Raw genomic sequence first — 131,407 nt, forward strand, 5'->3', positions numbered from 1 at the left:
AAGGAGAAGGGGGTCCCCCCTTTCGGCTCTCACACGATTCATGCCTCAGGGTCCCTGGCAGCAAGTAGGTACTCTGCCAGGGTGGAGAAGGAGGGCTTCTCGGAGCCGGGCTGTGCCTCCAGAAGGACCCGGCCCCAGCCTACCGGAGCCCCTGGGCCCCTCACCAGCCCAGGCAGGGGATGGAGTGGAATGTGGCTGCAGTCCCTCTAGCCTTCCCTCACTGAGTCTGTGCTGGCATGGGGTGAGTGCTGCGGCTCTGCCCCTCTCCATCTGGGGCCGGGTGGCAGGACTGAGAAGGGGTGGGGGCAGAAGCCCGTCATCCAGAGGTCCCCGTTCTGCTGCACCCTGTACCCATGTGTGCCTCAGAGGTGCTGTCCTGATTCCAGCCCCACCTCTCTCCTTTCTAGGTGCCCCCAGGAGGGAAGGGGAGGGCTGAGACAAGGTCCCCAAATTCCAGACTGTCTACCTAGGAGGTAGAGTCGAAAGTCCCCAGTTCCCAGGTCAGAAAGCTGAGGCCTAGAATGGGAGCCTGTCCCACGGAGGCCACAGGCTTCTGCAGATGCTCGAGGAGGCTCCTGGGGAGGCACAGGGCTCTTGGTTCGGGGGGGAGGTGCTCTGGCTCCGGAAGGGCTAGAGGGTGAGGATGAGCGAGACCACAGCAGGAGGAACAGAAGGGGAGGAGAAGCAGACCACCTTCGTGCCTGAACCAAAAAAGGGTTGTTCCTTGGAAGCCGTATTCCAAGAAAACAGTATGGGGCTTTCCTGGGCGGCGGGGGCCTGGGTGCCAAAGAGGCTGTGCGCCCAGCCCCTCCCCTCTGCGCTGGAGGTCCCTCAGCCTGCTTCCACGGCCCCTGCAGCGGCCCCACACCTGATGCCCACCCCTTGGGCCAGCCTCCTGAGGAAGGTTCCTGCTTGCCCTGCTGAATCAGGCTGAGTGAGCTTAACAACATCCGCCCTTCCAGCTTGGGGCAGGGGGATCACTCCCCAGCTCCCACCGGGCATCTCCCCTCCATGGTCAAGATACCAAGGCCGTCCTCCAAAGCCTCTGCTGGTCACGCCCAGGGATGGGGCCTCCCCAGCTGCTCCGCACTGTGGCTGCATCAGGTACACACCCAACCACAGCATTTGTTGGGAAGGCCTGCGCGCCTCCCCACCAACCCCTGCCGTCCCCCAGAGTTAGTCTTACAGGCAGTGTCTGCGGGCAAGGTTGGCACCAGCTGGCCAAGGAGAATGAGAGGCAGTGCCCGCACCCTGGAAACCTCACTGAAGTCCGGGGATTTGGGTGAGGAGAGCAGCCAGAACCGGGGACCCAAGGGTGCACCTGACACACATCACCCTGGAAATAGCAGCAGAACTTTCTAAGAGTGAGAAAGTCCTGAAAAAGCTTTAACAAAGAAACTCAGGTATGGAAGGCAGGGGAAGCAGGTATGGATTTTGGTTCCCATATGCCCTGGCTATGTGAAATCACTTAGTTAAAAAAAATTTCTAAGTGAAATTTAATCCACTTCGAGCCACTGGCTACCAGGTGGGAAATTCAATGTGCTGAGTAATTTTACTCCCACCCTGGAGGCCTCAAAAGGCCCAGAACATCAGAGAGGTGCCCTGCGGTCTTCGGTCCCATCTAGTCACTGCATGCAGGCTTGTTGACTGAACCCCCGAGGGCGGGTGTCTCCACTTCCTGCAAAGCTTGGGCACAAGGACACCCAAGCAGCGTGTCCCTCAAGGTTCATACCTGCTCAGGGCACGACCAGGAGCAGGACACCCTCCTTGCTACTAGCAGAGCCATGGCCCCCATGTCCCAAGTCTGGGGGAAGCTGTCTCGACCTCCTTCCTCTGCCTGCTTCCACCACAACCTCCCTAACTCCTCACTCCTTTCCTCCTCCTAGTTGGGGCAACCTTCCATCACCCCACAGTGTGCCTTGGCTCACCAAAGCCACCTCAGATCTGGCCCTTGGCGTGGGGAAGCACAAGTACGTCCTGGGGGTGGAGGGAGAAAAAGAGCCAGCAGGAGATACCACTAATGATGATGATGAGGACGCTTAACTTCCTGAACAGTTAGCCATGTGCCAGGCTCTGCCCTAAATGCTATACAAAGGTTATCCTATTTAATCCTCACAGTGACCCTACGAGGAAGGCACTGTTATTATTCCCATTTTGCAGATGGGGAAGCTGAGGCATAGAGAGTCATGTAACTTGCCCCAGGTCCCTCAGCTAAGTAGATAGGAGAGTCAGGGTTCAAACGCAGGCAAATTTCTGGAGACAGGGGCGTGGCTTCCACCAGATCCTCAAAGGCATCAGAAACCAGACAAAAAGCCACATGCCGGTGCCTTGAAGCACAGCCAGGTCACTGTTCAAACTTTCATCTCCTTCCTCCTCAGCTCTCTGGATTCATGACTCCTGGAAACAGCAGCTCAAAAAGTGGCTGGGCAAGGAGAAGCATAATTCCTCCTAGAAGTAGTGGAATTCATTTCAGAGTGTTCTTTAATGGAAGAAGCAAATTAAAATAGACAACCCATCAACTGGTCTAATCAAGAAAAATACTACAAAATGTAAGGTTAAAAAGGAAATATTAACACAGCTGTGGAGATGACTTTTGTTAATGCACTTTTTAAAAAATATTTATTTATTTGGCTGCGTCGGGTCTTAGTTGCAGCACGCGGGATCTTATTTGCCCCGCAGCATGTGGGATCTTAGTTCCCCGACCAGGGATCGAACCCGTGTTCCCTGCTTTGGAAGACGGATTCTTAACCACTGGATCACCAGGGAAGTCCCTGACTTTTGAACTTTAAGAGAATAGTACATACATTCTCCATGCTTATTAATCAGTGTTTCAACATTAAATAAAAATATTCTAGGAATATATTTGTAAATTGCCAAAATTGACTCAGTGAGTGAAACACCTATAACTACAGAAGAAATTTTACAGATCATCTCTAAAATAGATCCGAGATGCAGAGAGTATTCGCATGAATTCTTTCAAACTGGAAAAACAGGTCATTTCTACTTCTCTATTTAAACTTTTCCCAAGCATATGGAGGAAATGATAGATGGATTTTATGCTTCCGAATTGATTTTACGAAGCTCACGTAATCCTGACACTCAAATCTGACAAAGATAAGCATGCTACCCTACCCACCTTCGTGTTGATAACCACAGACCAGTTTTACTTTGGCAATGGATACAAAACCCTGGATAAAAGGCCAGCAAATGGAACCCCGTGTTATGGTGTTGCCTAATGCAGTCAGCGTTGCCCACAATTGTCCAGCACCCAGTGTTTGGCACGCTTCCCCGTGCCCCAGATCTGTGCTGGGGCAAAACTGGACCCGATATTTGGATCCAGGCAATTTGGACACAACATTCCCTTTTTATGGTCCTAGGTGCCCCTCTCAGGAAGCAGAGAAAATAAAATGGAGCAGGTGTGCAAAGCTTGCAAAAATACAAAAAGGCTACAGCTTGAATACTTGCCACTTGTTGGAAACTTGCGGTCAGCTAGAATACTCTGTTAGGTTGATAATTTGTCATTTCTTTTCCTCTTTGAGAAGTTCTTAAGTGTTTGTTTGTTTTTAAATGTTACATTCTCTGCTTTCTCCCTGCTGGGCTTGGCAACGTCTGATTAAATAGTTAAGTCCTGGCGGAATTCCCTCTTGGCTGTATCAATATGCATCCCCCCAAAAAACTTGGGGACATTGTGGGGACCTGGGCAACAGAACCCTGGGCCCAAGGGGCTTGATCCAGCTGGCAGCGCACCCCTGGCAGACAAGAGAGGTGGGTCCTTGGCCTCTGTCTGGGGTCCCAGTAGCCTGGGAGTTTCTCAGCCAGCAAATAGGACTGCCACTGCCCCTGGAGGCCACCAGATAGCACAGGACTCTATTTCCAGAATATGTGACATCAAAGGCCATCTTATTTCTTTTTTTTTAGAAATATTTCTTTAGGATAATTTTTTTAAATTACTTTATTTATTTTTGGCTGCGTTGGGTCTTTGTTGCTGCACGCGGGCTTTCTCTAGTTGCGACGAGCAGGGGCTACTCTTCGTTGCGCTGCGCGGGCTTCTCACTGCAGTGGCTTCTCTTGTCGTGGAGCACGGGCTCTAGGTGCACGGGCTTCAGCAGTTGTGGCTCGCGGGCTCTAGAGCACAGGCTCAGTAGTTGTGGCACAGGGGCTTAGTTGCTCCGTGGTATGTGGGATCTTCTCGGACCAGGGATCGAACCCGCGTCCCCTGCTTTGGCAGGCAGATTCTTAACCACTGCGCCACCAGGGAAGCCCCAGGCCATCTTATTTCTGATTCACAGCTATTGTCTCTTTCACTTTTGCAATATAATTCAGGCATTTTAAGGAATAATGCGCATCCAGTAAAATTCACCCATTTTAGGCATACATTTTGACGAGTTTTGACAAGTATGTGCAGTTGTAGAAAACCCCCCACAATCAAGATGTAAAATATTCCATCACCTGTTTTCTTATGCCTCTTTGTAGTCAATTTTCTCCCCTCACCCACCATCCCCTGGCAACCATTAATCTGCTCTCTGTCCCTACAGTTTTGTCTTTTCCAGCATCTCATATAAATGGAATCATTCAGTATGTGGCCTTTTGTATTTGTCTTCTTTTTCTTAACATAATGCTTTTGAAACTCCTCCATGTTGTTGTATGTACCAATAGTTTGTTCCTTTTTATTGCTAAGTAGTATTCCACTGTGTGGACCACAATTTGTTTTTCCATTTATCAGAAGATATGTCTTTGGGTTGTTTCCAGTTTGGGGCCATTATGAAAAAAAAAAAAACCTGCTGTCAATATTCACCTACAGGTCTTTGAGTGGACATACATTTTCATTTTTCTTGGGTAAATATCTAGGAATTAGGTTCTTAGTCACATAAGTGTTATGTTTAACTGTACAAAAAACTGCCAAAAACTGTTTTCCAAAGTGGCTATTGCTCCACGAAGTGGCTGTTGCCAGCACTTCGCATCCTCTGTGTGTTTTCTAAACCATTCTAGTAAGTATGTAGTGGTATTTCATTGTGGTTTTAATTTTCATTTCCCTAATGACTAATCATGTTAAGCATCTGTTCACATACGTATTTTCCATCGTATCTCATGCTTGATTTAGTTTCTGTTCAAATCCTTTGCCCATTTTTAATTGACTTGTCTGTCATTATAGAGTTGGAAGAGTTATCTATTCCGGATACAAATCCTTTATCAGTTATATGTTTTGCAAATAGTTTTTCCCAATCTGTGGTTTGTATTTTCATTTTCTTACCAGTACCTTTGGAAGAGCAGAAGTTTTTGATTTTGGTGAAAGCCAATATAATCATGTTTTTTATTTCTTTTATGGACTGTACTGTTTACCTTATCTAAGAAATCTCTACCTGAACAGTCATATTCTCTTCTATTTTCTAATATAAAGCATGTAACGCTATAATTTCCCTCTAAGTGCTGCTTTAACTTTTGACATGTTGTGTTTTCACTTTAATTAAAATGTTTCTAATTACTCTCATGGTTTTTTCTTCTTTGAATCATGAGTTATTTAAAAATGTGTTGTTTAATTTGCAACTATTTGGGGTTTTTCCAGATGTCTTTCGGTTATTGATTTATAGTTTAATTTTATTATGGTGCGAGAACAAACTTGCGTGATTTTAATTATTTTTAATTTGTTGAGACCTGTTTTATGGCTCAGCATATGGTCTAACTTGGTGCAGTTCCATATGCCTTGAAAAGAATGTGTATCCTGCTGTTGTTGGGTGGAGTCAATCCTATAAATGTCATTCGGATTAAGCTGGTTAATAGTGTTATTCAAGTTATCCACAGCCAGGCTGATTTTCTGTTTAGTCACTCATTCTAACAAATATTGAGAGACAAGTGGATTTGCCTATTTCTCCTTTGAGTTCTATCAGTCGTACTTGTGTGTGTCCTGATGGTCTGTTCTCCAGTGCATATACTTTGACGTTGTTTTTCTTCTTGATGAACTTGACCTCTTTATCATTATGTACTGCCCCTCTTGATTCCTGGAAATATTCTCTGTTCCGTAGTCTACTTTGTCTCGTGTTAATATGGACACTTGAGCTTTGGATCAGTGCACGTCTTTTCTTCATTCTTTTACTTTTAACTAGTTCTTTATATTTAACATGGGTTTCTTGTAGACAGCCTTGGGGTCTGGAGGGTTTTTCCCCCCGCTGTTTGCCTGCAGAGGTCCCTGCCTGCCTCCACCTCGGAGCGGGTCCCTCTAGGTGCTCTTCCTCGCCCCTTGGTGGTAGACTGCTGTTGCTGTCTCTCGGTCCTCCTGGCCCAGCCTCACTGAGCCTGCGCACCTGGGGCTCAGAGGGTGGGCCTTGGCAGTGTTCCTGACCGTCGTCTGTGGGTCTTGGACAGGAGAACCTTTCCTGCCCCTCCCACAGGGACAAGTGGGTGCGTTGACTTACCCTTCCCCCAGAAGTAGTGGATCTTAGTTTCTGCCTCTCTTTCAGCAGCCCTGGGACCAAGTCTGCTGCGGCCTGCCCTCGCCCCCCTCTCACACAGTGGCTTTGGGAGAACTTCCTTCAGGAAGAAAGTGAGGTTGTGAGCCTGCCCTCCAGCAGCAGCCAGTCACCTCTTGCACGTCTGTGCCACCAAGGGGGTCTCTTCCCTCTCCTACTACTGCTCTGCCTCCAATCCTCCTCCTGGGAAAGAGCTGGGAGGTGGGGAAAACTCCCCACCCCCATACGTGCTCTCCCCAAGGCAAAACCCTGGGGCTCTTTGGAATTCAGTTCTCTTGGTTGTCTGTGACAACCTCAGTTCTCTGATGGGTTTAAAAAATTTTGCAAATTACCTGTCTTCTTCTTCTTCTTCTTGTCAGAATGGGAGTAACATTTTCTTGTGGCTTTCGACATCTTAAGGGGAAGCGAAACTCCTTTCTTTCACTTCTACGTGCAAATAATCAAAGGGGTTTCTGTACACTAAGTGCCCTCTGAGTGATTCCTAACGCTTTCTCGGGCGACATTTGTGGCGTATATCTCATGAGTTTTTTTATTTCCCCACGGTTTGGGTTGTATTTGCTGTCACTTGTGTAGCTGACTGACATTTACTGAGCCCTTACTATGTTCCAGCACTAAGTGCATTAGCCCATTTCAAACCACCCCTCTCTTTTTCTCTCACGCCCACATCCAATCTATCAGGCGATCCTTTGGCTCTATCCTTAAAATATACCCAGTTCAAAACTAAAAACAGACTTAACAAGGGCCCAGCCATATGCCAGAGAAATGAAGACTTATTTTCATGGAGGAACTTGTACACAATTGTTCACATCAGCTTTACCTGTAATAGCCCAAACCTGGAAATTACCCAGACGTCCTTCAGAGGGGCAAAGGTGAAACCAACTGTGGTGCATCCACACCACAGAATAGCACTCGGCAATAAAGGGGTGAACTGCTGACACAGGCAACACCTAGGATGCATCTCCAGGGAATTGTGCTGAGTGAAAAAGCCAACCTCAAAAGAATACATACCGCGTGATGCCATTTATGCAACAATCCTGAGTAACATAATCACAGAGATAGAGTGCAGATTAGTGGCTGCCAGGGTTAGGAACAGGAAGGAGGGGTGTGGCTATAAAGGGGTGACACCAGGGATCTCATGGTGATGGTACCATCGAGCATCTTGATTGCTGTGGTGGTTATTCCAGGCTACACACGTGACAAAATTGTGTAGAGCTACACACACACACACACACACAAATAAATGCACGTATAACCAGTGAAATCTGAGTAAACTCGATTGATTATGCCAATGTCAGTTCCTTGGTTTTGATGCGGTTCTGTGGTTATATGAGATGCTAGGATGGCTGGGAGTGGGGCACATGGGACTTCTCTGTGCATTTCTTTGCAACTGCTAGTGAATCTATAATTTCAAAAGAAAAATAATAAAATATGCATAACTATAATCCAATCCCTTCTAATCGCCTGCCCTACTGCCAGCCTGGTCCAAGCCACTATCATCTCTTGCCTGGATTATTACAACGGCCTCTTAATGGGTCTCTATTTTTTCGGAGCTTGCAAGGGAGTCAGCCACTATGGCTCTGTTTTGGCAGAGACTCAAAGACAGGCAGAGAAGTGGAAAGCTCTATAGTGGAAAACAGGGAAGGCTTCAGGTATGCCCTGACCGGGGGCTGCGAGCCCCAGGAGCTGGAGGCGGGCTGACCAGAAGGGGGCAGCCTATGTGATTGGTTAGGGATGCATATTTGGCTTTCTCTGGTTGGTCCCAAGTTGGAAGCAGGGACAAAAATTAGTGAAGCTGTGAGTTATTAATCGAGTCCTGACCACTGGGGGCTGATTGTTACGGAAGTTATTGTTTTGCTTCCTGGATCGTCACTCGAGATAGCAGGCTGGCTTCCTGCGAGTCTGACTTCCGGCAGGCTGGCTTTCGGGGCTGACTGTTGCATATGAGGGGTTGGTTTCCTGGCAGGTTGCTGCAGGTTGAGGATCAGAGTTGTTTTTATATGTGGTCTGGCCCTTGTCTGTTTGTACAGTCAGTTCCTCTCCTAGAACTCTCCAGCAGCATCCCACTGCACAGAGTCCTTACAATGGCTACAAGGCTCCACATGAACTGGCCCCATTTTCACCTGTAGCCTCATCTCCCACTCTCCCCCGCTCTCCACTCCAGGCACACTGGCCTCCGTGCTGTTCCAAAACATGCCAGGCCCTCTCTCAAGGCACCGGTGGCCTTCTAACATACTGTATGACTTTTTTTTTAATAATGTATATTTAGGCGAAGGGGCAGTGATCAGGGGAGCTGGTATCAACATAAGCTGCCCTCTGGAACCTTCATCCCCTGTGCCTGAGTCGCAGACTCGGTTTTTAAGGTGCCAAAGCTGAGTTTGGATAATCGAGGCTGTTTGCAGTTCTTCCCAGCCCAGTATCCCGATCAGCATGGGTGTAAAAATCCATTCCGGATGAGCAGGCCCTCATGCGGTACCCGTGTCCTTTCTTATTCTTAATGCTTGTTGTTCATGTCTGGCTCTCCAAACTAGAATGTAAATGCCACAGGGATAGGCATCTTGGTTTATTCATTCACTACCATTCCAACACCTATGACATTGCCTTGTCCAGCACAGAGTGAGTGCCCAATACAACTTTTTAGAATGAATGATTAAAAGAATAGGGGATTATGCGTGTGTGCAGATACATTGAATGACATCTGCTAATTCTTATTGGGTGCTTGGAGTTTACTGGGCATTGTGCTTAATGCTTTCATATATTATCCCATTGTTATTCTTTATAGCTCTCCTACAGGGTAGGTATTATCAGGGCCACTTAATTGTTCAGGTAAGGTAGTCCCAAGGGACACAGTGCCCAGAGTTCCAGAGCTTCTCAGGAACCTACATACATGATTAAAACCTGAGAAAAGTCTGACTCCAAAATACAAAAACTACAGAATAACCCAAATGAATAAATGTTTAATCAAATGTCTACAAACTGTCATCAATTGTTAATTTATGTCATTAATTCTGTGCCAATTTCTTTAACCATTAAATGTAGTGTTCATAAGAATTTCATTCTATTTGAAAATAATTTGTAGATTAGATTTTTTAAAACTCTGCAAGGACTTCCAGAATGCAAACGAATGCCCACGGAGTGCTGAGAACTTGCAGATAATTATACCGTGAATGAATTACTCTTAGCCAAATAATTTCCAAGGCAAACTTATGAAAATCACTTCATATTATTTTACAGTAATATATTTAATGTAGCAATTCTGTGCATTTTAATAATTGATTTGGGGGAGGAACCTCCAAAACTAATAGCACCTTATCCTAGGAAGGTCTTAAAATGGCCTTTGATATAATTAGCCCCATTTTGCAGATTTAGCTCCATGATCTGCAGTTTCCTGGTTACTCTGGTCAACCTCCCCCAATTCTCCTGGCCACATTCTCGCACTTGCCTGTCCCTCACTTCCCTCCCTAATCCCATCACCGCTCAGCCCGCCCTGGGCCTGGGTGCACACAGGGATGTGTGTATGTGTATGGGAACCATCAGGCAAGGTGAGCATCTCCTAGGCCTGCACCTCAGGCTCTGGTTCTGCTCTGCACTTTTTCTCCACAGTGGCAACTCCTCTGTCCCCAAGATCCTTCCCAGCCCTTGAAAGCACATCTGGAAAGAGAAAACCAGCCATCTCCCAAACTGCCACAAGATGGTGCCACAAGCGCATGACTGGGCTTCTGTGGGCTCCCTTCAAGGAGCGGAGACTCAGACCAGGAGGACGAGCGCCCGGGAGACCACTTGAGTGTCCTCCTCACAAGCATCTTCTGCTCCTCAGGGGTGACTCTCAGGGCCCTGTTCTGGGCCCTGTGCCAGGCACAGTGGTTTGGCTCCTACTTCCTCTTGCTGTCCCTGTCTCCCTGTTGTTTTGTCTCTCCTTGTTCATCTTCCAGCCTCCCTCTGTCTGTCTCTATCTTTCCCTCTCCCTCAGTCTCTCCCTCCGTCTCTCCCTCCGTCTCTCCTCTCTCCCTATCCCCACCTGTCTCCCTCTGTCCTCTATCTGTCTCTCTCTACCTCCATCTTCCTCGGTAAATCTAATGCTGCTTCATCTTATTCAACAAGTCCATTTTAAAAACCAGCTGCTGGGACTTCCCTGCACATCCAGTGGTTAAGAATCTGCCTTCCAATGCAGGAGACACAGTTCAATCCCTGGTCGGGGAACTAAGATCTCACATGCTGCGGGGCAACTAAGCCCAGGCGCGGCAACTACTGACTGAGCCCGCAGGCTGCAATCTACAGCGCCCTGGAGCCTGTGTGCCACAACTGGAGAGAGAAAACCCACACGCCACAACTAAAGAGTAGCCCATGCGCCACAGCGAAGAGCCCGCGCCACAACGAAAGATCACACGTGCCTCAACTAAGACCCGATGCGCAAAAAAAATTAAAGGAAAAAAAGAGAAATAACTATTAAGAAATAAAAACCAGTTGCTGGTGCCCATTATATGGCAGACACTGTGCCAGGCTCTGGAAAGTCAATGACAGCACAGTCCAGGGGAAGAGGCTCCCAGCAGAGGACTGTGGTGGGCAGGTCCCTTTTATCCTCAGTCGCCTCCCTCTCCTCACCCCTCCCTTTCCTCTCTGTTCTTTCCCTGTCTTCTCTCCTTTCCTCTTTCTCTTTCCAGCCTCTCTCCTGGCTGAGTGGCAGAGAATCTGGGGCAGCAGATGGGGAATGTGCCCCTCTCTGTCCACCCCTACACAGTCCACACCCATCCCCATACAGTGGAGTAGGGCTTAGCAGAGCAACACAAAGCCCCAGGATCTTGACACCCCCTTTATTCTAAGCCATTCCCACTGCACCATGGCCCCCACTGACGTAGAGGAAGAGTCATGGGCTAGGAGGTATGAGACATAGGTTCTGGGCCCAGCCATGCCACAATCCCTCTGCGAAGGCTTTCTCTGGGCCTTGGTCTTCCCATCTGTGGACCAATCATCTCCTGCTCCCTTCCAGCTCTGCACCCTAGTTCTACAGGACTGTCCTTACCTGGCCACCTTCTAGGATCACCTCGCACTCCCAGTTTCTCTTTGTCAGTCTTGAAGACATTGGCCTGTGGCCATCACTAAACGACTTGCTGTCCTGGCTGGGGAGCTGGACTCCACTTGGCCTAGGATGGGAATCAAGAACCACTCACCACGATGAGCCAGAAAACTTCTCCTTCCAGCTACCCCTCCAACACGCAAATCTCCCCAAGTCCCCACCCCCTCAACACTCTCATTTCATGGTTTTTGGCTTGGAGGCCCCACCGAAAGGCTAACCCTGCGAGGCCTGTGTGAATGACCCAATGACTAAGATTTTACCACTAGCACTTCTTTCCCTTGAAATTGTTACAGTTAATAAACATCCCAGAGCCGCACCCCTACCCCACCCCGTCCCCATGTGCTAGGCTGTGCGTGGGGGGAGGGGTGGGGTTTGCCCCCATCCTTATTTCCTCCCTTCTTTCTCCAGGATTGAGGGAGGTTGTCAGTCTTCGTCCACAGCTAATCTCTCCATCAGGGCTCAGGATACCATTCCCGTCTCTTCCTCTAGAGTCTCCCTTTCTCTCTCCCTACTGGATCTTTCCCCTCAGCATAATACCCTCTCACTTCCACCTTAAAATTACCCACCTCTGTGCTAACCAATGCAATTACACAAGAGAAAGCATTTTAAAGCACTGAAATGAGGTGACGTTTGCAGGTGATTGTATACTGAAGATGAAGTACTATGAATAACAATACAGCTGGTAAGGTAAGAATTAAGTTAGTACCATACAGAATTCCTACAGAGCAGTAAATTGCATTCTGATCAGATAATATAATGAAAGGAAAGACCTTATTTATAGTAATAGTATCAGAAAAGGTAAAGTACCTGGGAATAAGCTTGATAAGAAATGTTCAAGACCAATATGAACACTGTAAAACTTCTGAAGAACATTTAAAAAAAGACATAAAAACATGCCAAGTTCACAGATAGGAAGAGTCAGTGTCATAAAGATTGCAATTTTCTGAGTTACTTCACACATTTAACATGATCTCAATAAAGATATAAACAATTTATTTTAACTAGACTGGGTAATTCTAAAGTTTATTTTTAAAAAAACAAAAGAAGAAGAAGAACAGGCAGGAAGAATTTTTTTTTTCTTTTTCTTCTCTTTTCTTTTTTAATTTGGCCGGGCTGCGCGGCTTGCAGGATCTTACTTCCCCTACCAGGGATTGAACCCACGCACTCTGCAGTGAAAGCACAGAGTCCTAAACACTGGGCCACCAGGGAATTCCCAGGAAGAATTTCTTAAGAAGTATTAAAAAGAATTAATCTTACAGATATTAAACATTTTATGAAGCCTCAATCATTAAAACCATGTGGCCCCAGTGCATGGACAAACATTAGTCCAGTGGAACACAACAGAAAACCCAGATATGGACCCCAAGACAAACAGAAATACATGGCATTGAAAAAAAAATGTGGTTCTATATTTTATGCTCATTTAAATCCCGAGTGGGTCAAACAGCTACATGTAAAAAATAAAATAATGGGAGTACATGGAATTCCTTTATGATCTCAGAATGGAAGTTCTTCTTATGACTTAAAACCTAAAAGCCATAAAATAAAATATATGTCATTTCAAATACATTTGTCAAATTTCATGGAAAAGTATAAGCAAAGTCAAAATACAAACAACAAATTGGGTTAAAAAATTTTTACAACTCATATAAAAAACAGCTAATCTCCCTAGCATTTAAAGAGCTCCCAGGTGTCAAAACAAAACTAGAAACAACCAACACTAAAAAAATGGACAAAGTAGATGAAGTAACAGTTCACAGAAAAAGAAACACAATGGCTCTTAAACATATTACAAAATATTCAACTTCACACAAAATAAGAGAAATGAAAAAATTTAAGTTTTGAGGTAATCCAATGGGGAAAATGTATCTTTTCAACAAGAAGTGCTAGAATAATTGGATACCCATGGGGGGGAGGGCGGGGGGGGAAACACCTCAGCCTTTTATCTCATACCATACACAAAAAGTAACTCAAAATGGATCACAAGCCTAAAAGTAATAGCTGAATCTATAAACTTTTAGACTTTAGAAGAAAACATAGGGGAAAATCTTCAAGACCGTGAGCAAAGATGAGCAAAGACATCCAGGAAATGACACAAAACCTCTAACCATTGAAAAGTTATAGGGCTTCCCTGGTGGCGCAGTGGTTAAGAATCCGCCTGCCAATGCAGGGGACACAGGTTCGAGCCCTGGTCTGGGAAGATCTCACATGCCGCAGAGCAACTAAGCCCGTGTGCCACAACTACTGAGCCTGCACTCTAGAGCCTGCGAGCCACAGCTACTGAAGCTTGCGCACCTAGAGCCCGTGCACTGCAACAAGAGAAGCCCCCACTCGCCGCAACGAGAGAGAGCCCACGCGCACCAATGAAGACCCAACGCAGCCAAAAATAAATTAAATAAATAAATTTAGGGAAAAAAACTGGATAAAAAAAAAGTTGTAGACTGGACTTTATCAAAATTAAAATCTACTGCTTTTCAAGATAAAGCACTAAGAAGTTAGAAAGGCAAGCTACAGACTGAGAGAAAATATTCCAAATATGTGCTAAAAAACATGTATCCAGGATTTACTAGGAAGTCTTAAAGCTAATACGAATCTATACTGATAAGATAAATAAGCCATTTTTTAAAGTGAGAAAAAATATTGGACAGACACTTCACAAAAGAAGACATATGCCCAATAAGCACAAAGGAGGCTCAAAGCCATCAGTCACACCCAGTGAAAAAGACTGGCAGCACCAAGTGTTGGCACGACTATCTTGGAATTGGTTTGTTAGTTTCTTGACCCAGAAATTCTACTCCTGAGTATTTACCCAAATGAAAACATATATCCGTACGAAGACTTGTACACAGACAGATGTTCAGAGGAGGTCTGACAATCAAAACTGAAAACTACTCAAATGTCCATGAACAGATGAATATATAAATTGTACACATCTATCCATACAACAGAATATCACTAAAAATAAAAAAGAACAAACTACAAATACACATGATAACACAGATGATTCAAGAACACTAAAGGGAAAGAAGCTAGACAGAGAAGGGTACACACGGTATAGTTTCACTTGTACGAAACTCTAGAAAGATGAAATTTAATCAAAGTTACAGAAAGCAGACCAGTGGTGACCTGGACCTGGGGGGGCGGGGGCGGGGACAGCGAGGCTTGAATGGGAAGGGACACAAGGGAGCTACGTGAGTTGATGGAAATGTTCTATATCTTGATTGCGGTGGCTGGTGGTTACACGGTGTTCACATTTGTCAAAACACATCAAGCACATTTAAAATGGGTGCATTTTTATCATATCATACTTTAAAAAGTAAACGCTGGAGAAAGACAGCAAAAACCCTTTGCTTTTGCTGGGACTGAAAATCCAAGTCTTAAAAAGCAATAAGCAATTGAACAACTTTAAAAAATTATACTGAGATGCAACTTTTCACTTACTAGACTGTCAAAAAATCCAAAAGTTTAAAAACACATTGTGCTGGCATGGCTATGAGGAAAAACAGACTCTCACTCACTGATAATGGGAGCGTAAATTAGAATAACCCCCAGAGAAGGCATTTGGGCAATATTAAATTAGAAATGCTTTGACCTAGCAATTTCCTTTCTAGGACTTTATCCCACAGATGAACTTCAACCACAGGTGAAATAGCGTATGTGAAAGATTATTACTGCAAGATTGTTTGAAATAGCAAAACACACACAAAAAATCTGAATGTCCATCAATGCAAACCAGGTTAAATAAACTATGATACGCCCATTCAATGGAATCCTATGTAACTACAAAACTGAATAGGGAAAATCTAGGTGTGCTAATACGGAAAGATCCTCAACTGTAAGGTTAAGGGAACAGATCAACATTGTATTTGCTATGCTGCCATTTCTGTAAAAAAAATAAAAAACAAGCAACCCCCGTCCAGAGAATAATATATTTGGATTTTCTTGTAAATGTATTTTTTTTAAACCTCAACTTCTGGAACAATAACCAAGAAACTAATACCATGGGATACCTGTTTGAAAATATGTGGATGGAATCAGGAGTGTGAGGGACAATTTTCATAGCATGCCTTTTTAAAACTCTCTATTCAAAATTAAATACTTATTTTAAAATAACATCAGAATAATACATTATATATCAATATAGCATAATAATATAACTTTATCACTATTCATCAGGTTATCTTGAGGAAAACAAATATAGGAAGTGCCTAGTGCAGTACAGGGGCATACCTGGCACAGCGTCAGTCCCCCCAAAATCCCTGCATACATCCCCCTTCAGACTTTAGGTTTCAGTTTCCCAAATCGGAGGTGCCCACTACCTCTTCCTGTGCTCTCACAGGGACTTTCCCCCTCTACCGAATGTCTTTCCCCCATTTCCTTTCTTCTCTCATCTCCATGTAGCTGTGAGTCTCAGGCAACATCTCCTCAGGAAGCCTTCTTTGATGGACACCCTTCTCCCTCCCTCCCCACACCCTGGCCCCATTAGGTGCCCCTCGTCCACCCACTGGGGACTACAAAGTCTGCTGGGTCCTCCGAAACTCAGAGGCCTTGAACCTGTGGGCTCCCTTTCCTGGAGTGCTGGCCTCCCCAAGGAATGAGTTCCCCTGGACAGGAGGGTATTAACGGCTGGCAGCAGGCTTTGCTCTCCACCCACACAGACATCTAGAAAAGTTTGTTTCCCCTGTGATGCTGATCCTCCAACAGCCACAAAGAAGATCTGAGTTTTGGTTTCCCTTAAGCTTTCATGAGGAAGATGCGTGGGGTTTCCCCTCTTCCCCCTGGGGCACTGTGTGCAGTAACAATGGAGGGAACAGTGATGGATGGCTCGGGCATGTAGCTCATGGTCCAGCAGGGAGGGCAGGCACTTACACAAGAACAGTGACAGACACAGTGGGGAATAGGCACAACGACAGCGCCAAAGTAGAGGGGGAGCCCAGGCCAAGCAGAGAAGATCATGCCCCACCAGGGCTCACGGGCAGCGGGAGTGTGGCCGGTGGGGATTGGAGGGAAGGCTTCTGAACAGGCAGCCCTGGCTGGGCGGCCTCCAGGAGTGGAGAGAGGGACAGAGCAGGGGCAGCAACCTGGGGCTCTGGCCCTCCAGGAAGGGGCCCTGGGGCTGAAACCTGAACCCAATGGTGGTTTGGTCTACGCTGGTCTACCTCTACAAGAGGCCAAGGCGGGCACTGGCAGGAACAAAAGGGCAAACTGGATGGAGCCTGGTGCCAAGGCAGCTGGAGAGGGCCCCGAGGGGGAAGGCCTGGTGCCAGATCGCAGCCGGAGGCTGCTCCTCAAAGAGGAGCCTCAAATTTCTGTGTTTTTTTTGTTTTTTTAACAAGTCTCTCCAGGATGTGAGATTCATCATTTCTCAGAACCTGAGATGTCTAAGGCCCCCCTTCTCTGGGGTCCCTGAGTTTTGGGCCAGAACAGTAGGGAAACAGTGACCAGGGGTATAACAGGAGGCGCAGCTGATAGCAGCTCCTACCCCTCTCTTGAATGTGATACGAGCCCCCAGCCCTGCCTTCATTAGGTTGTTTGCCAGACCAGCTCTGTCACACCCACACCCCCTCTTTCCTGCCAAACCTCTACCCTGACTATAAAGGGAAACAGAGTGCCCTGCTGCTGCCTGCTTTGAGGCCCTCGGCAGGAAGTGGAACTGTGGGTGATTGAAGAGCACTGTCAGGGCTTGTGTCACCCTTCAGGGCCTGGGCCCCGGTCCGGCAGCAGGGGCATCACCTCAGAGACCCTCCGACCCACCTCCATTACCCCTATTTCTCTCCAAATACATTGTAAACATCACATTTATTTGAGGTTTTCAAACCTCCGGAAAGCAAAGCAACAGCAGGGCTCTCCTTCATGCTGCCCCGGGCTCCAGTCTGTCAGGCATGCAAGACCGAGCTGGGAGACGAGTCAAGACAGACGTCTTCAAGAGCAGAGCCGGGGAGCAGCCAGCCCCACTCTTTCCTGTCCCCATCCCCCCAGCCTGGGCCTGGACTGCAATCAGCAGGGCAGACCCAGCCGATCCCCAGACCCCTCCCACCGCAGGGGCCTCTTCTCGGGGGCCGCCGTCCCTCTCCCTCCTCCAGCCTCTCTGAGCCCACTTCTGGAGCTTGGAGCCCGAGCGGCACGCATTGCTCCCTCACACTGGGACCAAGGCAGCTGCTGTCAGGCTGTTTCTGTCAGCCCTGGCTCTCCAGTCAGGCAGGCAGCACAGCACAGCAGGCCTGGCTCTCCTGTCATCGCGCTGTGCACCCAGCTCAGACCGGGTACGCGGCAGGGGACCAGGATCAGCAAAGGCTTGTCCAGAGAACCACTGTGGATGAGAAGGGCAGGGCCGCCTGACTCGGCCTTTCCCAGTCTCCAGGGTCTCCCAGCCTCCACTCCTTGGCTCTTGCTGGGCCTGAAACTTCTCAGGGCCTCAACAATCCAAGGTGCAGTGTCAATGACTCCTCCTCCAAGATGCCCCCCTGGCTTGGTGCCAGGCTCGGGGCTGGGCTATGGACAGTCAGCCAAACCTGCTACTTCAAGGCCCTGAGGACAGCCTCCAGCTTCATGGCCACGGCCAGGTCGCCCTTCACCTTCAGCCGCCCGCTCATGTAGGCCCCCAGGGGCCGCAGCTCCCTGCACAACAGGGCCTGCAGGTCCTCCTCGGCCATCTCCACCACCACATCAGGGATGGCATCAGGCACCCCATGCCCCACCCTCCCTTGCCCTGTAGGGAGAAAGAAAACTGAGCATTAGTAGGGGGACGACTATGCTGCAGGGGGTAGAAGAGGTTAGCATGTCCCACTGGGAGGGGTGGAAATAGTGGTTAAGCGTTCAAATCCTAATACCCTGGGTTCAAGTCCCATTGGCTGTGTGACCGCTCAGAGCCTCAGTTTCCAAACTGGTGAAATGGGGATGACGATGATACTCCCTAAATCATACGCTGATGATGAGAAGTAGGTGGGATAACGCACAAAACATGCTCAGCGCTGAGCCTGCCGTGAACAGGACCGCAACGTGTGTAGGGCGCTTGGCACAGGAAGCTCGGCCATCTGAGTCATCCTGCTGACGAGGACAGGGCAGGGAGACCGAGGCCTGGGTAGTCACTGTCTGCAAATGGCATCGGAGCCCCTGACTGCTATGGGTTTGCCCTAAACTGGGGGCAGGAGCAGGGCCCAGTCTGAAAAAGGACCGTGGGTGGTCGGGGCTACGAGCAACCCGGGTGGAAGGAAGACAGCAGGGAGGGCAGCTGCACCTGTAGTGAGGTCCAAGAAGTAGATGCTCTGGGTGCCACTGGGCAGGGCGACATTGAACTGGTAGCAGGCCCCGACCTGGCTGACCAGGGCCTCAGACAGGAAGGGCTTCAGAGCCGTCAGCAGCCCCTCGGCCACTGGCTGCTTGGGGCTGGACCCGGCACCACCATGAGGGGCAGACGGCTCAACCTCGTTCACCATATCCAAGGTATCTGCTGGGGGCGGCCGAGGGGATTGGGGAGGGAGGCAGAGAGAAGGAGGTCAACGTGCTGCCAAGGTCAACGTGTGGCCTCCGTACCTTCGCGGCAGTTCCGTCTTACACCCTCTTCAGGCCCACGTTCAGTTTCCTCCTCAATTTCCTAAGAAGCTGCCCTTGAGATTTTAGCCATAACCCCAAATGCCATTTCTAAGCTACTCCAGCCTTGAATCCAAAACTCTGCTGGATGCTGTTGCTTCCTCCCATGGAGGCTCCCAAAGGCCTCCACACACTCAGACACCTGGACTCTTCTCACTGCCTTAGCTCTGGTCAGCTCTAGAATCGGGGTGGCCTGAACAGCTGGGCGGGGTGTGCACTGCACAAGCTGCTTGGTTAAGGGAACAAGTAGCAAAGTTCAGTCTGTGCTGGACACCAAGCTGAGCGCCCCGGGGAGCACCCTCACTCTTTCCCCGAGGCTCCTTACCTGGCTCGGGGAGTGGGGCACCTCCTGCCACTGAAGACATGCCTCCTCCCAGGAAGTGGAGGGCCAGCTGCTGCAGGGTGCTGTCCAGGCTGGGCCCAGCTGGACTGTCCTGGGGCAGCTGGAGCACGGCCTCCACTGCCAGCTCCACGCGGTCCACCTCCAGCCCCCAGGCCCTGGTCACGTCGTTGATCTCCAGCTGCAGGATGGTGTGGGGAGAAATGGCACTCATGCAACAAACCTTTCCAGAGCACGTTCTTTAGGCAGGCTGGTATGGCCATGGTGGCACATGAGGCACCAGGCCTGCCCTTGAGAAGTTCCCAGCCTGGGACGGAGGCAGAGGGCAATTACAACCCAGCTGTGGGCAGCTGGTAGTGAGCAATCAGGAGAGTGTGTGGGGCAGGGAGGAGGGGGTGATGCCAGGAGGAGGAGGAATCATCCAGGTGAAGGGGCATCAAAGGAGGGCCCTTCCAGGCAATGGGAAGAGCAGGTGCCAAAATGCAGAAAGGAGCACCTCGAATGTTCGGGGACCCCTGAGGAACCACAGTTCCATTTAGCTGGACCCTCAGTTGTGGCCTGGGACACCAGAGACAGCCGAGGGCTCAGAGGAGGTTGCTCCCGCTCACTCGGATCTATTCTGAGGCACAAGGAGTCCCAGAGATGAGTTTAGCAGGCAAGTGACAGAGCAGTCTTGTTGTTGCAAAGATTCTCTTGGCTGCCGTGTGGACACTGGATTGGAGGGGCTGAGGGTAGAGGCATGGAGACCAGGTAGGACATTGTTTCAAACCGAAGGCAAAAGTGATGCAGATGCGGTGTCAGGCAGAGAGGCGGCTGTGAGCCGAGACACACCAGGGGAGGGGCACAACTCTGTAAACTCTCTTAAGCTACAGAAGGACACTAGAGAAATAGAACTGCTGGACTTATCGGCTGCCCGGATGTGCGAAAACAAGGAGGGCGGTGAGGAGCCACGTTTCTAGTATGGCTGCCTGCACGGATCAGGAACGCGGGCGTTTATCCAGAGAGCATACACAGAGGAAGACACAGATTTGGTGGGGTGGGGTGGGTAGGGAAGGAATGGTGACTTTTTAAACACGTTAAGCTTGAGGTGTCTACGGGACGGCCAACCGCAATTGGATAAGTGGGGCCAGGAAGCAGGGCAGAGTGGGACTGGATCGGAGTGTTGAGAATAATTAGTGTCTAGAGTTAGCAGAAAGCCCCAAGTGGGTAAGCTCTCCTGGGAGGTCACAGGTGAGAAGAGACCACTGAGGGAAACCTGGAAACAGAAGGGCAGAAGAACAGGGAGTAACCAGGAGTGTGGAATAATGGAAGCAGAGGATCCAAGAATAATGGAAGGATGGGTCCATGGAGTCAAAGGCTGCCTCCAGGTGAAGTAAGGGAAGGACTGAGAAGTGCCCCTGTGCTAGCAAGAGGGAGGTCACCATGAGGTTGGCAGTGACGTCAGTCTTAGGAGCGTGGGGGGAGCCTAGATGAAGGACAGGAGGGGAGGAAGGAAAGGGGAGAGAGGGGTTAAGAGCTAGAGGGGGTCTGGGACAAAGGGAAAATATGTGTCCTCACAAAAAGGCAAGAAGAGGCTGAATTGAGGGAGGGAGCCGAGTCCTGAGCCCAGAGCACTGCCCGGTGCAGAGGAAGCAGATGCTTCCAGTGAGACAGGGAAACAGCACAGATGTAGATGAGTTTGAAGGGGTGATGCTGGAGGAAGCTGAAAGAGTTCTCACCCTAGAGTGTTTTCTCCTGAGGATTAAGAGGCAAGGCCTGTGGCAGAGGGACGGGTGGGGTGGCAATGGGGGAGGCTGGGCTGGGGCAGTGAGGGGTGAAGTGCTAGTGAATCTATAATTTCAAAATAAAAATAATAAAATATGCATAACTATAATCCAACCCCTTCTAATTGCCTGCCCTACTGCCAGCCTGGTCCAAGCCACTATCATCCCTTGCCTGGATTATTACAACGGCCTCTTAATGGGTCTCTGTTTTTTCGGAGCTTGCAAGGGAGTCAGCCACTATGGCTCTGTTTTGGCAGAGACTCAAAGACAGGCAGAGGAGTGGAAAGCTCTATAGTGGAAAACAGGGAAGGCCTCAGGTGTGCCCTGACCGGGGGCTGCGAGCCCCGGGAGCTGGAGGCGGGCTGACCAGAAGGGGGCAGCCTATGTGATTGGTTAGGGATGCATATTTGGCTTTCTCTGGTTGGTCCCAAGTTGGAAGCAGGGACAAAAATTAGTGAAGCTGTGAGTTATAAATCGAGTCCTGACCACTGGGGGCTGATAGTTACAGAAGTTATTGTTTTGCTTCCTGGATCGTCACTCGAGATAGCAGGCTGGCTTCCTGCGAGTCTGACTTCCGGCAGGCTGGCTTTCGGGGCTGACTGTTGCATATGAGGGGTTGGTTTCCTGGCAGGTTGCTGCAGGTTGAGGATCAGAGTTGTTTTTATATGTGGTCTGGCCCTTGTCTGTTTGTACAGTCAGTTCCTCTCCTAGAACTCTCCAGCAGCATCCCACTGCACAGAGTCCTTACAATGGCTACAAGGCTCCACATGAACTGGCCCCATTTTCACCTGTAGCCTCATCTCCCACTCTCCCCCGCTCTCCACTCCAGGCACACTGGCCTCCGTGCTGTTCCAAAACATGCCAGGCCCTCTCTCAAGGCACCGGTGGCCTTCTAACATACTGTATGACTTTTTTTTTAATAATGTATATTTAGGCGAAGGGGCAGTGATCAGGGGAGCTGGTATCAACATAAGCTGCCCTCTGGAACCTTCATCCCCTGTGCCTGAGTCGCAGACTCGGTTTTTAAGGTGCCAAAGCTGAGTTTGGATAATCGAGGCTGTTTGCAGTTCTTCCCAGCCCAGTATCCCGATCAGCATGGGTGTAAAAATCCATTCCGGATGAGCAGGCCCTCATGCGGTACCCGTGTCCTTTCTTATTCTTAATGCTTGTTGTTCATGTCTGGCTCTCCAAACTAGAATGTAAATGCCACAGGGATAGGCATCTTGGTTTATTCATTCACTACCATTCCAACACCTATGACATTGCCTTGTCCAGCACAGAGTGAGTGCCCAATACAACTTTTTAGAATGAATGATTAAAAGAATAGGGGATTATGCGTGTGTGCAGATACATTGAATGACATCTGCTAATTCTTATTGGGCGCTTGGAGTTCACTGGGCATTGTGCTTAATGCTTTCATATATTATCCCATTTTTATCCTTTATAGCTCTCCTATAGGGTAGGTATTATCAGGGCCACTTAATTGTTCAGGTAAGGTAGTCCCAAGGGACACAGTGCCCAGCGTTCCAGAGCTTCTCAGGAACCTACATACATGATTAAAACCTGAGAAAAGTCTGACTCCAAAATACAAAAACTACAGAATAACCCAAATGAATAAATGTTTAATCAAATGTCTACAAACTGTCATCAATTGTTAATTTATGTCATTAATTCTGTGCCAATTTCTTTAATCATTAGATGTAGTGTTCGTAAGAATTTCATTCTATTTGAAAATAATTTGTAGATTAGATTTTTTAAAACTCTGCAAGGACTTCCAGAATGCAAACGAATGCCCACGGAGTGCTGAGAACTTGTAGATAATTATACCGTGAATGAATTACTCTTAGCCAAATAATTTCCAAGGCAAACTTACGAAAATCACTTCATATTATTTTACAGTAATATATTTAATGTAGCAATTCTGTGCATTTTAATAATTGATTTGGGGGAGGAACCTCCAAAACTAATAGCACCTTATCCTAGGAAGGTCTTAAAATGGCCTTTGATATAATTAGCCCCATTTTGCAGATTTAGCTCCATGATCTGCAGTTTCCTGGTTACTCTGGTCAACCTCCCCCAATTCTCCTGGCCACATTCTCGCACTTGCCTGTCCCTCACTTCCCTCCCTAACCCCATCACCGCTCAGCCCGCCCTGGGCCTGGGTGCACACAGGGATGTGTGTATGTGTATGGGAACCATCAGGCAAGGTGAGCATCTCCTAGGCCTGCACCTCAGGCTCTGGTTCTGCTCTGCACTTTTTCTCCACAGTGGCAACTCCTCTGTCCCCAAGATCCTTCCCAGCCCTTGAAAGCACATCTGGAAAGAGAAAACCAGCCATCTCCCAAACTGCCACAAGATGGTGCCACAAGCGCATGACTGGGCTTCTGTGGGCTCCCTTCAAGGAGCGGAGACTCAGACCAGGAGGACGAGCGCCCGGGAGACCACTTGAGTGTCCTCCTCACAAGCATCTTCTGCTCCTCAGGGGTGACTCTCAGGGCCCTGTTCTGGGCCCTGTGCCAGGCACAGTGGTTTGGCTCCTACTTCCTCTTGCTGTCCCTGTCTCCCTGTTGTTTTGTCTCTCCTTGTTCATCTTCCAGCCTCCCTCTGTCTGTCTCTATCTTTCCCTCTCCCTCAGTCTCTCCCTCCATCTCTCCCTCCGTCTCTCCTCTCTCCCTATCCCCACCTGTCTCCCTCTGTCCTCTATCTGTCTCTCTCTACCTCCATCTTCCTCGGTAAATCTAATGCTGCTTCATCTTATTCAACAAGTCCATTTTAAAAACCAGCTGCTGGGACTTCCCTGCACATCCAGTGGTTAAGAATCTGCCTTCCAATGCAGGAGACACAGTTCAATCCCTGGTCGGGGAACTAAGACCTCACATGCTGCGGGGCAACTAAGCCCAGGCGCGGCAACTACTGACTGAGCCCGCAGGCTGCAATCTACAGCGCCCTGGAGCCTGTGTGCCACAACTGGAGAGAGAAAACCCACACGCCACAACTAAAGAGTAGCCCATGCGCCACAGCGAAGAGCCCGCGCCACAACGAAAGATCACACGTGCCTCAACTAAGACCCGATGCGCAAAAAAAATTAAAGGAAAAAAAGAGAAATAACTATTAAGAAATAAAAACCAGTTGCTGGTGCCCATTATATGGCAGACACTGTGCCAGGCTCTGGAAAGTCAATGACAGCACAGTCCAGGGGAAGAGGCTCCCAGCAGAGGACTGTGGTGGGCAGGTCCCTTTTATCCTCAGCCTCCTCCCTCTCCTCGCCCCTCCCTTTCCTCTCTGTTCTTTCCCTGTCTTCTCTCCTTTCCTCTCTCTCTTTCCAGCCTCTCTCCTGGCTGAGTGGCAGAGAATCTGGGGCAGCAGATGGGGAACGTGCCCCTCTCTGTCCACCCCTACACAGTCCACACCCATCCCCATACAGTGGAGTAGGGCTTAGCAGGGCAACACAAAGCCCCAGGATCTTGACACCCCCTTTATTCTAAGCCATTCCCACTGCACCATGGCCCCCACTGACGTAGAGGAAGAGTCATGGGCTAGGAGGTATGAGACATAGGTTCTGGGCCCAGCCATGCCACAATCCCTCTGCGAAGGCTTTCTCCGGGCCTTGGTCTTCCCATCTGTGGACCAATCATCTCCTGCTCCCTTCCAGCTCTGCACCCTAGTTCTACAGGACTGTCCTTACCTGGCCACCTTCTAGGATCACCTCGCACTCCCAGTTTCTCTTTGTCAGTCTTGAAGACATTGGCCTGTGGCCATCACTAAACGACTTGCTGTCCTGGCTGGGGAGCTGGACTCCACTTGGCCTAGGATGGGAATCAAGAACCACTCACCACGATGAGCCAGAAAACTTCTCCTTCCAGCTACCCCTCCAACACGCAAATCTCCCCAAGTCCCCACCCCCTCAACACTCTCATTTCATGGTTTTTGGCTTGGAGGCCCCACCGAAAGGCTAACCCTGCGAGGCCTGTGTGAATGACCCAATGACTAAGATTTTACCACTAGCACTTCTTTCCCTTGAAATTGTTACAGTTAATAAACATCCCAGAGCCGCATCCCTACCCCACCCCGTCCCCATGTGCTAGGCTGTGCGTGGGGGGAGGGGTGGGGTTTGCCCCCATCCTTATTTCCTCCCTTCTTTCTCCAGGATTGAGGGAGGTTGTCAGTCTTCGTCCACAGCTAATCCCTCCATCAGGGCTCAGGATACCATTCCCGTCTCTTCCTCTAGAGTCTCCCTTTCTCTCTCCCTACTGGTCTTTCCCCTCAGCATAATACCCTCTCACTTCCACCTTAAAATTACCCACCTCTGTGCTAACCAATGCAATTACACAAGAGAAAGCATTTTAAAGTACTGAAATGAGGTGACGTTTGCAGGTGATTGTATACTGAAGATGAAGTACTATGAATAACAATACAGCTAGTAAGGTAAGAATTAAGTTAGTACCGTACAGAATTCCTACAGAGCAGTAAATTGCATTCTGATCAGATAATATAATGAAAGGAAAGACCTTACTTATAGTAATAGTATCAGAAAAGGTAAAGTACCTGGGAATAAGCTTGATAAGAAATGTTCAAGACCAATATGAACACTGTAAAACTTCTGAAGAATATTTAAAAAAACACATAAAAACATGCCAAGTTCACAGATAGGAAGAGTCAGTGTCATAAAGATTGCAATTTTCTGAGTTACTTCACACATTTAACATGATCTCAATAAAGATATAAACAATTTATTTTAACTAGACTGGGTAATTCTAAAGTTTATTTTTAAAAAAACAAAAGAAGAAGAACAGGCAGGAAGAATTTTTTTTCTTTTTCTTCTCTTTTCTTTTTTAATTTGGCCGGGCTGCGCGGCTTGCAGGATCTTACTTCCCCTACCAGGGATTGAACCCACGCACTCTGCGGTGAAAGCGCGGAGTCCTAACCACTGGACCACCAGGGAATTCCCAGGAAGAATTTCTTAAGAAGCATTAAAAAGAATTAATCTTACAGATATTAAACATTTTATGAAGCTTCAATCATTAAAACCATGTGGCCCCAGTGCATGGGCAAACATTAGTCCAGTGGAACACAACAGAAAACCCAGATATGGACCCCAAGACAAACAGAAATACATGGCATTGAAAAAAAAAATGTGGTTCTATATTTTATGCTCATTTAAATCCCGAGTGGGTCAAACAGCTACATGTAAAAAATAAAATAATGGGAGTACATGGAATTCCTTTATGATCTCAGAATGGAAGTTTTTATGACTTTAAACCTAAAAGTCATAAAATAAAATATATGTCATTTCAAATACATTTGTCAAATTTCATGGAAAAGTATAAGCAAAGTCAAAATACATACAATAAATTGGGTTAAAAAAATTTTACAACTCATATAAAAAACAGCTAATCTCCCTAGCATTTAAAGAGCTCCCAGGTGTCAAAACAAAACTAGAAACAACCAACACTAAAAAAATGGACAAAGTAGATGAAGTAACAGTTCACAGAAAAAGAAACACAATGGCTCTTAAACATATTACAAAATATTCAACTTCACACAAAATAAGAGAAATGAAAAAATTTAAGTTTTGAGGTAATCCAATGGGGAAAATGTATCTTTTCAACAAGAAGTGCTAGAATAATTGGATACCCATGGGGGGGAGGGCGGGGGGGGAAACACCTCAGCCTTTTATCTCATACCATACACAAAAAGTAACTCAAAATGGATCACAAGCCTAAAAGTAATAGCTGAATCTATAAACTTTTAGACTTTAGAAGAAAACATGGGGGAAAATCTTCAAGACCGTGAGCAAAGATGAGCAAAGACATCCAGGAAATGACACAAAACCTCTAACCATTGAAAAGTTATAGGGCTTCCCTGGTGGCGCAGTGGTTAAGAATCCGCCTGCCAATGCAGGGGACACAGGTTCGAGCCCTGGTCTGGGAAGATCTCACATGCCGCAGAGCAACTAAGCCCGTGTGCCACAACTACTGAGCCTGCACTCTAGAGCCTGCGAGCCACAGCTACTGAAGCTTGCGCACCTAGAGCCCGTGCACTGCAACAAGAGAAGCCCCCACTCGCCGCAACGAGAGAGAGCCCACGCGCACCAATGAAGACCCAACGCAGCCAAAAATAAATTAAATAAATAAATTTAGGGAAAAAAACTGGATAAAAAAAAAGTTGTAGACTGGACTTTATCAAAATTAAAATCTACTGCTTTTCAAGATAAAGCACTAAGAAGTTAGAAAGGCAAGCTACAGACTGAGAGAAAATATTCCAAATATGTGCTAAAAAACATGTATCCAGGATTTACTAGGAAGTCTTAAAGCTAATACGAATCTATACTGATAAGATAAATAAGCCATTTTTTAAAGTGAGAAAAAATATTGGACAGACACTTCACAAAAGAAGACATATGCCCAATAAGCACAAAGGAGGCTCAAAGCCATCAGTCACACCCAGTGAAAAAGACTGGCAGCACCAAGTGTTGGCACGACTATCTTGGAATTGGTTTGTTAGTTTCTTGACCCAGAAATTCTACTCCTGAGTATTTACCCAAATGAAAACATATATCCGTACGAAGACTTGTACACAGACAGATGTTCAGAGGAGGTCTGACAATCAAAACTGAAAACTACTCAAATGTCCATGAACAGATGAATATATAAATTGTACACATCTATCCATACAACAGAATATCACTAAAAATAAAAAAGAACAAACTACAAATACACATGATAACACAGATGATTCAAGAACACTAAAGGGAAAGAAGCTAGACAGAGAAGGGTACACACGGTATAGTTTCACTTGTACGAAACTCTAGAAAGATGAAATTTAATCAAAGTTACAGAAAGCAGACCAGTGGTGACCTGGACCTGGGGGGGCGGGGGCGGGGACAGCGAGGCTTGAATGGGAAGGGACACAAGGGAGCTACGTGAGTTGATGGAAATGTTCTATATCTTGATTGCGGTGGCTGGTGGTTACACGGTGTTCACATTTGTCAAAACACATCAAGCACATTTAAAATGGGTGCATTTTTATCATATCATACTTTAAAAAGTAAACGCTGGAGAAAGACAGCAAAAACCCTTTGCTTTTGCTGGGACTGAAAATCCAAGTCTTAAAAAGCAATAAGCAATTGAACAACTTTAAAAAATTATACTGAGATGCAACTTTTCACTTACTAGACTGTCAAAAAATCCAAAAGTTTAAAAACACATTGTGCTGGCATGGCTATGAGGAAAAACAGACTCTCACTCACTGATAATGGGAGCGTAAATTAGAATAACCCCCAGAGAAGGCATTTGGGCAATATTAAATTAGAAATGCTTTGACCTAGCAATTTCCTTTCTAGGACTTTATCCCACAGATGAACTTCAACCACAGGTGAAATAGCGTATGTGAAAGATTATTACTGCAAGATTGTTTGAAATAGCAAAACACACACAAAAAATCTGAATGTCCATCAATGCAAACCAGGTTAAATAAACTATGATACGCCCATTCAATGGAATCCTATGTAACTACAAAACTGAATAGGGAAAATCTAGGTGTGCTAATACGGAAAGATCCTCAACTGTAAGGTTAAGGGAACAGATCAACATTGTATTTGCTATGCTGCCATTTCTGTAAAAAAAATAAAAAACAAGCAACCCCCGTCCAGAGAATAATATATTTGGATTTTCTTGTAAATGTATTTTTTTTAAACCTCAACTTCTGGAACAATAACCAAGAAACTAATACCATGGGATACCTGTTTGAAAATATGTGGATGGAATCAGGAGTGTGAGGGACAATTTTCATAGCATGCCTTTTTAAAACTCTCTATTCAAAATTAAATACTTATTTTAAAATAACATCAGAATAATACATTATATATCAATATAGCATAATAATATAACTTTATCACTATTCATCAGGTTATCTTGAGGAAAACAAATATAGGAAGTGCCTAGTGCAGTACAGGGGCATACCTGGCACAGCGTCAGTCCCCCCAAAATCCCTGCATACATCCCCCTTCAGACTTTAGGTTTCAGTTTCCCAAATCGGAGGTGCCCACTACCTCTTCCTGTGCTCTCACAGGGACTTTCCCCCTCTACCGAATGTCTTTCCCCCATTTCCTTTCTTCTCTCATCTCCATGTAGCTGTGAGTCTCAGGCAACATCTCCTCAGGAAGCCTTCTTTGATGGACACCCTTCTCCCTCCCTCCCCACACCCTGGCCCCATTAGGTGCCCCTCGTCCACCCACTGGGGACTACAAAGTCTGCTGGGTCCTCCGAAACTCAGAGGCCTTGAACCTGTGGGCTCCCTTTCCTGGAGTGCTGGCCTCCCCAAGGAATGAGTTCCCCTGGACAGGAGGGTATTAACGGCTGGCAGCAGGCTTTGCTCTCCACCCACACAGACATCTAGAAAAGTTTGTTTCCCCTGTGATGCTGATCCTCCAACAGCCACAAAGAAGATCTGAGTTTTGGTTTCCCTTAAGCTTTCATGAGGAAGATGCGTGGGGTTTCCCCTCTTCCCCCTGGGGCACTGTGTGCAGTAACAATGGAGGGAACAGTGATGGATGGCTCGGGCATGTAGCTCATGGTCCAGCAGGGAGGGCAGGCACTTACACAAGAACAGTGACAGACACAGTGGGGAATAGGCACAACGACAGCGCCAAAGTAGAGGGGGAGCCCAGGCCAAGCAGAGAAGATCATGCCCCACCAGGGCTCACGGGCAGCGGGAGTGTGGCCGGTGGGGATTGGAGGGAAGGCTTCTGAACAGGCAGCCCTGGCTGGGCGGCCTCCAGGAGTGGAGAGAGGGACAGAGCAGGGGCAGCAACCTGGGGCTCTGGCCCTCCAGGAAGGGGCCCTGGGGCTGAAACCTGAACCCAATGGTGGTTTGGTCTACGCTGGTCTACCTCTACAAGAGGCCAAGGCGGGCACTGGCAGGAACAAAAGGGCAAACTGGATGGAGCCTGGTGCCAAGGCAGCTGGAGAGGGCCCCGAGGGGGAAGGCCTGGTGCCAGATCGCAGCCGGAGGCTGCTCCTCAAAGAGGAGCCTCAAATTTCTGTGTTTTTTTTGTTTTTTTAACAAGTCTCTCCAGGATGTGAGATTCATCATTTCTCAGAACCTGAGATGTCTAAGGCCCCCCTTCTCTGGGGTCCCTGAGTTTTGGGCCAGAACAGTAGGGAAACAGTGACCAGGGGTATAACAGGAGGCGCAGCTGATAGCAGCTCCTACCCCTCTCTTGAATGTGATACGAGCCCCCAGCCCTGCCTTCATTAGGTTGTTTGCCAGACCAGCTCTGTCACACCCACACCCCCTCTTTCCTGCCAAACCTCTACCCTGACTATAAAGGGAAACAGAGTGCCCTGCTGCTGCCTGCTTTGAGGCCCTCGGCAGGAAGTGGAACTGTGGGTGATTGAAGAGCACTGTCAGGGCTTGTGTCACCCTTCAGGGCCTGGGCCCCGGTCCGGCAGCAGGGGCATCACCTCAGAGACCCTCCGACCCACCTCCATTACCCCTATTTCTCTCCAAATACATTGTAAACATCACATTTATTTGAGGTTTTCAAACCTCCGGAAAGCAAAGCAACAGCAGGGCTCTCCTTCATGCTGCCCCGGGCTCCAGTCTGTCAGGCATGCAAGACCGAGCTGGGAGACGAGTCAAGACAGACGTCTTCAAGAGCAGAGCCGGGGAGCAGCCAGCCCCACTCTTTCCTGTCCCCATCCCCCCAGCCTGGGCCTGGACTGCAATCAGCAGGGCAGACCCAGCCGATCCCCAGACCCCTCCCACCGCAGGGGCCTCTTCTCGGGGGCCGCCGTCCCTCTCCCTCCTCCAGCCTCTCTGAGCCCACTTCTGGAGCTTGGAGCCCGAGCGGCACGCATTGCTCCCTCACACTGGGACCAAGGCAGCTGCTGTCAGGCTGTTTCTGTCAGCCCTGGCTCTCCAGTCAGGCAGGCAGCACAGCACAGCAGGCCTGGCTCTCCTGTCATCGCGCTGTGCACCCAGCTCAGACCGGGTACGCGGCAGGGGACCAGGATCAGCAAAGGCTTGTCCAGAGAACCACTGTGGATGAGAAGGGCAGGGCCGCCTGACTCGGCCTTTCCCAGTCTCCAGGGTCTCCCAGCCTCCACTCCTTGGCTCTTGCTGGGCCTGAAACTTCTCAGGGCCTCAACAATCCAAGGTGCAGTGTCAATGACTCCTCCTCCAAGATGCCCCCCTGGCTTGGTGCCAGGCTCGGGGCTGGGCTATGGACAGTCAGCCAAACCTGCTACTTCAAGGCCCTGAGGACAGCCTCCAGCTTCATGGCCACGGCCAGGTCGCCCTTCACCTTCAGCCGCCCGCTCATGTAGGCCCCCAGGGGCCGCAGCTCCCTGCACAACAGGGCCTGCAGGTCCTCCTCGGCCATCTCCACCACCACATCAGGGATGGCATCAGGCACCCCATGCCCCACCCTCCCTTGCCCTGTAGGGAGAAAGAAAACTGAGCATTAGTAGGGGGACGACTATGCTGCAGGGGGTAGAAGAGGTTAGCATGTCCCACTGGGAGGGGTGGAAATAGTGGTTAAGCGTTCAAATCCTAATACCCTGGGTTCAAGTCCCATTGGCTGTGTGACCGCTCAGAGCCTCAGTTTCCAAACTGGTGAAATGGGGATGACGATGATACTCCCTAAATCATACGCTGATGATGAGAAGTAGGTGGGATAACGCACAAAACATGCTCAGCGCTGAGCCTGCCGTGAACAGGACCGCAACGTGTGTAGGGCGCTTGGCACAGGAAGCTCGGCCATCTGAGTCATCCTGCTGACGAGGACAGGGCAGGGAGACCGAGGCCTGGGTAGTCACTGTCTGCAAATGGCATCGGAGCCCCTGACTGCTATGGGTTTGCCCTAAACTGGGGGCAGGAGCAGGGCCCAGTCTGAAAAAGGACCGTGGGTGGTCGGGGCTACGAGCAACCCGGGTGGAAGGAAGACAGCAGGGAGGGCAGCTGCACCTGTAGTGAGGTCCAAGAAGTAGATGCTCTGGGTGCCACTGGGCAGGGCGACATTGAACTGGTAGCAGGCCCCGACCTGGCTGACCAGGGCCTCAGACAGGAAGGGCTTCAGAGCCGTCAGCAGCCCCTCGGCCACTGGCTGCTTGGGGCTGGACCCGGCACCACCATGAGGGGCAGACGGCTCAACCTCGTTCACCATATCCAAGGTATCTGCTGGGGGCGGCCGAGGGGATTGGGGAGGGAGGCAGAGAGAAGGAGGTCAACGTGCTGCCAAGGTCAACGTGTGGCCTCCGTACCTTCGCGGCAGTTCCGTCTTACACCCTCTTCAGGCCCACGTTCAGTTTCCTCCTCAATTTCCTAAGAAGCTGCCCTTGAGATTTTAGCCATAACCCCAAATGCCATTTCTAAGCTACTCCAGCCTTGAATCCAAAACTCTGCTGGATGCTGTTGCTTCCTCCCATGGAGGCTCCCAAAGGCCTCCACACACTCAGACACCTGGACTCTTCTCACTGCCTTAGCTCTGGTCAGCTCTAGAATCGGGGTGGCCTGAACAGCTGGGCGGGGTGTGCACTGCACAAGCTGCTTGGTTAAGGGAACAAGTAGCAAAGTTCAGTCTGTGCTGGACACCAAGCTGAGCGCCCCGGGGAGCACCCTCACTCTTTCCCCGAGGCTCCTTACCTGGCTCGGGGAGTGGGGCACCTCCTGCCACTGAAGACATGCCTCCTCCCAGGAAGTGGAGGGCCAGCTGCTGCAGGGTGCTGTCCAGGCTGGGCCCAGCTGGACTGTCCTGGGGCAGCTGGAGCACGGCCTCCACTGCCAGCTCCACGCGGTCCACCTCCAGCCCCCAGGCCCTGGTCACGTCGTTGATCTCCAGCTGCAGGATGGTGTGGGGAGAAATGGCACTCATGCAACAAACCTTTCCAGAGCACGTTCTTTAGGCAGGCTGGTATGGCCATGGTGGCACATGAGGCACCAGGCCTGCCCTTGAGAAGTTCCCAGCCTGGGACGGAGGCAGAGGGCAATTACAACCCAGCTGTGGGCAGCTGGTAGTGAGCAATCAGGAGAGTGTGTGGGGCAGGGAGGAGGGGGTGATGCCAGGAGGAGGAGGAATCATCCAGGTGAAGGGGCATCAAAGGAGGGCCCTTCCAGGCAATGGGAAGAGCAGGTGCCAAAATGCAGAAAGGAGCACCTCGAATGTTCGGGGACCCCTGAGGAACCACAGTTCCATTTAGCTGGACCCTCAGTTGTGGCCTGGGACACCAGAGACAGCCGAGGGCTCAGAGGAGGTTGCTCCCGCTCACTCGGATCTATTCTGAGGCACAAGGAGTCCCAGAGATGAGTTTAGCAGGCAAGTGACAGAGCAGTCTTGTTGTTGCAAAGATTCTCTTGGCTGCCGTGTGGACACTGGATTGGAGGGGCTGAGGGTAGAGGCATGGAGACCAGGTAGGACATTGTTTCAAACCGAAGGCAAAAGTGATGCAGATGCGGTGTCAGGCAGAGAGGCGGCTGTGAGCCGAGACACACCAGGGGAGGGGCACAACTCTGTAAACTCTCTTAAGCTACAGAAGGACACTAGAGAAATAGAACTGCTGGACTTATCGGCTGCCCGGATGTGCGAAAACAAGGAGGGCGGTGAGGAGCCACGTTTCTAGTATGGCTGCCTGCACGGATCAGGAACGCGGGCGTTTATCCAGAGAGCATACACAGAGGAAGACACAGATTTGGTGGGGTGGGGTGGGTAGGGAAGGAATGGTGACTTTTTAAACACGTTAAGCTTGAGGTGTCTACGGGACGGCCAACCGCAATTGGATAAGTGGGGCCAGGAAGCAGGGCAGAGTGGGACTGGATCGGAGTGTTGAGAATAATTAGTGTCTAGAGTTAGCAGAAAGCCCCAAGTGGGTAAGCTCTCCTGGGAGGTCACAGGTGAGAAGAGACCACTGAGGGAAACCTGGAAACAGAAGGGCAGAAGAACAGGGAGTAACCAGGAGTGTGGAATAATGGAAGCAGAGGATCCAAGAATAATGGAAGGATGGGTCCATGGAGTCAAAGGCTGCCTCCAGGTGAAGTAAGGGAAGGACTGAGAAGTGCCCCTGTGCTAGCAAGAGGGAGGTCACCATGAGGTTGGCAGTGACGTCAGTCTTAGGAGCGTGGGGGGAGCCTAGATGAAGGACAGGAGGGGAGGAAGGAAAGGGGAGAGAGGGGTTAAGAGCTAGAGGGGGTCTGGGACAAAGGGAAAATATGTGTCCTCACAAAAAGGCAAGAAGAGGCTGAATTGAGGGAGGGAGCCGAGTCCTGAGCCCAGAGCACTGCCCGGTGCAGAGGAAGCAGATGCTTCCAGTGAGACAGGGAAACAGCACAGATGTAGATGAGTTTGAAGGGGTGATGCTGGAGGAAGCTGAAAGAGTTCTCACCCTAGAGTGTTTTCTCCTGAGGATTAAGAGGCAAGGCCTGTGGCAGAGGGACGGGTGGGGTGGCAATGGGGGAGGCTGGGCTGGGGCAGTGAGGGGTGAAGTGCTAGTGAATCTATAATTTCAAAATAAAAATAATAAAATATGCATAACTATAATCCAACCCCTTCTAATTGCCTGCCCTACTGCCAGCCTGGTCCAAGCCACTATCATCCCTTGCCTGGATTATTACAACGGCCTCTTAATGGGTCTCTGTTTTTTCGGAGCTTGCAAGGGAGTCAGCCACTATGGCTCTGTTTTGGCAGAGACTCAAAGACAGGCAGAGGAGTGGAAAGCTCTATAGTGGAAAACAGGGAAGGCCTCAGGTGTGCCCTGACCGGGGGCTGCGAGCCCCGGGAGCTGGAGGCGGGCTGACCAGAAGGGGGCAGCCTATGTGATTGGTTAGGGATGCATATTTGGCTTTCTCTGGTTGGTCCCAAGTTGGAAGCAGGGACAAAAATTAGTGAAGCTGTGAGTTATAAATCGAGTCCTGACCACTGGGGGCTGATAGTTACAGAAGTTATTGTTTTGCTTCCTGGATCGTCACTCGAGATAGCAGGCTGGCTTCCTGCGAGTCTGACTTCCGGCAGGCTGGCTTTCGGGGCTGACTGTTGCATATGAGGGGTTGGTTTCCTGGCAGGTTGCTGCAGGTTGAGGATCAGAGTTGTTTTTATATGTGGTCTGGCCCTTGTCTGTTTGTACAGTCAGTTCCTCTCCTAGAACTCTCCAGCAGCATCCCACTGCACAGAGTCCTTACAATGGCTACAAGGCTCCACATGAACTGGCCCCATTTTCACCTGTAGCCTCATCTCCCACTCTCCCCCGCTCTCCACTCCAGGCACACTGGCCTCCGTGCTGTTCCAAAACATGCCAGGCCCTCTCTCAAGGCACCGGTGGCCTTCTAACATACTGTATGACTTTTTTTTTAATAATGTATATTTAGGCGAAGGGGCAGTGATCAGGGGAGCTGGTATCAACATAAGCTGCCCTCTGGAACCTTCATCCCCTGTGCCTGAGTCGCAGACTCGGTTTTTAAGGTGCCAAAGCTGAGTTTGGATAATCGAGGCTGTTTGCAGTTCTTCCCAGCCCAGTATCCCGATCAGCATGGGTGTAAAAATCCATTCCGGATGAGCAGGCCCTCATGCGGTACCCGTGTCCTTTCTTATTCTTAATGCTTGTTGTTCATGTCTGGCTCTCCAAACTAGAATGTAAATGCCACAGGGATAGGCATCTTGGTTTATTCATTCACTACCATTCCAACACCTATGACATTGCCTTGTCCAGCACAGAGTGAGTGCCCAATACAACTTTTTAGAATGAATGATTAAAAGAATAGGGGATTATGCGTGTGTGCAGATACATTGAATGACATCTGCTAATTCTTATTGGGCGCTTGGAGTTCACTGGGCATTGTGCTTAATGCTTTCATATATTATCCCATTTTTATCCTTTATAGCTCTCCTATAGGGTAGGTATTATCAGGGCCACTTAATTGTTCAGGTAAGGTAGTCCCAAGGGACACAGTGCCCAGCGTTCCAGAGCTTCTCAGGAACCTACATACATGATTAAAACCTGAGAAAAGTCTGACTCCAAAATACAAAAACTACAGAATAACCCAAATGAATAAATGTTTAATCAAATGTCTACAAACTGTCATCAATTGTTAATTTATGTCATTAATTCTGTGCCAATTTCTTTAATCATTAGATGTAGTGTTCGTAAGAATTTCATTCTATTTGAAAATAATTTGTAGATTAGATTTTTTAAAACTCTGCAAGGACTTCCAGAATGCAAACGAATGCCCACGGAGTGCTGAGAACTTGTAGATAATTATACCGTGAATGAATTACTCTTAGCCAAATAATTTCCAAGGCAAACTTACGAAAATCACTTCATATTATTTTACAGTAATATATTTAATGTAGCAATTCTGTGCATTTTAATAATTGATTTGGGGGAGGAACCTCCAAAACTAATAGCACCTTATCCTAGGAAGGTCTTAAAATGGCCTTTGATATAATTAGCCCCATTTTGCAGATTTAGCTCCATGATCTGCAGTTTCCTGGTTACTCTGGTCAACCTCCCCCAATTCTCCTGGCCACATTCTCGCACTTGCCTGTCCCTCACTTCCCTCCCTAACCCCATCACCGCTCAGCCCGCCCTGGGCCTGGGTGCACACAGGGATGTGTGTATGTGTATGGGAACCATCAGGCAAGGTGAGCATCTCCTAGGCCTGCACCTCAGGCTCTGGTTCTGCTCTGCACTTTTTCTCCACAGTGGCAACTCCTCTGTCCCCAAGATCCTTCCCAGCCCTTGAAAGCACATCTGGAAAGAGAAAACCAGCCATCTCCCAAACTGCCACAAGATGGTGCCACAAGCGCATGACTGGGCTTCTGTGGGCTCCCTTCAAGGAGCGGAGACTCAGACCAGGAGGACGAGCGCCCGGGAGACCACTTGAGTGTCCTCCTCACAAGCATCTTCTGCTCCTCAGGGGTGACTCTCAGGGCCCTGTTCTGGGCCCTGTGCCAGGCACAGTGGTTTGGCTCCTACTTCCTCTTGCTGTCCCTGTCTCCCTGTTGTTTTGTCTCTCCTTGTTCATCTTCCAGCCTCCCTCTGTCTGTCTCTATCTTTCCCTCTCCCTCAGTCTCTCCCTCCATCTCTCCCTCCGTCTCTCCTCTCTCCCTATCCCCACCTGTCTCCCTCTGTCCTCTATCTGTCTCTCTCTACCTCCATCTTCCTCGGTAAATCTAATGCTGCTTCATCTTATTCAACAAGTCCATTTTAAAAACCAGCTGCTGGGACTTCCCTGCACATCCAGTGGTTAAGAATCTGCCTTCCAATGCAGGAGACACAGTTCAATCCCTGGTCGGGGAACTAAGACCTCACATGCTGCGGGGCAACTAAGCCCAGGCGCGGCAACTACTGACTGAGCCCGCAGGCTGCAATCTACAGCGCCCTGGAGCCTGTGTGCCACAACTGGAGAGAGAAAACCCACACGCCACAACTAAAGAGTAGCCCATGCGCCACAGCGAAGAGCCCGCGCCACAACGAAAGATCACACGTGCCTCAACTAAGACCCGATGCGCAAAAAAAATTAAAGGAAAAAAAGAGAAATAACTATTAAGAAATAAAAACCAGTTGCTGGTGCCCATTATATGGCAGACACTGTGCCAGGCTCTGGAAAGTCAATGACAGCACAGTCCAGGGGAAGAGGCTCCCAGCAGAGGACTGTGGTGGGCAGGTCCCTTTTATCCTCAGCCTCCTCCCTCTCCTCGCCCCTCCCTTTCCTCTCTGTTCTTTCCCTGTCTTCTCTCCTTTCCTCTCTCTCTTTCCAGCCTCTCTCCTGGCTGAGTGGCAGAGAATCTGGGGCAGCAGATGGGGAACGTGCCCCTCTCTGTCCACCCCTACACAGTCCACACCCATCCCCATACAGTGGAGTAGGGCTTAGCAGGGCAACACAAAGCCCCAGGATCTTGACACCCCCTTTATTCTAAGCCATTCCCACTGCACCATGGCCCCCACTGACGTAGAGGAAGAGTCATGGGCTAGGAGGTATGAGACATAGGTTCTGGGCCCAGCCATGCCACAATCCCTCTGCGAAGGCTTTCTCCGGGCCTTGGTCTTCCCATCTGTGGACCAATCATCTCCTGCTCCCTTCCAGCTCTGCACCCTAGTTCTACAGGACTGTCCTTACCTGGCCACCTTCTAGGATCACCTCGCACTCCCAGTTTCTCTTTGTCAGTCTTGAAGACATTGGCCTGTGGCCATCACTAAACGACTTGCTGTCCTGGCTGGGGAGCTGGACTCCACTTGGCCTAGGATGGGAATCAAGAACCACTCACCACGATGAGCCAGAAAACTTCTCCTTCCAGCTACCCCTCCAACACGCAAATCTCCCCAAGTCCCCACCCCCTCAACACTCTCATTTCATGGTTTTTGGCTTGGAGGCCCCACCGAAAGGCTAACCCTGCGAGGCCTGTGTGAATGACCCAATGACTAAGATTTTACCACTAGCACTTCTTTCCCTTGAAATTGTTACAGTTAATAAACATCCCAGAGCCGCATCCCTACCCCACCCCGTCCCCATGTGCTAGGCTGTGCGTGGGGGGAGGGGTGGGGTTTGCCCCCATCCTTATTTCCTCCCTTCTTTCTCCAGGATTGAGGGAGGTTGTCAGTCTTCGTCCACAGCTAATCCCTCCATCAGGGCTCAGGATACCATTCCCGTCTCTTCCTCTAGAGTCTCCCTTTCTCTCTCCCTACTGGTCTTTCCCCTCAGCATAATACCCTCTCACTTCCACCTTAAAATTACCCACCTCTGTGCTAACCAATGCAATTACACAAGAGAAAGCATTTTAAAGTACTGAAATGAGGTGACGTTTGCAGGTGATTGTATACTGAAGATGAAGTACTATGAATAACAATACAGCTAGTAAGGTAAGAATTAAGTTAGTACCGTACAGAATTCCTACAGAGCAGTAAATTGCATTCTGATCAGATAATATAATGAAAGGAAAGACCTTACTTATAGTAATAGTATCAGAAAAGGTAAAGTACCTGGGAATAAGCTTGATAAGAAATGTTCAAGACCAATATGAACACTGTAAAACTTCTGAAGAATATTTAAAAAAACACATAAAAACATGCCAAGTTCACAGATAGGAAGAGTCAGTGTCATAAAGATTGCAATTTTCTGAGTTACTTCACACATTTAACATGATCTCAATAAAGATATAAACAATTTATTTTAACTAGACTGGGTAATTCTAAAGTTTATTTTTAAAAAAACAAAAGAAGAAGAACAGGCAGGAAGAATTTTTTTTCTTTTTCTTCTCTTTTCTTTTTTAATTTGGCCGGGCTGCGCGGCTTGCAGGATCTTACTTCCCCTACCAGGGATTGAACCCACGCACTCTGCGGTGAAAGCGCGGAGTCCTAACCACTGGACCACCAGGGAATTCCCAGGAAGAATTTCTTAAGAAGCATTAAAAAGAATTAATCTTACAGATATTAAACATTTTATGAAGCTTCAATCATTAAAACCATGTGGCCCCAGTGCATGGGCAAACATTAGTCCAGTGGAACACAACAGAAAACCCAGATATGGACCCCAAGACAAACAGAAATACATGGCATTGAAAAAAAAAATGTGGTTCTATATTTTATGCTCATTTAAATCCCGAGTGGGTCAAACAGCTACATGTAAAAAATAAAATAATGGGAGTACATGGAATTCCTTTATGATCTCAGAATGGAAGTTTTTATGACTTTAAACCTAAAAGTCATAAAATAAAATATATGTCATTTCAAATACATTTGTCAAATTTCATGGAAAAGTATAAGCAAAGTCAAAATACATACAATAAATTGGGTTAAAAAAATTTTACAACTCATATAAAAAACAGCTAATCTCCCTAGCATTTAAAGAGCTCCCAGGTGTCAAAACAAAACTAGAAACAACCAACACTAAAAAAATGGACAAAGTAGATGAAGTAACAGTTCACAGAAAAAGAAACACAATGGCTCTTAAACATATTACAAAATATTCAACTTCACACAAAATAAGAGAAATGAAAAAATTTAAGTTTTGAGGTAATCCAATGGGGAAAATGTATCTTTTCAACAAGAAGTGCTAGAATAATTGGATACCCATGGGGGGGAGGGCGGGGGGGGAAACACCTCAGCCTTTTATCTCATACCATACACAAAAAGTAACTCAAAATGGATCACAAGCCTAAAAGTAATAGCTGAATCTATAAACTTTTAGACTTTAGAAGAAAACATGGGGGAAAATCTTCAAGACCGTGAGCAAAGATGAGCAAAGACATCCAGGAAATGACACAAAACCTCTAACCATTGAAAAGTTATAGGGCTTCCCTGGTGGCGCAGTGGTTAAGAATCCGCCTGCCAATGCAGGGGACACAGGTTCGAGCCCTGGTCTGGGAAGATCTCACATGCCGCAGAGCAACTAAGCCCGTGTGCCACAACTACTGAGCCTGCACTCTAGAGCCTGCGAGCCACAGCTACTGAAGCTTGCGCACCTAGAGCCCGTGCACTGCAACAAGAGAAGCCCCCACTCGCCGCAACGAGAGAGAGCCCACGCGCACCAATGAAGACCCAACGCAGCCAAAAATAAATTAAATAAATAAATTTAGGGAAAAAAACTGGATAAAAAAAAAGTTGTAGACTGGACTTTATCAAAATTAAAATCTACTGCTTTTCAAGATAAAGCACTAAGAAGTTAGAAAGGCAAGCTACAGACTGAGAGAAAATATTCCAAATATGTGCTAAAAAACATGTATCCAGGATTTACTAGGAAGTCTTAAAGCTAATACGAATCTATACTGATAAGATAAATAAGCCATTTTTTAAAGTGAGAAAAAATATTGGACAGACACTTCACAAAAGAAGACATATGCCCAATAAGCACAAAGGAGGCTCAAAGCCATCAGTCACACCCAGTGAAAAAGACTGGCAGCACCAAGTGTTGGCACGACTATCTTGGAATTGGTTTGTTAGTTTCTTGACCCAGAAATTCTACTCCTGAGTATTTACCCAAATGAAAACATATATCCGTACGAAGACTTGTACACAGACAGATGTTCAGAGGAGGTCTGACAATCAAAACTGAAAACTACTCAAATGTCCATGAACAGATGAATATATAAATTGTACACATCTATCCATACAACAGAATATCACTAAAAATAAAAAAGAACAAACTACAAATACACATGATAACACAGATGATTCAAGAACACTAAAGGGAAAGAAGCTAGACAGAGAAGGGTACACACGGTATAGTTTCACTTGTACGAAACTCTAGAAAGATGAAATTTAATCAAAGTTACAGAAAGCAGACCAGTGGTGACCTGGACCTGGGGGGGCGGGGGCGGGGACAGCGAGGCTTGAATGGGAAGGGACACAAGGGAGCTACGTGAGTTGATGGAAATGTTCTATATCTTGATTGCGGTGGCTGGTGGTTACACGGTGTTCACATTTGTCAAAACACATCAAGCACATTTAAAATGGGTGCATTTTTATCATATCATACTTTAAAAAGTAAACGCTGGAGAAAGACAGCAAAAACCCTTTGCTTTTGCTGGGACTGAAAATCCAAGTCTTAAAAAGCAATAAGCAATTGAACAACTTTAAAAAATTATACTGAGATGCAACTTTTCACTTACTAGACTGTCAAAAAATCCAAAAGTTTAAAAACACATTGTGCTGGCATGGCTATGAGGAAAAACAGACTCTCACTCACTGATAATGGGAGCGTAAATTAGAATAACCCCCAGAGAAGGCATTTGGGCAATATTAAATTAGAAATGCTTTGACCTAGCAATTTCCTTTCTAGGACTTTATCCCACAGATGAACTTCAACCACAGGTGAAATAGCGTATGTGAAAGATTATTACTGCAAGATTGTTTGAAATAGCAAAACACACACAAAAAATCTGAATGTCCATCAATGCAAACCAGGTTAAATAAACTATGATACGCCCATTCAATGGAATCCTATGTAACTACAAAACTGAATAGGGAAAATCTAGGTGTGCTAATACGGAAAGATCCTCAACTGTAAGGTTAAGGGAACAGATCAACATTGTATTTGCTATGCTGCCATTTCTGTAAAAAAAATAAAAAACAAGCAACCCCCGTCCAGAGAATAATATATTTGGATTTTCTTGTAAATGTATTTTTTTTAAACCTCAACTTCTGGAACAATAACCAAGAAACTAATACCATGGGATACCTGTTTGAAAATATGTGGATGGAATCAGGAGTGTGAGGGACAATTTTCATAGCATGCCTTTTTAAAACTCTCTATTCAAAATTAAATACTTATTTTAAAATAACATCAGAATAATACATTATATATCAATATAGCATAATAATATAACTTTATCACTATTCATCAGGTTATCTTGAGGAAAACAAATATAGGAAGTGCCTAGTGCAGTACAGGGGCATACCTGGCACAGCGTCAGTCCCCCCAAAATCCCTGCATACATCCCCCTTCAGACTTTAGGTTTCAGTTTCCCAAATCGGAGGTGCCCACTACCTCTTCCTGTGCTCTCACAGGGACTTTCCCCCTCTACCGAATGTCTTTCCCCCATTTCCTTTCTTCTCTCATCTCCATGTAGCTGTGAGTCTCAGGCAACATCTCCTCAGGAAGCCTTCTTTGATGGACACCCTTCTCCCTCCCTCCCCACACCCTGGCCCCATTAGGTGCCCCTCGTCCACCCACTGGGGACTACAAAGTCTGCTGGGTCCTCCGAAACTCAGAGGCCTTGAACCTGTGGGCTCCCTTTCCTGGAGTGCTGGCCTCCCCAAGGAATGAGTTCCCCTGGACAGGAGGGTATTAACGGCTGGCAGCAGGCTTTGCTCTCCACCCACACAGACATCTAGAAAAGTTTGTTTCCCCTGTGATGCTGATCCTCCAACAGCCACAAAGAAGATCTGAGTTTTGGTTTCCCTTAAGCTTTCATGAGGAAGATGCGTGGGGTTTCCCCTCTTCCCCCTGGGGCACTGTGTGCAGTAACAATGGAGGGAACAGTGATGGATGGCTCGGGCATGTAGCTCATGGTCCAGCAGGGAGGGCAGGCACTTACACAAGAACAGTGACAGACACAGTGGGGAATAGGCACAACGACAGCGCCAAAGTAGAGGGGGAGCCCAGGCCAAGCAGAGAAGATCATGCCCCACCAGGGCTCACGGGCAGCGGGAGTGTGGCCGGTGGGGATTGGAGGGAAGGCTTCTGAACAGGCAGCCCTGGCTGGGCGGCCTCCAGGAGTGGAGAGAGGGACAGAGCAGGGGCAGCAACCTGGGGCTCTGGCCCTCCAGGAAGGGGCCCTGGGGCTGAAACCTGAACCCAATGGTGGTTTGGTCTACGCTGGTCTACCTCTACAAGAGGCCAAGGCGGGCACTGGCAGGAACAAAAGGGCAAACTGGATGGAGCCTGGTGCCAAGGCAGCTGGAGAGGGCCCCGAGGGGGAAGGCCTGGTGCCAGATCGCAGCCGGAGGCTGCTCCTCAAAGAGGAGCCTCAAATTTCTGTGTTTTTTTTGTTTTTTTAACAAGTCTCTCCAGGATGTGAGATTCATCATTTCTCAGAACCTGAGATGTCTAAGGCCCCCCTTCTCTGGGGTCCCTGAGTTTTGGGCCAGAACAGTAGGGAAACAGTGACCAGGGGTATAACAGGAGGCGCAGCTGATAGCAGCTCCTACCCCTCTCTTGAATGTGATACGAGCCCCCAGCCCTGCCTTCATTAGGTTGTTTGCCAGACCAGCTCTGTCACACCCACACCCCCTCTTTCCTGCCAAACCTCTACCCTGACTATAAAGGGAAACAGAGTGCCCTGCTGCTGCCTGCTTTGAGGCCCTCGGCAGGAAGTGGAACTGTGGGTGATTGAAGAGCACTGTCAGGGCTTGTGTCACCCTTCAGGGCCTGGGCCCCGGTCCGGCAGCAGGGGCATCACCTCAGAGACCCTCCGACCCACCTCCATTACCCCTATTTCTCTCCAAATACATTGTAAACATCACATTTATTTGAGGTTTTCAAACCTCCGGAAAGCAAAGCAACAGCAGGGCTCTCCTTCATGCTGCCCCGGGCTCCAGTCTGTCAGGCATGCAAGACCGAGCTGGGAGACGAGTCAAGACAGACGTCTTCAAGAGCAGAGCCGGGGAGCAGCCAGCCCCACTCTTTCCTGTCCCCATCCCCCCAGCCTGGGCCTGGACTGCAATCAGCAGGGCAGACCCAGCCGATCCCCAGACCCCTCCCACCGCAGGGGCCTCTTCTCGGGGGCCGCCGTCCCTCTCCCTCCTCCAGCCTCTCTGAGCCCACTTCTGGAGCTTGGAGCCCGAGCGGCACGCATTGCTCCCTCACACTGGGACCAAGGCAGCTGCTGTCAGGCTGTTTCTGTCAGCCCTGGCTCTCCAGTCAGGCAGGCAGCACAGCACAGCAGGCCTGGCTCTCCTGTCATCGCGCTGTGCACCCAGCTCAGACCGGGTACGCGGCAGGGGACCAGGATCAGCAAAGGCTTGTCCAGAGAACCACTGTGGATGAGAAGGGCAGGGCCGCCTGACTCGGCCTTTCCCAGTCTCCAGGGTCTCCCAGCCTCCACTCCTTGGCTCTTGCTGGGCCTGAAACTTCTCAGGGCCTCAACAATCCAAGGTGCAGTGTCAATGACTCCTCCTCCAAGATGCCCCCCTGGCTTGGTGCCAGGCTCGGGGCTGGGCTATGGACAGTCAGCCAAACCTGCTACTTCAAGGCCCTGAGGACAGCCTCCAGCTTCATGGCCACGGCCAGGTCGCCCTTCACCTTCAGCCGCCCGCTCATGTAGGCCCCCAGGGGCCGCAGCTCCCTGCACAACAGGGCCTGCAGGTCCTCCTCGGCCATCTCCACCACCACATCAGGGATGGCATCAGGCACCCCATGCCCCACCCTCCCTTGCCCTGTAGGGAGAAAGAAAACTGAGCATTAGTAGGGGGACGACTATGCTGCAGGGGGTAGAAGAGGTTAGCATGTCCCACTGGGAGGGGTGGAAATAGTGGTTAAGCGTTCAAATCCTAATACCCTGGGTTCAAGTCCCATTGGCTGTGTGACCGCTCAGAGCCTCAGTTTCCAAACTGGTGAAATGGGGATGACGATGATACTCCCTAAATCATACGCTGATGATGAGAAGTAGGTGGGATAACGCACAAAACATGCTCAGCGCTGAGCCTGCCGTGAACAGGACCGCAACGTGTGTAGGGCGCTTGGCACAGGAAGCTCGGCCATCTGAGTCATCCTGCTGACGAGGACAGGGCAGGGAGACCGAGGCCTGGGTAGTCACTGTCTGCAAATGGCATCGGAGCCCCTGACTGCTATGGGTTTGCCCTAAACTGGGGGCAGGAGCAGGGCCCAGTCTGAAAAAGGACCGTGGGTGGTCGGGGCTACGAGCAACCCGGGTGGAAGGAAGACAGCAGGGAGGGCAGCTGCACCTGTAGTGAGGTCCAAGAAGTAGATGCTCTGGGTGCCACTGGGCAGGGCGACATTGAACTGGTAGCAGGCCCCGACCTGGCTGACCAGGGCCTCAGACAGGAAGGGCTCCAGAGCCGTCAGCAGCCCCTCGGCCACTGGCTGCTTGGGGCTGGACCCGGCACCACCATGAGGGGCAGACGGCTCAACCTCGTTCACCATATCCAAGGTATCTGCTGGGGGCGGCCGAGGGGATTGGGGAGGGAGGCAGAGAGAAGGAGGTCAACGTGCTGCCAAGGTCAACGTGTGGCCTCCGTACCTTCGCGGCAGTTCCGTCTTACACCCTCTTCAGGCCCACGTTCAGTTTCCTCCTCAATTTCCTAAGAAGCTGCCCTTGAGATTTTAGCCATAACCCCAAATGCCATTTCTAAGCTACTCCAGCCTTGAATCCAAAACTCTGCTGGATGCTGTTGCTTCCTCCCATGGAGGCTCCCAAAGGCCTCCACACACTCAGACACCTGGACTCTTCTCACTGCCTTAGCTCTGGTCAGCTCTAGAATCGGGGTGGCCTGAACAGCTGGGCGGGGTGTGCACTGCACAAGCTGCTTGGTTAAGGGAACAAGTAGCAAAGTTCAGTCTGTGCTGGACACCAAGCTGAGCGCCCCGGGGAGCACCCTCACTCTTTCCCCGAGGCTCCTTACCTGGCTCGGGGAGTGGGGCACCTCCTGCCACTGAAGACATGCCTCCTCCCAGGAAGTGGAGGGCCAGCTGCTGCAGGGTGCTGTCCAGGCTGGGCCCAGCTGGACTGTCCTGGGGCAGCTGGAGCACGGCCTCCACTGCCAGCTCCACGCGGTCCACCTCCAGCCCCCAGGCCCTGGTCACGTCGTTGATCTCCAGCTGCAGGATGGTGTGGGGAGAAATGGCACTCATGCAACAAACCTTTCCAGAGCACGTTCTTTAGGCAGGCTGGTATGGCCATGGTGGCACATGAGGCACCAGGCCTGCCCTTGAGAAGTTCCCAGCCTGGGACGGAGGCAGAGGGCAATTACAACCCAGCTGTGGGCAGCTGGTAGTGAGCAATCAGGAGAGTGTGTGGGGCAGGGAGGAGGGGGTGATGCCAGGAGGAGGAGGAATCATCCAGGTGAAGGGGCATCAAAGGAGGGCCCTTCCAGGCAATGGGAAGAGCAGGTGCCAAAATGCAGAAAGGAGCACCTCGAATGTTCGGGGACCCCTGAGGAACCACAGTTCCATTTAGCTGGACCCTCAGTTGTGGCCTGGGACACCAGAGACAGCCGAGGGCTCAGAGGAGGTTGCTCCCGCTCACTCGGATCTATTCTGAGGCACAAGGAGTCCCAGAGATGAGTTTAGCAGGCAAGTGACAGAGCAGTCTTGTTGTTGCAAAGATTCTCTTGGCTGCCGTGTGGACACTGGATTGGAGGGGCTGAGGGTAGAGGCATGGAGACCAGGTAGGACATTGTTTCAAACCGAAGGCAAAAGTGATGCAGATGCGGTGTCAGGCAGAGAGGCGGCTGTGAGCCGAGACACACCAGGGGAGGGGCACAACTCTGTAAACTCTCTTAAGCTACAGAAGGACACTAGAGAAATAGAACCGCTGGACTTATCGGCTGCCCAGATGTGCGAAAACAAGGAGGGCGGTGAGGAGCCACATTTCTAGTATGGCTGCCTGCACGGATCAGGAACGCGGGCGTTTATCCAGAGAGCATACACAGAGGAAGACACAGATTTGGGGGTGGGTAGGGAAGGAATGGTGACTTTTTAAACACGTTAAGCTTGAGGTGTCTACGGGACGGCCAACCGCAATTGGATAAGTGAGGCCAGGAAGCAGGGCAGAGTGGGACTGGATCGGAGTGTTGAGAATAATTAGTGTCTAGAGTTAGCAGAAAGCCCCAAGTAGGTAAGCTCTCCTGGGAGGTCACAGGTGAGAAGAGACCACTGAGGGAAACCTGGAAACAGAAGGGCAGAAGAACAGGGAGTAACCAGGAATGTGGAATAATGGAAGCAGAGGATCCAAGAATAATGGAAGGATGGGTCCATGGAGTCAAAGGCTGCCTCCAGGTGAAGTAAGGGAAGGACTGAGAAGTGCCCCTGTGCTAGCAAGAGGGAGGTCACCATGAGGTCGGCAGTGACGTCAGTCTTAGGAGCGTGGGGGGAGCCTAGATGAAGGACAGGAGGGGAGGAAGGAAAGGGGAGAGAGGGGTTAAGAGCTAGAGGGGGTCTGGGACAAAGGGAAAATATGTGTCCTCACAAAAAGGCAAGAAGAGGCTGAATTGAGGGAGGGAGCCGAGTCCTGAGCCCAGAGCACTGCCCGGTGCAGAGGAAGCAGATGCTTCCAGTGAGACAGGGAAACAGCACAGATGTAGATAAGTTTGAAGGGGTGATGCTGGAGGAAGCTGAAAGAGTTCTCACCCTAGAGTGTTTTCTCCTGAGGATTAAGAGGCAAGGCCTGTGGCAGAGGGACGGGTGGGGTGGCAATGGGGGAGGCTGGGCTGGGGCAGTGAGGGGTGAAGTGGCTGGCCTGGAGCAGCTAAGGAGGGCCCAGCAAGTGAGAGGTGGGGAGCATGCAATCCCTCTAGAGGAAAAGTACGCAGAAGCAGGGGCGCGGTGAGAATGAGAAACATATGCCTGAAACGGGCCTTAGGGAGGTGTGCTGGATTTCCTGAGTTTTCATTTTAGCCAGGCAATGACCCCACTTTACCAGGAGCCAACTCAATCTGGGCAATGGCCCTACATGACTCTAATGTCCTGGTATGGGACTCACTCCCTCAGATGGCCTCTCTTGGCTTTGCTGCACCAAAGCCATGTGCAACAAGGCCGAGAGCAATTTTCTCTTCCTAAAGGTAGATCAAAACGGAATGTGGTTTCATGAAAAAAATTATCAAATTGTGATCTGAGTTGTATAGGACTGAGCACTGGATTGGGGGCCGGGGGGCAGGTGACCTGGCTCTGGTCCAGCTCTGCCCTGACCACAGGTCTTAGGGGCAAGTCAAATAATTTCTGAGCCTTAGTTTCCTTCCTCCAAAATAAAACAATAATACCAGCCTTTGCAGCAAAATGTAAAGCAGAGATACACTGAGCCAGGCAAAATGCTATGCATATGAGAGCTCCTCTTGGGAATTTCACCCAGTTGATTTATTTCCTGAAGGGACTGCGACCTCCAGGACTGGCATTACCCCACTCCCCTTCCTGTCCTCTAACCCTGGGGAAAGCAGATCTTAGGGGAACGAGGGGAAACTTCACCCACGGTTCCCCTGCCAGGACATGGGAGAAAGCACAAGGTGAACGTGAGGAGCAGGGGACACGCCTTCACACATGTATTTCAACCCCATCTTGTCACAGGAGGGATCTGAGGTGAATTCCAGGGTAACTGCTCACACTCAGAGAAGAGGCAGGAAAAAGGCCCAAATGCCCTCATGTCCCTTTGTTCTCTTCAGAACAAAGAACACAAACCCACAAAAATGCACATGCTGCCTCGGGGAGCATGGAATTCCCCTGAAGGTGACTGGGCCAGGAAGGCCCCTGCTCCTTTCACCCACCTGCCTGCCCCATGAGGCGGCCGAGTGCCCCTGAGGCCCAGTGTTGTCATGGCAATGCCTGCAGAGCAGTGAAGAGTGAAACCTCTTCACTGAAGAGTGAAACCTCAGGCAGGACCCAAGAATTTCTGTCAGGCCACTCCCCTGTCCCAGCCCCTTCACCTCCAGGGATAGATTTGCCTAAGATCGCTACGGTCTGTGCCATCTTCTGTTCCTCGACTCACAGTCCCACCCAGACCACTGACTCTTCAAAAGTTGTTACACTCTTGGGACATAAGGCAAACTGAGGCCCAGAGCGATCTGGTGCTCTGCTAAAGTGCCCTGGCAGGCAGAGCTGGGCCGAGGTGCCGGCCCCCGAACTCTGCCCTGTGTGGAGCTGCCTACCAGGAGCTGGTCGCTGATCTTGGGCTTCTCCATCTGGATCTCCCGCAGAGGCCTCTTGAGCAGAGCCTTGGTCATGGCATTCTGGGCCGTCATGCGTGTGGCTGTGTTCAGGTCCTTCACTGTCATCACCGACAGTACCGGGTCCCAGATGCGGAACTGGACGTCAGCCCCCACAGACAGCACAGCCCCATCCTTAGAGGCCAACTGTTGGGGAAGGCCATGAAAGAGGGGCTGGGGGCGCAGGGAGGCCAGGTCCACTGAGATCACCCAACCTGACCCACTCGCCTGGTCACTAGCTCCTCAGGGGCAAAATGGTATCCCCAAGTGCGTGGGCTTAGGTATATGGATCAAGGATGTCCTCCCAGCCCCCTCCCCCTTTTTCTGGTATCTTCCTCATTCCTCACCCCTAATGGCTACTCACAGGCCAATACACCCAGCATAAGCCCCCACTCCCTCTGTCCACAAGAGCCAAGAAGCCCCTCACCTTGCAAGGAGGGACACTGAAGGCTCGTGTCCTCAGATCCACCCTCTGAAAGGAGTCAATGAAGGGCAGGAGCAGAACCATACCGGGTCCTTGAGGGGTGCGGATCCGGCCCAGTCGAAACACGACCATGCGCTCATAGGTGGGCACGATCTGTCCACAGCAGCAAGGAAAAGGGTTGAAAGCACTGAGCTGCTGCTGGCAATGATGTCTCCCCAGGTCCCTCCCTCTCCTCTCTCCCTCTGGCCTTGTTCAGTGTCAGGTATCCTGAGCTCTGTCTTCCGATGAAAAAAACAAAGCTCTGAGAGGTTAACTGACGTGCTCAAAAATCTCAAAGCCCCCAAGTGAAACACAAGATCTGAACGCAGTTCTGAATGACTCCAAAAGCCACGGTCTCAACTGTCGTACTGTATTGACTTGATCCTCAGTGAAACCTTTCACCTGTGTGATCTGAAGCTAGACATGACTCAAACCAGGAAACTGTCTGCCCTTGTCTTAGTTAAGGGAAAAGCTGGGCTGCTCTAACAGCAGCCCCGAGCAAAGGGCTTTGCCAACTTCAGGTTCCTGGAATCCTCAAACAAGGAAATATGTCCAAATTGAGAAATGAAGTCTTAGAGAGGCAGTGACTTGCCCAAGGTCACATAATACTTGTTTCAGTGGCAGTTTGGGGACTAGGATTTAGGACCTTCTAAGGACTCCCTTCGAGATCACACCAAACCCCAAGCTTTCTAGAGACACTGGCTGTTGCCTGGGGCCACACTAGGGTAGGCTTCCACCTTCACTGCAGCTCTCAGGTGCAATCCTCAACTCTAGTTCATCCTTTCCCATCTGCACCATCCCTTGTTGAAAACGAGGCCTGAAATTCCTATTACTCATCACCTGCTGGGCCAGGTTGAGTGTTTTTCATTTCTAATTTAGCCTAACCCAAAGGGAGGAAGATATTTGTGTGCACCTTAAAGCCAGTGTTCAGACCCTCAAACTTGGGAGTTTGGGAAGACTTGTTTCTGCCACTTACTGGCTCCCAGTATGACTTTGGACAAGTCTGAGCTTCAGTTTCCTCATCTGAAAGGTGAGAATGAACAATTATTTTCCAGCCCATTTCACAGAGCTGTGATATTTGGGGGAAGGGGGCAGAGGATGGGGAATTCACCCACCAATGCCAAAGCTCTCCACGTGGCCCAACCATTCTGGGGGCTGATCCAGCCAGCCTTACCTTCAGGGCAAACCAACCAGAAATGGGGAAGGTGATCAGCAGCAGCAAGAACCCCAGGAAACTGATGAGGCCATGGCAGAGGCAGGAAGGCCAGCTCTGAGGTGCATCTGGGGACAAGAGAGCAGAGGTAGTCAAGGAATACCGACTGGGTCTGGCAGGACAGCTGCTGGCTGGGTGAACTCAGTCAACTGTACCTTTGGCCCACCTCCCCTTTCAGTGGCTCCTTCCTTTTCAGGGCTAAGATGTTCTTTCCAAGCTCACAGTTCTTCACTCCACTTTAGTGCCGTGCCCTAAGGACCTAATACTACTCTCATATCTTTGGGCAGGTGCTAGTTAAGGACTGTTCCTTCCTCCCATACACCAAAACAAATCTGTCCCAAGTCCCACCCTCACAAGGCCTATTCTCTGCGAGACAGTAGTCATTGGAATTGAGAAGCCAATCACATGATGCTCTCCTCACTGGGCTGAGCAGGAGTCAATCCTTTTGTCTGATTTATATTGCCTCCCATAGCTGGCAAAGCCAGGAGTACCTGGGCATCTGTAAGCACATGCTGGGTTCAACTGAATGCTGCTGGCATAACACCTCCTCTACTTTCAGCCCCAGAAGTGTGCTTTCAAGGAGTCCTTTTGGAGACAGCCTAAGGCTATCTGGTGAGGGTGGCATCACTGGACCTTAGCTTAAAGGGATAAAGCATCAATTGCCTTCAACAGATGCCAGAGATGAGGGCAAAGATGTTCTTTCCTAGTTCACAATTCTTCACCCCCCTTTAATGCCCTCTGGGCCATGCCTCGCTTGAAGCAGCTTCAGGTGACAGGTGGGGGACAGAGAGCTAGGAAAAGGAGATTCATCTGAACCACAGGTCCCTTCCCCCGTGAACCAGAAGCCCAGAATGGGAGTGAAAGCTGAGAAAACCCCAGAATCTGGGAGAGGTTATTTTCTGCTCTCTTTCCTCTCCCAACCCTGAACAGAGAGCAGACAGGAGCCTTGGCTCCACACTTCCAGGAACCCTGTACTTCCGGGCTCTCTGGGCCCCAGAATGCTAAATCTCCTTTCCTGCCTCGTTCTGACCCATGTGGCCCCTGCAGGAAAGGAACCCTTGGATAGGGGCAGCTGTCATTAGAGGAGGATCACAGAGGGGCCACATCCTCTGGGGTTTTGGTTGTTAGGCTGTGGCATGTGGGATCTGGCCTACGGGCCAAGGGAATAACTCAAGGATTTGGAGCAAGACAGGGCCTGGAAGACATGACAGGCACCTGAGGGCCTGCACATCTCCACCAGGGAACAGGGACATGCTCAAGCTTAGGGAGTCTAGAGGTGCCCCCTGAGGTGAAGATTCTGCCATTTCTTTGCAGCCAAGTGCCCTTGGCGTGCTGGTGACCTCCTATGCCTAGACCTTAGTTTCTTTCTAGGCAAAATGGAAACCTGAAATCTCTGGGCTGATAAAAGCCGAGGAGAAACGAGGTGGGGCGAGGCTTCTTGGAAGATGAGAGACCTCTGGTGCTGCAGCCCCGTGGCCCTAGGAGGGCTGGATTAGCAGTAGCATCCCAGCGCCTGATGCAAGCCCTTCTCCACATTGTGGAGACCCCCTCTCGGTCCCTCCTGTAAGGATGTGAGCGCGCAAGACCGGCTGACTCCCGAGAGGCAGAGGGTTCGGGCCCAGGGTTGCCAGCCGATCTCTCCCGGGTCCGCTGTGCTGGGCGGCCACTCACCGGCCCCAGGCCCCACGCCGCCCGGCTCCGGGGACAAGCAACCCTTCTGCGAGCCCAGGAAGCCGAAGCTCGACTGCTGGAAACGGTCAAAGTCCCCCAAGGGCAGCGCTCGGTACCCAGACCTGCCGAGCATGACTCCTAACGGGGGTACGCCCCGCGCCCCAGCACTGTACGCAGCCTGACCAGCCGGCCGCTACACCGCCCCACCCCTGCTGGTCGCCGTTCCGGGTTTCGTCTCCGCAGCCATGGGCGGTGGCCCTGGCGCAGAAGGAGGAGGCAGGACGGGCTCGACTCTCACCGTCGCACAGCGGCCCCTGCGCTGGGAGGACCGAAATGCGGCCGCGGGGCAGGGAGGGAGGGTAGTCCGTGTTCCTGGAAGCCCGCAGGAGTCCGTCCTCCTACACCCTGCTCCCACTAGGCCTTAGAAAAGGAGCAGGAAGAGAAGTTGAGCTTTGTAAGGGGCTTTTCAGGAGCTGAATCTTCTCCAGAAGCAAGGAAATGCTACCAGCCTTCTCAGCACGAACTCAAAAACTAGGGACGGATTTTGGGAAGGTTGCCCTTATATGGAATTAGGTTTTCTCCAAGGCATGATAAACAAATTATTCCTCTTTGTGTCCCCTCAGCCCAGCAAGCAGGGCCTGGCAAAGAGTGGATCTCAGTGCTTATCTGTTGAATGAAGGAGTAGCCAGATCATTGTGGGTCAAGGTGGGGCAGGAGGGCCTGAACTTGGGCACAAAAAGAAAGAAATTTCATGTGCAGACCTCAGGGAGCATGGCAGAGTACGGAAGGAGGGGATTGCACAGTGCTAACCCAGGGCAGCCCTCCAGAGCATCACAGAGGTGAGATCCTCAGTCTTGCAGTTGCAGAAGCAGCATGCCCCTTGATCCAGGTACCCAGAGGTAACTTGTCTCTCCATGGCTTGAGAAAACCCAAATGCAAATGGTGAATTTACTCTGAGAAGCATTCATTTCCAACAAGGTGTTGGGCAGGCTGTCTTCCAAAGCGGGCAAAGAAATTAATAAAGCTTTCCTTGTCTCACACATGCCAGCCCTCAGGCGCCTCAGTCCACTTCCAGGTCCCTTCTGCAGATGGCTGCTTACCATCTTTGGCTTTTACTGGTTTGATGGCCTGATTCTAAACCTCTGGAGGCACTGATCAAGCTGCAGGGTAGGGTAGGCTCCTGAGGCTTTGCACTGTCCCTGGGAAGTTAGTTCTCCCCACATCCCCCCACCCCCACCCCAGACTATAAACTTTACAAGAGATAGGCCCCATCACCATCCCTCTAGTCTGTCCCGGACTGGAACTGAGCACAAAAATGGGTACACGGGAGCCAGCACAATGACTGGGATGCTTTGAAGTTTGAAGACAGGGGTATTGGCCCAGTGATGCCACCTGGAGTTGTGCTTTCTCCCCTCACCAGCTTGGAGCTGGGCTTCTCCTTTGGCCAAGAGCTAACTTGCTCTCTCATTTTTTTTTTTTTTAATAAATATATTTATTTATTTATTTTTGGCTGCGTTGGGTCTTTGTTGCTGTGCACGGGCTTTCTCTAGTTGCGGTGAGTGGGGGCTACTCTCCGTTGCAGTGCGCCAGCTTCTCATTGCGGTGGCTTCTCTTGTTCCAGAGCACAGGCTTTAGGCGCGGGCTTTAGTAGTTGTGGCACCTGGGCTTAGCTGCTCCGTGGCATGTGGGATCTTCCCAGACCAGGGCTCGAACCCCTGTCCCCTGCATTGGCAGGAGGATTCTTAACCTCTGCGTCTCTCCTCACTCTTCTCATACCTGCCCACCAGCTCTTCCCATTCCCTCCCCACTCCCTACTGCCTCAGATTCACCAGCCCTTCCAACTGTCACACAAGGCATCGTCTTGTTCCCCTCATCTCCACTCAGTGTCCTCCTAGTGTCTCTGACACTGGTCTCTCCCCACATCCCACGGCCACTATCCTAGACCAGGCCACCTGCCCCTAGGTTGTCAGAATGACTGTCCCAATATACACTACAGATCATGTTGTTCCTCGTTTCCAAACCCTTCACCGACTGTCGCCCACAGTACTTGTCCATCTGCTTAGCTATCACCTTGCCCCAGCGCACTCCTGGGTCAACATTACTCATGGGTCCCCTCTTAAATCTGAAAATAACCAAAACTGAAACTGAAAACTAGTTGTTTTTTCTCAAAACTAGTTTCTAAACAACCTCTCCTGTTTCAAACCTCCATGCCTTTGCATGTGCTATTCTCTCTGCTTAAAGTGTCCCTCCAATTTCTGAATCCCTGGCGAATTCCCACCATTCCTTCATGTCCCAGCTGAGGGATCTCCTTTCCAGCCAGTCTCAATACTGTGTGAAAATCTCCTTTTGGCGGCCTGCTCCTCCATTAGATCTGGGGTTCTTCCAAAGTAGGAGCCACGTGTGGCTCACCTCTGCGTCTCCGGCTCCCAGCTGAGGGCTGGCACAAAGCTATGCCAGTGTGAGATGAATGAATGTTTCAAAACCGAGGGCGGGGGCTGCCTCCTTCCCGGTCAGCTCTGACACTGTCCAGCTGTGCGTCTACCCCTCTCCTCCCTCTCCCTCCTCCCTGCTCGAGGCGAGTCTTCAGAACCCACAGTCTACTTCTCCGCCCCTAGAACCGCCCACAGCTAGTGTCTCACTTCCTCTCGGGAGGCGGACGCTTGGGGGCCCCTCTCCTTTCGGACGCTTCAGGAGCTCAGACGTCAGACGCGAGCCTCTGGTTCAGCTTCTCCCGCCCTTCAGCATCAGAACCGAGAATCGAAACTGCACTGGATTCCATGCAGCAGGAGCCTAAACCCGCCGGATCTCCGGGGCCCCAGCAGGACCCCGCACTGCCCCACGCCCCCACCATGCCTCCCCCGGAGTCCCTCTCCAAAGGCCACGAGCACAGCCACAGCCCCACAGAGGTACTAGTACTGCGTTTGGGGAGATGGGGTTCAGGCTTTGTTGATTTTGGTTGGGGGAGATGTGGGGAGGGACAGGGGAACTTGGCCAAGCACCTTAAAGAGTGACACAAAGAAGGAAGACCAGGCATGAGGTCCTGACCTTCTCGGTTTGGGGTAGCGGTCACGGAAAGTAGAAAATGGGATGAGGATAAGTAAGTGGGGGGGCCTCTCTGGGCTGCGATTCTCCACGAGCAGGGGGGTAAGATGCTGAGGGTCAGTGGCACCCCGGACCGGACTCTTCCGCCCCCACGCTGGGACCTGCCTCTTATCCCCTGCCTCAGACGTCCCCTGCCTCAGACGAAGGACCACCTGTTAGGGAGAGTAGTAGCCATATTGCACCGGCCTGGGAACCCCCAACATGTCCCAGGTGTGGAAAAACAAGAACCCTAGTTCCCAGATCAGAAAGTGGGAGAGAGGTGTCTTGCCTTGGCTAAGGCCTCAGAGTTCCTGTGGTCTCTCCTTTAGGAAGCTTCTTGGATCCTTTTCTTGGAGCACCCTGCTCCCCTAACCCCCATCCCCAAGGGATTTATTAGTCTTCTCCTGCACAAACTCCCTAGCCACCCCCGACCCCCAAAGGAACTACTTAGATCAGTTGCTCTATGTTCTTCCAGGCCCTTTTTACTGTCCTTCATGAAAGTACAAATAACACCATATTGCAGTAACTTTCATTATTTGCATTTACATCTAAGAATAATATTAACAATACTAGTTAAGATTTATGAATATTTCTCATGGGCCAGGTACTGTATTAAGCACTTTTTTTTGTGGTAAAATGTTATCAAATATATATATTATGTATGTTTTCTCCATTTCTAAGTGTACACAGTTCAGTGGCATTAAATACATTCACAATGTTGTGTAGCCCTCACCACTGTCTATTTACAGAATTTTTTTATCCAAACAAAGTCTGTACCCTTTAAGCAATAGCTCCTCATTCCCCTCTTCCCCCAGTGGCTGGTAACCTCTAATCTACTTCCTCTGTGAATTTGCCTAGTCTAGATATTTCCTATAAGTGGATTCCTACAATATTTGCCCCTTTGTCTCTGCATGATCTTACTTAGCATAATGTCTTCAAGGTTCATTCATGTTGTAGCATGTGTCAGAATTTCCTTTTTAAGGCTGAATAATATTCCATTGTGTGTATATACCACATTTTGTTTAGCCATTCATCTGTTGATGGACACTTGGGTCGTTTCCACCTTTTGGCTATTGTGAATAATGCTGTGTACAGAATAATGAGTGTAGAAGGATCTGGGTACTTGTTTTCAGTTCTTTTGGGTATATATCTAGGTGTGGAATTGTTGGATCATATGGTAGTTCTATGTTTAACTTTCTGAGGAAATATCAAAGTGTATTAAGCACTTTATGTGCGGTTATGTGATATACACTTAATGAATCTCATTTTTAAACTTAAGTTCCTTGAAGGCAGGGATTTGTCCTATACATCCTTTTATCTCAGGGCCTAGTACTGTGTCTTAGGAGAAGTAGATGCTCAGTAAACTGTGGAGTGAGAGTGGGAAGGCCTGAGTAAGTGGAGGATTGGGGTACTGATAAGCCTGGGTTTTGCATCATCCAATGACAGCCTGGTATGGCATTGGAAGTCCCACTCTCAGCCTCCAGCCATAGGGGCGGGTGTCCATTGGGTGGGGACTCCTGGGACTTCAGATCTCACCTCCCTCTCTGATCCCCCAGCAAGCCACGGAGGAAGAGTTCCAGTTCTTGCACTGCCAGGGCTGCCGGGCAGAAGCCAAGTGCCCCAAGCTGCTGCCTTGTCTGCACACGCTGTGTTCAGGATGCCTGGAGAAGCCTGGCAGGCAGTGCCCCATCTGCCAGGCGCCCTGGCCCCCAGGCCTTGATGTGCAGGCCTTGGACAACGTCTTCTTCGAAAGCTTGCAGTGGCGCCTGCATGTGTACCGGCAAATCGTGGACGTGCAGGCCCCTTGCACCCGCTGCAAAGAGCTGGCCGACTACTGGTGCTTCGAGTGCAAGCAGCTCCTCTGTGCCAAGTGCATCGAGGCGCACAAGTGGTTCCTCAAGCACGAGGCCCGGCCACTGGCGGAACTCCGCAGCGAGTCGGCGCGGGAGTTTCTGGATGGCATGCGCAAATCCAACAACATCTTATGTTCCAACCCTAACCACCGCGACCCTACGCTGACCAGGTAAGCAGGCCTGCCCAGGGTGGGGTGAAGCTTCTAAGAGCGAGGTAGAGGCTGCGGGGAGCAGAGATCCAAAGTCTCACAGCCGGGAACGTGGGTAAAGGAGCTTCTAACGTCTTGCAACTCAAAATAAGGTCCACAGACCAGCAGCATCGATAGCGATGACCGCAATTTATGCTGTCCCGTGCGAATGGATGGATAGCAGTAGTTTCCAATTTCCCCTTATAAGAAATAATGCTGCAGAAACATCTTTTCACCCATATCCAGTCATTTCTTCAGGATAAATTTTTAGAAATGCCATTTCTAGGTGAAGGGTTATGAAAGTTTTACATTTCGATACATGTTGCCAAACTGCCCTTTAGAAAGTCTTATAGTGGAATTTTCCAGAAGCATTGCCATGGAGTCTCAGTATAGCTGGATTCTAGGATGAGATGTGGGTAGTTAGTTTCTGTCTGAAAAGTCAAAACCGGAACAATGCACTTCCTGGGAGTGTCTGTATGAGAAAAAAAAAAGTCATGTCCAATATTAATGATTTTTACTAAACAGCGCAGGATTTTAATTCAGGATTTTTTGGATAGATAATACATTTATATGGTGCAAAAAATTACAAACAAAATTTATAGAGAGGACAAAGTCTCCATTGCACTCTGTCCCCCATCTGCCTAATACCCACCACTTCTCCCTCCCCCATCCGCGTTTAACCATGGTTACTAGTTTTGAATGTTTCCAGAGTTTGTGAATATACACACAGGTAGGAGTATATAGTCTTAGAGGTCTTATTTTTCCCCCTTTAAGCAAAAGGTAGCATACCTATGTGAACTTTTTTGTTTTGTTTTGTTTTGTTTTATTTGCGGTACGCGGGCCTCTCACTGTTATGGCCTCTCCTGTTGCGGAGCACAGGCTCCGGACGCGCAGGCTCAGCGGCCATAGCTCACGGGCCTAGCCCCTCCGCGGCATGTGGGATCTTCCCGGACCGGGGCACGAACCCGTGTCCCCTGCATCGGCAGGCGGACTCTCAACCACTGCGCCACCAGGGAAGCCCCCTATGTGAACTTTTAATCCTCTAGCTTGTATAAGATTCTTGGGGATCTGCTTGCAAAGTGAAAGTATTCTTTGCCCGTTGGGGGCACACTCAGACAGAGCTCCATTCCTGCTAAACTTACTTCATGCTTGGAGATTTACCACCTGTACTACCAGATTCCTCCACAGCTGATACTATTGTTTGAATTTGGATTTGTTTATTGTTAAGGTTGAGGTCCAGTGGCTTTTCATATGTTTTTTATTCATTGAGCTTCTTCATTTGTAAATTGCATCCTGAGGGCCTTTGCTTGTTTGTTCCTTTACTCTTAGGAATTAGTCTTTAATTGTAAGAGCTTGTTATAGTGCAGATATTTTTCCTGTGTTGACCTTTGTCATTCATTCAATATGAGGTGTTGTGTTTTAAGTTTTTAGTTCTATGTAGTCCAATCCCTCAATCTCTTCCTTTGTGGTATCTGGCTTTGATCATCCTAGGAAAGATTTTTCCTATGCCAGTGTTGAAAATATTTACTTATACTCTATTTTAATAATTTGTTTTTATAGTTAAAATTTTCATTCCCATGGAATTTATTTTTGTGTGTGGTATAAGGTAAGAACCCTTGCTTTGCATTTCTCTCCAAATGGAAAGCCAGTTCTCTCAACAACTTTTATTGAATAATTCACTCTTTTTGTTTTTTCCCATTTTTTAAAATCGAAGTATAGTTAATGTACAGTATTTTGTTACAGGTGTATAATATAGTGATTCACAATTTTTAAAGGTTATACTTCATTTATAGTTATTATAAAATATTGGCTATATTCCCCATGTTGTACAATATATCCTTGTAGCTTATGAATACTCCACTCTTGCTTTGATCTGAAATGCCCTTTTAATCTTGTACTAAATGTCCATGTAGTCATGAATATGTTTGTAAATCTCTGTTCTGCACCAAACTATTCTTATGCTGATCCTTACTACTGTAAGGAGTTCTGTAGCTTTATATTTGATAGGGTGAATTCCCATTCTTTTTCAAAAATACTTTTACTTTCATAATTTGTACAGTTGCTTTTGCTGTTACAATTCATGCAGTTTCAGAAGTTACATATTCATTGAGATTTTGACTGAGATGACATTAAATCTTGGAAGAATTGTCCTCATCTCTGGTTATATCTTTGGGTTTTATAGTTTTTTTTTTTGGTTTTTTTTTTTTTTTTTTGCGGTACGCGGGCCTCTCACTGTTGTGGCCTCTCGCGTTGCGGAGCACAGGCTCCGGACGCGCAGGCTCAGCGGCCATGGCCCACGGGCCCAGCCGCTCCGCGGCATGTGGGATCCTCCCAGATCGGGGCACGAACCCGTGTCCCCTGCATCGGCAGGCGGACTCTCAATCACTGCGCCACCAGGGAAGCCCCTGGGTTTTATAGTTTTATTCACAAACATGTTGAACTTTTAAATTATAGTTAACTTTATAATATGTAATAATATTATGAATGGAATCTTTTTCCATTATAATTTCTAACTGGTTATCATTAACATTCACTAATGCTATTAATTTATGTATATTTATATTACATCTAGCCATCTTATTGGGCTGTTTTATTCTTGTAAGATTTTCAGTTGATTTTTTGGATTTTCTAGGTAAACAGTCATATCACCTACAAATAGTAAAACCTTTTTTCTTTCCAGTATTTATACATATTACCTCTTTGTAGCTTTGTTTCATTGGATTGGCCAGCACTGCCAGGACAGTATTGAATAATGTGAAGCAGTGGTTAGAAAAGGCAACTTTGTCTTGTACCTATCTTTCATAAGAAAGTTTCTTATGTTTTCTTGTTTAGTATGATGCTTATTATTGATTTCCGTAGGTGACTTTTAAAAATCACATTAAGAAAGTTGCCTCCCACTTCTAGTTTTCTTAGAGTTTTGTTGTTGCTGTTATTTTGTTTTATTTTTAACTCAGGAATAGGTGTTCTTTTGGACTCTGAAGATGTCCTTTCACCTTTCAGTATGATGAATTATATCAATAGGTTTCTTTATGTTGAACCATTCTTTAAGTCCTGGGAGGAAAAAGTCTATTTGGTCATGATATACTATTATTTTAATTTTAATTTAAAATTAAATTTTAATTTTATGAATATGTATGATTTCCTTGTCAAGTTTTCTTATTTATTGATAAGACAACTCTTTCAATGAGTTTGCAAGCTTTTTTGAACGTGATGATATGTATAAATTGCTTAGCATAGTGCCTGGCACCTATTAAATACTCAATAAATGTTAAAATGCTACTCTGAGAATTTCTCTGCTGTACACTAGTTTAAAGAACATAGCAATTCAAGCTTATAGAGGTTTCTTGAAAAACTATCTGATACAGGTACCTTTTTTGAAGAGTAGGGTTTTTTCCCCTTTTTTTTGGCTCTTGAATCAGATTGTTTGGAATGTTTTCTAGTTCATCCTGAGTTATCTTTTATAATTTAAAAATCTCCTCTATACCTGTAATTGTGTCCCCTTTCTTATTTCTAATGTTGTATATTTGTGGTTATTTTAGTGATCTTTTCAAAGCACTAGCTTTTTGGTCTTTCCTTTTATTGCTTACTGATATTAATGTTTTCCTTTTTTCTAACTAATCATTTTGGTTTTATCATCATTATTTTCTCTCTTCTACTTGTCTCTCATTATTCATCATCTAACTGAACATTTAATTCATTTATTTGTTATCCTTATTGTTTAATACATTCTCCTGTGAGTATGACATCGGCTGCATCCCATAACTTTGATGTAGTGTAATCGTAGTTAGTCATTTCTCAAATATCTATAATTTCAGTCTTTTCTCTTTTTAAACATTTTTTCTTTGATAGAAGAGTTTGGGCGAGGGAGTTTTCGAAAATTTTCAAGTGGCTTGTGATGTTTGATTTAAATATTTGATGTTAGTTTCCACAGTATGGTCACCTAGTATTTGAGTTATATCTGGGACTATACTGATGTTTTCTTTGGGGCCTTGGACCATATTCTGTGGACTAGCATATTCCTAGGATTTTTAAAAAATGTGTATTTTTTGTAGAGATATATCATATATATCTCTCCTCTTTCTATTCTGGTTTAAATTTTTAACAAACAGAACGCGTGCGTGCACGTGTGTGTGTGTGTGTGTGTGTGTGTGTGTGTGTCTGTATCTCTCACCATCAAGAGTAGATTACAACTGTTCTTCCAGATAAGATAAAACTTTTAGCATACTTTTTGTTCTCCCCTCTTTCTCTTCCCACATTCAGATATAGTTAAAATAACATGAAATTTTAGTTATAGATATTACCAAATTTTATGACTTTTCTATTCTAAGCATCCTTTTTTGACAGTTATTAAGTGTCATCATCACATCATAACCCACTTGTTATCTATAATCTTAGCTTTTAATTAGTTTCATTGCTCACAATAATTTTTTTTATAACATATCTTCTTCTTTCTTCAATTATTTAATGTTATTAATTTCCCATTTGGCTGGAATACTTCAAGTAATTTTTTTTTGGTTGCTTTTCAGAGGTTACTTTCTGGAATCTTGATTGTCTTAACGTGCATGTCCTTCATTTGCTGTCACATTTATTTTTTAATTCATTTTTTATTTTTATTTTCGGCCATGCCGCGCAGCTTGTGGGATTTTAGTTCCCTGACTAGGGATCAAACCTTGACCCTCAGCAGTGAGAGCATGGAGTCCTAACCACTGGACCGCCAGGGAGTTCTCTGCTGTCACATTTAAAGGAAAGTTTAGCTAGGTGTAAAAATTCTGAGGTCACAATCACAAATCTTTCATCTTGGAGTATATACACATTGCTTCATAAATTTGTGGCCTCCAGTGCTGCAGATGAGAAATTTAATTATTATCTAATTATTTTGCCCTTGTGGGTAATCTGTTTTTGTTTGCTAAGGATGTTTATATAATTTTTCTTTATTCTTGAAAATGATTGATCAAGCTATAGGTCTTTTCTTTTTTCAGTAATCCTTTCTGACATTGTTGAACTGAAAATTCAAGTCTTTCTTCAGCTCAAAGAAATTATCTTCTACTTTTTTATATATTGATTTCTGTTCATTTGCTTATTTTTTCTTTTTATAACTATTGTTTTTGTGTGTGTGTGGCTTTTTTTAAATTAACTTTTTATTGGAGTATAGTTGATTTACAATGTTGTGTTAGTTTCTGCTGTACAGCAAAGTGAATCAGTTATACATATGCATATATCCATTCTTTTTTAGATTCTTTTCCCATACAGGTCATTACAGAGTATTGAGTAGTGTTCCCTGTGCTATACAGGAGGTCCTTATTAGTTATCTGTTTTACATATTGTACTGTGTATATGTCAATCCCAATCTCCCTATTTATCCCTCCTCCCCCACTTTCCCCTGTAACCCTTCCCCCACTTTCCCCCATAACCCTTAAGTTTGCGTTTTACATCTGTGACTCTGTTTCTACTTTGTAAATACGTTCATTTGTATCATTTTTTTAGATTCCACATATAAGTGAGATCATATGATACTTATCTTTCTCTGCCTGACTTATTTCACTCAGTATGACAGTCTCTAGGTCCATCCATGGTGCTGCAACAGTTGCAGTCATGTTTTTTTAATTGCCAAACAAGGTCAGTGTTCTCAGGATGCTTTTTCTTGTCAGCCTGTTCTTGTTTTCTCAGTGTATGTTCTTAAATCCCCCTGAAAAGCAAACTTAGAATTTTTAGAAGGTTTATGTTTTCTATATTACCCTTTTTTTCAGTGTGAGCCAGGAATCAGTTTGGTCCCCATTTTGCCTGCTGATTCTCTTCATAGGTCCTGTAGTTCTGTGTTGTCTGCTCACATGTAAATGTGGACATCTAGACTGCACAGTCTTAGTAGCTGATAGGGGCTGGCCCAACTGTATAAACCACAGTTTACATCTCCTACCCTGCAGTGAGGATGGGGCCTCTCCCAGAGCCCCAGATGGTGGTAGCTTACAGAGTGCTTTACCTCTAGTGTGGGGGGTGGATTTCTCCACAGTCGGCAAGGTACAAGGGGCAAGGAGGTCCAGCCAGCAAGAGGACAGGATTCTTTTCCCTTGAGCACGGTAGATGGCTTCAAAAACCTGACAGTATTGCTTAAAAATCGTACACACACAGTCACAATTCACAGTTGTTTCACAATCTACCGGTGGTTACTGGAAAAACTCAACTTGTTTCTTCTGCACAAAACCTCAGTGTCATAAATAACAGACAACTTCCTGCAAGTTACAAGTCAGTAATAAACCGTTCCATCCTTTGACATTGAGCTGACTTAGGGCTCACAGTGGGGAGCAGCATGGGAAGTGGCTTTAAACTTTCAAACTCAGCCTGGGAGTGTCCTCCCTGGGGCCATTGGCATTTGATCAACCACACCTGTGGAGTCCATTCTTTCAGCCCACATTCCTACTATGTAGCAAGCCCTCTGCTAGGTGCTAGGGTATAAATACAAATATGCAGCCCTGGCCCTCTGAGGTCACAGTCTGGTGGAGGAACCAGATCTGCAGTTAACAATCAAGGCTGCAGAGTGCTTCAAGGAAGCCTGCTTACCATTGTCACTCTGTGCTGCTGGTAGCCCTTAGGACAGTGTGATAAGACACCATCCTCTCCCTCATATTTTCCCTTGCCAGACGGCTGACATCCCGTGTGTGCTCAGTTATTTAAGGGCAGAAGGAAGAAGGAAGGCTGGCACCAGGCATGTGATCTCAGAAAAGGCCACCTGCCCAGCCTTGATTGTCTGGGGATGGCAGCTTCCAAGGGGGTGTCACACTTAGCCTGGCCTGTAAGGAAGCAGAAAGGGGAGGGAGCATGTGCAAAGGCAGAGGCACGAGCAAGTCTGCTGCATTTCAGGAACTGCAAGTAAAGGCTGTGCAGGAGGGCAGGGGCTGGAAGGGTGAGCTAGGGTCAAACATGGGAGAGTTAGAGTTTGGACTCAGTCCTACAATTTCCGGGACAAAGAATGTTCTCAGTTTGCTCCGTTTTCCTGCAGTTTACTCTTGTACCAGTGAGTATCCTGTAGAACACAGTGTGAATGGACCTTTGGGGACTCTGTTGGAAACCCACTGGTGGTACTAAGGCAGAGAGTGGGATAATGTTCAGATCCTCTTTCTGCACTCTGGTACTTTGATTGAGCTGGGCAAGTTGAGGAGCAAGGAGACCGGGATTTTTTTTCTTTGGCTGCGTGCTTATTTACATTTTACCCTATTCCGTAAAGAATTTGAGATTTACCACCTTACTGTCGGATATATGACCCAAGCGGAACTGAAGCAAAGAATCTGGACCTGGGGAAAGGGAGCCACATTAGGAGGCTGAGCCATGGTGCAGGTGGGGGTGAGGCCTGCAAGAACGCAGAGGTGGCAGCATGGGGAGAAGGCCAGAGTGTCACACGGCCATGGCCTGCCTGACCTGGAGGTCAAGGTGGCTGCCAGCCTTTTCATCACATGTGCTGGGGAGCGCTGGGGAGTGCCTTGCAGCCGAGGGTAATGGGGGTTTAGGACTGTTGATGGAGCTGAGACCCATGTTGGGGTGTCAGATCCCAAAGCTTGGCTGGATGGGGTAGGGGAATTAATCCAGGCCCATCAAAACTTGTAGCGGGAAGAGCTTTAGTTACAGTTGAGTGGGGAAAATGAAAGACCTATTATTCAAGTTTGAGACGTATGATGAGATCATAAACTGGGAAAAGACAGCCCAAGACCAGAAGTTGGAATGATTGGCAACAGGTGGGGAGAGGCATCCTGGGCAGCCCAGGGGAGGGTTCAGGGCAGAGGTGGACATCACGCAGTGGTGGCAGGAACCAGAGTGCAGGGGACAGGCTTGACACCAGCCTTGAGGACGCTTCCCGATCCCTTGGTCCCTGGGCAGCGCCTTTCAATAGGAAACTGAAACCTTTTTCAATATGGTCAGAGAATGGGCTCTTCTGGTTGGATTTGACCTCTTAACACAATAAAGCACTTTCCTGTCTTTTGAGATGTTTTTTCCTGTGCTATTACCTTACTTCCCAGACCCTCCTATAAGATTATTGAGGAAGAGAGAATTGTTGCAAGAGGCTCAAACATTACTGGGAGCTCATCCCCAAATAGGAGATCTTGTCTGAGCCAGGGCCAGGACAGGACGCAGGATTTCCTGACTGCACTCTGCAGAGTCTGTCCTGGTGCTGCCGGCCTCCACATACAGGTAGTTTTCAACTAACAACCTGGCCGAGTTGCAAAAAAAAAGGATTCTACAAGTTACTTGTTTCGAGCTCAGAGTGTATCTTCCCTTACAATTAGCTTATTCAAAGGAAGCATGCTATTTAAGCAATGTTAAATTTAATTTTCCTTGACTTTGATGAAAGAAAAAGATACTAAAGTAAAATTAGACTTGCTAAACTTCAAAGAAATATTTCTTCATCCTAAAACTTCCTAAAAGACCTCTCTAAGATTAAGCAAAAAAATGACGAAGGCATCAAGAGGCTGGAGTCATTATAGTTTGTTTTTAATGAAATGAATGCATTTTAGACAGTAACAAAGTCTTTGCTGTGAAAGATCAGGATGGTCCACTCCCATGTTTGCAGTCTTGGGTCCATGTCACAATGGCTCTAATGCACAGCACTGGTCCTGTCACTTTAACACCACTTTTCATGGATTCTTTGTTTTGATTCAGCTCTTGGTTGGACGGATGCTGTCAATTAGCAGTTTTTCTCAAGAAGGACTTCTGTGTTCTGAATTCCTAGCGTGATGTTGAGAATGTCTGTCAGTTAGGCTTGCATGACATCTTGGCTGGGTGTAATATACCTGGTCACGGTCTTTCCTTTAGAGCTTTGTAGACTTTGCTGTCTTATCTTCCAGCATCAAACGTCTACCAGGAGAGGCCTGAGGCCAAATTTATTTCCTTTTTCTGTCTTGATGCCTAAAGATATTTTTCATTCCTTAAGTGTATCAATTTAACCAAGCTGTCTTGGTGTGGAGCTTATTGTATCAAATTACTCTGAAACCCTGCTGCTACTTTAGTTTAAAAATTCTGTTTATTTCAATGAAATTTTCTTACATAACCCCTCCTCCTCTTTCTTCCTCTTCCTTTCCTTCTCATTTTCCTCTTGCTCTATTACCATGAGTATTACAGTTTTTAATTTATGATTTTATTTTTTTTCTTACTAGTAATCTTAAGAGTATTACCACAGTTTGGGGGAAACTTAAATATTTAGTGAGTATTGAATGAGTAACAAAGATCAGAACCACAGTATACTCTTAGAGCTACATAAAATCATTTTATACTTATTTTAATAAAAGTACTTCTGGAGAATATCAAAATTGTTTGTGTCACATAAGGACACAAACTTGTTTCCTATGTCACCAGATTCTATTAACATTTAATGATTAACTTTATAGTCATTGAATTTTGTAACAAATGCCTGCTTTGGCTTTTTATTTTAAAATAAATTTATTTATTTAATTTTTTTATTTTTGGCTGTGTTGGGTCTTCGTTGCTGTGCGCGGGCTTTCTCTAGTTGGTGGCGAGCCAGGGCTACTCTTCGTTTAAGTGCGGAGCTTCTCATTGCGGTGGCTTCTCTTGTTGTGGAGCACGGGCTCTAGAGCACAGGCTCAGTAGTTGTGGCACGTGGGCTTAGTTGTTCCACAACGTGTGGGATCTTCCTGGACCAAGGATCGAACCCGTGTCCCCTGAATTGGCAGGCAGATTCTCAGCCACTGCGCCACCAGGGAAGCCCGCTTTGGCATGTATTACAGTTTGGATTTGTTCTGCCAAAGCTGTTAGAGTTGGGGAGGTATTTTGAGATAGATACAACTAAATAGAGGAGCTGTCTGTTTATACCATATATTATTTAATACAGTATTATGTTAATGTTGCCTTAATATCCAATAGCATTTTTCTTATTCACGGCTTTAGTTAATTGTTTCAGCTATTTCCATCTCTTTTGCCGTTTTATTTATTGAAATTAGGCTGGATTTAAATGAAATAGCCTAATCAGATTAATAAGTAATCACTGTATGTAAACTTTGCCTTGTCCTCTTGCAACATTTACTGGCATGTAAATCCAAATTGTGTTCATGTTCACTAATATCCAATACTATATAATTATAGTGCATTATTATAAAACTCAGTGAATTTGCCCAAGTGATCTAACTTTGTTCAAAAACTGAATCTCCTTTATTAACATATTACTTATGTGTTATTTAAGATATTTCTTGCACTTGATACTATTCTGACTGTACTTCCAAGGGGCATCATTGCAGTCACCTCAGTGTATGGTGATGATAACTTTTTTTTTTTTTTTTGGCTGCTCCACGCATCTTGTAGGATCTCAGTTCCCCGACCAGGGATCAGACCAGGGCCCTTGGCAGTGAAAGCACGGAGTCCTAACCACTGGACCGCCAGGGAATTCCCAGATGATCACATTTTAGAAATACCATGTGGTGGCACTGGGAAAGGTTGATTGGAGAGACCAGAGGCAAGGAGGCCTATTAGGGGACAGTGCTAAAGGAGATAAGCCATAATTGAGGCAAGAACAAAGGCAGTATCAATGGGAACTGATGTGACAGATTTAGGAACCAGAATTCTACCTTAATCATCTCTGCATTCTAGCCCCATACCTGTACCTAGCTGGTACTCAGTAATTTTTTTTAAGTAAATGAAGGTAGACCTTAACAAGACTTAATAATGAGTCATTGTTGAAGCAGTCGAAGAGGGGAGGAATCTGGAATTCCCCTTGATCTTTGGCTTGAGTGACCTTTGAACAGTAGTGCCATTCACTGCCATAGAGAGGGCAGGAGAGGCAGGGCACCCATGCAGCAGTGCACCTGCTACCTACTGAATGAGTGACATGGCCCAGCAGAACACTGTCCACCATGGATTTGCCAGTCTTGAAAGCAGAGACCTACATAGAAAAGAGTGGGGAAGGAAAACTACAAACTTTCTCTTCTTTCTTGGGTGTGGGACCAGCATAAGACCATAGTGTGAAATAGACAAGGCTTCCTCCTCTCCTCTTTCTTTGCTGCTTCTCTTTTTTTTTTTTTTTAATTTATTTTATTTATTTACTTTTGTTTGTGTTGGGTCTTCGTTGCTGCTCGTGGGCTTTAGCTGTGGTGAGCGGGGGCTACTCTTCGTTGTGGTGTGCGGGCTTCTCACTGTGGTGGCTTTTCTTGTTGAGGAGCACAGGCTCTAGGTGTGCAGGCTTCAGTAGCTGTGGCGCATGGGCTCAGTAGTTGTGGCTCGTGGTCCCTAGAGTGCAGGCTCAGTAGTTGTGGCGCACGGACTTAGTTGCTCCGCGACGTGTGGGATCTTCCTGGACCAGGGCTCGAACCCGTGTCCCCTGCATTGGCAGGCAGATTCTTAACCACTGCGCCAGCAGGGAAGCCCTTCTTTGCTGCTTCTCTTAACTTCTGTTATCTTCCTCTCTGAGACGGCAGGTTTTCCTCTCTCTGTCACCACCTTCTCAATTAATGAATAGTTGGAAGAGGGGAGATCAACAGGAATAATGCTTTCACTCTCTTTGAGCATCCCCGTCTCTACAATTACTCATCTCCTCTCCTGGTTTCAGAAATCTTATTTCCTCAACTGTGTCACCCTGGAGATGGCAGGAAACCAGCCTCATTAAATGCATCCATACTACTGTGTAAATGACTGACGGATCCCTTTAATTACCCTCTAGCTAATTATTTGAATTTCCAAAGGAGGCTACTCCTTTCCATACTCCACCAAAGTGAGAGCTCCCATCAACCCTTGTTGAGATGGGGGCAGTGAAGTGGAGAGTTTTTCCGTCACCATGCAGGCAAGCCAGGCCCTGCCCTGGAGTTTTGCTCTGGGGCCATCTCTCCTCCACTAGTCCCGTTTTCGTAGGATTTCTGCTTCCTGCATTCTGAGTTACCCTGTTTCCTAGTACAGCAGAAGTACCATGCTGCTCTGGTCCTACTGGGAAGTGTGGCTGGTCTAGGGTGGCATGTCCCTACTGGGAAGGGAACAGCCCAGAGACCGCACTCAGTGGTGATGTTTCCTTACTGCCTGAGGTTGAGAGGCTCACCCACCAGCAGCAGGGCTCTCCCCTGCCACGTGTACATATGTGGTTAATGCCCCCTCTTCTTTCACAGCTCCAGAATGTCCGATGTGTATCTGGCACTGTGCTGGTCACTTCACATACACCAGCCCCTTGTCTTTGTAACAGTCTATGAGAGAGCATCCTTAGGCCCATTGTATAGATGGGGAAATTAAGACTCAGAGAGAGAAAGTAATTTACCCAAGGCCTCATAGCTAGGAATTGTGGAAGAGCTCAGATTCAGGCCTAGGTCGGGCTGCCTCCAGAACCCATATCCTGTCTGCTGTCACGTGGCCTCTGGGGTGGTGGTTTAGACACAGGCAGCTTTTGGATGGGAAGACTGAGAACCCAGGAAACATGTTGCGGTTTCTATTAAAATATTAATCATGCAGTCAATTCGCTGAACAGTCATAAAGGGATAAACGAAACAATATATCACAAGGCAGAAGAGAAAGAACTTGTTGTAAATCCTAGAGGGGATGTTCTTTCACCATTCCCCATTGCCTCCTGTTTAAAGTCCAAACTCATTTGTTTAGAATTGATTACGGAAACTTTTGGAAAATCTCAATAAGTAAAAAGGGGGAGGGAGGAAGAGAAAGAGGTAACTACTATCAGTCTAGACTTTTTCCTTTCCTTCCTGCTGTCTCTGTAATCATCTAAAACAGAATGAACAACACTTAGTGTTACAAAGTGTGCTTTTCTTATAATAGGAGGTCATGAACGTCTTTCCAAAAAATAGTTTTGAATTTTCAGGCAGCTGCATCTGTTAATAGTATGATTTCTTCCACGTCTTCAGTGGTTGTAAGGTCTTTACCGTCATGAGAGTAAATAGTAACTATTATATCTCCATGGTGTTATTTTTCATATTTAACTCTGATTCATCAAAAATATATCTTGGTGGGGCTTCCCTGGTGGCGCAGTGGCTGAGAGTCCGCCTGCCGATGCAGGGGACACGGGTTCGTGCCCCGATCCGGGAAGATCCCACATGCCGCGGAGCGGCTGGGCCCGTGAGCCATGGCCGCTGAGCCTGCGCGTCCAGAGCCTGTGCTCCGCAACGGGAGAGGCCGCAACAGTGAGAGGCCCGCGTACCGCAAAAAAAACCAAAAAACAAAACAAAACAAAAAATATATCTTGGTGTAGTGTATGAAGCAAAGCTCTAACTTGATTTATTTCCCCCCCTGTAGCCAGTTTTCATGATATAATTGTTGAAAATCCTTTAATGTCCATTAGTTTGGACATTTCTTTATTAAATAAAATATTACATTCTGATAGGTGCCAGGGCCTCTTTCAGGACTATCTGGTCTGTTGTGCTGATTGTTCTCTTGACTATTAGACTAGTATATACCGTTTTAATAATGGTAGTTCTATAATGTTGTCAGTGGCAGAGAAAATCCCCTTCCTTACACTGATTTTTCAAACAATTTCTTAGCTATTTGATCCGTTTACTCCTTCATGTGAAATTTATTTTTTTCTTTTTTTATTTTTTTTCATCATGTGAAATTTAGAATCAGTTGGTTAAGTTTTAAAATCTCATTCTTAATTTGGCTCAAATTGCTTTAAACCTTTATATTAACGTGAGGAAAATTAATATTATACTATTTAGTCTCTCCAGTCAGGACCTTGATACAATTTTCTGTTTTTAGACTTTCTCTCTTAGTGGGTTTTTGTCATTTACTCCATATAAGTTCTATGTATTTCTTGCTAGGATTATGTCTAGGTATTTTTTTTTTTTTAGCATTTTTAAAATTGCTGTTGTGAATGAGAACATGGAAAATTTTTCCATATGTCTTTTCATTTGCTTTGCTGGAATAGAATTAAGCTGTTTTCTTCTCTTAATTCTGGTATAATCCAGCCACTTTGCTGAGCAACTTCTTGTTGATTCTGTGGTGTTTTAGTTCATTCTTTCGAGTGTTCCAGAAGCAAATAAGTGCCCTTTTGCTTTCCAGAGCTACACCTCTCTGTCTGTGTTAAGTCTGGGTCCTTGTCATGGAGCTCCTTGTGGGTAGGTGCCCACCTCACCTCTGTCTCCCCCAAAAGTGCCAAGCACACAGTGGGTGCTCAGTAAGTGTCCTTTGAATGAGGGTGAAGGAACCATAGGCCAAGGAGGTCATCCTTGGTCTTGGGTGGCAGGCCCACAATGGGTCATTCTGATTCAGGGTTTGCATCTCAGTCTTATCAGAAAGTTGGGGGCTTTGGACCCCAGGGCGTCTGATGCAGGCCCCTCAATAGAGACCTGAAGCCAATTGTCTCCTTCCATCCAGAGGGGCAGGGCTGTCTGGTTTCCCTGGGGAGACCCCATTTGGGGCAGAAGGGGCTTAAGAAGAGGACCCAGCAGAGACTGTGGTCCCCCCAGCAAGTCTTGCTCTCCCTCCAGCCAGGCCACCCTAGGGGTCCCCTTCCCAGGCCTGGAACACTCTTTCTAAGGAAGGGTCACTCACCTCGGTCTCAGCCCCTCTCCCATGGATCCAAAGCTAGGAAAATGACAACTGGTTCTAGTTCTCCCTTTATTTCTATAGCCTATCTAATTGCCCACATCTATTAGAATTCTGTTCTTTAATTAAAAACATAGGTAATATCAATACATTCACAAGGTTCAAACATGAGAGCAACCTAAAAGGCATACAGTGAAATGCCTCACTCCACCTCTTCCCTGCCCCATCCTGTAAATACTTTTATTAATTTGTATCCTTTCAAGGTTTCTTTATTCAGATGCAATCAAATATGAATATATTCTTATTTTTTTTCCATTCTTACACAAAAAGCAGCATCCTATAATGCACTTTTGTGTTATTTTTGGCTGCATTGGGTCTTTGTTGCTGCACGCAGGCTTTCTCTAGTTGCAGCGAGCGGGGGCTACTCTTCATTGTGGTGCGCGGGCATCTCATTGCGGTGGCTTCTCTTGTTGCGGGGAATGGGCTCTAGGCACACAGGCTTCAGTAGTTGTGGTGTGTGGGCTCTAGGGCGCACCGGCTTTAGTAGTTGTGGCACGCAGGCTCAGTAGTTGTGGTGCCCAGGCTTAGTTGCTCCACGGCATGTGGGATCTTCCCGGCCCAGGGGATCGAACCCGTGTCCCCTGCTTTGGCAGGCAGATTCTTAACCACTGCGCCACCAGGAGAGGTCCCCTATAATACACTTCTACGCCTTGATTTTTTTACTTAAAATATACATTGTCATAATTGAACACATTCTATGGTAGTCACTGTTCTAACCTTTTATATATATTAACTCATCGAATCCTCCTAATACTCCTATTATCATCCTTATTTTGCCAGAGAGATTTTTCCATATAATGAACTTTCTCAGTTTTTTTCAGCTGCATAGTACTCCATTGTACAGGTGCATTGTAATTTATGTAAGTCATTGCCTAGTGATGGGCACTTAGGTTGTTTCTATTCTTTGCTATTATGGACTGTGTTACGTTGTACAAATGTTATTTTTTATGTATGGAGATAGAGCTGCAGAAAAGATATCTAGAAGGGAGGGTGCTGGGTCAAAGGATAAATACATTTGTAATTTTGATGAATACTGCCAAATTGCCCTCTGTAGAGTTATTCATTCCTTTCATAATTGCTTAACATTTCTCATTAGTAGTGTCTAATTAGGGAGCACTAATATTTCAGGCAATTATAATCATAGTCTTTTAAAAAAACATTCATGTAGGGCTTACCTCATTTGATCCTCTCCAGCACTCCCATATGAGGTAGGAATTATCCCTATTTTACAGGTAAGAAAACTGAGGTGCAGAGAGGTTAAATGACCTGCCAAGGAAGGGCACAGAGCTGAGGTCAGATCCACATCTGCCCAGCTTTTTTCTCTGCTCCACCTGCCACTTACCACAGCCACTGGTCCTGCCTCTGGGTGATGTGGGTCTCTGTTACTTAGATCTGATTTCCTGAGGCTGGAGGAGCTCCAGGCTCATGACCCAGTGGCAACCCCCATCCCACTTTCCACACACTTTTCTGTCTCCAGAAAAGCTTTGCTAGCGTGGCATAAGTCTCCTGTGTTTGAGCAGGAGGGTCGAGCCCTGGGACCTTACCACCTTGGGTGACTTGGGAAGGTTGAGAGCTGGCAAAGCTGAGGGACTAGTACCTGGTTTCAAGATTTTAGAATTGGGTCAGCCAGCAGGCTCTCTGGGACAAGTTGATCTCAGTAATTCAAGCCAAAGTGGCCCCAGCTAAAATCCTTTCTCCTGGCCTCAGGTGGGCTAACTTATTATTTTCATTCCTGGTGAGAGTAAATTACAGCAGTATTTCTAGGGAAGTAACTAATATTTTTCCTGGTAATATTTGAAGAAGCAGCACTGCAGTGTTTCAGAGCATGGACTCTGAGCCAGGCTGCTTGGGTTTTTATATTAGTTTCCTGTTGCTGCTGTAACATTTACCACCAATTTAGGGACCTAAACCATTAGAGATATATCATTTTGTACCTCTGGAGGTCAGAAGTCTGAAATGGGTCTCATTGAGCTGAAATCAAGACGTCAGTAGGGCTGTGTTCCTTCTGGAGGCTCTTGAGGAGAAGCCGTTGTCTTGCCTTTTCCAGCTTCTAGAGGCTGCCTGCCTTCTGTATTTCATGATCCCCTTCCGTCTTCAAAGCCAGCAGGGTAGTGTCACTGTGACCTCTACTTCCATCATCACCTCTCCCTTCTCTCACTCTCCTGCCTCCTGCCTCTTTCCTTTATGAGGACTCTTGTGCTTACATTGGGCCCACCCAGATAATCCAGGATAATCTCCCCATCTCAAGATCCTTAATGTAATCACACCTGTCAAGTCTCTTTTGCCATGTAAGGTACCATATTCAGGTTCCAGGAATTAGTACTTGGATGGGGGCCATTATTCTGCCTACTACAATTTGCACCTAGACTCTACCGCTTACTAATTGTGTGACCTTGGACAAGTTATTGTACCTCTTGCTCAGTTTCCCCATCCTTAAAATAGGGATAATAATAATCCCCACTCCATAGGATTGTTAGAAGGATTAAATGAGTTGATATTTGTCAAATGCTCATAATAGGGTCTGACACATAGTAAATGCTATGGAAGTGTCTGCTGGCTAAAATATATTAAATAGATAAAAATATACATACTCTTTGATCTAGCAATCCTATTATTTTATAATGTATTTCATAGAAACAAAAGGATGCATGCATTAGGCTACAGAAAGCATTGTGCATATTGGGGAAAAATGCACAAACAGGAAATCACTGGAATGTCCATTAACAGGATGAATGAATCAGTGTGGTCCATCTGGAATGTAAAGAAGCTATTAACGAGAATACATCAGATCCATACTTGTAGACCTAGAGGAGTGTCCTGAACAAAAGTTCAATTAAAGGAGGAAGTTGCAAAGGTTTAGCATGTTCTTATTTTTTTTTAAGAACATCAACCTGCCCAAAAATGTTGTAGATATTTGAGCCAATTATTTAAACTCTGAATGTCTTGGTTTCTTTATCTGTGAAATGAGGATAACAGTAATTCTCCCTTAAGAAACTCAACGGAGGATTAAGTGGAATGAAATGTATCAAGTCCTTAGAATTCTGCTAGCAGCAGCATAATCTGCATATCTATGTAAAGCTGTTTGAATAGAGAGAGGTGTGAAGGATGCACCCAGGGTGCTCACCTGGTTGCCTCCGAGGTGGGGAAAGGAAATTCGGAAAGGCTGGGAAGAGATGATTAACTTTCTTGTTGTACGTCTTTGCATTGTTTCACGGATGGAGGCTAGCTATTATTACTTTAGTAACTTTTGATGTTCTAATACGTTTTATTGGTAGTTTGGATACTATCACCATAACTACAAACACTGAATTGAGAAAAGCACGAACATAGGAACATACCATGATTCAAAGTTTTGTAATTTTTGAAGGGGAATTTAATAACAAATATAAAGAGAAAAAAAGCAGGCGAGCCCTAAATCAGGCCAGCCCTATGTGTCCGCAGCATCTACTGCCGAGGCTGCTCCAAGCCGCTATGCTGCTCGTGCGCGCTCCTGGATAGGGGCCACAGCGAGCTCAAGTGCGACATCAGGACGGAGATCCAGCAGCGGCAGGAGGAGCTGGACGTCATGACCCAGGACCTGCAGGAGCAGGACCGCGCCTTTGGCGCGGTGCAGGCGCAAATGACCTCGGCCGTCAGCCAGCTGGACCGCGTGCGCGCGGACACCGAGGAGCAGATCCGCGCGGGCGTGCGTCAGGTGGTGGAGCACGTGCTAGATCAGGAGCGTCAACTGCTGGAGGAGTTGAATGCAGGGTACCAGCGCAATTACGAAGAGATAGCAGGCCAACTGGGCCGCCTGGATGCTGTGCTGCAGCGCATCCGTACGGGCAGCATGCTTGTGCAGAGGATGAAGCTCTATGCTTCCGACCAGGAGGTGCTGGACATGCACGGCTTCCTGCGTGAGGCACTCCACCAGCTGCGCCAGGAGGAGCCCCAGAGCCTGCGAGCTGCTGTGCGCACGGACAGCTTCGACGAATTCAAGGTGCGCCTGCAGGATCTCGTCTCTCGTATCACCCAGGGCACAGGTAAGCCACCCTCATGGCTGGCCTGTTTATCGTTTAAGGGCTTGGGCCTTGCCACTGTCCCTTGGGAAAGGCGGGGTAGAGAAGATCAGTTCCGTATGACAGAAAAGGAAACTGGGGTTTTTATTGTCTCTTGGGTTTGATCACATCATAGGTTACAGGGTGCAGGATAAATCTGGGGGAGAGGAGGCACTGACAGGAGGCTGAAGCCACCCAGAGGGGTCACGTTTGACTGATTAACAAGGTCCTGTGGATTAGCTGCGATCTTGTGACCCTAGAGGAAGTTAAGAAACGGCAAAGCTGAGAACCAGACCCTGTATCATTTTAGCCCCAGAGGGACCAACCACTTTAGGAGGTTCTCTTAAGCCACCTGTGTCCAGCAACAGAGAAGTTAACTTGAACATGAGGTATGGGCAGAGGAGCTGAAAACCACTCCCCCTGTCCCCTGTGGTTGGGTGCTTACCCAGAACCATGCTAGGGCTCTGTGGAGGAGACCTTTTTCCCCAGGGATGGCCTGCCATCTGGACCAGCTGCCAACCTTTATGGGCCCTGCCTTGTACTGGGCACTTGGGAAGTATGGAGACAGCACACCAGTTCCTGACCTGGAGTTGTCCAGTCCAACTGGGAGACAAGGTTGGGTGGGGCACATGACATAGCTGAGGAATGAGACAGTGCTTGGCTCTGCAATACAAATCCAGGAGTTGCAGCACCTTTATAGGAGCTGGAGATATCAGGGGGGTTCCAAGAGACACAGGGGGTACACTAGAGGGTCTCCAGGGTGGGGAGGCTTTAATGGCTCTTTGACAAAATCTCTAGGCTGGACTCTGAGGTCTGGTCAGCTGGTGTGAGGATGCCCTTACTGGGTAAGGGGAGGGAGGCTACAGAATCTGAGAGTTCTCAGGTAGGTGCCAGTGATGGAGACCTTGCTCACTCCTGCCCTTGGAGATAGTGGACGTGGGCTTATAAAAGTGCAGTACTAGAGTGAGCATGGACTTATGCCTTCTCCACCTAGGTGGTGACTGTTAACCCATGTACAGGAAATGACCTGCATAGAGTTTAAACAGCTTGCCTTGGGTGTTGTAACCGGGAAGTGGCAGAGAAAGGAGTTATTTTATTCTGAAGCATGAGAGATTTAGATTTAATAAAAACAGGGTGCAGGTCAGAAGAGTATCACGGAGCTCTCACTCTGCAGAGAAATCAGCGAGCAGTAAACGGTGTTAGGATTGTCCATGCTTTGCCTTGGTGGTAGCCCCAAGATGGAGAGAGCTGTGCTTGGGGTTTGGAGCCAAAGGCAAGCACTCTCTAGTGCTACCTTTCTCTTCCTTCTGGCTGAGTTCATGCCCATTATAGTCAGGGAGCTTTCTTTCCAATTACAGCCCCTCCATGGAGCTTCCCCAGTGCTGCCAGAGGCCCTGGAGAATGGGTCTCCAGGAAAAGCAATGGGAATGTTTCCTTTGTCACTGTCCTGAGACAGGACGCTTCTCACCAGGGATGTCTCTGACCTGCCTGTGACCTTCTCTGTGTTCTCTAGATGCAGCTGTTAACAGGAGAACCAGCCCAGAAGCTGCCCGCACTCCCAGAGACACTTTTGACGTTGACCCGGTGAGATGGGCTTGAGGTCTGAAGGGGATGTGGTATGTCCTGCCGGTCAGGTGGGTTGGGAGTTCCCCTGTGTAAGGAAGGAAACTGAGTCTTGCTCTCCCTGTGTCTGCAGGCAGTAGAGGAGAGAGAGCACCTGAGAGAGGGACAGCAAGGACCTGGACTGGAGCCTTCAGTGGGAGGGAACAAAGGGCGGGCTGGCTGGCTGGCTCTGGGCTCCTAAATGCCAAAGTAGTTCTTGATGGGTTCAGGAGGGGTTAGGCCCAGGGATGGACAGGAGATAAAGGCGGTGGTCGCTGGTAGGCAGGCCCTTGATAGATGCGGCAGATGACCCTCCCCTCCGTGTGCCCCACCCCAGGTATGTGGACCTACCCCTCGTCTCCCCCAACACATGGATCTTGGAGACAAATGGAGAATGGGGCCAGGAGTCCGACAGTGATCACAGCAGCCTGGGTTCTATCGGTGTGATTTCAGGGCCAGCATAGTTCCAAGGACCATAGTTTTCAGGGTTTGGAAGTGCCCACACTCCCTCTAATGTTGGCATTACCTCTGCAGCACCCCTGACCTGTGGCTGTCCAGCTCTCATGCACACACTCCAGGGACAGGAAGCTCACTAATTCTTGAGGCAGCCACCCCCATCGCTGGACTGCTCTTAGAGTGCGTCCCTGGGTGGAAATGCAGCGGCATCCCTTTAGCCTGTCCTCTTGGGTGCTTGCATGCATGGCTCCTCTCTGCCAGGATAAGCTTCTTCAGTTTCTTCTTGGACCGGGCATCTGGTCTGCTCCCCATCCTGGTCATGCAGGTGTACGTGCCTGTTGAGGATCTGGGCCCAGGACTGACTGGTCGTCCATGGAGAGCAAGTCTTAGGGTGAGGGTGTTCAGCCTTTCTAGCTTTGCCATGGCATGGCCTATAGGAGAGAGAGATTGCTGTACGCTGAGGCAATCAGGAGAGGCTTCCTGTTAGGAGGCAGAACTTAGGATCTGAGAGTTTCAAAGCTAGGAGATATCTTGGATTCTGACCTTCTCTTGTACAGAGGATGAAGCTAAGGCTCCCAGAGAGGGTGTGACTTAACCTGAGGCCACACAGGAAGCTAGGGGCAGGACCTGAAGCCACTTCCTAACTGCCTTGGGTACTGCATTCCCATATACCCATATACAAAAGTAAAAAACACCAGGGGGGAACCTCCCTGGTGGTCCAGTGGTAAAGACTCCGCACTTCCACTACAGGGGGTGCAAGTTCGATCCCTGGTTGGGGAACTAAGATTGCATGTGCCTCGCAGCACACCCTAAAAAAATAAATAAATAAAAATAAAATAAGATGGTGCATTAAAAAAAAAAACGATAAAAATAAATAAAATAAAACAAAAACCATTAAAAAAATAAATAAAACCAAAAAACACCAGGGGAGTTCTCTGGTGATCTAGTGGTTAGGATTCCAGGCTTTCACTGCCGTGACCTGGGTTCAGCATCCCGCGAGCCACATGGTACAGCCAAAAAAAAAAAAGTTAAAAAAGGACATTTGAGCCCATTTTTTTTAACATGAAAAAAACACATTTTATTGCGCTTAAGTTATAAGAAAATAAAATTTCTAAGTGAATCAAACCATAGACACAATCCCTTTAAAGGTTGTTTTCCTCCATCATGTCAGGTTGTTACATAACTAAAATTAACCAACTTGAATCTGATTGTTTTAAATCAGACTATAAATAAAACAAACCAAAAAATAAACCAGAAGAGGGAAAAAAAGATCACCTAGGATAGTGGTAAACCACTTTCACGGTTCAGCGTGAGTTGTGGCTCTTGGAGAATGAGGCAAACCATTTGACTTTTTCATTCATCTTGTTTGTTTGCGTGCGACGCCTTTGCTACAAAAACTGGATAGTTTCTGCTTTGTCAGTTACTCAGAGCAATAAAACTGTAACAGTTGTTTTCCCAAATACTGTAAAACACTAAGACTGACCAGCAACTTGATTTTGTTTTATATATTTTTAAAATATTTTGTGAGTTTTATTACGTATGTTCATCCATTCACCACAGCCCTCAAAAAGAAAAGTTTCTCTGCAGAACAGGCGGCAACAGCTCTGTTCCAAGGAATGTGTTTTAATTTTTGCCCAGATAAAAGAAAATAAGCTTTGTACACACACTCAATTCTTTACTTGCAGGCATACGTCACTCCTTATTTTCTGAAACTCTCCCATTCTCAGCCTCATAGAGGCACAGATGGTTCAAGTTTCAGTTCGCCCATTTTTTGGATAAGCAATACGATCACATGGTCAGAAACAAAAACCTAAAAGTAATAACGTCTCTCTCCCACCTTGTCCCCTGTCTGTCCAGTTCTTATACCCATATTCCTATCTTTATTAATTTTTACATATCCTTCCAAAATTTCTTTATGTAATTACAAGCAAATATGACTATATATATTTGCTTTCCTTTTTTTTTTTTTTGTACAAAAGTGGCACAGTACCACATATACATAGTATTGTGCCCTAGGCATAATAGTATTTGGGAATTCTTTTTTTTTATTTTATTTTATTTTATTTTATTTTTTTTGGCTGCATTGGGTCTTCATTGCTGCGTGTGGGCTTTTCTCTGGTTGCGGCGAGCGGGGGCTACTCTTCGTTGCAGTGCACGGGCTTCTCATTGCAGTGGCTTCTCTTGTTGTGGAGCACGGGCTCTAGGGCACAGGCTTCAGTAGTTGTGGCGCACGGGCTTAGTTGCTCCACGGCATGTGGGATCTTCCCGAACCAGGGCTCAAACCCGTGTCCCCTGCATTGGCAGGCGGATTCTTAACTACTGTGTCACCAGGGAAGCCCCAGTATTTGGGAATTCTTACCTTATCAGTAGACAGGGAGCTTCCTGATGCCTTTTTGCATCTGCACAGTGGTCCACTGGTGGATGTAGCATGTTTATTTTTAGCTGACTCCTTGGCTATTTAGGTTGTTTTGGCATTACAAACAGTGCTAGAATGAAAAATGTCCCCAAAGAAATCATATGAATGATAGTTGGAAGTGCCCTGGGTCCACAGAGTGCACTGTCTTCCAGGTGCCAGTCGCCGGTTAATGAACAGCAAGAGAGCCCATACTCTTGTGTGAATAAGGTCTAGGCGTTTTGCCAGGTCTTGTCTTGTGACCTCTCACTACCAGCTACTAAGCAGTTTGAACTTGGAGCCTCAGAAGAATCCTCTTCCTGAAAAGTCTCTTGCTTTCACCTTGGTAATAGGCTTGGGGGTGAGGGTGGATAGAGCTGGGGAATGGAAGTGGGTCACACACCACGCGTGCAAAGGACAGGTGTGGCCGCTTGAGGGTGGCAGGCATGGTCTGGTTGTACCAGAAGAAAGGCAACTCTTGGACCCACATTCCTGCCTTAGGAGGCAGGAACTGGGCTCCTAGGGCCAACACTCATCCCTCTTGAAACTGCTGGTGTACTTTCATCGCCACCCTGTGCCTGTAGGCAGAAAGGACGAAAAACACCAACAGGCTTAACTAGGAGCACGTGGGTGGGACAGTGGCTCGGACATTTTCCCTCCTCTATTTCTCACAGGCTCTTTTTGCAATGACGTCACAATACAATGGAGAAAAAAATAAATTGTTTTAAAACTGTAAAACAACTATAAATCGGGCATCATGATTTTTTTTCTTTACTGAGCCCTCATGTGTGTCCCCTGCTTCATTAACATTGCAGGGGATGTCAGGGAGGATGGGACAGAGGTGGAGAGGAGCCCAGCCCTGTCTTGGGGGAGTTCACAGCCCAGGTGGAAAGAGGTTCTCTTACATGCCAGCAGTTTGCAGAGACACACATGAAGGACAGACCAGGACCTTTTCAACTCTTTCATTTTTAATGGTGATCAAATACATACAACATAAAATTTGCCTAGAAGTGGAATTGCTGGATCATATATACTAATTCTGGTTTTAATTTTTGAGGAACCAACATACGGTTTTCCGTAGTGGCTGCGTCCTATTCTGCGTTGCCACCGACAGTGCACAGCGGTTCCAACTCCTCTACGTTTCTCATTCACACTTTTTTTTTAATAGTGGCCGTCTTAATGAATGTGAAGAGTGGTTTAAACTTTTTTGACCACCACCCACTGTAAAAAATATAGTTTACATCTAACCTACAGGGTATACACATGCACATACCTGTAGCTAAAACAGAAGTTTTGCAAAACAAATTACGCTTATAAACATGGGAGGTACTCTAATTTTCTGTTCTGTACTATTCCGTGTAATACAAAAAAATGCTAGTCATGACATTGCTTTCATGGTCCACTCGTGGGTCACAACTGTAGCTTGCAGAACACTGGCACAGGGAGTGCTGTGGAGATTGTGTACTTTCCCTAGAGGCCTGGGAGAATATGACCTGGGAGATCATCCCCTCGCCCCTTCCCACACACAGGTGCGCTCTCTGATCCGGCTCTCCTCCCCTTCTGTAAAGATGTTGAGAAAAAGAATCCCGGGAAACGAGGAGGGAAGGAAATCAGTCCATTATAGCCAATGATTTGGGAGCCCACATTTCACATGAAAGCACTCGATACCAAGAAGAGCCCCACCTCAGGGTCCCGGTCCCCAGCACATGGCCTGTCGTGCGGGGCTTTCCCTGCCTTCCCCAGCCTGGGCTCGGCCAGGTAATCCCTGCTGTTCACCCCGTGAGGGTGGACCTGACCATGTCGCCCACCACATGGGAGGGACAGAGCTTGTCCTGAGGAAGGCACATCCCTGGCCTCATCCTCGTACAGCCCAGTGCCTGGCTTTTCTCTGCTCAACCCAGAGCCCCCTCCCGCTGTGTGGGAATCCCCTTCCTTCACTGGGTGGGCCAACCGCAGGCTCCTGATGGGTGGTCATCCGCTGAGCGCACAGGGCCTCTGAGGTGCCAAGGGGTCAGGATTGCAGGCAGGAGTGGCAGGCCAGGGCCCCTGGATTGAGCCCCGGAGGCTGGGCCTCCCCTTTCGGAGGGACACTCCCCACGTCACCCACGTGGTTTCAGCAAAAGGTCCGGCTTATTCTTCAGTGTCACACGGTAGAGAAAGATGGTGCAGAGGGATGTTAAAGGATACAGTGGGTGCAGGAAGGGAACTTGTATTTCAAAAACACGATTCAAGCCCTGGTCCAGGCCCTTATTAGGTATGTGACCTTAGGAAATCACTTCACCTCTTTGTGCCTCGGTTTCCTTCTCTGTAGATAGGCAATAATCGTAATATAGTACCATCCTCTTTTTTTTAACGATAATTTTATTGTAAAATTCACATAAGAAAATTCACCATTTTAACTATTTTAAAGTGTACAATCCAGTGACATTTAGTACACACAGTCTGGTACAACCATCCCACCTCTAGTGCCAGAGTACTTTCATTACCACAAAAGGAAACCCAGTACCCATGAAGCAGTCACTCCTCACTTCCCCTCCCCCAGCCCCTGGCAACCACCAATCTGCTGTCTCCATGCATCGGCACCTCTGAATATTTCATATAAATGGAATCATACAGTATGTATTCTTCTGTGGCTGGCTTTTCACTTAGCCTGATGTGTTCAAGGTTCATCCACGTTGTGTGTGTCAGAACTTTATTCCTTTTTATGGCTGGATAATATTCCCCTGAATGGCTGTCCCACATTTTGTTTATCCATTCATCAGCTGATGGACATTTGGGTTGTTTCCACCTTTTGGCTATTGTGAACAGGTGACAGGGAGGCCAGTGTCAGCTCAGTGGAAGGATTTCCTCCCTGTTATGACTTTGCAGCTGGAGACGAACTGCTTCCATCAGTAGTGAGCACTTTGTCCCTGGAGTTGTCTAGGCTGGGCCTGTTGTCACACGTGCCTTGAATTGTTGGGCAGTGTGATCCCTGAGGTCATCTTTCAGCCCCGTTAGGATGCACAGGCATTGAAGTGGTCCCTGGATGCCAGCACCTCAGGGTCACAAGGGAGTGAGGTCATGGAGGCTGTGGGGAGGATTTCTGGTCCCCAATAGGCTCTGGGCTTTGGACTGGGCAGCCTGCACCTGTTTCTGGGTGAGGCCTTGGGGACTGGGCTGACCCCAGGCCTGGGGACCTGGCCCTTGTCCTGCTGCCCGGTCGTTTCTGACTACCCTCGTTTCCTGACTTTGCAGCCAGAGGAGGCGCAGAGGGCCCAGGTGCAGGCCCCAGGATTGACTGTGGTACAGCCGGTGCCAGGGGCACACCCTGTGCCAGTGTACGCCTACTCCATCAAAGACCCCTCCTGCAGAGAGGTAAGGTTCTCCCCCACCCTCCCCTCCCCTCCCGAGGGCCCAGATCCTCCTAGGCGGTAAGAGGTGGAGCTGAAGTGAGAATCCAGACCTCAATAGGCACCTACTCTACGCTCTCCTGCTCTTGGTTGCCCTGTCAGGAAGCTCCTCTCCAAGCATGAGCCCCTCCCAGGGCAGTCAGAGGCCAGCAGAGGTCGGTGGTCAGTGGTCACCAGCAGGGCCAGTGTGCATGCTGACCTGGGAGGCGTGATCTGAGTGGCAGATAGCAGAGAGAAGAGCAGGAGCAAAGGGCACGGGGGGCACATGTTCCTGCCACCAGGTCTGGTCTCTGCCCGCTGCCCCAGTGGGAGGCTCCTGACCCTACCCTGTGACTCCCCGCTGCACAGGAGGTCTCCAACACAGCCACACCACAGAAGAGGAAGTCCTGCCAGACCGAGTGCCCCAGGAAGGTCATCAAGATGGAGTCTGAGGAGGAGAAGGAGTCAAGGTTGGCTCGGAGCTCCCCTGAGCAGCCCCGGCCCAGCACCTCCAAGGCAGTCTCGCCACCCCACCTGGACAGGTCCCCCAGCCCCAAGACCCCCGTCATAGGAAATGAGACCTTCCTGCCCGACAGCAACCATGCGACTAGCGACCCTGGGGAGGCAGGTAGGGAGGTGCGTGGGCAGCAGAGGCTGAGGCCTGCACGCTGTCCTCCAGGGGCTGGGTGGGACCCCTCTTCTGCATCCTGACCCTCCCCACGGAGCCCAAAGCCAACAGCATTCCCTGTGTGTCCCGCCCTCAGCTGCCACCAGACGGGGAAGGGAGAGCCCAGGGTTTGTCTGGGGGATGAGAGTGGATAGTTCAGCTAGCCTGTGTTTTGCTGGGATGCCAGTGAGACGAGCGTGACGGGCCAAAGACCACATCTCCTTAGTTCCTTCCCCTAACACAGTCTTCGCACTCTTACAGAACCCAGCACTGTGCCTCTGCATGGGGTGGGTCTCCCCAAGAAATGTTTGTTGGTGGGTGCCTGGTATGTGCCCAGAGAGGACTTGGGTAAAGTCCACACCCATCGGTTCCCCATTTTTCTGCCACCTGCCTAAGGTACCTCGTTTGTCCTAGATACCTTTTACGGCCCCTGCCAGAGAGGGAGTCCTTTCATGTGAGTTGAGGTCAGCCCATAGAATTCTGGAATGTTCAAGACAGTTCTTCCTGGATCTGTTTTACCCAGAGTCCAGCTTTATTTTCATTCTAGGTCCCACACTGACCCCTGTTCCTGGTCACACTGAACCCCGACCCTGGCCACACACTCAGCCCTGACTGTTAATCCTTGCTCACAAGTACTGTTGGTAATCAGAAGGTTTTGATTAACCTAGATAAAGTATCTTTTTTTAAAACTAATTAAGTTGTTTCTTTATTTATTGGCTGCGTTGGGTCTTTGTCGCTGCACACAGGCTTTCTCTAGTTGTGGCAAGCAGGGGCTACTCTTCATTCTGGTGCGCGGGCTTCTCATTGTGGTGGCTTCTCTTATTGCGGAGCACGGGCTCTAGGCGCGCAGGCTTCAGTAGTTGTGGCACGCGGGCTCAGTAGCTGTGGCTCGTGGGCTCTAGAGCGCAGGCTCAGTAGTTGTGGTACACGGGCTTAGTTGCTCCGGGGCATGTGGGATCTTCCGGGACCAGGGCTCAAACCTGTGTCCCCTGCATTGGCAGGCGGATTCTTAACCACTGCGCCACCAGGGAAGCCCGATAAAGTATCTTTCAACTCAAACGTCTTGTGGCTTACGGAGCTGAGAAGTGGAACAAACCAGTGTGCCGCTTTAGGACGGCCAAAGGTTCCAAACCAGGTGGTGCTTGTCACGGCCCCTCCACAGGTAGTAAATTCTGAATCACTCCAGGGCCAACAGCTGAATTAAGCGTTCACAGGCAAGGCACAGTACGCAGTGATGGAAGTCCACCTTGAATAACCCCTCTGCACAAGCAGATGCACACTGGCACACACGCTGAACGTTCACATCCCCCGTTGCAGGGCACACGTCACCCACCCCGTTCACTGGCCTGCAAGGATTCCCACGGGAGAACACCCTGGGCCCCGTCCACGGGCATCCCTGGCAGGCCCTAACGTTGTCTCCCCTACCCCGTTTCAGAGGAGCGTGTCGTGGTGATCAGCAGCTCGGAAGACTCAGATGCCGAAAACTCGGTGAGTGGCTCAGAAGTTCGGCCTAGGACTCCTGCCTCCCCCCATTCCAGGCCCCAGGGGCCGCAGCCACAGCAGGTGACTCTCAGACTCGCGTTGCGCCTGGGGAATTTACCAGCAAGGCAGTGGGTCCTGAGCTGTCCAGAGGATAGTCTCCAAATGCCAGCTGTGGTCTGGATCGCTCTGACCCTCCCTCCATACCAGGGCAGCAGCCTTCAGTAATCACATGTACTCTTCTGAAAAGCTGGGAGCGGGCTTCCTTCCAGGGCTCTGTCTCATTTCTGGACTAGCCAATGCCTGTGTCTGGAGCTTCCTTATGCATTTCCTGCCCTCTTAAGTCCTCGGTGAGGAGGGCGGACAAGCGTTCATTCCCTGGTTAATGGCAGCTGTTGAGGGCTCTCTGGGGGTGTGAGGGCGCAGGGCAGCCCCATGCAGGGCCCAAACAAGCACGTGGTGACTCCATGTAAGAAGAACTTCTTTAAAGCCATCCCACAATGGAACAAGTGACCTTACGGGTTGTGACCCTTCTGTCCCTAGAGGTTTGTTAATGGAGGCTGGGCTGTCACCTGTCCAGGGGCAGAAGGGATCGGAATAGAGTGGAAGGTTGGACTGGGTGGCCCCTGATGTCCCTTCCAGCCCTCAGTCTGAGGTTCTGTGTTGGAAAGCATATGGAGCCCACGGAGACCGTCGCACCTCCCTCCTCGCCAGCCCAGCCGACGCCGAGAGCTCGCCGAGCGTCCCACCCCTGCTGGGCCTCTCTTCTGCCCCGTGGCACATGCCGACCCCCCGCTTGGCCTCCCCACCATCCTGCAGAGCAAGCTGCCGTCCCGGATGCTGTGTGTCCCGGACAGCCTGCCGCTCACCAGGAGCAAGCTGCCGTCCACCGTGGGATCAACTTCCTATCACGCAGAGCACAAAGAAACCCGCGCCTTCGCCATATCTTACGCCTGCCCCTCAGAGTGTATTGTGCCCCCATGTGGACTTGTTCTCCCTCCCAAGGGCCAGTCCAGGCCGCCACCCCGGCCACCACCGGGACTCCCAGCCAACCTGCCGGTCCCCAGGAGTGTCCCGCCCGCCTCACAACGGCCAACAGCCAACCCCGCCGGGCGGGACGGGCAGCACGATCCCGCGGCCGCTCCCTCCGGGGCTCCTCGCGCGTGGCCCAGTGGCTCAACAACTTCTTTGCCCTTCCGCTCTCCTCTGTGGCTCCCCAACTTGATGCCTCTCTCAGGGGGGGGGTCGGGGGAGGCAGAGCACCCCAGGCTCTTGGAGCAGGAGTCTCTCCTGGGGACTCTGGCAGAGCCCCCATGGAGAATCCCCAAGTCCAGGTCCCACTGGAAGTCCCTCCAAATGCATTCCCACCACCCCACCCTCCAAATAGGCCTCCCACGAGCACGGGCCCCCCGCAGACAAGCCTCTGAGAGCCCAAGTGCCTCCCTCCTCTGCAGCCCTGACCCTGGTCACCTTCCTCTTGTAACCTTGTGGCCAACACACCCCCTCTGCTCCCCAAGCCCCTCCACCCTGCTACCCAGCCCAGCCCACGCACCTGAAGGCCCTACACACAGTAGGCATCCAGTACATCATCAGAGAGTGAACAAGGGCATGAATGGCTCCATGGACCTCTGGGTAAAGAGACAAGTCCTCCCACAGCCAGGGGGGTGTGACTGAGATTCAGGCCCTTGTTCCTCACATCCTCAGGCCTCTTTGCCCAAGACAGGGAAGCTTCTCTCACCCTTTGCACCTCCCACTGCCCCATCCCCCCACCCCAAGCCTTCCCACTGGGCCTCCGCCAGGATGTAAGCCCACGAGGGCAGGGACTGTGTCGCTCCCAGGCCCTGGCAGGTGCGGCTGCTCAATAAATACTTGTTGAACGATCACCCTTGCAAACCCTTCTTCCATGACCATCAGATTCCCTGCTGGGCTTAGCCCTTCCCTGCAGGTGTTTTTTGTCTCCTCCCTGCACTGACGCTTGGTTCACCCGTGGGGCTGCTATGTCCCTCTTTCCCCCACATCCTGGGAGCATCAGAGGTGGGAGGTAGGGTCCAGGCCCTCTGTGCCTCCTGTTTGGGTCCCACCGTCTGGCAAGATCCCCTGTGCCCTTGAGGTTTGGGCTCTCCAGATGAACCCCACTTGCCCCGCTCATCTCAGACATCCTCCTGCCTTCCCCCACGTAGGAAGACTGCCTCCTAGGTTTCCTCTCCCCACGCAGGTCCAGCCTTCCTGGGTGGCTTCAACATCCACCACCCTGGTCTCTCCTCACCTTGAGCTTTCAGGGATCTTTGCCCCATTCCCCTGCAGCTGCCAATCCCATCCCCCATGCCCCCTCCCCCCAGACCTCGCCATCACTGAGAACTTTCCATCTCTAAACTGTCCCATGCAGACTCTGACCACAGCCTCCTGCTTGAGCCTCCTAGGTTTCCTCTCCCCACGCAGGTCCAGCCTTCCTGGGTGGCTTCAACATCCACCACCCTGGTCTCTCCTCACCTTGAGCTTTCAGGGATCTTTGCCCCATTCCCCTGCAGCTGCCAATCCCATCCCCCATGCCCCCTCCCCCCAGACCTCGCCATCACTGAGAACTTTCCATCTCTAAACTGTCCCATGCAGACTCTGACCACAGCCTCCTGCTTGAGCTCTCAACCCGTTCCTTCCAGGACCTCTGCCCTCTCCCTCCCAGCTCCTTCTGCCTCTGCCTCCTGCCCACCAGCCAGCAAGGTCCCCCATTTCAGCCAGCCTTTCACCAGGATCTCAGTGCCCTGCCTCCCTCACCCGCCGGCCTCCTGGTAGCCTGTCCTCCAAAGACAACTCTGGAAGGATTTGGTAGCGTTCCCCTGCTCCACGCCGCCACGAGGAGGCCGACTTGTGTTGGAGAAAAGTCAAGGCGAGGAAAGCTACAAATGATCGTCTCCTGGGCTCCCTGGCTTCCTGCCTCAGCACGCCCCTCTGCTCTCCACGGCCCCTCGCTGCACCTCCACTTCCCTAGCTCTGGTCCCTCATCCCCGCCCCACTCGCTCTTGCCAGGTGGCTGCACCTTCTGCCCTCGGAGGTTGACAGGTGGCATGGGAGCAGCCCCCGTCTCGCTCTCTGATGACAGATTGACCCGACCTGGTTACATCCTTCCCCCGTTCCTTCTGTTAGGGTGGTGGGGATGGCCACCTCCCTGTAGGACTCACTCTCCCTCTTCCTGGCCCCACCCTCCTGTCTCCTTGGGAGCCTACTGCATCTCCCCATGCTCATTTGTGTCTTCAGACACTTTCTATGGGCTACAGCTAGGCACCCTGAAGAAAGTCTTTCCTATCTCGGCAACCCCCACCCCGGACCTTCACCCCGTTGGTGCTCCTTCCTCACCCCACTCCCCTGCCCTTCCCCACCATGCCAGTGAGCCCTGCCACCAGCGCCAAGGTAACCTCCACACCTCCGAGTCCAGTGGTCGCCTTCAGTCCTAACTCCCCGAAAGACTCTGCTTCCCTTGGGTTCAGGACACTTCCTCCTGCAGCTCTGGCTGCTCCTCCCTACTCCCCCTTCAGGTCTCTGTGTTCTTTTAACTGTTGTTCTCTGGCTTAGGTCTGGGCCTTCTTCTCTTTCTGGTCTGTGTACTCCCCCCGCCCACTCCCCGTGATCTCAGCCACACCCCCGTCTTCACTATGGGCTCATGCCCGCAGGACCAACAGAGCCAATGGCGTCCTGACAGCTCCACTCAGATGCCCCATAGAAGCCTCGAACTCGCCTCTCCTCTCCTCTCAGTAAATTGCACCATCTGCCTAGTTACAGAAGCCAAGACCCCAGAGCTGCCCAGGACCCCCCTGTGCTTTTTATTATTCCTCACAGCCAATCACTTTTTGAGTCTTTCCATGTTCTAAATTCCTCTGAAATCTGGACACTTCTTTCTATTCCATAATCTTGATAACATTAAAACAAGACTGACCTTGGGTAGAGACAGAAGCCTGGGAAGGAAAGAGCGAGGAAAGGATCGTAACGCCCTTAGTCCTGCCAGACGTCATGAGTGCCAGGTGGCGGCACTGAAACCAGCAATATTTTGGGGGTGGGGGGAACAGGGGTGGTTAGTCTAGTGCTCGGCTGTCAGCAAGGAGCCACTGGATGATACCTGAGGTTGATCAACTCAGGAAGGAGAAGCACATTTCAGGTTAGGAAGAATTAGACGATTAGAAGCAGCTGCTCACCTTTGGCGAGCCAGTCTGGAGGCAAGAGAGCCAGAGGATCACTGCCTTTGTGTAGGGCTTCCTCAGACAAGGTTTTCAAATCAACCATTACACAAGTCCAAAACTTGTTGGGGAAAAAAAAAATTAAAAAGAACACAAATTAGATCCCCCTAAGTAGGTGCATCTCTCACCCACCTTCCATACCCCCTTCCAGATCCCTGGTGCTCCCAGAGTTCTTTGGAGGAAGCGAGCAGGGCCACATCTGCAGGGTGCTCCAGACTCCCCTGTCCTCCCCTCCCTGCAGCCTTTATCTAACCTGCCAGTGTGTGAGAGCTGTAGAAAACTGGTCTGCTAAGATACTGTGTTTACAAGTGTACCAGGGTGTGTAGGCCCCCTGCTCGGGCTGCAGCTGTGTCAGTGGCTGGAATCGAGATGTGGGGGGCAGGTCGGTTCTGGCACAGACCTGGCGTGGTGGGCAGGGCCGGGGAGAGGCTGCCTGGGCAACAGGGATGCTCTGTAGGAGACCTTGCCCCTGCCGGGAGAGGCAGTGGGGCTGTAGTCTTGGGGTGGAGGGGCAAGACACAGGTCTGATGCTGGAGACCTGGAGTGAGGACTGTGCTTAAAAATGAGGTGGGTCAGACACATGTCTGCTGCGGGCCCTGTGTTAACGGATCCGAAGCAGAAAAAGATAGATGCTCTCATCCACTCTTCGGACAGAAGACTCACCCCAGTGCCCGATAGCAGCAGGACCAAGTGGAATCAGCAGGCGGCCTAGCCGAGGGGGCAGCCCCTGGCAGGAGTGGCAGTGGTGACCGGCAGTGGAAGGGAGGCCTGTGGGGAGCACCTGATCCAGGGGAGGGACCGTGATGCTGGTGAATGAGTGTATCAGAAAAGTAAACAGGTGCTCAGCTGCGAAGATGGGAGCCGTGTCCTCCAATGGGCAGCAGCAGCCTGCAGAGCAGTGGGCAGAGGGCAGTAGGGGCCACAGGCTGGCTAATGGGATCGTTTAGGTTAACAGATAACATGTGAAATATCTCTGGGGCCTTCAGGCTTTGCAAGAGCTGTGGTTTTGTGTCTGCAAAATACACCAGTGTGTGTCTTGCCCCACTGATCCCAGCTGTTGCTTCAGCTCGGGTGCTAAGAAGGTTCCTCAGGAGCTGCGGACCCTCGATTAGTATTAATGTCAGATACTAGACAGGTATCTTCAGGTGAGGACGCTAAATATCAAAGAGTTTGGCTCCTGTCTGATTTGCTGAAGCCCGAACGTGGAATACATCAGTCATGAGGACAGTGGTTGCCAATCCTGGCTGCACACTGGTGTCACTTGGGGAGTTTTACCAAGGACAGATTCCTGGGTCCCACCCCCCAGAGATTCTAACTGACTTGGTCTGGGGTGCAGCCTGGACGTCAAGATGTTTTTAAGCTGCTTACGCACAACCAAGGTAGAGACTCACTAAATTGGGGGCGTCAATTGCACATCTGTGTCAGAGAAATGTCGCCCATTCGTATACGTATCAGCCTTGAGCAGAGGTGAGGTGTACATTGCTGGGCTATGATCCAGGTGTGGAGGGGAAATACTGGCTCTTCCCAGATAAACCTCCTAGACTTCTGGAAGGTGATGTCAACCCAGCTGCTTCCTCTGAGCACCTCGGAATGGCCGTTAAACACCTGCTGTGTTGAGTTGGGATGTGACTGATCTGCTAAGTTGACTGTGATGAAGATAAGTGAAATAGAGCTCATGAACCCGATTGCCTGTGTGTCCTAGTTGCCTGTGTAGCCCGAAAAGAATCCCAGATCCCACGTGGCTCAGTCTGAACACAGTTTTGCAGTCAAAGAAACACAGTCCGTTAACCAAGTGTCCAGTATTTGCTCACATCTTTCAAAGACTATTACAGGGGATCCAACTCATAACACAGCAGCACTCCTTAAACCCTCCACCACTCCACTCTAGCCCTCACCATCTGCCACTCCCTGGTCCCTCAAAGCCTCATCCCACTTTTCACTTAGAGTCCTCACACATGGGCTCTGGTCTCTTCCCCACTCCGGTTCCTTCTGCTGCCATTCCTTTCCCTTCCAAGCCAATCTCAGCTTTTTCCAATGAAAGGCCCTCTCCTAGATTCTTGGGTTCTGGTCTCTGCCACTCTCCCTCTCTATCCCCCCCTCCCCATTATCCTGATTGTGGAATAAGGTCGGGAAGTGGCAGTGTCGGGGTGTGGAACAGGGGCAGAAAATGAGCAGGGCCAGAAAGACATCCTGCACTGGAGCCTCTATGTGCTGATTCTGTTAAGTCTGGGTCTTTAAAAAAGAGTCTTTTTTAATTGTGTCAGTACTTCCCAGCTGTACTGCTGGGATTTAAGGCAGGGAGGGGGAATTGCCTTTACACCTGGCTGGAGTTCAGTGGGAGGCATTCCAGTGAGACCAGTCCCATGGGTAGCCATACTTTATGGAAGTTCCCAAGGACAAGAGGAATCTGGGAGGAAAAGGAGTCACGGCTGGAAGATTCAGCCCTCCTTCCTTCGACAACTCAGTGGAAAGGAGTGTCCTTTTATGAAGGGAGCAGGCAGGTCTTCAGTAAGTTCAGGACGAAGGATATTTCCATGACTATAAAAGAGAAAATGACCCCAGAACCATGGGAGGCTCTTAAAAAGTGAGGTTCTCATGGCTATCATAGATGACCCTGGTATAAAGATGGGGGAGTTAGCTCAAGGATGCAGCTGTGCTGCTTGCCAGGGAGCTCAACCCTTGGAGGAGAATATCTGAAGAGAAGACTCTGGCCCTGCAGCCTGAAGAGACAGTACCAGAAGACAGATGGAAGCACCCTGGGCCACTGCAAGGGCTTCTGCAGTTTAGAGCAAAGAGAAGAAGGAAGAAGGGAAAGCCCAGCGTACTGTGTCGGTGGGTGGCAGAGAGGACTTGGCCAAGGGGACAGCTCTTCAGCCGAAGCCCAGGGGAGGCCATAGCAAGGGGAGTCCAGCTCTTTCCACCAGCCCAAGTGTGAGAGCACCCCAGCCTTGTGATCAGAACAGGCACTGGAAGATTGGAGATAGAAAACAACTTGATTCTCCCATGGGAGAAGAAGGCGGCGTCTCCTGTCTACAGGCTAGCAACTTTAAGGAAGACTCCTGGAGAAGGCTCCTCATAGGGAGGCAAGGGAGCCGTGACAGTGCGACAGAGACTCAGAGCAAGACAGGCCAGATGGATGTATGGTCAAATGGAGAATACAGATATGCAAGGCATATCGTTTGTCAAATTAGGGCCTCAGGTATAAAGTCCCAGAACTCACAGGCTGCTGTAAGCAACACCAGCTCTAGATGGACTCATAGTGAATGTCTGTTTCTATCAGTGACTAGGAGGAAGTTGGTGAGCCTGGGGTAGGGCTGTGAAAGGCAAATACAGATCAGCCCCTCTCAGGAAGCACATTTTAATTGTGATTAGTAAAGACTTTGCTCTTGGCTGAAGTTTTGGTAAAACAAATGTTTCACCTGGAGGGTGGAAGGGCCTAAGAAAGTATGCTAATTCTGCCCCAGACCAGGGACGTTAGCCAGAGGCCAGAGTTCAGGGAGGCCTCAGATGGCCCCACGTGAGGCTGACTCCATCAGCCACCAGGGACAGTCCCTAAGGGGGAACGATCGAGGTCTTCTCTGGACTCTGTCCCAGCAGTGCCCCCAGCTGGCCCTGTGACATTGGCCATGTCCCTCCCAGTGTCTGGTTAGTGTCCACAGGTGGCATTCACAGGAGGTTCAGAGCAGGCCACCGAAGACTGAACGTCTGGCTTTGGCAGGTGTGCAATCTACATTATGAAAGACTCCACCCCTCTCTTTAGTCCCAGCCCCGGGGTTTAAACTCTTATAGCCAGAACTCTTCCCCAGCCCCAAGGCCTTTCAACAGTGTTCTTGCCTTGGTGAGGGAGAGAACAGACCCTCAGGTGCCAGCCTGGAGGAGGCCTGGCCTCCGGCTTCCCTAAGCACCATCTCCTGGACGCCAAACCTGGGGAGTCTTCTCTCTACTGTTCTCACAGCCAGGCTCTGTGTGTACCCCTAGAGGTGGCTGGTGTCCCAGAGGCCCAGCAGCCCTCCCCTCTCCTTTGTGCAGGACACTGGGACCTCAGCTCGCTTGGGGGACAGGAAAAGCCAGGTACCTCGCCCCTTCCAGAGAAACACCTGAGGTTCGAGATGAGCCTCCTTCCCCCCGTCCCAGGTTTATGATATTTGTTCTGAGTCTGCTCAGAGAGACGACATCAGGAGCAGACACGTCGGGCCCTGCCAGCCTCGGCCCTGGCACCTTCCCTAATCCTCCACACCCAGCCCTGCTCGCACATGCGCACACTCACCCACAAAGTATCACACTTTCACACACACTTGTGTCGACACAGGTCCACAGCCCCACACCCCTCGTGCATACCCCTTTCACACACACTTGTGTCGACACAGGCCCACAATCCCACACCCCTCGTGCACGCCCAGATGCACACACACACGATATTTGCATTCATTCCCACACATTTTTCACGCACGCTCACACTTGCTCACGTGATCTCATCCTACTCACGCACTAACGCACATGTCCTGGTTCACAGGCACAGCCCTCACACGTGCACGTTCACATCCATTCATGCGCTCACTTGGAGACCCATCTTCCCTTTCCCAGTAACATGCCCTCCCTCAAGTGCACACAGATGCCCCCACCATACCCATGTGCTTGAGTCCCCCCCGCCACACTCATGCACGCACAAGCATGCACGCCTGCTCACGGGCGCAGGCTCACATCGCCACTGCGCTCCCTCTCGCCCCCCGCAGACCCCTGACCTGTTGGCTTTTCTGTGTTGCAGTCCTCGCGAGAGCTGGCCGACAGCAGCAGCGAGTCCAGTGACCTCCAGCTGGAGGGCCCCACATCCTTCAGGATCCTGGACAACAGCCTTGAGGACTCCCGAGCAGAAGACAGGCCCCTGGTTTTCTTTGACCTCAAGATTGACCATGAAAGTGGGTTCTCCAATGACCACCCCCCACCCCTTTCTAGCTTAGTCCCTGAGTCCCCAGGATAAGTGCAGACAGAGCCATCTGCGAGTCCGGGAGAGCCCTGAGCTCTGGCCGATGGCTGCAGCCAGAGAGTGGGCAGAGCACTGGGCCTCCCAGGTATTTGAACTTGGTTCTTTGAATAAGGACATCTGCTTTGGCCAGTGCCTAAAGGCTTAAGGCAAGAGCCTCCAGGGGTTCCCGCCCACCCCACCCCCATCTTAGGGAGCCTTGGGAACACGCTTCTAAACAGAAGCACGATGTGAAAGTCGCTGCTGTGAGACCAGCAGTCCAAGCACAGCCTTAGGCCATGACTGCACATTTCTGAATACAGGGCCCATTCGTTCCACGGTAGCTGCACAGGGAGGCCAGCAGAGCCAAGGTCCCAGAGGAGTATGACCCCTTCTCCCTCAACTCCACAGTGCTTGCCCTGGCCCTGCAGAAGGCCAGGCCCTGTCCTGCGGCCTGGACTCAATGTGGTGCTCAGCCCAGGCAGATGGAAGCAGCAGGTGTTTCCATAGGACAGAGAAGCAGTTTGCAGACCTCACTGGAAGATTCTGGGCCGTGCTTTGCATGGAGTGGACTGGGCAGGTGTGCTGTCTGACCCAGTGCTCTGACAGCTGAGGGCCTTAGCTATGTGACTGATGGGACTGGAGGCCGGGGAGGGCTAGGCAGAGGCAGTGAGGGGTCTCGAGTGCAGGTGGGTGGAGGCTGGCAGAAGACAGACAGGAGGCGCCTGGAGTGAAAGCGTTTGGTGAGCTCGGGAAGGTGGCGGGGCAGGAGGGAGCTGGACTCCCAGCAGGGGAGCAAGGGGGCGTGGAGGGCAGCCCCGCCTCCCCTTGGGAGCCAGGGTCCCAGCTGCACGTGAGGCTGATGTTTGTTTCCTGCCAGCAGGCCCCAAGGTGGGGTCTCTGGATGGGGGGATCGGCAGCCCTAGAGGACCCCCTGCTCCCGGTGGTACCTCGCGGTGCCCTTGGGGCCTCACGCTGCCCTTCTCTCCTGCCCAGCCCAGAAGATTAGCCAGCTGGCAGCCGTGAACCAGGAAAGCCAGTTCCGCGTGATCATCCAGCCCGAGGCCTTCAACATCTACTCCAAGGCCGTCTCCCTGGAGGTGGGGCTGCAGCACTTCCTGTGCTTCCTGGGCAGCATGTGCCGGCCCATCCTGGCCTGCTATAAGCTGTGGGGGCCCGGCCTCCCCAACTTCTTCCAGGCCCTGGAGAACATGAACAAGCTGGGGGAGTTCCAGAACGCCATCTCAGGCTTCCTGGCCACCCTGCCCCTCATCCGGGAGTGCGTGCCCGGGGCCAGCAGCTTCAAACTCAAGAGTCTGGCCAAGACCTACCTGGCGAGAAACGTGAGTGGACGCAGCGCCCTGGCAGCCGTGCTGACCATGCGCGACCTGTGCCGCCTCCTCGACGTGTCCCCGGGCCCCCAGCTGGCCCCGCACGTCCACTCCTTCAGCAGCCTGCAGTGCTTTGCGTCCCTGCAGCCCCTGGTGCGGGCGGCTGTCCTGCCCCGGGCTGAGGCCCGCCTGCTGGCCCTCCACATGGTCAGCTTCAAGGAGCTGCTGACCGCACACCGCCATGACCCGCAGAGGGGCCTGAAGAAGTACAACCGCTTCCTGAGCCTACAGACCCCCTCATTGCCCACAAGCCAGCCTGCACTCAACCTGCAGGCTCTGGGCACCTACTTCGAAGGCCTCCTGGAAGGGCCGGCCTCCGCAGGGGCAGGAGGCATTGCTACCCCCTCTGGCTGGCCATAGCTTGGCAGAAAGGGCTTCCCAGCAGAGCTGAGAGGAAGGGATGACTGGCTCAGACCCTTCTGGGGACAGAGAAGGATGGGGTCCCTGAGCCAGGCCCTGCCCATCACAGCAATCCCAGGTCCTGGTCCCCAGTTCTCCTTTGTCATTTGGTCCAGAATCAGTTTCCTTCCCTGGGACCAAATTCCTCTTCTCTAAAAATCCCACAGAGAAGGTTCCAAGGCCAAGCAGCCACCTGCCAAGCAGCCACCGCACGGATCCCTGTGCGGCCCTGGGAGCACCGGAAAGTTAGCTCACCAGACCCCTGGCCCCTCTCCTCCAGGTGCCAGAACCTGGGAGGTCCCTGGTGAAGAAGGCCTGGCCGCTGGGCTCTCGAAGTGGCCCCCGTATTGCCCCAGCCACCCGATTCCCACTCCCAAGGGTGTCCTTGCCGCTCCTCCCTGACCCCTGGCCGATGCCCCAGGGGGGACCTTCTGACAGCACCCACAGACACTGTCTACAACACCAGTGGTCCCACGGGTACATAAGTGCCTTTCAAACCAAACCACCCCTTAGGGATTTGGGTTCTCCTAGCTTTTCCCTGCCCGGAGGCCAGCTCCGTTCACCTCCCCTCTGGAGTATTTTCACCCACAAAGGGCCTCCTCTCAGCAGAGACAGGGGCTGCTGCTCCATGCCTGTCCGTGCTTCCAGACTGCGACCCTTCCAAGCCTGCTTCCCTCCTCCTGCCTACACAGATGCCTCCCCTGAGTCGAGGCTTTGCCCTTCACGTTCTCTGCACTGTCCCCGGCCCCCAGCCCTCCTGAGGTGCGTCCTCCAACCCAGCGCCGCTTTCAGTGGACTCCAGGGACCCACAGCATTGGAATCTCCCAGCAAGCTGCTTAGTGCATTCTCCAGACAATTCTGTTGCCTGCCAAGTTTCAGAACCATTGCCCTGATAGACTCTCCTCCAGGGAGAAGCAGAGAAGATCCTGGCCCTGGACCTGACTGTGTGCATTGAGTGGAACCCGGGCAAGGGCCTGAGCCCCCACCTCCCCACCTGTGAAATGGGCTGGTTAGCCAGCATGGTCCTAGAGCTCGCATCCAGCTCTGCCATTCTGGGGTTTTAGGAATGGACAGCAGGCCTCTGAGGCAGTGGTCAAGGAGGTTTTCATTCTTGAACCCTTGGTCCCAGCCCTAAGCTAAGGTCCCCAACCTTGTGGTCACGCTAGAGGTCAGCAGCAGAACACAGGCAGGTCAGGCCAGTCTCGTCTGACTAGCAGAACCACGGTCCCTTCCCCTCTGCCCCTCTCCCATCCCTCTTCCTTGGCCCCCTGACACTAGGATGCCTCCATGGCTTCAGCTTTCACGTGGGTGAAGGCTTTGCACGCACACCCCTGCCCCCATCCAGCGGGGGGCCCCTGAAGACCCACTGAGGGATCACGCAGGAACGTGCCGCCACGTTGAGAGTGCTGTGGCCCTAACAGTGAACTCGGATGCATTTCAAATAAGATTCCGATTTAAAGTAGGCGCTGGCTCTGAAGCTCAGTAAAACAGGCTGGTGGGTGAGGGGAGGAGGGGGCTGGAGCCTCAGTCTGGCTGTGATGACCATCTTGGCAACAGCAAGGCAGCGCTTGGACCACTCCTCACGGCATCTTCCCCTCAGCCCCACCTTGGGACTGAGCCTGCCAAGCCCAGCCTCACAATGCTTTCTACCTTCAGATGGAGTTGATCACAGGTTTTACAGCAAAGGGCTGTTCTGCTCTCTCTCCACTGTCACAGCCTCTAATAAAGATGTGAATCGTCAAAGCCTGATGCCCCAATCACAAACTCTGCTCAGCCCACCCCAGGAGCCACTGGGCAGCCTCTTGCCTGGCAAAGGGGGCACTTGCTGGCATATCTGTTCTTTGTGGGGTGTCTTTCAGGACTTAGTAGAGCTGAGAGGCCCTTGTTGCTCAGGTATGGGCCTCAAGGATAAGAAACCCCATTCCAAGTGGGCAGACCAGGGTGGGCCTGTCTGGGATCATGTCCAAAGCGGGGAGCCACCCGGAGGGAAAGAAGCACCCACTTCAAGAATTACCCCCTAGAGGGAGTCAGAGACCAGAGACCAGGGTCTGTAGGAGCTTTACCTCTGTTGGAAAATCCTGTACCCTGGTTGTCACAGATGGAGTTCTCATTAGTGCCTGCAGGGATTCCCCTGGCACAGGCAGTGTAGGAATTAGCAACCCCCCTGGCCTGGGTGACGAGCCAGGTAATGTGATTTGAGCAGTGCCACTGCCCTTAGCCCCACCTACCTGTCCCAGGTGCCCAAATTCCAGTCCTGGAGTTTTAGTGTCTAATTGCAAATCCAAATATGTCTCTTGTGCTTCATCTTTGAATCCTATCTCAGGTTTATCCATGTCAACTAACCACAAGCTTGCTGGGCTAGAAGTCAGGACGCTGAGTTTCAATCCTCACTTAGTTGCCTCTGACTCTAGTCTGGTACATCAAACTCGTCGATGCTTATGCTCTGACTCTGTAAAATGGTATAATATGGGTTGTTTTTACCTCATAGGATCTCGTGTGAACCAATGAGAAAATGTTTCTGAAAGTAGCCTTTTAATGTATGAAGAACCACACAAATGTAAGATCTTATTTTACTGACAACAAAGATGACAGTGTTATCGCTTTATAAGTTACAGAAAAATAAACAGATATTGGATCTTAGCAAACAGAGGACTTCGGCTTGTCTTCAGGGGAATAAAGAACAAGATCTGGCATGGAGCAGACAACTTAGTGGGGCTGGAGGGTCCTGGGTCCCAGGGAGCCGGGAAGGAGAGCAGGGGAGTCTGCCTTGGAGTGGTTGAGCAGTAGGTGGCTTTGTGTCCCCAAAATACCCAGATGGGAGGTTTCAGCCACGCAGCCCTGGAGCAGACAACAGCTTTCCTGCGGCAGCCCAGCTCAGCCCTTCCCAGCCCTCCCCTACTCTCAGGCCCCTTTTTGAGGCCCAAGAGCTCAGGGACACCCCCAGGAAGGTCGCTTGAAAATCTGCTTTAACCTCAACCGTTCTCGTCCTTTTAACTGCACAAAACTCAGCCGCTGCTCCAGTGCTTGGCCCTGCTGTTCCCCCACCCTGCACCCTCCCCTCATCCAGCCCTGGCCGGCCCCACCTCCACCCTTATTCCTACCCTAGACTCACTCTGACCCCTAGTCCCAACCTTGACAATTCTCCATAATTCAGAGCTGACCCTTCACCCTACACCTCCCGCAGGCCCCGCCCCCCCCCGCTCCCCCCTCCACCTCCTCTGACCTTAGGCTTGTTTCCACCTCACACCCCGGCTGCCCTATACCTAGAGGAAGGGGTCCTTTCTCACCTCTCTTCAGTCCTCACAATTAAGGGAACTACACAGCTAGTGACATGAAATGTCAAGTCAGAGAGAGTCCTACCTTGTGGATCCTGCCCAGATGGAAGGGGAGCTGAGCCAGAGCAGCTCCCAGACTCACCAGCAGAGGGCGCTGCAGCCCCACAGGGTCTGGTGTCGAGGCTGCTGCTCCCCGCGGATGGCGAGGGGTGTGGTGTCAGATAAAGGCTCTGGGTAGCAGCAGTCTTTTTCAAAGTGCCACGCATACTTCCGGTGGTGTGGGACATATCTTTAGGTAGATGGTGCGTGGAGAAACATTTTTAACGTGTATTTGTATTTATTTTATTTATATTTATAATATAAATATATTTGTATTTATTTTAACATCTATTAGATGTATTTATTATTTGTATTTATTTTAACATCTATTAGAAAAAATAGAGGCAGCCCATCAACACCGTGATTTCTGGAACATGGTTGCTCAGAATGACGCTAAAATGGGATTCTTTACAGGTCTAATTTAAAGACAAATATGAAGTAACTACAAGCTCCGAAGGAACACAGGTATAGCAAAACTTGTGACTGTGGAAGTGGGGGACTTAATTTTGGGAAATACTGGGTTACCAGGGGCATTCGAGTGAGGATTAGAGCTAAGGTTAGGGCCCACGTTAGAACTGGAATAAGATGGGGTGGGGTTAGGAGTTGGAGTGAAGCCTAAGGTTAAAATTTGGGGTTATATCAAATTTAGGGTCATATTTGGTCATTAAGGTTAGGAACTGAGTTAGGAATTTAATTAGGAATGGAGTTAGATAGGGAGTTCCCTGGTGGCCTAATGGTTAGGATTCAGTGCCGTCACTGCTGTGGCCCGGGTTCAATCCCTGGTCGGGGAACTAACAGATCCTGCAAGCTTCATGGCATGGCCAAAATATATATTTTAAAAAAAAAAAAAGGAATGGAGTTAGAGTCACTCTTCAAGATACAGGTGTCAATTTAGCAACAGAAAAGTCCATGAAACTGTGGACAGATGGGCAGGAGCTTCTGAGGAGGATCCCCTAATACAGAGCCTCAAGCGTAGTCAGACTCCCTCCCCATCCTCTTCTAGAAGCATCCAGCAGGGGTTCCACCGGAGCTCACTGAACCCTGGAGAGAGCACGATGACCCATCCCATCCAGGTGTGAAAGCCTCCTGGACAAGCAGGTGAATAAAGCTCCCAGCTAACACGACTGAAAGATAACTACGTGCTGGACACTCTTTTCTCATTCAGACATCCTGTGCGGTTACATCGTCATCCTCGTTCTGTCCAGGACGTGGGACGGGCGTTAGGGCAGGAAGGTGGGGTACCTTGCTCCAGGTCATTCAACTTGAATGTGGCAGGGTTGGGATTTGCCCCACAGGGAGACTGTGCCTACACTGGAGCCCTCTGTGGGCCACACTGCCCGATGCGTTGCCATGCATTTGGGGGGGTGGTTTTCCACCCTCTCCTTCCCGTGCCCTCCTGGTCTGTTGATCTCACATGACGCAGGGCCCAGCAAACTCACACCCCAACCTTCTGGTCCCAGTGTCCCAGAATTTGAACTTATCCTAATTCTATTTTTTTCTTTAAGGACTGTGCTTCTCCAACTTTTTTGCCCATTACTGCCCCCCTGAGGGGCCTTTTTAGACAAATTTTTTCCTAGTCATGACGCCCCCAATGAAATTTTAGTACTGTGATTCCTTCCTTAGGATTTTCTATATATAAGATTAGGTCATCTGCAAATAGAGATCATTTTGCTTCCTTACACAGATGTACTGTATATCTGTTTATGTTCTGTGGTCCTTTGGAGGGTCAGAAACCACTGGAATATCTAAGGTTGTTAGTGCCCTTTCCACCCTGGACCAATTTTCATCTTCTCTGGGGCAATGTCCCCGTTGAGAATGCATGATTTAGGGTAAGAGCCTATCCCCAGTTATAATGCAAGTAAGAAGCGTCATGGTGGGTGTTAGTCCCTCCATGGGGCTCAGTTCACAGGTCGGGGTGAGGTGAGAATAGGCTACAGGGAGCTGGGAGGGAACGTGGGCAGAGGTCTCTGAGGACATGCTTCCCCGGGGTGGCCTTGGTCCTGGACTCAGTCCCAGGCCCAGGTCCAGGATGAGCCTGGGGACAGGGAGGGACGGGGTCCGCACCAGCACTTTTTTTTGTCTCGGAAACCAGGTGTCAGCTCCAAACCTTTTGGACCTGAATAAAGCAAATGCCTGTGGGGACTCTACTGAGAGAAGGATCAAGAATTTCAACTGACTCCCCCTCTCGAAAAACAAAACAAAAAGTTTGAAAATCTCTACCCACTCCTACAAAATGCATTGGCTGCCCACACAGGGAGAAATTCCTTCATTCTTGGCTCAAGGAACTTCCTTAAACTCAGCCCAGAAGAATTCTTTAAAGACCAGCTGCCTGGACTTTGCTAAAGTCAGTTTATAAATATTATAAATATCCCAAAGTTGATAGCCAAGCAGATTACAAAAGCTAGCTAGCAAACCACAGAAATTTTCCAGAAAGTTAGCCAGCCAAACCAGTGTGATGGGAAATATTGTGAAATCCGGTGTCGCTTGTCTGATCGTCTAAAACTGAGTTCTTTGTGCAGACCAAGTTCAGAGGGCCCGGGGGTAGAATTTACCTGAGGGCTGACACTCTCCTGGAGCTCTACAGCCATAAAGCCCTGGCTGGACACCACAGTGGACTGATTCTAGAGTAAGTCAGACCAACCAAAGAGGAGGCAGTGGGTGGGTGAGGCTGGGCCCACAGTGGTGGTGCCCCCGTTGAGTCTGCTTGGGGTGGGCAAGGATGCTGAGCAGTAGTTAGCACGTGGGCTTTGGAGGGACCTGGTTCAAATCCCAGCTCTGCTGTGTGACCTTGAACAAACTACTTAGCCTCTGTGGTCTCATAGGCAAACTGGGGGTGACAATACCTACTTAGAAAATTGTGAAGATTAAATGAGATACATAAAGCACTAAAGTTAGGGCTTCCCTGGTGGCGCAGTGGTTGAGAGTCCACCTGCCAATGCAGGGGACACAGGTTCGTGCCCCGGTCCGGGAAGATCCCACATGCCGCAGAGCGGCTGTGCCCGTGAGCCATGGCCGCTGAGCCTGCGTGTCTGGAGCCTGTTGCTCCGCAACGGGAGAGGCCACAGCAGTGAGAGGCCCGCGTACCGCAAAAAAAAAAAAAAAAAAAAAAAAAAAAGGAGTCATTAAAGCACTAAAGTTTGTGAATTGGCAATCCTCAATAAAAAAAAAATAACTCTATACATCCAACGCCACAGAGGAGAAGGCATTTGCTGACTCCCGGAAAGCACTGCAGGCTTCTCCCCTCCTCTCCTCCCTCCCCTCCCTCCCTTCTGGTTCCAGTCCATTTAGGATTTGGGCAACTCTGCCCCTAAATCCTTCTCCTGGTGCCTCTGTCCCCATCTCTCCAAACCTCCTCCACTGTCTCCTCTACCCTGACGGAGTCACCCTACAGGCTGGAGGGATTTACGGTCCCCTCCCTCCTCAGCCCCGACCTGGGTACCAGACACAGCCATCTACAGGCAGGTCACTTTCTGGCAGCACCAACAAAGATGTGGGTTGAACAGAGGAGGTCCTGGGAGAAGCAAATAAACACATCAAGTTTCCAGCTGGGTCTGGAGATAAGGGCTGGGGGTGGGGGGTTGATGGGGAGACAGGCTGAGGTATCTCAGGCGCTGCACCGGTTCACCCTTCCCAGCCTGTCCATGCTGGTTTTGCAGGCGGCAGGAAAGCCTATTGGGGGAACTTCAAAGAGGACATTGCAGAGAACTGCGGCGGGGGGTCGGGGGAGGCTGTCCCTCCTGGGGATGAATTTGGGTAGGGTTAGGCCTGATGAGGGAGAACGTGAGCTACTGTCCCAGCTGAGGCAGTGGGGAGGGATTCTTAGCGCCAAGGCACAGAAGAGGAAACTGGAACCAAGAAGGGAGAGAAGCTTTTCCGAAAGTCTCACAGGAAGTCAGTGGAAAAGCCCCCAACCCCTGATCTCCTGCTCTGGATCCCCTTACACTGAACTCTGCCTGGTTGTTACCAAGATGTGGCCATTAGAACTGGATTTGCCCGGGTGCAGATTGAAGGCACGTCTGCATCGGGCCAAGACCCACCCTAGGCGGGGCTCTCCTTCCTCCAAACCTCTGCCCCAGCTGGCAGCCTGGCTGGGGAGCAGCGTGTTGCGATTAGGGCTGCTCCAATCCGGGGCACAACCTCGTCCCTCCCAGACATGTGCATGGCTCTGCTTCTGGTGCCCACGGGCCCTGGAGGAGGACTGCAGCGGGCTAATACAAGACACCTGAAGTAGGGGCACCCGTCCCACTCCAGAAACAGCTGCCCTCTGCCATTGGAGAGGCCACAACTCCAGAGAGTCTCAAGGGCTTCCTAACCAGCAAGGTCAGCGATGGCCACTGAGGTCAGCTTGCCTTTGACCAGACTGCCCTGGGGAGGGCAACTCAGAGAAGCTGAGTGCTGGGGGCATTTCCCAGCCCTACCTGCTCTGTGACCTCCCTCTTGGCCTGTCTTCTCTCCAATAAAGCCAGAGGGGTAGGGAGAGAAGACCTCCAGGCCCTGAGCTCTGATGTTCTGCAACTCTGGACAACTCCCTGTCTGTCCTTTGTCTAAGACAAGTGTAGGTTTCAGAGAGTCCTTCCGGCTTTGGCCCCAGGTGACCTGATGGAGGAGACGGAGCCTGTCCAAGGGACGCTAGCCTTTCAGAAGCCCCAAGGTTCACGCACACAGCATGTCTGAACACGTTGGGAGATGCGGGAGTCTGTAAGCTCTCTTAGGGCAGAGACATTCTCTGCCTGGTTCACAGCGGCACCCAGGCCAATCAGGGCACCTGGTAACATGGGTTGGGGGGGGTTGGGGGGTGGTACTGAATTACTATTTGTGGAATGAATGGCGTAGCAGACCTGCTTCTGCATGCCCATCCCTCTGCTTCTGTGTGCTTTACTTCTGACAGCTCTTACTTGTGACTTTCTTCCGAGGCCTGTCCTTCAGCTACTGGAACTGACTGCCTACAGGCACAGAGACAGGGAAATGCCTGGAAGTTTCCATCCCCGAGGGCAGCCCCTAGCGAATGTCCGGTTGCTGTGCGTCTGTGGAAGCCAAGCTTCCCTACCTAAATCAGGGCAAACTGAGGTGTGATTACGCCTAGAGCTTCCTGGGGTCAGGCCGAGACTGCCTGAAATCACACCCTGGCTTGGCTTCCTCCCCTTCCGTGGCTTCCCCTTTCCCTTGCTGGTTTCTGCTAAAGCATTTCCTTAATAGATCACTGGTGGGTGAATCCTTGTCTCAGCTCTGCTTCTGGGAAACCACATCCAAAAACAAATGAAAAGCCTGGTGACAGCAAGAGACTGAAGATATCCAGGAGGAAATTCAATTTAGTCCATGCTGCCATGTGCCCCCATGGGCTTTGATGGGGACAGTGGATGCAGAGACCTTGGGTGACCCTCCAAGAGCTCTGAGTCTGAGGGATGGAGGAGGAGATTCCCTGGGCCCTGCCCTTGTGGGCTCTGCTGGGGACCACACTGGGTTGCGGGGAGGGAGTCTCTGACTACATATTTATTATGACCTCTCTCCATGTCCTCTTATGGCAGCAGGCAATGGACAGTCAAGGGCCCCAGAACAGAGAGGAGTGGCCTCAACTGCTGGAAGAGTTGTGTCTCCCTTCTGCATCACGCCCCCCCATACCCCACCCCAGCAGCCAGGGAGCTCCTGGCAGTTTTGGCCTTTCTTCCTGGGCCTACACACCAGGCTCCTGAAACATTCATTGGTCAGATTTAATCTCTAATCACATCACCTGCTCTGCCCGCCCCCCCGCCACACACACTCCTACTATGTGAAGGAAGTGTTTTGTAGCAGGACTCCCCCTACCCACAGAGTTGTGCGTAGCAGTTTGGGGAAGGGGGTGGTTAGCTCCTGGGCCCAGGTGTGCTGATGGTCTCAAGAGATGAGGCAGGCTGCAGTGTAGTGGGGAAAACAAAGAAACTGCCCAGGGGCATGAGCAGGAGGGTAAGCGGTGATCCCCAGACTTTCTGAAGACCTCCTCCTGCAGGAAGCCCTGGCAGACGCTCCCTAGAGGCCCCAATTCAACCTGCAAACCTGCTTCTCAAGCCACAGCGCCCCAGGACAGCAGCCCTGGAAGGGCCCCAGAGCACATCTAGCCCATTCTTCTACCTTCGCAATGGTAGAGACTTAGAATGAGAGAGGCCAAGGGGTTGCTTAAGATCACGCCGCAAATCTGTGAAGCTGGTACCTTTGTGCTGTCTCTGCATTCTTCATAAGACCAGTAGAATTCTTCCTCCTGTTTTCCACCTCGACAGTAACGTGCCTCTCTCCTCTGCCATGGGACCCGGTGACATGTTCAGGATGCGAAGTCATGTAGGAACATCTTTGAATTCAGAAAAGTCTCCTGTTCATAAATATCCAACTAACGACTGAAACTTCCACTGCTCCCAAAATAGCTTTGGATCCCAGCACAGGCATTTCCAAGAACAGATTTTTATCCTTTCAAGAATTCTATGAAAGCAGAGAATCGCTTGTATGTCTACCCAAAAGAGCTCCCTGATCCTGGTCACACACTGAGCCCTGACCCTCGTCACGGACTGTGGCCATAGACTGGTCTAGCTTCCAGGTAAGGGGGTATCTACCACAGTTCATTATAATTATGTCACTCTCAATTCATTTTGATACAATGTTAGATTCCTCTGATCCTGAAATTCCCCAACCTCTATTTCAAGGGGATTTCTTTCTTGTAGTGAATCTTGGGATTGACTCTTCAACATCCATTTCAGGGCTAGATGATTACTCTAAGCCAATCAATTCCATCCCCTTTGCCAGTGATTGGCTCAAAGATGGGGAGTCCTAAGCCAATATGTATCAAGAAGACCTCAGGAGAGGTGATGGCTTCTGGAAAGGGAATCGAGTCTCTCTCTTCCACTAATCTGCTACTGATAAGTATGTTACTCCAGCTGCTGCTGAAGCCCTCCAATGACACTGAGGGACCTGAGTCTCAAGTTGAAGCCCTGTTAAAGGAGAGGAGAGAGACAGAAAGAACCCGAGCCTGCCGATGTCATTGAGCTACTCAATCAACCAGCTCTGAAGCCGCCAGCCTGGCTTCCTGCTTGTGAGATGATACACTTAATAGTTTAAAACACTGAGATAGGAATTTTGTTATCTGCAGATGGAAGCATCATAAATAATTCCCTGACCTCCCTTCCCCTGCTTCCCCCTGCCATGGAGGGGCTGGCTGCCCAGGACTCCCACTCTGGGGGAACCAGTCCTGCCTGGGCTGGGTAGAATAGCTAAGCACGTTGCCCAGGCAGGAGTGTTGCCTCTTCCAGGCAGGAGTTCCCCATCTTTGGTGAGACAACTACAGAGCCAGATAATTACATGAGATGCCACTGGAAGAGCTGTCGTTAATTTTGATGGCAATAAAGAGCCTTGCCAGAAAGTTAAGCTCATTTCATGAAAGCACTGGGAGGAAGGTCATGAACTGGATCCCAGCTTATTAATAATGTCGAGCTTCATTTGAACCATTCAGGAAATTCCTCCCAGTTGCCTCCAGCAAACTGCCACAGGTTGCTACTCTCCTTAGAAATCAACAGTCTTCCCATATGCAGATGTGGATTTTTCTGTATTTCCCTAGAAAATAATTAAAGTTACAGAACCCAATAAATACTTCAACAGATTGCGGTTTTAATTAAAAACCTTTCTCCAAGCCTGCACCTGCAGGTCTCTTTTCCCAAAGAGGCACACTGGTGACAGCTGCAAATGTCAGAATCTGGGTTTAAGTATCTGAGACTAGAGATCTTTACAAATAATAATAGTAATTCTGATTTTTACCTATGCCATGGTGTGTGGGAGGTGTAGGGGGGCGTGAAGAGAGATATTTGGGGGAAGGGTCAAGGTCTTTCCCCCTACTGGGGAAGAAGGACACAAGCATGTAGGAGCAGGTTCAGCAGAACATCTCATCATACCTGTACCCAATGCTGCAAGGTAATAATGATGGCTAATTCTAGCTATTGTTGAAAAAAATAAAAGCTCATTTCTGAGCACTACCTAAGCACCAGGTACTAGGTGCTTTGCATGCATTGACTCATTTAATCCTCAAGCAACCCAATAAAATGGGTATTCTTATTTATACCTCTTCCCCACCCCCAGGCACAGAGAGGTTAAGTAACTTGGCCAAGGTCACACAGTGAGTACATGGTGGAGCCTCATGCTAGAACCTTCCCTCTTAACCACTATGTAGCATGTGTATGAGGGAAAGGAGAGATGGAAGTTGGCAGGGGTTGGGGGGGTGTTTATAAACGGGGACTCCAGAAGCTGAAAGGTGGGAAGCTGTGTGTTTAGGAGATTCTGGTTGGAGGGCAGGTGGGAAGGGTCTGCTGAGTAGGCTGCTATGCTGGGGATCTGTGATGCCCTTCTGGGTCCTGGCTTTCTTACTCTCAGGGGCTCTTTCTCATTCATTAAATCACCCACCTGGCACGTTAAATACAAGGGCATGTACAGCTCTGAGTGCAGGTGCAACTGAATCGTCTGCACAGTGTTACATGTCCTAAACCTTTAATCAAACATCTATTACTTCCAACTTTGCAGTTTTCTATTCCCCTCTTAGAGACTGAAAAAGATTTTCTTTTTCAGATCTCGAGCATTTTATAAATCCCTGGCAAAGTCAGAAGACTTAAGGACTGGCTTCTAGGCCTGGGTACTGGACTCAAAGAGAAAGCACTCACGCCATACAGGGACAGTTGGGGAGGAGTACAGGACGGTTTCGTCCCAGGAGAACTAAACTTACTGGCTTGCTCAACGAGCATCCAGAGGGTGCCTACTGTGCCCTGGGCGTTGAAAACACAATGGGGTGTGAAGCCGGGGCTGTGCCTGTGTTGGGCAGGGGTGAGGACGCTGCAGATTCCTGGGACACACGCTGGGTGGGCACGGGAAGGAAAGCTTCGGTGCCTTGGTTTAGCGTCTCCCACTTCGGAACTTTGCGCCACAGGATGCAGAGCCGGGAGCAGTGCACGCCTGGGTCCCGGGCTCGAGCCGCCCATCCTCGGGGCCCAGGGTACCCCAGCCATTGCCCCGCGCCTCTGAGCCCGGCAGGCGGTTTCCAGCAGGGGGAGCGCGCGAACCAGGCCTGGGCCCGAGACTTTGAATAGACAGAACCCGGGTAGCTGGTGCCGGGATCCGGGGGGGTTTAACCCGCCCTACTCTCGGGACCGTGCGGGTCGGCAAGGTCGAAGTTAGAGGTCCACAAAAAGCTGCCCAGAGCTCCAGCTCTCCGCCCTGGGTGTATCTAGGGTCGGCACCCCAGCCTGGTCAAAAAGCCTCAGCCCGGATTCTGTAGATTCCAAATATGGGCCCTCCACGCTGGTGTCTTGGAACCTCATATCCCTCCTCTCCCCTACTTCCACACACCTAATTAGGTGTCTGTTTCTTTAACCATCAAAGGCTTGGGCGGCGGTGGGGGTGCTATCTTCGTTCCCGGTTCCCCAGCCCTTCAGTAACTGTACCATTATCAACATTACAGACATTAGAGGCCCCTGCGCGCCCGGCGGCGCCAGTCGAGATGCTCTCAGTCTTCTAGCTGAGCTCGGAGGCTGATCCTGGAGTCGTACCTCCCATCCCAGACCTCGGCGGATTCTGCCCGGGGCGACTCGGGGTCTAGTCCTGCTAGGGCGGGCACTGACGTCTTCAGGGTCCAAGGCGGGGGTAAGGGTTGTCTTTCCCCCAGGGCAGGCTTGGGGAACAAAAGCGCTTGCTGGAGAGTGGGCGGGAGCTGCGGGGGTCCGCGGGAGTCGGCGCACTCGCCTGGGTGACCACTGCGCCCTTAGTCGCCCTCCAGGCGCCTGACGCCCTGTCTCCCTGCAGAATTCCCCTGGCTTCTGCATCCCCGGCAAAAGAGCAAGGAAAGTGGGTCTTTCTTGGCTCTCGGGCCCCAAAGGTTCCCAGGACTCGGGCGGATGGGGTCCCTGTGGTCCGGGAGTTCTCCGCTGAGAGTGAGCGAGCTCATTTTTCCTTCCACTCCCCAGCCTCTGTCTTCCAGTCCTTCAACCCTTCCAAGTTATCCCCTGCTTGCCTCCCTGTACGCCTCCTAGCCGAAAGCAAAGAGAACCCCCCAACACACAAAATAAAGAGAGGTGAAAAATGGGTGGAGGGTCCACAAGTCGCGCGCCTCCGTGCCTGAACCTCGGTCACTGCCTTTACGCCAGGCTCCCCTCCCCCCGCCAGGGAAAGTCTCCAGGACCCTATGCAGGACCCTATTCTCTAACCTCGCTGCTGGGTCCCCGGCTCCCCAGATCCCTCTTCCTCGGCCAAGGCTCCTCGAATTGCCCTTCAGGATTACCAAGACGCGTGGCCAACACACCCAGGACGCCCCCCTTGCTCCGCAGACAAAGAGTCTGTGCCGGGCCAGCCGGCCGCGCCATTCCCCCGCCCAGTCAGGCCCAAACCGCCCGGGACCTGCTCTCGTTGCCCCCACCGCACGGTCAAGATCCTCTTACTCCTCCTCCCTCCTCGAAGACACCTTCTCCCTCAGGGCGCCCCCGCGTCCCTCCCCCGGGGCGTCTGTGGGAACTACAGGCACAGGCAGGTGGAATGAAGTTCTGGGTTCTGAATTCTGGGTTGAGCGAGATGCGCTGGTCCCAGATGGCTGGGCTGCCTGTAGCGACCGCAGGAATAGAAGAGAGGGAAGGATGCGAAGTGTGTGTGCGCCAGTCCGTTCATATTTAATTTATAAAGGCTCCTCAGAACCCCCATCGGGTGGTCTCTTTAGAGGCAGAGCTCCTCACCCGTCTCTCTCCCCCACCTCCCCAGCTCATTAAAATGCTCAACACTGAAATCGGAAGATTGATCTCAGAGGCCCCAAACCGACCCACCTCCAGAGACCGCCACGGCCCGAGTGAGGGCTGGGGGGACACGTGCGCCCGGAGCGCCCAGTGTCTATGGAAAAAACGGGGAAGGCAGGCGCTCTGCGTGTTTCCCGAAGCCTGCACCCCTTTTCCGATTCTGGTCAGCAACTCTGTCTCCAGGGCTGCCATGGGCACTGAGGGGGAACAGAAATCGTGTTTTATACAAATGCCTCGACATCCCTGGGCTTCCACTTCTTTGTCGCCAAAAGAAATATCGGGGTTTCGCCAGAGACAGGAAGCGACAGTCCGGAACAGCAAATATTCGAGTCTGCTGAGGCCCGTTGTTGTGTGAGGGTGTGAAACATTGGGGCGGTATCGGGCCGCAGAGGCTTTGCGGGATAGTGTGTGGGGTTGATGGTGTGTTTGCTCGTTAGACCGTGAAGATGATGGCGGGGGCGGAGGAGGGAGAGAGATGCTCAAGCCTGAAGTCTCCAACCCACAGTGCTCAAAAGGAGCAGACGTTTTGTAACCATCCCTTTCCATACCGCCGCCTGCTGCAGCCGCGGAGCCCCATTCGCCCCTAGCTGGCAAGTCCTGAGGGCGAGGCGCTTGGCTGCGTCCGGGCCGGCTTCCTGGGAGCGGAGGCTGGTACCAACGCGCCCTGCCCCACCCAGCGGTGCGCACGGGCCCTCGAGCTGGGCGGTGGGCTTCCAGCGCTGGTTTAGCCACAAAAGGCGAGACGTACAGAGTCGACCTGAGGAGGCTGGGCAGGGGAGCGCCCAGTAGGGCGGTGCGTTCTAGTCTTCAGGTTGGACTGGCAAGAGGTGAGGTGGGAGCTGGGGAAACCAGGGCTCGTAGCTGCCCGGAGCCAGGCAAAAATAGCAGGGAGGGTGAGGCGCTCTGCTAACACTATCAATTATGCATCGTGTTGAACGTGGCTTCGGGGAGGAGGCGGCTAGCAGCGGGGGTGCGGGAAGGAAGAGTCCGCGCGACCCCTGCGGCGCGCAGCTCACCCGGTCCCGCGCGAGGACTCTCTGCGCCACCGCCTGCCTTTGCAAAAAGAGTTTTAAGGCAAAGACACGCTTTCCCCCTTCAGGCTTGAGCTCTTCCTTCCCCCAAATTCCTTAAAGATGGTTTGTCTCACGTGTTGCGGGGCGTAAAAGAGGCTCGCATTCAATTAAGCAGCAAAGCTAACGGGCTCTGGCGGGACCCGCGCGTGAGGGTGAGTGCGCATGAATGTGTGTGCGTGCAGGAGGAGGGAATGCTGAGCGTCCCGGGTGAAGGTGTGCCTTTGAAAATGTGTGTGAACGTAGCGAGATCTCAACACATTGATGCGATTATTACATGATGATGGGTAATTCTAACATATGAAGAGCGACTGTGTGGAGGGTGCGAGGGTCTGTGTCTGTGCCAACGCGTTTGAATGGGGAGGGAGTCGTGTGATTAGGGATAGCGACAATGTATGCAGATGTGTAAATGGGGGGGGGGACGAGGGTTATGGGAGTGTGGTGAACTGGAAAGAGCCAAGCCGGGGCGCTGGGCGTGGGGGCGCCCCTTTGTGACCAACGTCTCTTGGCCAGGGGAAGTCTCTATGGCTTTAACAAATGTAGATGATGCGGGAGGTGGGAGAGGCTGTGCGCGTCCCTGCTGAGCCCGGGAGCGCGCAAGGACTCTTCAATCTGCAGCCAGTGAGAGGTGGGGGGAACAGAGGCGAAAGGAAAAACTGAAGTGGGACCTCAGGGCCAGGGGAGTCCACAACTTACCTGTCCCTTTCTCTGCCTCTCCCCCATCTTCCCCACAGTCGCAGCAACAGATGTGGGAAGCGCCCTTAAGCTGTCGTCCTGGCTCCGCGACATCAAGTCTGGAGAAGGGGTTGCAGCCCGAGGGCAGCGCGCGGAGAGTCGGCGAGCAGCGGGTAAGCAGCAGAGACCACCCCGTAACGCTGACCCAGATGGGGGTAAATCCCGTCCAGGGCGCCAGACCCTGCCGGCTCTCTCTAGGCTAGACCGGGGAGAAGAGGGGAGGGGCCTTCCCTCCGGAGCGAGAGGGAGTAGGGAACGCGGGTTCCAAAGACCAGAGGGTGGGAGGGGCTCTGCCGAACCTGCCAGGAGCCCTAAGTGGGAGCGGAGAATCTGTTTGTAAGTGCGTTTGTATGACTGCGGATACGAATCTTTTATTGGGGGGGGGGGATTTGTCCTCAGGCATTGTGGGCTGCAGCAAAGAGGCAGAATCTTGAACCTTCTACTTGATTAGCTAGTGGCAGCCCCCTTGACCCATCGGCTAGGGACTCCCCTGCCCCCATGGGAGCCGTCTGGGAAGATGCAGAGGGGGGGAGCGAGAATCGTTACTGACCTCCCTCCATTGCTCTTGGTCCCAGCTCGGAGGACCTCCTTCCTCAGAAGGAAGGTTGGTCGAGGGGCCCTGATGGTTTTCCCCTCCTAGGAGTTGCAGCCCAGGGCAGGCGGCTTCAGTTGCGGCCGAAAAGGGACCTGACGAGTCTGTTTTCCCCGGTCACAAGCCTCTTGCCACCTGCAGCAAGTTCTCAGCATTTGCTGATCCGCTGGGATTTCAGTCTGAGAGGGCTGTGTACAGGCGCAAGTGCTCGCCTGTGTCCCTCTGTGTGGGTTGGTCTGTGTGAGGACTTGTGCCCTGGTGTCTGTCAATTCTCACAATGAACAGGAAAGCACTTTGCCCCGTGGTGGAGAACGCTGGATAAATGCTGTGTTCAGTTGAGAGAACAATGAGGTCTCCAGATATATTGTGTCTGTGTCTGGGTGTCTTTGTGTTTGTATGTCTAGGAAATGTGTTGTGAACCCCTAAGCCCCTGCAGAAGTTGTTGGTTTGATGGCAGGTGCCTGGGCGTGTGTTTGTATTGTTGTGCGCTTGTATGGGCGTGTATGGGCGTGTGTGGGCGAGTGCCGTGCCATGGGACAAAGAGTTCAAGGGAAGACAGGCGGTCACGGACAAAAATACCCTTTCTATGTATCCCTTTCACTGAGTTAAACGAAGGCTTAGAAACATAGTCAGGGCTCGATGCAAAGCCCAGGGCAGACCTGCTAGCGGCCCACTCTGTGGAGGGCTCAGCCCCAGGCTGATGGGATAGGTAGAGAAAAAAGAGCAAGATACGAGGCGGCTAGAAAAGGAAGTCAGGGCCCTGAGAGGGAGCAAGCATTGAATCCCAATACTTTTACTGAGCTCCAACTCGTGCCTAAGAGAGGCTCCTGGGCACAGAGGAGAAAGTTACCGCAGCCCTGGAACCTGCGCTAGACGGGTTTACGGAGGAGGCAGACGGATAGGGAAGGGAAGCTGGGGCTCAGTGAGTCACCTTCTCCTCTCTTCCCCCGGCTTCCACCTGCAGGATCCGCGATGGTGCCCTTGAGGGCCCTGTGGCTGGCTTGGGCGCTTCTAGGAGTGGCCGGAGCGTGCCCAGAGCCGTGCGCCTGTGTGGACAAGTACGCGCACCAATTCGCCGACTGCGCCTACAAGGAGCTGCACGAGGTGCCGGAAGGACTACCGGCCAACGTGACCACGCTTAGTCTGTCGGCGAACAAAATCACCGTGCTGCGGCGTGGGGCCTTCGCCGACGTCACGCAGGTCACGTCGCTGTGGCTGGCGCACAATGAGGTGCGCACCGTGGAGCTGGGCTCGCTGGCGGTGCTGAGCCAGCTCAAGAACCTCGACCTGAGCCACAACCTCATATCCAGCTTCCCATGGAGCGACCTGCGTAACCTGAGCGCTCTACAACTACTCAAGATGAACCACAACCGCTTGGGCTCATTGCCCCGGGACGCACTCGGTGCACTGCCCGACCTGCGCTCCCTACGCATCAACAACAACCGGCTTCGTACACTGGCTCCTGGCACCTTCGATGCGCTAAGCGCGCTGTCACATCTGCAACTCTATCACAACCCCTTCCACTGCGGTTGCAGCCTTGTGTGGCTACAGGCCTGGGCGGCGAGCACCCGGGTCTCGTTACCAGAGCCCGACTCCATCGCGTGCGCCTCTCCTCCTGCTCTGCAGGGGGTGCCGGTGCACCGCCTGCCCGCCCTGTCCTGTGCACCTCCCAGTGTGCATCTGAGTGTTGAGCCGCCGCCTGAGGCGCCGGGCAGCCCCCTGCGCTCCGGCCTAACGCTCATGCTACACTGCGTCGCCGAAGGACACCCCACGCCCCGCCTGCAATGGCAGCTTCAGATTCCGGGGGGCACCGTAGTGTTAGTGCCGCCGATCCTGAGCGGGGAGGACGACGGGGACGGAGGGGAAGACGGTGAGGAGGAAGGAGATGGGGACGGGCCAACGCAGACAGAGGCTCCAACCCCGACTCCAGCACCCGCTTGGCCCGCGCCCCCAGCTACCCCGCGCTTCCTGGCCCTTACAAACGGCTCCCTGTTGGTGCCCCTCCTGAGTGCCAAGGAGGCAGGCATCTACACATGCCGTGCGCACAACGAGCTGGGTGCTAACTCCACGTCAGTTCGCGTGGCAGTGGCAGCTGCAGGGCCCCCAAAGCACGCTCCTGGCGCAGGGGGAGACCCTGATGGGCAGGCTCCAACCTCTGAGCGTAAGTCCACAGCCAAAACCCGGGGCAACAGTGTCCTACCTTCCAAGCCCGAGGGCAAAATCAAAAGCCAAGGCCTGGGCCGGGTTAGCGTCCTCGGGGAGACACAGGCGGGGCCGGAGGAGGACGAGGAGGCAGGTGAGGGTGAAGAGGCGGAAGACCAGGTCTCTGCTGACCCGGTGGAGGAGCAGCGCTGTGGCCACGGGGACCCCTCGCGGTACGTGTCCAACCACGCGTTCAACCAGAGCGCCGAGCTCAAGCCGCATGTCTTTGAGCTGGGCGTCATTGCGCTGGACGTGGCGGAGCGCGAGGCGCGGGTGCAGCTGACGCCACTGGCGGCAAGATGGGGCCCTGGGCCCGGCGGGGCTGCGGGAGCAGGGCGGCCCGGACGGCGGCCATTGCGCCTGCTCTATCTGTGCCCGGCGGGGGGCGGCGCAGCCGTGCAGTGGTCGCGTGTAGAGGAGGGCGTCAACGCCTACTGGTTCCGTGGCCTGCGGCCCGGCACCAACTACTCCGTGTGCCTGGCGTTGGCAGGCGAGGCCTGCCACGTGCAAGTGGTGTTCGCCACCAAGAAAGAGTTGCCCTCACTGCTGGTTATCGTGGCGGTGAGCGTGTTCCTCCTGGTGCTGGCCACCGTGCCCCTGCTGGGCGCCGCCTGCTGCCATCTGCTGGCCAAACACCCGGGCAAGCCCTACCGTCTTATCCTGAGGCCGCAGGCCCCGGATCCCATGGAGAAGCGCATCGCCGCCGATTTCGACCCGCGTGCCTCCTACCTCGAGTCCGAGAAAAGCTACCCTGCAGGCGGCGAGGCGGGCGGCGAGGAGCCAGAGGAGACCCCCGGGGAGGGTCTTGACGAAGAAGCAGAGCAGGGCGACCCAGATGGGGACCTGCAGAGGGAGGAGAGCCTGGCGGCCTGCTCGCTGGTGGAATGCCAGTCCAAGGCCAACCAAGAGGAGTTCGAGGCGGGCTCCGAGTACAGTGATCGGCTGCCCTTGGGTGCCGAAGCGGTCAACATCGCCCAGGAGATTAACGGCAACTACAGGCAGACAGCGGGCTGAACCCCCAGCCCGTCTGGCAGCCCATTCCCATCCCCCACCTTGGGTGCCTGGGAGCAGAAGCCTTGGGCTGGCAGGATTTATGACCCCCAACTTTCACTTACTCCACCCCCTTACCACCCCCTAACCTTGACTACTGGGGACTTCTAGTGGGGAGTGGGACGATTTTACCAGTCCCATCCACGACGGTCATTGTCCTCGAGGGCTGAATTCCCCTCCATGGCGAGCACAGTTCCCCGCTCCTCCCTCCCTGTGTAAGACACCACCCGCTGACCGTGAGGCGAAATCCAAGCCTCTCCGTTCCCACTGCAATTATCTGCGAAATCCGCCCCGAGCCCGCTCCACAGTGGGCTCGGAAGCCAGAGGAAATGGGAGAAGACTTTGGAAACATCTGATGGGTATGCTGTGGCTCGGGGGTCAGCCCGGGTCCCCCAGGAGATGTCCTTAGCGTGGAGCGCTATGGGGTCCCGCCTCAACCCCTACTCCGCCCTTTCCGGGGTGCACATCCCAGAAGCCAGGATTCTGTGGCAACTCCCCAGTTTTTAGTTTCAAAGCCCCCTTATGACTGGGAACCAAACGCTTCTGTCCCCCGTCCCCCACTCTGACCAGCTGGAGCCGAGCCGGATGCCTGCGGCGCCTTTCAGCTCCGCGCTCCGATTTTCATATTTTCGTTGTTTTCAAAGACAGTGACACTCCGGATCTGGTGCTAACACTCCCTTGCTAGCCTCTGGGAAAACTGGGTGTGTGTGTGTCTGGGGATGGGGGGAATCCGTCTTCTCTCGCCCTCTCTCCAAACTTAAAGCGCCGCAAAACCACGCGCCCTGTTTCCGCGGAGGGTGCGGCCTTGGTCCCGGGCCAATTTCGTTGTAGGTGAGTCGGGAATTTCTGGAGACTCGACAGCTCCGCTTCCGCTGCTGCATGCGGCCCAGACCTCAGCTCGAGGAGCATCAGGGGCGCCGGAAGCCAACCCCGGCCTCCTGGACCGGGTCTCTGGTGAGGGGCGAGTGTCTCGGTTCGCACAAAGCCTGCGCGTGACCGTGCGGCGGGATCCGGATGGAGAAAAGCCCCTCGGTCCTCGCGCCCCCCCCGCCCCGCCCCTCCTTCCGCGAGAATAGTAACATTTGCGCGGCTGTAGTCCTAGACGAGCGTGCTCTGTAGGAGAAAAGTCTGTGTCCTGTAAAAGTGTGTCAAGGGTAGTGTAGGGAGGCGGGCGGGAGGGAGGGCGGGGAGAGGGGACGCGACGCGACGACTCGGGCGCTGGTCTTTTTTCTTTCTTGAAGAAAAGCCTAAGGGTTGGGGGGGGGGGTTTGGGGCATTGGGACCAGCCCTGTCCGTGAAGCGCAGCACAAGTGCGGCCCGGGGCAGAATAGCCCCCTGGAGTCCGCACCCTTTTCTAAAGGCGTCTGTATGTAAACAGTCAATAAAACAATCGATTTGAACTGGCCTTGGTGACTCTTTGTCGGGGGACAGGGGGAGGAAGCCTGGAGGATGCTGGAGGAAACAGCAGAAGGAAGGAGCCCATAGGATCCTCCCGTTGGGATCCTTTGTGTGATTTTTTTGTTGGACTGGCTTGTGATTTTTACCAGGTGTTTACACCTGGTGCCTGCTCTTGGTGCCTCCAGCTCCGGGATGGAGGGGGGAAACCAGGTGGGATGGGGGAGGCTGGAAGTGAGTGGGGAAGGGCTTGCAGAGAGGGAGGGGTGGCTCTCTGCAGACTGAACGCGGGGAGCTCCAGAGTGTGTGTGTGTGAGTGCGTGCGAGTGCACAATCCTCCTTGGGTTGACACTGTCACTGTGATGGGGTGTGGCTGTGGTGTGAGGACTGCCTAGTTTCCGTGTCTCAACACCATCTTTGGTTCTCTGAAAATGCATAGGGGCAAGACTTGTGCACAAAAGATGTCACAAGTAACACAAATTACAGAGCAGGCAAATGATGGAGAGCAGCAAAGGGGGAAATCGGCAAGGTTGATTCCACAGAAGAAGCTGACGCTTTTAACCCAGGAGCCATGCGTGTGTGTGCGTGTGGTTGTGTGTGTATGTGTGTGTGTGTGTGTGTGTGTGTTGGGGGATTATGGTCAGTGAATGATGCATGGACACCTGGCAGGGCGTGTGACTGTTGGTGTGGGCTGAGGTGGGTGCGCAGGTACCATCAGGGTTGGAAGCACACTGATTTAATAGTCCTAGAAATGGGGCTCCTTGGGTGGGGAACAGGAGAGACAGAGAGATCCAAAGAGGATGCTCCTGTCCAGCCTACAGTGCTGGGGTTGGGCCGGTTGTATTTCAGCTGAATCCCCCCAGGGGATAGGGAGCAGCCAGGAAGAGTGGTGGAAGAGGAAAGGAATAGAAATGAGGGGGGCAGGTGAAGAGTCCATCTCTACTCTCTTTTCTTCCTGCTTCTAATCTCTTGTCATCCCTCACCCTCTCTGTGGGTAGCAGGTCTTCCTAACTGGACCAGGCCAGTCTGGGGACCAGGCCCAGGTCCAGACACCCAGCATCCTGTCCTAGCTTGTCTCCTGGCAGAGGCAGTAGCTGGGACATTTCCCAGGGCCAGAGCCCAGGTTCCCTTCCCAGACCAGCAAAGCTGTCTCTGAGAAAAATTCCCCTCTGAGGACCACAGCCCAAACCCCACCACTGCAGCCCACACCACTGTCAGGGACATAGCTCAGAAATATCTTTTAGGAAGAGGGCTGCTTTGTTCTATCTGCAAATGCTGCCTTTGAGCAGGGGGCAGGGACTGGCCCAATTCCTGTGGTTCAGGAAGCCACCCACACAGTTGCATTTGGGCACAGGTCTGGCTGGGCTGGTGAGTGCTTACCAATGTCCGTCCCACCCAATCCTCTCCTCATGGGAGGAGGGGGTAGAGGGAAGGCCTCCTTCTTGTTCCCCCCTGTCAATCCCCTGTCAATCCCCTTCTCAATCCCCTCCAGGATTGAGAACCCTCCTGGAGACCCCCTAGGATCCTGAGTGCCCCCAAGGGATTGTGCAGAGTTGCGGAGAGTTCTGCCCCTTCTTTGTCCCAGGCCAAGCTTTCTAATGAACACATCACTGCTCTGCTCGGCCTCATGCTCCCTGGATGAAGCCAGGCCCAAAGGCTTGGCCCATAGGACAGGAATGGGTGGGTGCTGGAGGCTGAGGACCATGGTGCTGTGACACTCTGCCGACTGCCCACTGAGCTGCCAGCCCTCTCAGGAACTCTGTATCTTCTGTCCGAATGTATCATTCTGTCCAAATGTTTGGCTCAAGAACAGAACGGTCCCCAGCCTCTGGCCTTCCTTCTTATCTCCTTTTACATTTTATTCTTTCATTTCCTCCCCTTCTCGCCTCTCTGTTCTCTTTTTTTCTGCCTCTCCTTTTTTTCTTCCTCAAGGAATCTTGTAAAATCCCAGGGTTGGAAGGGACACTGAATACTTACTAATTCAACTACCCACTTGAGGTTTAATTCTTTTCTACACAGTCCCCATCAGGTGGTTGTGCAACTTCAGTTTATATTTATCCAGACATGGGGACTCACTATTCACTCCCTCCCGCCAAGGAATCAGTTGTTGAGCAGTTTAAAATGTGTTTCCTCACTTCCACCCCCCAGGCCTGATGTTGCAATTGGCACATGCTCTGTGAGAACCTGCAGAGGTGTGGAGATGTGATCCCCACCTCCATCCCTCACTTCAGGGCTCCAAAGCTTTTCATTCAATGCATATTTTTCAGCCTCTGCTATATGCTTCAGGTGCTGCGCTAGCTAATTCTCTCCAGTGTATTTTGTCATAAAACTTATGTGGATGGGAATGGAGTCTAATGGGTTGAAGACAGACAGAGAGACAGAGAGAGAGAATCTGAGTGTGTATGAGGGGACCTGGAAAATGGTCAGAGAATGCAATATGACAGCAGTAGCCTTGGAACTCAGAGCAATTTGTCAGGAGCAGTAATTCTTTGAGTTACAGAAACCAGATGCCCAGGATGTGGCCTTGAATCAGATTGGAAAACTGTCTGCAGAAAGGTGATTTGAAAGGAGTCCTCCCCAACAAGTGTCTCCTAAAAATCAGCTGGAATGAGAATCATCTTGAAGATCATTTGAGAAAGTCCATTAATAAAAGGACAAAGGGAGGCAGGGCTTCTTTGAGGAAGCAGCAGCTGGTGTAGGGTCCTCTGCTTCCTGATCTTGTGTCTGGAATGCAGCCCTGCCCACGACACCTTAATAACAACCACAACTAAAGCTAACATCTCTGAAGATTACTTGGGTCAGTAAATGTTTGGACTGCTCTTCCCTGGTTGTGATGCTAATCTTGGTTTTCCTTCCGGGATATCAGAATGATGCATTTTGATACATAGAGGAAAGGGAGGTAGCATCTTGCTACCACTGCCTTGCTCCAGGTTTGTCAGTATCAGAGCCCCAGTTATGAGACACTCCACAGGGAAAGAGGAACCTTCTGTCTGCACAACAGGAGGCATCATCTGCAGAGAAAGAACCATGACTGCAAGAGCACTGAGCAAAAGAAACTGGGAGACCTTGTTCTTTTAGGGATTAGATGCATTTTCTCCTGAAAAAGCCAAGCCCCAAGAAAGGCCCCAAGTAGAGACCATAAATTGCCAAGTCTGACCTGACAAATGCCTTTATCTTGTAAATCTCCAACATAAAGATATTGAGAAGAGAAATTCTGGAAAATTGAGGATGGAGCAAGCAGAGCCACTTCAGTTGTAATGTGTCAATTAATTGATTGCATTTATAACACTCGCACGCATGCATATGTGTTCAATGACAAGATTTTGCCTTATGACTCAATAGAGAATAACGTTATATTGAAAATGAAAGATCTACTGTGACTGGCATAAAAAAGAGATTGAATTATAAAATGTCTTACAGTATTAGTGTTTGTTTCAAAATATGGCCAGTATTCCTCATGAGACTTGATATGGATTTAAAAAAAAAAAAGAAAAGAGCCATCCAAGGACCCCATGATGGGAAGACTTGTTGGGTTAAATTAGTTGGAAAGATTTTGTATCATCCGTTGGTTGAATAAGTAATTTAGGTAATTTGAAGATGGTATGATTTTTTAAATTGCGGTAATTGCATATGCTTTGTCTGGACATGTGAATGTAAGTTCAATAATTAAGTTTAAGCCCGCATGGAATAAGGAGAATAAAAGTGTTTATATTTTTTATCAACTGTTTACTACTTAAACATTTCCCCTTGTGTATTAGGAGTTAATTTGGTTTTGGCAAATTAGATGCATTTTCTCTTAGCAACACTCGAGCAAACTGGTCCTTAAATTGAGTCTAAAAGCCATTCAAGGCATCCAACCATTTGAGAGAAAAACTGCCACAATCATAGAGCTCAGATAGGAACTTCATAAGAACTGGTCAATGGTGAAATGGGGAAAGAATGGGAATGAAGAATTAATTATCAACACTGTAATAAAAGTGGCCTATCATGTATTAAGACGGGCTAAAAATGCTACTGGTCACCAAATGTTAATAAAAATATTAACCAGGGCTTCCCTGGTGGCGCAGTGATTGAGAGTCTGCCTGACGATGCAGGGGACACGGGTTCGTGCCCCGGTCCGGGAAGATCCCACATGCCGCGGAGCGGCTGGGCCCGTGAGCCATGGTCGCTGAGCCTGCGTGTCCGGAGCCCGTGCTCCACAGCGGGAGAGGCCGCAACAGTGAGAGGCCCGCGTACCACAAAAAAAAAAAAAAAAAAAAAAAAAAAGAACCAAATAATACCAATAGTAGCTAACATTTATTGAACTCTTACCATATTTAAGACACATACTATGGAACTTATAAGCATTATTTTATTAATCCTTAAAATAATCCTGTGAGGTGATATTATTATTTCCACTTACAGGCAAAGAGACCAAAGAGCAAAGAGGGTTAGTCATTTGCTGAAGGTCACACAGCTGTGATTTGCAGGGTTGAGGTTTGTACTTTGGTTATCTGACTCCAACATCAGAGCGCTTAGACACCAAGCCAAACTCCCTCCCAATACTTATATAAATTAGTTTCAGCGAGGGATGATGTATTTTACATAGTATTGCTAAATTTGCTGCTAATTATGGAGTTTGTCTAGAAAAAGGGTTTCTCTTGCTGTCTCTCTCATTTCTCAAAATAGCTTCCCCCCAATTATAAAAGTTATGCATGACTAAATGTAAATGGTTATAGCCACTTTGGGAAAATTTTGACAGTATGCTAAAGGTAAAGATACATATAGCTTGTGATTCAGCAATTTCTCTTTTGGGCATATACCCAATAGAAATGAATACTTAGGTCCACCAAAGACAAACGAGTCTTTTGGTGGACACAAGTAGAAGAATGTTCACAGTGGGTTTATTTGTAATAGCCCCAGATTAGAAATAACCCACTATTTACCAAGAGTAGATTTGGGGGTGGGGAGTGGAAACTGTGGTATATTCATTCATACAATGGAATACCACACAACCACGAAAAAAAACCACGAAAAAGAACAAAGCTACAACTACATACAATGGCATGGATGTCATAATGTTGAGTGAAAGAAGAATATGCAATGCATGATTTCATTTACATGAAGTTCAAATATGGGTCAAACTAATTTTTGGTGACAGAAGTCAGAATAGTATTGGAAGGCACTGACTAGGAGTGGGAGCCACCAAAGGAGTGGTCTGAGGTGCAAGGAATGTTTCATATCTGGATCTAGGTGGTGGTTTGTCAAAATTCATCAAGCTACAAACTTAAAATTTGTGCACTTTATTGTATGTTATACCTCGATTTCTTTTTCTTTTTTTTGTGGTATGCGGGCCTCTCACTGTTGTGGCCTCTCCCGTTGCAGAGCACAGGCTCTGGACGCGCAGGCTCAGCGGCCATGGCTCACGGGCCCAGCCGCTCCACAGCATATGGGATCTTCCCGGACCGGGGCACAAACCCGTGTCCCCTGCATCGGCAGGTGGACTGTCAACCACTGCACCACCAGGGAAGCCCTATACCTCAATTTTTAAAAGTGGAAAAATCACCCTTGGAAATAAAGCAACAAAGTCATACGTCATTATAGAACCACAGTGTCCAATACAGCAGCCACTAGCCACATGTGGTTATTTAGATTTAAATTTTACTTAGTTAAAATGAAATGAAATGAAAATTTTGGTTCCTCAGTCACACTAGCCACATTTCAAGTACTCAGTAGCCACACATGGCTAGTGGCTACTGTATATTGGACAGCAGAGTGATAGAACATTTCCATCATCACAGAGAGTTCTATTGGTAGTGTTTCAATAGAAAATTGAAAAATACAGAAGTATATAGAAAAATAGCATTATTTATAGTACCCCATCAAACGAAAACCATCCAGTCTCATTCTGAAAGAATTTTTATGAAATTAAAGTGACAAATTAAGTGACATATGAATGCATTCTTGCCCTAAATTAAATGCTGATTAACTGAAACCCCTTGACCACTACCCACAATCTCAGAGCTCTCCCCAGTGATAACCACTCTTACTGGGGTAGCATGTATCTTTTCAGACCTTTTTTGCATGTATTTGTAAACATGTATGTATCTGTATGGAAATATAAGCAGTGTCATTAACACAACCCCAGCTCAGGGAGCTTCCATCTCATTCAGTTCAGTTTCCCCCAGTGCTTGTGAAGGGTGTTACCTCCACTATCCACACCCCACCAGGGGTCTAGGGCTCTACTCCCCTCCATCTTGAGCTACTGTGGTCCCAGGGTTTTGTAAGAACAAATGTCACCTGGGGCAAGTCAGACAGGGGACCAAGCACAGTCTCAGCGCAGAGGTGCTCCCAGGAGAGGGAGCTAGCCTGTGGCCCAGGGCCAGCCTGACTGATGGTGGTGCTTGCTAGGGTGAAATCTGGGAGGTCTGCAGGCAGGACTCAGCTTCCACTGGGGCCTCGCGCAAAGGTCTTTTGCTGCTTTCACACCACAGTGGAGCACGGAACTCTTTTTTGAGGCTGCCCAGGATCCTGTTGGTACCAACGACATACTTTTCTCTCTGAGCAGCACAGCAGGGACTCGTGGCACAGGCTTCCTCGGAATCAGACCAATACAACTCTCGGTGTTTACATTTTGAGTTCCATTCTTAATTCATTAATTTTAAAACTTTCTCCATTTTAATTGTTCATTTCAACGTATGCATTTATAGCTATTAATGACCCCCTAAGTGCCACTTTAACAACATCTCCCAATTTTTGATAGAGAGCCTTTGCGTTGTCATTTAGTTTTAAATATTTTCTTTCCATGAGATTTGTTCCTTGACTCATGAATTATTTAGACATGTGCTTTTAAATTTCCAAATGTATGTATTTTTCCCCATCACTTTTGTTTTTGATGCTAATAGTTGTATTATATTCAGAGAATAAGGACTGTATGATGTTGGTTATTTGATTATTAAAACTTGCTCTGGGGCTTCCCTGGTGGCGCAGTGGTTGAGAGTCCGCCTGCCGATGCAGGGGACATGGGTTCGTGCCCCGGTCCGGGAAGATCCCACATGCCGCGGAGCGGCTGGGCCCGTGAGCCATGGCCGCTGAGCCTGCGCGTCCGGAGCCTGTGCTCCGCAACGGGAGAGGCCACAACAGTGAGAGAGGCCCGCGTACCGCAGAAAAAAAAAAAAAAAATCTTGCTCTGAGGAATAGTATGTAGTTAATTTTTGTAAATGTTTATATATATTTGAAAAGAATGTTTACTATTGAATTGTTGGGTTCATGATTATATGCTCATTAGATCAAGTTTTTTAATTTTATTGTTTACATCTTCTATTTCCTCACCAGTTTTTTGGCTTGCTTGTCCTATTAATTTCTGAGAAAGATGTATTCAAATCTCCTTCTGTGATTGTGGCTTTATGTATTTTTCCTTGTATTTTGCTCATTTCACATTGTGTATTTTTGAGGCATGTCAGAAGATGTATTCTTTTTCAGTTAGATTTTTATTGAAGTATAACATGCATACAGAAATGTATTTTCACAAAGAGAAAGCATGTATACCAGCACTCACATCAACAAAAAGAAAATTATTAGCACCTAGCAGCCTTCCCATGTTCTATTCCAGTCACTCCCCTTCCCCTCTATCCTAACTTCTAACAACAGAGATTAGTTTTGCCTGTATTTATAGTGTCTGTGAGATTGATTCATCCACATCACTGCATATATTCATTCTCACTGTTGTATAGTATTCCATCATGTGAATACACCACAATTCATTTATTCGTACTACTGTTGATGGACATTTATGCAACAGCTTGGGGCTATTAGAAATAATGCTGTTATATATACACACTACTATATATAAAATAGATAATCAACAAAGACCTACTGTATAGCACAGGGAACTCTGCTTAATATTCTATAATAACCTATATGGGAAAAGAATCTAAAAAAGAATGGATATATGTATATATATAACTGAATCTCTTTGCTGTACACCTGAAACTGTCAGAATGCTGTAAATCAACTGTACTCCAATAAATTAAAAGAAATTAATATGAATAAACTTTTTGAGAGTTGGTTTAGTTTTGTAAAAAAAAAAAAAAAAGAAAAAGAAAGAAAGAAAACAAAAGAAATAGTGCTGTTATAAACATTCCTGTATATATCTTTGGAGAATTTGTACATTTTTATAGGAGCAGAATTGCAAGGCAAAGAAAGAGAAAAACAAATATCGTATATTAGTGCATATATATGGAATCTAGAAAAACGGGACAGGTGAACCTGTTTGCAGGGCAGGAATAGAGACATAGAGAACAGACATGTGGACACGGGGAAGGGGGGAAGGGGAGGGTGGGACGAATGGGAGATTAGGATTGACGTCTATACACTACCATGTGTAAAATAGATAGCTAGTGGGAACCTGCTATATAGCGCAGGGAGCTCAGTTTGGTGCTCTGTGACGACGTAGATGGGTGGGATGGGGAGGGAGGGAAGTCCAAGAGGGAGGGGATATGTGTATACATATAGCTGATTCACTTCGTTGTACAGCGGAAACTAACACAACATTGTAAACAATTACACTCCAATTTAAAAAAAATGAAAAAGAAAAAGCAGAGGGAATACTTCCTTTTAAAAAAACAAAAAACGGCTTCCCTGGTGGCGCAGTGGTTGAGAGTCCGCCTGCCGATGCAGGGGACGCGGGTTTGTGCCCCGGTCCGGGAAGATCCCACGTGCCGCGGAGCGGCTGCGCCCACGAGCCATGGCCGCTGAGCCTGCGCGTCTGGAGCCTGTGCTTCGCAGCGGGAGAGGCCACAACAGAGAGAGGCCCGCGTACCGCAAAAAAAAAAAAAAAAAAAGAATTGCAAGTCAATACAGTGTGCATATACTTGGCTTTGGTGGATACTGCCAAACAGTTTTGCAATATATACCAACTGACACTTGCACCAGCAGTGAGTCCTCATCAACACTCAGCGCTGTCTGCTTTGGGTTTTCGATATTCTGTTAGATGAGCAGCAGCATTGCACTGTGGTTATAATTGGCATTTCGCTGATGATTAATAAGTTGAACACTTATTTATTGTCCATTTGGATATCCTCTTACATAAAGTGTCTTTTACTCATTCTTCTGTTGGGTTGTCTATCCTTTTCTTATTGATTCCTGAGTTCTTTATATATTCTGGATAGGAAGCCTTTGTATTTAAAATGTCTTCTCCCTCTTTATGGCTTCTCTTTTCACTCTTTTCATGTGGTTTTTTTTTTTAAATGAAAAGCTGTTCTTAATTTTAATGTATTCCAATTTATTGATTATTTTTCTCTAGGGTTAGAACTTTTTTGGACCATGTTTAAGAAATCTTTGCACATCCCAAGATCATGAAAGTATTCTCCTATGTTTTCTTCTAAAAGCATTATTTTTTGCCTTTTACATTTAGATCTACAAGTTATCTGGAAGTTATTTTTGTGTATGGAGTAAGGTTAGGTCCAGATTCATATTTTTCTATGTGGATAGCCAGTTGACTCTACATCTTTTATTGAAAAAATGATCTTCCCCTCAGTATAAGGCCTTGGCACCTTTGTCATTGGTTAGGTGACCACATATATATATATGTGTGTGTTTTTCTAGACTCTCTGATCCTACTTCTGTCATCATATCTCTGTGTCTCTTTTCTGTGCCCTTCTACTTTTAAGGATCCTTGCGATCACATTGAGTCCACCCAGATAATCCAGGATAATCTCCACATTTTAAAGTCAGCTGATTAACTATTTTAATTCCATCTGCAACCTTAGTTCCCCTTTGCCATGTAACCTAACGTATGCGCAGGTTCTAGGGATTAGGGCATATATGTCTTTGGAGGGCCCTTATTCTTCCTACTGCAATGAGTGATCCAGTTTTTCTGCATCCTCACAAGGATTTGGTGCCGTCACTATTTTTTATTTTAGTCATTCTGATATGTGTGTGGTGATATCTCATTGTATGGTTTTAATTTGCAGTTCCCTGGGTGGTGAATGATGCTGAACATCTTTTTATGTGTTTATGGGCTATCTACATATCCTTCTTAGCTAACTGTCTGTTCATGTCTTCTGCCCATTTTCCAATTAGATTTTTTGGGTTTTTTTGCTGTGGAATTTTGAAAGTTCTTTGTATATTCCATATACTAGTCCTCTGTTGGATATATGGCTTGCAAATATTTTCTCCCACACTGTAGTTTTTCTTTTTATCCTCTTAACAGAGTTCTTCATACAGCAAATATTTTTAATTTTGCTGAGGTCAAATTTAGCAATTTTTCCTTTTATGAATCGTGTTTTTGCTGTCAAGTTGAAGAGCTCTTTGCCAAGCCTTAGATCCTGAAGATTTTCTTTTATTTTCCCCCCAAAGTTTTCTAGTTATAGGTTTTACATTTACATCTATGAGTCATTTTAAGTTAATTATTGTATAAAGTGGGAGGTTTAGGCGGAGAGCCCATTGCCTGTGAATATCCAATTGCTCCAACACCATTTGTTGAGAAGGCTATCCTTCCTCCAATGAACTGCTTTTGCACCTTTGTTAAAAATCAGTTGGGGGGCTTCCCTGGCGGCGCAGTGGTTGAGAGTCCGCCTGCCGATGCAGGGGACACGGGTTCGTGCCTCGGTCCGGGAAGATCCCACATGCCGCGGAGCGGCTGGGCCCGTGAGCCATGGCCGCTGGGCCTGCGCGTCCGGAGCCTGTGCTCCGCAACGGGAGAGGCCACAACAGTGAGATGCCCGTGTACCGGAAAAAAAAAAAAAAAAATCAGTTGGGCATATTGGAATGGGTCTGTTTCTGGGTTCTCTATTCTCTTCCATTGATCTATGTATCTATCCCTCCACTGACTGGTACCGTACTCTATGATATTGTAGCTAGACAGTAGTACTGAGTGTCAAGTAGAGTGATTTTTTTCCATTTTACTTTGCCTTGTAATGATTCTAGGGGCTGTTCCTTTCCCTAACATTTTTAGAATAGGCTTGTCTATGTTTAAAAAAAAAAACAACTTGCTGGGATTTTTATAGGAATGGTATTAAACTTATGGACATCTTTACTATGTCAAGTCTTTTAATCCATGAACATGATATGTCTCTCCATTTGTTTCAGTTGTCTTTGATTTCTTTCATGAGCATTTTGTACTTTTCAGCATGCGGATTCTGTACATATCTTACTAAGTGTATACATAAGTATTTCATTTTCTTTGGGGTGATCATTAAAGGTACTGTGTTTTTAATTTCGGTTTGCACATGTTCATTATTAGTATATAAAAATGTGATGATTTGTATGTGTCAGTCTGACATTCTGCAACCTTGTTGAACTCAGTTATTATTCTAAGAATGTTTTGCAGATTCCTTGGGATTTCCTCTGTGATATGTTAATGTTGTTTTTATAGCCAATTCTTGTATTTATTTATCCACATGATCAAGTCCTCAGTATTGCTCCTAATGCTGTTTATTTATGTCTCCTTTTTTTTTTTTTTTTTTTTTGTGGTACGCAGCAGCCACGTGAGTGATCCCAGGCGAGACCAGCAGAACTGCCCAGATCGCCAACCCACAAGACTGTGAGAAACATTTTTGTCTTTAACCACTAAGTTTTGGAGTGGTTTGTCATGGAGCAATAGATAACTGAACGCTTGTAAATCACACAATTCCATGTAACTGGATTTTCAAAATCCAGATTGAACACCTTTCTTTGATAACAAATTGTTCATAATTTATTGTACTTAATATGTTCATATCTCTTCCTAATACCTTATTTTGAGTTTTCTCTCTACCGTGTTTTTTTTTCTTGCCTTTTTCCCCTCCTTATTTCTTGCTTTTTGTTAGATTGGTCAAGTTTTATTTATTTTATTTTTCGTCTCATGATTTGAAAGTTACAAATTCTATTCTCATTCTTCTGACTTTTCTATCCAGGAGACAGAAGAATATATCTGAACCTGTTTCCTCATTTTCTTTGGCTATAGGGTGTGCTTTGGGGATAACTAGGTTGAATTTTACCCATTGGAAGCAAAGCTACTGCTTGTGGCCTAGAAAAATATAAAATATAGAGTAAAGCAATCAAAATCACCACAGGAGAGGAGCCCTATGGGTCTGTCTGTGTGTGTGTGTGTGAGTGGATGGTTATTGGAAAATGGCAGGAGGGCAGCTCATCAGCACTGGTCTTGGACTTCGGCCACCCACCCGACACTTATCAAAAGTGTCTGCAGAGGGCTTCCCTGGTGGCGCAGTGGTTGAGAATCTGCCTGCCAATGCAGGGGACACGGGTTCGAGCCCTGGTCTGGGAGGATCCCACATCCCGTGGAACAACTAGGCCCGTGAGGCACAAGTACTGAGGCTGCGCGTCTGGAGCCTGTGCTCCGCAACGAGAGGCTGCGATAGTGAGAGGCCCGCGCACCGCGATGAAGAGTGACCCCCGCTTGCCACAACTAGAGAAAGCCCTCGCACAGAAATGAAGACCCAACACAGCCAAAATTAATTAATTAATTAATAAACTCCTACCCCCAACATTTAAAAAAAAAAAAAGTGTCTGCAGATGGACCAAGGGTCCACAATTGCCTCTTGGTTAACCTCTGCTTTACCTTGACCACACTTTAGGCAGGCTTCTGTCTTCACTGCAGGCCCCTGAACCCTGCTTTCCCCCAAGCTTGAGCGAGCACAAAAACACTGGGCTATGCCCCCCACCATCAGCCT

At 49.6% G+C, this 131,407-nt stretch overlaps 4 protein-coding genes across 11 annotated transcripts; 2 read left to right on the forward strand and 2 right to left on the reverse strand.

The window, feature by feature from the left end:
• Positions 1 to 17,675: 17,675 nt before the first annotated feature.
• LOC309969032 (stomatin-like protein 1) lies at positions 17,676 to 19,679 on the reverse strand (the record flags this gene model as incomplete). Its single annotated transcript, XM_082850555.1, has 3 exons — positions 17,676 to 18,244; positions 18,773 to 18,985; positions 19,451 to 19,679. 3 exons carry the CDS (start codon positions 19,677 to 19,679, stop codon positions 18,051 to 18,053), a joined length of 636 nt encoding a protein of 211 aa, XP_082706681.1. The 3' UTR covers positions 17,676 to 18,050.
• Positions 19,680 to 31,099: 11,420 nt separating this feature from the next.
• Positions 31,100 to 53,069, reverse strand: LOC309961714 (stomatin-like protein 1; the record flags this gene model as incomplete). Of its 6 annotated transcripts, none has more annotated exons than XM_082839210.1 (7): positions 31,100 to 31,668; positions 32,197 to 32,409; positions 32,875 to 33,070; positions 49,533 to 49,736; positions 50,017 to 50,166; positions 51,227 to 51,333; positions 52,937 to 53,069. In XM_082839210.1, 7 exons carry the CDS (start codon positions 53,067 to 53,069, stop codon positions 31,475 to 31,477), a joined length of 1,197 nt encoding a protein of 398 aa, XP_082695336.1. In that variant the 3' UTR covers positions 31,100 to 31,474. The 6 variants fall into 6 exon arrangements, with proteins under 6 accessions (XP_082695336.1, XP_082695335.1, XP_082695334.1 ...); XM_082839209.1 differs by lacking the exons at positions 31,100 to 31,668; positions 32,197 to 32,409; positions 32,875 to 33,070 and adding exons at positions 44,524 to 45,092; positions 45,621 to 45,830; positions 46,299 to 46,494; XM_082839208.1 differs by lacking the exons at positions 31,100 to 31,668; positions 32,197 to 32,409; positions 32,875 to 33,070 and adding exons at positions 44,524 to 45,092; positions 45,621 to 45,833; positions 46,299 to 46,494.
• Positions 53,070 to 55,643: 2,574 nt separating this feature from the next.
• On the forward strand, positions 55,644 to 97,580 carry PML (PML nuclear body scaffold). 2 transcript variants are annotated; one of them, XM_082842584.1, is made up of 9 exons: positions 55,644 to 55,842; positions 57,574 to 58,040; positions 76,023 to 76,603; positions 78,132 to 78,202; positions 84,303 to 84,422; positions 84,806 to 85,064; positions 86,539 to 86,591; positions 95,574 to 95,724; positions 96,765 to 97,580. In XM_082842584.1, exons 1-9 carry the CDS (start codon positions 55,714 to 55,716, stop codon positions 97,517 to 97,519), a joined length of 2,586 nt encoding a protein of 861 aa, XP_082698710.1. In that variant the 5' UTR covers positions 55,644 to 55,713; the 3' UTR covers positions 97,520 to 97,580. The 2 variants fall into 2 exon arrangements, with proteins under 2 accessions (XP_082698710.1, XP_082698711.1); XM_082842585.1 differs by lacking the exons at positions 84,806 to 85,064; positions 86,539 to 86,591; positions 95,574 to 95,724; positions 96,765 to 97,580 and having other exon boundaries at positions 78,132 to 78,234; positions 84,303 to 84,407.
• Positions 97,581 to 113,057: 15,477 nt separating this feature from the next.
• Positions 113,058 to 117,323, forward strand: ISLR2 (immunoglobulin superfamily containing leucine rich repeat 2; the record flags this gene model as incomplete). Of its 2 annotated transcripts, none has more annotated exons than XM_082835111.1 (3): positions 113,058 to 113,110; positions 113,515 to 113,628; positions 115,072 to 117,323. In XM_082835111.1, the coding sequence occupies one exon, from the start codon at positions 115,080 to 115,082 to the stop codon at positions 117,321 to 117,323; it is 2,244 nt and encodes a 747-aa protein (XP_082691237.1). The 2 variants fall into 2 exon arrangements, with proteins under 2 accessions (XP_082691237.1, XP_082691236.1); XM_082835110.1 differs by lacking the exon at positions 113,058 to 113,110 and adding an exon at positions 113,324 to 113,408.
• Positions 117,324 to 131,407: the final 14,084 nt, after the last annotated feature.

This window comes from Leucopleurus acutus, assembly GCF_964270905.1.
Source record: "Leucopleurus acutus genome assembly, chromosome: 1".
NCBI lineage: Eukaryota > Metazoa > Chordata > Mammalia > Artiodactyla > Delphinidae > Leucopleurus > Leucopleurus acutus.

Excerpts from the sequence above, each read along its gene's own strand:
- PML (XM_082842584.1), top strand. The coding sequence starts at position 55,714 with ATGCAGCAGGAGCCTAAACCCGCCGGATCTCCGGGGCCCCAGCAGGAC. Across the intron at positions 78,203-84,302 it reads ACACTTTTGACGTTGACCCG|CCAGAGGAGGCGCAGAGGGC; the intron begins GTGAGATGGGCT and ends CTGACTTTGCAG. Across the intron at positions 85,065-86,538 it reads TAGCGACCCTGGGGAGGCAG|AGGAGCGTGTCGTGGTGATC; the intron begins GTAGGGAGGTGC and ends ACCCCGTTTCAG.